Source organism: Lathyrus oleraceus, chromosome 7 (assembly GCF_024323335.1).
Source record: "Lathyrus oleraceus cultivar Zhongwan6 chromosome 7, CAAS_Psat_ZW6_1.0, whole genome shotgun sequence".
Classification (NCBI taxonomy): domain Eukaryota; kingdom Viridiplantae; phylum Streptophyta; class Magnoliopsida; order Fabales; family Fabaceae; genus Lathyrus; species Lathyrus oleraceus.
Window position 1 is genome coordinate 221,249,641 of NC_066585.1, and position 144,179 is coordinate 221,393,819.

The following is a 144,179-nucleotide window of genomic DNA, read 5'->3' on the forward strand; positions in this document are numbered from 1 at the left end:
TGTTATAACATGTATGATGTATTTTGGGTCGAATTTGAGAGTCTGGAAATGATTTTGGAGATTCCATAAGTCTCCACCTTCAAATTCGTGTTTCTGGTGTTGCTGCAGGTCGTTGACGGGCGTCAGCTTGGTGACGCCTAGGGCATCATGCCTTTGAAGAGCTTACGGGTAACCTGTTATGGTTCCCATTCGTGTGTGTTGATTTTGGGTGCTAGTGACGGGCGTCATGATTGTGACGCCCATGGCATCATGAGCCCGTGAGTTGCGCATTTGGGTTTTTTGTTTGTAATATATTCCAAATTTGATTTTTTCCACTTTTATGAATTGTTTAATTATTGTTAGTTGTTGTTGATGTTGTTTTATGGTGAATTGCTTATTTAACATGATTTTATTCAGTGTTGTGAATTATTACGATTAATTGAATGTTGTCAATGAATATGAAGTTGAATATGATTGTGAATGATTCTTGAGTATATATGATGATGATTTTGTGATAATCATGTGAATTGTGATAATGTTATATTGTTGTATAAGCATGAGTTATATTGTTGAGTTGCGAGTATGTTATTTTAGGATGATAGTTTGGGAGGGGAATTATTATCATTCGGTCAATGCATGCTTTTTTATTGTTGGGAGGGGACTGTAAAGACTATGTTGTTGTTGCATTGACGTTATATAAAATGAATTCATTATGTTGTTGTTGTTGATGAAATATGCAAGTTGCAATCCGAGCAGGGTGGATTGGAGACTTGTACTGAACCCAAGCAAGATGGATTTGGGGTTCGAGCAGGGTGAAATCGGTTCCTGAATGAACCAATTGATGATGATATGGTACCACATGCATATGAGTCTAGTTGAATTTCAGAGTCTCATAACATAATTAAATGATGAATATGTGATTGTTGTGTATGTTGAGGATTAGGTGTGGGAATGATGTTATTTAATTATTGTTGAATGTGTGGATGTTTGAATTCTAACTTGCAGTTTATACCGTTAATCTATTGATGTGAATTCTCACCCCCTTTTGCTTTGATTATGTCCATCATGGTCATCTCGCAGATACTTAAGAGTATAATTGTTGTTGTGAGTGGGAAATAGCTCTTGAAGTTATTTTCATTAGTTATCTCTTTTATTATTAGTTGTCATGCTCTCATTCTGTAACACTGGAGGCGAATGATGTTTCATTTATTATGGTTGAAGTTGATGTGCTTATTTGGTTGAAGTTTAATAACTATCATGTCGCGGTGTTTTTAAACTTGGATTAGAATCTCTTTTTGAAATTATTTTATGAAGTCTAAGTTCTTATAAGATTCAAATTGAAGTTAATATGTTTTAGGCTTAAATAGTCTTTTGGTCCCTGTAAGTTAGCGAGTTTTTGATTTTGGTCCCTGTAATTTATTCTTTTGGTTTGAGTCCATATATCTAACTTTTGTGTTGCTTTTAGTGCTTAAAATTAAAATCCGCAGAAAAAATCGAAGCAAAATCCGCAGGAAACCTGCGGATTTTGACTTTAGGGACTAAAACCAACACAAAAAGTGAGATATAGGGATTCAAACCAAAATAAATAAATTACAGGGACCAAAACCAAAAACTTGCCAACTTACAGGGACCAATAGACTATTTAAGCCTATGTTTTATTACCGTATTTAATATAATTCTGTTGCAATGATAACCTAAGTGAAGGTGAACATGTGATTGAAGGTGTGAAAAAACACAAGAAATGGGGGGGTTGAATTGGGTTTTATAAGCAAAAGTTTTTTCCAAACCAAAAACACCACTAACAAGTCTAATAATAAAGAGATAAAAACACACAGATTTTTATCTTGGTTTGATTGAAACTCAAAGCTAATCCAGTTCACCAACCAAGGTGATGTGCCTTATACACAAGGACTTAATCCACTATAATCAACAGATTACAATAAACACAAAGAATAACCTTCTTTGTCTTCTCAAGGATCCAACTAAACCTTAGTCTCCTTAAGGAATCGTAAAGAACAACTTTCTTTGTCTTCTTAAGGATATCCTCCTTAAGGATTCAAACAAATAGTTTGAAGAATATTTAATGTGTTACATGATGCTTCTACACAAGCAGATTTTACACAAATGAATAACAAATACGTAAAGCATACTGTATATAAAAGGTGATGACTTTTCACAAAGAAAAATACCTTGTCAAAATACTTGTGCAGATCAACATTTTCTTCAAGTCTCCAATGCATGCTTATATAGATAAGCATGTGATCGTTGGAGGGAAAAATGGGGAAAGCTCCTTGAGAGGATGTCCATTGTTGGATGAGAAAGGAATGATACCACATACTGCCTTTTCTCCCACAAATTCATTGACAGGTGTGATGAATAGTACAGTCCTTACCCACGAAATCAGGTAGTGGAAAGGTTGTTCGATTAGAACTATGTACTATTTGATCACATTCCCATTTGATCTTATCTTCAGATTTATTGGCTTTTGATAAAAGATGATTGAAGCATGAAGTGAAGAAGTAGAGAGCTAGATTAAAAAACTTCATAACCTTGGGTGAGAACCTTGACAACGTCATTAGTCTGGCTTGAGTTCTTTAGCCTCTTCAGAATCGTCAGAGTCTTCAAAATCCTTAGTCAGAATCTTGATAACCTCAATCATCTATCTTGAGATCTTGAGAATCTTCAGATACATAACACAACTTCAGAAGCTTGCCATTCTTCATAAGTTTGGTGATCAAAGTCACGTCTAGATGCAAGAATTGAGAGAATATTGTAGCATCAACATAGAGTCTCCTCAGAAGCTTCTGATGGGTGAAATCACACATAAGTTGAAAGAACATTGAAGCAGCAATATTGATGTCCTTCAGAACTTCTAATTGCAGCGCATAAGCGGATTTGGAATGCAAAGTTCAATAATTGATGATGTTGCACATCATATGATCAGAATCAGAACTTGTTGTTAAAGCTACACAATAACAAACCATTAGGGTATCAAAACTGTTCTCACACAAATACAACATTGTTATCTTGAAAACTCAAGGTATAGATGCAAAACAAAATCTTGTTCTAACAATCTCCCCTTTTTTGATGATGATAAAACATGTATATTGATGAATAGTTTTGTACAGGGTAATCATAAAATAATACATATTACATAAGCACAAAGCTCACCCTGAGATGTATAGTCCTATAAAGATAAACTCAGGATGAAAGAACACTTTCCTGATTTACCTTTTGAAGTACCAGAATGAATATTTAGTCAGAATCTAGTTTATCTTCAAAAGTTAGTTGATGTTGTCCAAATCACTGGTTGATAACATGATTCTTCAGAAACTTCATTTCCTTGAAGCGTGATTCTTTAGAAGCATGATTTTTAGAAGTAGCATCTTCCGAATTATTCTGATTCTTGAGAATTAACCTTGCAAAAAACTCTTAACAAACTTTTCTAGAAGTATTTGTTAACAGAAACATTCAAGCAATGTTTGGATCTTTTACTTAGGAAATTTGATATCAAAATAAACACTTAATTTTTCCCCTTTAGAAAGTTATGTTTTCTCCCCCTTTGTCATCAATCAAAAATATAAAATACAAGAAATAAATAAAAATAGAAGCAAAACATTTTTCATTGATTAAAAATGCCAACAAGTAGTGCAGAGTACAAAGACAAGAAACAAAGGAAAAATTGGAAAAAGTTAAAGTAAAATCTAGGGGTTCTAGGGGAAGAGGTGGAGGAAAAGGAGAAAGTCTTGACAGAATCAACTGAAACATCAGATCCTGCTTATCCAGACGCTCGTTGACCTTTACATTATCAACCTTAATCTTCTCGATTATTCTTAGAAGAGAAATTGGAATAGGTTGAGAAGCATAAGCTTCTGAGATGACTATCTAGTTTGGAGCTTCTTCCATAGCAGAGTCTTGAGGTTCAGGAGCATCAGGTTCAACATGTTGAACAATTTCTGTTTCTAGAGATTTTTCTTCTTCCATAGCTTCTAGAGAGGCTTCCTTGATTTCAGGAGCAAGAAGGCATAACTCGACATTCCTTAGCTTCCACAATTCCATTAAGGAGACGAACCCAAAATGAAATTTGGTTTCAGCCAAAGTGTACCTAAGATCCTTCATCTTGGAAATCTCGGAGTTCATCCAGCTTCTATAAGCTTCCCAGACTGAATCACTTGCAGCAGGGTTTGCAAAAGAATGACTGAAAGACATTGCTTTCTCCAAACGTCTCTTAGATTCATAATCAAAATTCGTTAGAACCTTACCAAGGTCAGGATGGGATTTTTGTTGGTAATTTTGGGTATTTTATGGTGAGGTTGATTATGGACTCATGAAAGTCAGGACCAAAGACGGAAGGTTGTGTTGGTTGAATAATGTGAGGTAATTCTGTTGAGGTGATTTCTAGTTCGAAGTCAAATGTTCCTTCAGGAGTATCGTTAGAAATATGTCTGTCAGAAACACTTCTTCCAGGGGATTCTCTAGGTGTTGTGAAATTTGGATTAGTTGGTTGGAGAGCAAAACCAGTTGGTGGTGGTAAGATGGGTGAATTTGGTAATTGTGGAGGAGATGATGGTGGTGGTATCGATTGTTGTTCTAACACAGGAGCAGAAACTAACAGAGTTTCTATGATTGGAATTTCTATTATGGGGGTTGATATTGGTGGTGGAATTTCTATGATAGGTGTTGATATTTGTGGATTTGTTTTTGGTGGGATTGATCCTGTTGGGTTTGATTCTGGCGGTGGAGTTGGAATTGGTCCAGAAATGGTAGGTTGGGATGGAAGAGGAATTGGTAAGATTCTAGAGGACGTAGAGGCAAAATCTAAATAAGTGTTAGCAGGAGGAAACTTACTAGAAACTCTTGAAGACTGAACGACCCCATACGTATCCTTCAAGATCATGGCCTTCTGGAGCTCACTTAAAGGCACCTCATCTTCGTCCTGAAAGATATCAATCTTCTTCTTCTTCTGAGTCCTAGAAGATCCTTCGCCTCTGAATTCTTTCTTCCTTTTTCCATGGACATCTGGGTAAGTTTCTGTAAGGTTAAAAGGATCCACTAATGGGTCAATTCCATCCATCAGACAACTTTCCAGATAAGCCATCAGAACATGTAGAGGATCAACTTTGGTGAATATAGGGTAGTCATCAATTGAATTTCTTGTACCACATATATCATCCTTGGTCAGAATGATTTCTGGTCTTCGAAATTTGGAGATAAGACCCATACTCTTCAGATTCTTTCCCCATAAGACTTTCCCAGCGACCTTTACCAATTCTTCTATTAAGCCACTGATCAGAAGATCATCTACCAGACCGCTTTCCACCAGAATATCTGAAATCAGCCTGTCATTGGGAATGAACTTTCTTTTGGCCTTCTTGGATGATCCACCAGTTATGGATTCTCTAATAAAATCTCTTATTAACTTGAACATAAGTGATGGCATTCCCAACTTAACACCCTTCTCAAGAAGAAACAAAATGATCTTCTGACGTGTGTTGATGTAGTCAAAATTGTTTGTAATTGGCATGTGATTGATGTACCCCATAATGATCTTGAACCATACCCTTAAATTACTTGTTAAGTCCTTGGCAATAGGACCCTTTTCATCAACAAAGTTTGTCCCTCCTTTGAATATGACAGGAGAGATATCAACATATCTCTTAGTAGTGATGGTTGCAATGTGAACCCTTTTTCTTTTGCCATCATGACCAATAAGGTCCGCAATGGATTTCTCAGTGATGACAATCTTCCTATTCATGACATAGGAAGTTATGGTTTCCCTTTCAGTTATAGCATGAACCCAGAACTATTTTACCAACACATGGTAAACTGGGCATGTGAGTCTCTCGAAGAAGGTGTTCTATCCTTGAACATCCAACGTCTCTGTGAAATCAAAATCGTTATCCTTTACGTTTTTGAAATCTACTATGGTTTCATACAACACGGTTAGCTCATTGACTGAAGTGTGGAGACTTAGCTTGGGAATTCCTTCCAACAAGTTGCTTTCAGTTGCCTTTGAAGTTTGTTGTTCAACCATTGATGATTGAAGAGGATGAAGATGATGATGAAGAATAGTTGAAGAGAGAGAAGATAGGTTGTTTGAGGTTTGAAAAACTTAAAAGTGTGGGAGAATTGTGCTAGTAGTGTGAAAATATGAGTGAAATCGGTTTAAATAGAACTTTTTTGCAATGATGACAAAACGGAGTGCATAGTATTGAGGGGAAGTGTAAAGGTTTAGACCTAATTCCAAGAATTGTTAAACCCAATGTGTCATGCTTTTATCACGCATGCTCAGAAAGTGGGACAACTGTCTCCATTAAGAACCACATAAAATCAAACGACAAGGAAACAATTAAATGCAACAACTGTCCAGAATCAGGAAGACAAATCGATAAGATTGCTTATGATCAGAACCTTTCTAATTCATGAAAACTCCCTTACTTCAGAAATCTTCATGTTTCAGAGTCAGAAAGAAAAAGAATCTCATAATCTAATCTAGAGTTCTAAAGACTTAACATTATGAATCACATCTTTTCATTCGGGACACTGTTTCATAAATAGATTTTTTTCAGAATGAATATGAGTTTATCTTCAGAAAGGGGTTTTGTAAAGATATAAGCCCATTGATGGTCTGTATCAACAAATTTTAAGTGAAAAATTCCTTTCTGAACATTGTCATATACAAAGTGATGTTTCATTTCAATATGCTTAGCCCTAGAATGCAAGATAGGATTCTTAGATAAATAGATAACAGAAGTATTACCACAGAGAATAGAAATGTTACTCTCAGATATCTGATAATCTTCCAACCGACTTTTCATCCAGAGTATCTAAGTGTTGCATCAAGAAGCTGCAATATATTCAGCTTCGCCTGTTGATAGCACAATTGTTGATTGTCTCTTGCTGGACCATGATATCAAGTTATCTCCTAGAAATTGGCAACTTCCAGAAGTACTTTTTCTTTCAAAATTCTATATCCAGCATAGTCAGCGTCATAATAGCCTACTAATTTATACTCACTTGATTTTATATAAAATAAACCAAGATTAGTAGTACCTTTCAGATACCTAAAGATTCTCTTAACAACCGTTAAATGAGTTTCCCTAGGATATGATTGGAAGCGAGCACATTAGTAGACACTAAATAAGATATCAGGTCTACAAGTTGTTAGATATATAAAAGAACCTATCGTACCTCTCAAAAGCTTCGGATTTACCTTATTGCTTACCTCTTCTTTCTCTAGAATGCATGTAGGATGCATTGGAGTCTTTGCTAGCTTACATTATGATAAGTTGAATTTATTCAGAAGTTCCTTTGTATATTTGCTTTGATGAATATACTTGCCTTCTGGTCTTTTATCAATTTGGATTCCCAAAAAGAACTTTAGTTATCCCATCAGACTCATTTCGAATTTTGCCTGCATAGACCTAGCAAAATCCTTGCACAATGATGCATTAGAAGAACCAAAAAAAAATCATTAACATATATTTGCACAACCAGAATGTTATTCTTGAAGCTTTTGCAAAAGAGAGTTGTGTCCACTTTTCCTTTAGTAAAATCATTTTCCAACAGAAAACTGCTTAGTCTATCATACCAAGATCTTGGAACTTGCTTTAGACCATACATAGACTTTTTCAGTTTGAAAACAAAATCAGGATTTTGAGAGCTTTCAAAACCAGGAGGTTGATGCACATAAACTTCTTCAGAAATATAACTATTTAGGAATGCACTCTTAACATCCATCTGGTAAAGTATGATGTTATGATTGACTGCAAAATAAATTAAAAGACGAATAGACTCTAACCTAGAAATCAGACCAAAGGTTTATGTATAGTCTATACCTTCTTTGTGACTATAACCTTGTGCTTCCAATCGGGCTTTGTTTCTGACTACTTCACCTTTCTCATTCAGCTTGTTTCTGAAAACCCATTTGGTTCCAATGATATTGAAGCCTTTTGGTTTCTGAACAAGATCCCAAAAATCATTTCTCGTAAATTGATTCAGATCATCTTGCATGGCTAGAATCCATTCATTATCCAGAAGAGCTTCATCAATGGATGTGGGTTCTATTAGAGACACCAAACCTAGAAGAGTCTCTTCAGAAGGTCTAAATGAAGATCTAGTTCTGAATGGAGAATTCTTGTCTCTCAGAATCAGTTCTTCAGATTGAGAAGTTCTTGATCTACTCTTCTTATGATGAGTTGGATCAACGATTGCTTCTGGTGGAGTTTTTCCTTCGGATTCTTTGGCTTTGCCTTTTGAGTCTTTTTCTCTAGAGACAATATCTTTGGATTTGTTACCAATGGTTCCAGAGCCAATGATCTTCCCCTTCTGATTTCCTCCGAAACCACCAAAGCCTCTAGGCTTAATTTACAAATCTTGGAACATAGACCTTCTTCCCGTCATGTGTCGCGAGCATCCACTGTCCAGGTACCATGACTGGTGTCTCTGCTGAGCTGTTAAGGATGTCTCTTCAAAATCAGAGTCAGATTCTGATTATGATAAAACCTTATCTTATGGTTCCTCAGAGCTAGTGGGATCTTCAGTAGTTTCCATCAGTGCAACATTGGCTTTTTCTTCGTCAGAATCTTCTTCTTCAGATTCTGATTCATCCCAGGTAGCCATCAGCCCCTTCTTGACTTTGGAGAAGTTCTTCTTGGGTCTTTTATCCTTTTTTAGTTTAGGAAAATCATTCTTGTAGTGGCCTTTCTCCTTGCACTCGAAACATATAACTTCTTTTCCAGAAGTTTGCTTCTTTTGACCAGATGAGGATTCGAAGCAACCAACAGTCTTTCTGACTCCTTTGAATTTCCCTTGACCACTTTGTCTGTGTTTCTAGAGTCTGTTGACTCTTTTTGATATTAGAGATAACTCATCATCATCTTCTGAGTTTTCATCATATCCTTCTGATTCTTCCTCATCTTAATATACTTTAGTCTTCTCAAGCTTGGATTTTAGAGCTACAGATTTAACTCTCTTCTGAGGTTCGTCTTCTTCTAGTGCAATCTCGTGTCTTCTTAAAGAACTAACGAGTTCTTCAAGACTGATGTTGTTGATATCCTTAGCCAACTTTAATGCAGTTACCTTAGGTCTCCATTTTTTAGGAAGACTTCTAATAATTTTCTTGACATGATCAACTACAGAATACCCTTTGTCCAGAACCTTAATCCCTATAACAAGCATCTGAAACCTTGAGAACATAGTATCAACTTTTTCATCATCTTCCATCTTGAGAGCTTCATATTTCTGGATTAAGTCCAAGGCCTTTGTCTCCTTTACTTTAGCATTTCCCTCATGAGTCATTCTAAGAGAGTCAAAAATGGATTTCGAAGAATCTTTGTTTGTTATCTTCTCATACTTCGTATAAGAGATAGCATTAAGTAATATGGTTCTGGCCTTATGATGATTTTTGAAGTCTTTCTTTTGTTGATCAGACATAACACTTCTTGCTAAAATATTTCCTTCAACATTTACTGGGTGAACATAGCCATCAACTATGAGATCCAAAAGATCAGCATCGTAACCAGGAAAGAAATTTTTTATTATGTCTTTCCAGTAGTCAAATTTCTCACCATCAAAAATAGGTGGTTTTGCAGTGTAATGATCTCTATCATTATTAACAATCTTAGATATGTTAGCAGCAGACATTGTTTCTCACACAACTGGATCGATACTGAACACTGAGGTGTTGATAATTTTTTTTTATCACAATCAAAATCGAAGCTCTGATACCAATTGAAGGTGTGAAAAACACAAGAAATAGGGGGTTTGAATTGGGTTTTACAAGCAATAGCTTTTTCCAAAACTAAAACACCACTAACAAGTCTAATAATGAAGAGATAAAAACACAGAGGTTTTTATCCTGATTCGCTTGAAACTCAAAGCTAATCCAGTCCACTCGCCAAGGTTATTTACCATATACACAAGAACTTAATCCACTATAATCAACAGATTATATTAAGCACAAAGAATAACCTTCTTTGTCTTCTCAAGGATCCAACTAAACCTTAGTATCCTTAAGGACTCACAAAGAACAATTTTTTTTGTCTTCTCAAGGATAACCTCCTTAAGGATTCAAACAAATAGTTTGAAGAATATTTAGTGTGTTACAAGATGCTTTTACAGAAGAAGATTTTACACAAATGAATAGAAAATACTTAAAGAACACTCTATACAAAAGATGATAACTTTTCACAAAGAAAAATAGCTTGTAAAAATACTTATGCAAATCAATGTTTTCTTCAAGTCTCCAATGCATGCTTATATAGAGAAGCATGTGATCGTTGGAGGGGAAAATGGGGAAAGCTCCTTGAGCAACTTTCCACTGTTGGATGAGAAAGGAATGATACAACATACTGTCCTTTAACCATAAATTCAGTGGAAAGTGTGATGAATAGTATAGTCCTTGCCCATGAAATCAGGTAGTGGAAAGGTTGTTCGATTTGTACTATGTACTATTTGATCACGTTCCCATTTGATCTTATCTTCAGATTCATTGTGTTCTGATAAAAGATTATTGAAGCATGAAGTGAAGAAGTAGAGAGCTAGATCAGAAACTTCAGAACCTTGGGTCAAAACCATGACAACGTCAGTAGTCTGGCTTGAGTTCTTCAGTATCTTCATAATCTTCAGAGTCTTCAGAATCCTTAGTCAAAACCTTGATAACCTCAATCGTCTGTCTTGAGATCTTCAGAATCTTCATCTACAGAACACGACTTCAAAAGCTTGCTATTCTTCAGAAGTTTGGTGATCAGAGTCACATCCAGAAGCAAGAATTGAGAGAATATTGCAGCAGCAATATAGAGTCTCCTCAGAAGCTTTTGATAGGTGAAATAAAACAGAAGCAGAAAGAACATTGTATCAACAATATTGACGTCTTTCAGGACTTTTAATTGCAGCGCAAAAATGGGTTTTGAATGTAAAGTTCAGAAACTGATGATGATGCACATCATATGATCAGAATCAGAACTGGTTTTTAAAGCTACACAATAACAAACCATTAGGGTACCAAAATTGTTCTCACATAAATACAACATTTTTATCATCAAAACTCAAGTTATAGATGCATATCCAAATCTTGTTCTAACAGTGATGATACGTGTCGTATGTTGTTTTCTTTTCAGCTGCGTGTTTTCAAAATGTCTATGTTTTTTTGAAGGGTTGTCATTGGTGACACCTCAAATTGTCGAGTAAACCTTTTTATATAATTTTTGGGGTTTAAGGTGTTATACAATGGTACCAGAGTAGGTTGGTTCATCCGGCAGGGTTTTTGTAATTTTGTCAGTTCGCTGGTATGCGACATATGTCTGAAATACTGTCGATACTCATTTGTTTTTCTAACCGCTTGTTGGCAGGAGTAGGATTGACACAAGTGAGGAAGAAACTTCTACTCCTTTGAAATATTTCATTTGTAGAGGGTTGGTTCAGCGTGCCACTGATTGTAAGAGTGTAGATTTTTGGATGAGGTTGTGTTGTTTCTTAAACCCGAAGAGTGTATAGTTTAGTGACTACTTTGTTGATTTGTTTGAATTTTCCTTTGACAATTTATGGTAAGAGTTTTGGGATGGACTTAGTATGTATATAGTTGAGTCAACTTGATGTTATACTTGGAATGAACTGGATGGAGTTCAACTGTGTTCATATCAATTATTATTCCAAGATTGTGATGTTTTTAAAGGTTGAAGGAGATGGATAACTGATGTTTATATCTGGTAAGAAAGTAGAATAATTCTGGAAAGAGGAGGCGCATGTGTTCTTTATGCTTGCTGCTTTGGGAATCGACGGTAAAGCTACTATGGGAGAGCTTCCAGTTATGTGTGATTTTCTCGAAGTGTTTCCTGACGATATCTGTGAGTGAGCTAAAGAAACAGTTGGAAGAGTTGCTTGAGAAGAAGTTTGTCTGACCAAGTTGTAAGACCCCAATTTTGTCCCTAAGATCCCTCATGGCATCACATCATATCATTGCATAGCCTCAAGGATCATTGGACACCTTGCTTCCTTCCCTATGGGTGGGTTATCTTTTTGAGTGGTTCTTGATCACCAAGCATTCCTTGCATTTATATGTCATTGCTTTTCTTTTGATCACTAACCAAAAGTACAAAAATATGTCATCTAACCTTTGTCTTGCAGATGAAGCAATAACAGGTCAAGGCAATTAAAGGCATTCATTGAGCGATAGATGGTGGTCATTCTTGAGATTTGGACCCCACAATCATTCACAAGAGTTCATATGAGTTATGTTGTCATTTTGAAGCAAAATCCCAAGTGGTAGAGGCTTGAATTTCATCTGAATACTTCCAAGTCATCTGAAGACCTAGAAAGTCAACTGCAAAGTCAACTGTGGATTTGGAGGTGGGAAGTGATTGGAAATACTTCATTCATGTTCAAACAAGTCTCATTTGACATTTCAAACACTCACATTGAAGAATCTGAGGTCCAGTCAAAAATTTCCCAAAATAGAAAGTGACCCATAATTTGAACTTTCCAAAAATGGAAAGGTTTTGGACCAACTTCAACTCAATATTACATCCTCAAAAAAGCTTCAAATGAATTTTTTTTGAACATGAAAGTTGTAGATCTTTCTCTCCCATTTTCAAAATGTCCAAGATCATGAGCATATGCTGTGTGGTTGGAGAGATATGATCAAATCATTGCCAAGTGTGCTTGGGACTTCAAATGGCCATATCTTTTGCTTCAAAGCTCCAAAATGAGTGGTTCTTTTTGCAATATTCTCCTCTTGACCTCTAATTTCCAAATCATGCATCACATTACATGAATTGTCATCACATAATCACTTGTTAATCCATGCATTTTTTGGAGGGAAATTGCAAAATTCAAAAATGGTGCATTGTATGGACTTTTTACCATTGCCATTGAGTTTAAAAAATGATTTTAAGTGAAAATGATGAAGCAATTGGTACTGTTCACGTGTAAATGCTACATGCACCATGCATTTTCAAAAATTTGCAAAACACCTTATTTCACTTAACCAAATTAATTATGGATTAGCAAGTTGATTAGTAGAGCATATATATACTCTAATCCTAACAGAATTGAAGGAGGTTAATCACAATTCACATTTCTAGATCCAAAATTCTCTCTCCCTCCAAAATTTTCTTCCATTCATAATTCCAATTTTCTTGAAATAGCATTGCAATTTTACTTCATATTCTTGTTCCCTAGCTTTAATTTAGTGCAGATCAAGTGCTGGTTTGTTGAATTCGTGCAAGATTCAAGTGGTTGAAGCTCATGAAATTGAAAATGGAAAGTCAAGATTAAGCTAGATCTACACGTGTGCAAGCTTCCTTTTCTTCACCAAACATCATTTCAAGCATTGTAGAGTGGATTTGGATACTTACAAGTTGTGGATCGTGCAAAATCAAGAACTGCTCTTCAAGAGGTTCAGTTTTCGAATCTCTTAATTCTCAAATTCATGTATATATTCTGGTAGATCTTGTTCTCCTGGTGATTCTGATGGAAATTTCGTGTGATTTGATGCATTATTAAGAGAGATATGCTTAATTGAAGTTTTGAATGTTAATTTGATTTTGCTTCGCTTTGCATGAATCATGATGAATTAACATGAAATATTGCTTGATCTATAACCTACATGTCATGAGGATTTGTTTGATGTATGATTTTATGATTTCTGGAAAATTCTGAAAAAAAAATGTTGAAGCTCGTGCACAGTTCATCTTCTTCTTCATGAAGAAGATGAAGATCTTCAGCCATGCGTCGACCATACAGCAATGTTGCGTCGACCGTTCGACAGTTTTGCGTCGACCGTAGCTGGCCTTGCATCGACTCCCGGCTCTGTTAGGGTTTTGTGAAACGGCGTCGTTTCATGTGCTGGCGCGCTCAATTTGAATTTGTACAGGGTTCGATCCCTGCTGAGCGCTGATTTTCAAAATGCTTCACATTTTATTCATTTTCCCTCCTTTTCTTATGCTATGTGCTTTACTTGTTTCTTTAATTTTTTCCAACTTCATAAAATCATAACAATTTGAAATTTGATCCAAAAAATACCTGGTTTTTTGCATCTTGATCCTTGTTCTGTCTACTTTTTATCATGATATTTTCCAAAATTATGCACGGCTGGATTTTATTTGGTGCTAGGTTGATTGATCATACGTCTAATTGTGACCTTGCCTTGCTTATCTCATTGTGAAATGCTTGATTTTAATCCAATGAACTTGAAATTTTTCATGTTGATTCTAGACACATCGCTGGACATTTTGTTTTTGGTTTGACATTTTTCTCAATTACCATTTCTGTTTTATGCATGTGCTAACTTGGTGTGACAATTTTGTGTCACACCTTTGATTGTTCAAGTTGTACAACTTGATTTCTATGCCAAATGATCTCTGATGCTCCTGATTTTTTGTATGTTGATCATGTTAGATGTCTTGAATGTGAATGAATTTTTCTAGATTTATTTGAATCTTTTCTGTTTTGATTTGAATTTTTCGTTCATGATGATCACATATGAGCTTTGAAATTGCCTTGAACTTCTTTTGATCATGAAATGCATTTGGTGATTGATTTTGATGTGAGCCTTTTTAGGATATGTCAATATGTGTTTGAAGTTACTTTGTGTTGAATTTCAGCTCCTGTTTTGAATTGTTTCTCCATCTTTGACCCTAGGCTTTGACCTAGTGGTTTGTTGCTTACATGTGAGCTTTGATTTCAGGTTTGAGCATCCAAGTTCCATAGTTGATGATGCTTCATCATGTGAATATTGATATTTGCTTTTGATTACTAACATTGTGTGTCTTATAGGTTGATGCTAACTCATTTGAGTTTGCCTTATGGCTTACACATTTTGTACATTGGGATTATCTGTTGCTTATTGTCTGTTGTCTTGTTGTCTGAGTATTGTACTGATTTGTTTGGTGTTTCCACAGGTACCTAAGTTGCTTTAAGTTCATTAGAACTTTGCTTTGCTTGGTTGCTTAACCACTTAGGTATAATCCCTAATCTTCATGTAGTCTGGAAGACCTACTGTTATTGGTAGGCACCTGTCTGAAGCCCTCCTTAAGAGGCGATGTTTGTGATTGTTTAATTTTGTGCCAAGCAGGTAAAGTCCTCTTAAGAGGCAATTGGCAGATAAAAGAGATGTGTAATCCATCTCCTGCTACTCAGTGTGTCATTCACCTTGCTCACACCATGTGTTGATGCATTGTGAATAAAAACCCAAGATCTTATAGAGTCAATCATTTGTGGAGAAGAGTTCCTACTTTCTGAACTCCCACACTTTCCATTGATCAAAGCTCTCCCTGACCAGGGATAAGAGCTATGAGGCACACCCCTCATCTCCATTTCATCTGCTTCACCCTAACTCTCAATGTTAGGGTTAAGAGCTCAAAGCACCCCATTCCAGTTGGCTGTAAAGCTTAACCTTGCTTGAGCCTAATTGATCGTGTATAGTGTGTGCTAATTGGCTTGTTTGTTTGCTTACTTGATTCATCTGTACATGTTTGCTTATGCGTGCCTTTGTGCATTTATCATCATTACTTGTATATCATTTCATAAACATTGTTCATCACTTTGTAACATTTTGTTTTGTCCATGGAGGAGGCAAGCATAAGTCCATTGATTGGCAGTTGTTTCCTATGATATGGTAGGAGACTAGTATAAGTCCATTGATTGGCATCTGGTATCCTTGTTTCTTTGCTTTGTGAGACTAGTATAAGTCCATTGATTGGCATATGGTATCCATGTTTCTCTTTGTTTTAGGAGATTGGTATAAGTCCATTGATTGGCATCTGGTATCCATTTTGTTTTGTGAGATTGGAATAAGTCCATTGATTGGCATCTGGTATCCATCTACTTTGCTCATCTGTTATTTACTTGTTGCGTTATTCCAAAGGAATCACTTGAATCATTTACATATGATCTCAAGAGGTGAACATCTAAGAAGTTTTACTTCCTCACCCTCCCACCTTTTGTTGCTTTAAACCTCCATTTGCATGTTAACCCAAAATCCAAAAACGGTTGTGCAAACATTTTGATTTGTTTTTTTTCAAATTAGAAACCTAGGCCCTAAGCCTCTGATTTTCAAACTTCATTTTCACAATACTTCTTTTGAATTGAATTCTAATCATACTTTGACTTCATTTTTGTAAATACTCCAAACTGGTTAATCTCACTCACTCAATTGCTTTTGTGGCCCTAGTCCACTTCTTAATCAAGTTTACATACATTAGCCATAGATCTCAATTATCTTAGTGGTTGATGTTAATCTCGCCTTTTGTCCTTAGTGATCGAACCGTAAGACTTCCATACTGAAAACAGGGTTAACCCCTCTAGTATGTCGAAGCTATTCTCACATGGTGGACTTGTTGTTGATATAGGTTGAGTTTTCTCCCGTGGATAATGAAAGACCTTAGGGCTTTTGTTTAAAATCAATCCACTCACTTACTTTTGGAAATCTTTTAGCCGAACTACGGCGTTTTGATCCTTACCTTCCATGGAAAGGTGCGTAGGCAACGGGTTCATCCGTTCAAACACAAAAACAATAACTTGTATATTCTTTTCTCATCCCTTCAATCATGTTTGCACAATAAATATTTCATAAACAAATAACATTTCATACAACAAGTTGTGAAAAGGGCTCCCTAGGAGTACCTAGGACGTTTTTGGTGCCTAACACCTTCCCATTGCGTAATTAACCCCTTACCCAAATCTCTAATCTTTTCATTAGTTTTCTATGTGTAAATCTTCTTAGGCTTTTGTTCGCTTTTTAGCCATTACTTTGGATAAATAAAAGTGTGGTGGCGACTCTATCTTTGTATGCTTTGCTTATGATTTAATCAATAAATCATAAAGTGACGAATACACCGCTACACAAGTGTTTCGCCACGGGGAGTACCGATGCTGTTAGTTAAAATGACAAATGGTAGCATGGGGTTGTGTGTTGATTATCGACAATTGAATAAAGTGACCATCAAGAACAAGTGTCCACTTCCGAGAATCATAGATTTGATTGATCAGTTATTTGGCACTTGTGTTTTCAGCAAGATTGATTTGTGTTCGAGTTATCACTGAATCTGTTTGAAACTAGAAGATATTCTGAAGACTGCTTTTAGAATGAGGTATGGTCATTAAGAGTATTCAGTGATGCCGTTTTGTGTATCTAATGTGCCTGGAGTATTTATGGAGTACATGAATCGAATATTCCATCTGTACTTATATCAGTTTGTGGTTGTGTTCATCGACGACATTATGAGAACCGTATTGTAAACCTTGAAATAAAAGAAGTTATATGAGAAGTTGTCAAAGTGCGAGTTCTAGTTGCGAGAATTGAGTTTCCCTGGTCATATGATTTCGAGTGGTGGTATCATTGTTGATCCATCAAAGATAGATGCGGTGTTGTAGTGAGAGACTCTGAAGTCTGTTACATAGATTAGAAGTTTTCCTGGTTTGGTTGGTTACTACAGGAAGTTTATTGAAGGCTTTTTGAAGTTAGAATTTCCTCTATGTTTGGGATGTGAATTGTGAGGAAAGTTTTCAAGAACTCAAGAAGAAATTGAAGTATGCTCTAGTTTTGATTTTTCCGAATCCATGTGAGTCCTTTGTGGTGTATTGTGATGCTTCGAAAATAGGGATCGAGAGAGAGTGGCCGATTCCAGGCGGGAGCTGGTGAAACATTATCTATGGTGATGGTAACGATTTGATGTACTCTGATCTTATGGTGGGGATCAGGAACGAGATGAATCTGAGTGTTCATGAATGGTACCGCATGCATAATGAGTCGAGTGTAGAGTACATTTGCATATATAATTGCATATGTAGTTGATTGTTTCATGATGTTGATTGATTCGTTGAGAATATTTACACGTTGTCATGATTTAAGTGTGAGAATATGTTGTAGATGGTTGTGTAATGAATGTGTGCTTGTCATGTATTCTCTATCTTAGGATTCTTTCAACTGTTTATATTGGTTTAATGTTTCTCAACCCATTTGATTTCATGTTGTCCACCATGGACATCTTGCAGATACTCAGGAGTAGAGTTTACTTTTGTAAGTGGAAGTTAGTTTCTGGAGTTACTTCGTTTAGTTTCATATTTGTTTAGAAGTTTTGCTCTAATTCTGTAACATCAGGATTGAGAACATTTGTTTGCTTATCATGTTTCGTTTGGAGTTAATTGCTTTATTCGTTTTACGTTGAAGTTGTTGAGAGCTGAACCTGATAAATCCATATTTTGACAGTAGTTTATATAATTTTGAAGTTGAGATTAAAGGTCCAAGTTATGTTGTTTTGTTTAATTGAAATGAGATCGATACCGCCGCAACGATACCCTAAGTGAAGGTGAACGTGTGATGAAAGGTGTTGCATGACGTTGATATGTCCGCTGCGTATTTGTTAAATGTTCATTTTATTAGAAGATATGTTGTTGGTGACACCTTAGATTGTCATGTAAAAATTAATATACATAAGTCCTGGGGTTTAGGGTGTTACACAAAGTACTATTCCCTTGACTAAAAATATGGTTCAACATGCTCGTACCAAGCATATTGATGTTATATATGATTTTGTACGAGATATAATAGAGGAAGACAATATTTCTCTAATGAAGTGCATGCTAACAAGAATCTTGCAGACAAGTTAACCAAAGTCGTGTCAGGTAGCAAATTCCACACTATTTAAACTTGCTAAGTATAATTTCATATTACAAGATTACATGATGAAATTATAGAACAATGATTGATTTGATTATAGTCAAAGGATACATAGGCATCCTTAATGTGGCAGCGAAATAAAACAATATGATTGTCTAAAATGTAAGCCTTTCAAATTATGAACAAAGTGGAGAATTGTGGAAATATAAGGTCTCCAAGAAAAAATTAGGTTACGATTTAGTTTTTAGTTTTGGCATGAGAAGATCGGGTAATTCAAGAAGCATGAACATAACATAAAAAGGAAGTTTTATTTCCACATTTATTTCCTAAACATAATTATAAGAATTGAAACAACATTGGTGGTTGTTGAAACTTAGTTGTCATGATTCTAGTTTCAAATCAACACCAATCTAATAGGTTAGGGTACCAAATTGATAGTGTAGTAAAATATTATAATTGGGGTCCTTATAATTCCCTTTCCATTTCAAAAGAAAGAAAATCACTAGAAGAGTACCTTCAAATTCTACGACCTCTGAGTCAGTGGCGGAACTGAGGGGGGACGTGGGAAGGCCACGACCAACCCTCAACTTTTTATTTTTTTTAATTCATATATATGAAATTACTAAAACATCCTTATTTTAAATTAAAATTATTTTTTATTTTTTATTTTTCATTCAAAGTTAGGTTAAAATACAGATAAGGTAAAAAGCTCATACCTTTCCTTTCTTTCTCATATGGGTTTGCTACCGGCACCAGAATCGGAACAAATTAAAGTGATCGGCATCTAACACGTAAAAAACTTTATTCATTCTTCTTTTATAAAAAGAAAAAAATTAAAGTGATTGCTTGATTTATGTTTTTGAGATTTTTAGGGTTCTTCTTTCTTGATGTGTTAAAATAATCTATATGAGGTTTATTAAGCCAATTCATAACACTGTAATTTACAAATATAGTTATACACTGTAATAAGATTTATTTAATCATTGTTGCTGCTAATTTCTAATAGTGAAGTTACCGGTATTTGAAAACGGATTAAAGTTGATTAATTAAGTTTATTAATTTTTTCTCTTTTAATTTTTATGTGTTCTAAATTGATTTTTGGATCTGATATGATATTATAGGAAGAGTAAAGATGAATAATAGGAAAATTGATTCTTTTTTCAAAAGGAAAGCATGTGAAATTGAAAGAGAAGAGAGAGATGAAGAAATTATAATCCCGACATCCGAATTTGAAACAGTTCTTGAGAATCCAACAATTGAAGAGCATCATGGTTTTGAAAATTCTTTGGAACACGGTCCTGGAAAGCGTCCTCCGATTTGGCAATATCCACAAAATCAAGTGGATGCAATACGAAGAGCTTATCTAAAATGGGGTCCATATCAAATTCATTTAGAAGACTATCCTTTGTCCGGTAACGAGGATCATCCGAGAATGTTTCAACATACTTGGTTTAGCATATTTCCATCATGGTTAGAGTATTCACCATCTAAAGATGCCGCATATTGCTTACCATGTTACCTTTTTTAGCAAAAAACTAAGTGGACGTCCCGGATCACTTGTCTTTATTTCTATGGGTTTTAGAAATTGAAAGGAAGTTAAGAATGGAAAACATTGTTCCTTTCTTAAACACATAGGGAAGGATCCTTGATCACCATACAACAATGCAATGAAAGCTTGTCAAGACTTGTTGAATCAAGATGGTCATATTAGAAATGTTATTCAAGTGCAAAGTTCAAGTCAAAGAATGAATAATCGGTTACGACTCAAGACTTCAATTGACACTGTTCGTTGGTTAACACTACAAGCTTGTGCTTTTAGGGGTCACGACGAAAGTAGCAAATCAAGAAATCAAGGTAACTTTCTTGAGTTATTGAAGCTTTTAGCATCCTACAATGATGAAGTTGCAAAAGTTGTGTTGGAAAATGCTCCACAAAATTGCAAGTATACTTCACATCAAATTCAAAAAGAGCTCTTGCAAATTCTTTCTAGTAGGGTGAAAAAGAGTAATCGTGAGGAAATTGGTGATTCCAAATCTTGTATCGTTGTTGATGAAGCTCGTGATGAGTCAAAAAAGGAACAAATGGCTCTTGTATTAAGGTTTATTGATAAAGTTGGTTTAATACAAGAGAGATTTTTTGATGTGGCACATGTTAAAGACACCACATCTTTAACTCTTAAGGAAGCAATATGTGATATACTTTCTCGACATAACCTTGATGTTTCTAACATTCATGGCCAAGGGTATGATGGTGCTAGCAATATGAGAAGAGAATGGAATGGTTTACAAGCCCTCTTTATGAAGGATTGCCCTTATGCATACTATGTTCACTGTTTTGCTCATCGATTGCAACTTGCATTAGTTACATCATCAAGAGAAGTCAAACCTGTTCATAAATTTTTTGAGAAGCTGATCTTTGTTGTGAATGTTGTTTGTTCTTCTACAAAGCGTCATGATGAGTTACAAGCTGCCCAATTAGAAGAAATTGCTTATTTGTTAGAGATTGATGAGATTGTAACTGGTAAAGGTGCAAATCAAGTTGGTACATTGAAACGAGCTAGAGATACTCGTTGGGGATCACATTACGATTCAATTTCTAGCTTGATAAACATGTATGAAGCAACTTGTTTAGTTTCTAAAAAAATTGCAAAAGATAGAGGGAGTTATGCTACACGTGGGGATGCAGATAGTTGTTACAATTACTTGAAGGCATTTGATTTTATATTTATTTTGCACTTGATGAAAGAAATCATGGGAATAACAGATATGCTTTGTCAAGCCTTAAAAAAAATCAAGATGTAGTTAATGCTATGAACTTGGTTCCTTCAACAAAACATCTTATTCAAGGTTTGAGAGAAAATGATTGGGATATATTGTTTACTAAAGTGGTATCTTTTTGTGAAAAGCATGGTATTGAGATTCCTGATCTTAATGATGTTCATTCAACAACAAGATTTGGACGCTCCCGTCTTGAAGAGAATCAAGTCACAATTCAATATTATTTTAAAGTTGAAATCTTTTTCACTACTATTGGCAAACAGTTACAAGAGTTGAATAGCAGATTCAGTGAGCAGGCAATGGATTTGTTAACTCTTTCTTGTTCTTTATCTCCTAAGGATGGATATAAAGTTTTTAGCATTGATATTATCCTATGGATTTTAGTGATCAAGAGAAGAATAATTTGCAATTTTAACTCCAACATTTTCTATTTGTTGCTCGTCAAGCATCAAACTTGAATAATTTATCAACTATTCAAGAACTATGTTCATGTTTGGTTGCATCTGGACAGGCTGAAACTTACTTCTTGATTGATAGACTACTTCGTCTTATCATGACTCTTCCCGTTTCTACGGCCACAACTGAGAGGTCTTTTTCAACAATGAAAATTATTAAGACTAAGTTGAGAAACAAGATGGATGATGCATTTCTTGGAGATAACATGACAGTATATATTGAAAGGGAGATTAGTGCAAGCATTAGTTCGGAGTCAATTATTGACGATTTCAAGTCACTCGGAACGCGTAAAGCATTACTTTAAGGTAGTTTTAAGTCATGTAATTTAAATTTTTAGTAATTAACTTTGTATTTATTTTAACTTTAATGTTTTATTTAAAATACTATTTACATTTTATTTATAATCTTTATTTTATATTAGCGGTCATCCCAAATTTTTTTATCAGACTCCGCCAATGCTCTGAGTTTGGTCAAATTCATTTTGGTCGTAGTAAAACTTAACGCCAAGTTTCCAAGTCACTTTTTTAATTCTACAAGGTTCAGCTTTGCCACGTCTGCCTTTTATCTACAATGAATGTTACACACTTTACTTCTTAGCTCTTGACATATTGTGTCAAACTACACTTTGCCAACCTAGTTAGATTTGGTGCATGCATATATAAAATTATGTCGACATTGTAAAATAAATATAGATAGAGTCCATATAGAAATTACAACGGCAAAGTTTGGACCATCACATTTATGCAGTGAATTGTAGGTGTCACTTTCATAATCAAAACCTGACAATAGTGGCAAGAGAAAGCTTGGTTTCCTAAAAAGTGACTTTGGTCTTTGTATATTGTGATTTTTTGTTTTTAAAGAAAATCAATAAAATTCAAAACATAAGTAAATTAAGTAACTTTTACTTCATTAATAGGCCATGTTCATAGCGTTTAGTTTTTGGAACGAGTTTTATCAAACTCAATGTGGAGCGAGCTTAAACTGACAAACTTTTTAATTATCAAACTTAAACTAGATAAACTTAGATTTTAAATGTAAAAATGAGTTATTATTTTTTAATCCCGTATGATAATCTTGAGTTTCATTTTGATTTCTTAATTTTAAAAAGATTTATATTGATAATTTAACTCTTCAAAATATATCATTTTAATAATTTTTGTCTTATTACTAACATGATACGTTTTGGGTAATTAAGAGATTAATACGGATCTTTTTTAAATTAAGGAACCAAAAAATAAATGCTAAAGTTAACATACGAGACGATAAAAGGTATTAAACCAATAAAACAAATATGAATTTAGACGCATAAAACAGATTATATAAACACATAAAAGAAATTATATCAACTAAACATAACTTAAAAGGATATAAATATATATCAAATATATAACATAAACATGAGATATACAATCAGAGAAATTAAGAACATGTAAAAATATGAAGCTGAAGAAATAAAAAAGTTCATGGTATTTTAATTGAGGATGAGAGTTGTAAGCTATATGTAGGGTTTTGATCAGAAAATCAAGAATGCATTTGGTCAAAAGAGTTCTCCTTATTCTAGACATTAAGGTAAGTTTGACCTTGTGTGACAGAGGTATCGAAGTGATCCAATGAGTCTTCTGTATTGTGTTAGATCGATATCATCTTCATTTATGTCTTTTGACAGTTGCAATCTAGGCTCAGCTGGAGTAGAAGTTGGGTTGCAATCTTGCATCTCAAATCTCTTGAGTATTTCACTTGCATATCTTCTTTTGTGCATCATTAAGCCTCTACTACTCTTGTAGAATCCGATACCAAGGAAGTATGAGTGATTTCCCAAATCTGACATTTCAAACTCCACCCTTAAGTTATGTTTGAAGTCTTTGATCTCCTTCTTGCAACTTCCTGTTATCAACAAGTCATCGACATAGAGACATAGTATAAGCAACTCATTATTGCTTCTTCTTACATATAATCCATGCTCAGTTGTGCACTTAACAAATTCCTTCTCTCTTAGAAATTTATCTATCTTCTTATTCCAAACTCTTGGAGCTTGCTTAAGTCCATACAGGGCTTTATGCAGTCTATATATCCTGTTTTCTTTGCCTTATTTCACAAATTTAACTGGTTCTGCAACATAAACTTCTTCAACTAAGGGTCCATTTAGGAATGCACATTTCACATCCATCTTTCTTATGTGATAATTATTCATGTTTGCTAGATCAACAACCAACCTGATTGTTTCGATCCTAGCAACAGGTGCAAAACCTTTGTCGATGTCGATTCCTTCTTTTTGAAGAAACCCTTTCGCTACATGTCTTGCCTTGTGTCGACTTACTTATCCTTTGGGATTCAACTTCACCTTGTATATCCACTTCACACCAATTTCCTTCTTTCCTTGAGGCAATTCCACAAGTGAACAAACGTTGTTGACTTTGATGGACATCAATTTCTTATTCATTATTTTCATCCACTTCAAACCCTTTAATGCCTCAACTGCATTGACTGGTTCAACATGTGCATAGAAATCATAGTGTACCAACTCACCTTGATCATCGACCGCATCATTTGATGTGATCACACATTCTTGCAACCTTGCAGGCATGTGCCTTGTTCTTTGAGGTCTGCTTGACCTCTAACTTCTTCATGTCAAACTTCTCTTTCGACTTCACTCGTTGGTTCCTCACATAAGATTCTTACGAAATCATTCTTTACATTTTCAGTCCAATCTCATTCCTTAAGCTCATCTATGATCGCGTCCATGTTGATCACTACTTCCATGTTCATTGGGTCGAAAAACTTTTATCCTCCAGTCGAATGATATCCTATTAGAATCATTTGACTCGACTTATCATCAAGTTTTCTTCTTAACTGACCAGACACATGCCTATGTGTTATAGATTCAAAAACTTTCAGATGACTCAAGCTAGGCTTAACACCAGACCAACATTATTCTAGCGTGATTCCTTCTAGCTTCTTTGTTAGACATTTGTTTAAGATGTATGTTGAAGTCGACACAACTTCTCCCATAATTCTTTGGGTAGATGTTTTCCTTTTGAAATACTTCTCACCATATTCATAATGGTTCTATTCTTCCTTTCAACAGTTCTATTTTGTTGTGGAGTGTAGGGTGACACCACCTCATGCATAATCCATTCTTCCTCATATAATATGCCAAAGTCTTTCAGCACATATTCTCCACCACCGCCAGTCCTTATAATCTTGAGCTTTCGTCCACTTTAACCTTCGACCATACATTTAAACTTGGCAAATACCTCAATCACTTCACTTTTCTTCTTGATTAGGTAAGTCTATAGGTTTTGACTGATATCATCTATGAATGTGACAAGGTATTTATTACCTCCAATCGAATCTACCTATATAGGACCACATACATCCGAGTATATAATTTCAACTTGCTTACTGCATCCTTGTTGAAGATGTTCTTTTGCTGTTTTGCCTATACACATTCCTCACACACTTCATTCGGAATGTCGATTTCTAGTAATCCTTAAACCACATTTACTCTCTTCAGATCTCTGATGTCTTTTAAGTTAAGATGGCTAAGTCTATAGTGCCACATCCATTAATCTCTTTTAGTTGCAGTTGCATGGCACTTGTGCTCCATCACATTAAGTTAAATCTTGAAGGTTCTATTATGTGACATATGAGCCTTCAAGATTAACCTTCCAGTTGAGTTTATAACTTTCATCATCTTTTCTTCGATCGATGCTTTGTAGTTCTTTTTGACCAACCGCCCTATGTTGAGAAAATTACTTTTCATTCCTAGTATATACAACACATTGGAAATTACTGACCTTTTGCCATCTTTCTTCATAATCAGAACATTGCCAATACATTCCGTTGCTAGGGTATTGATTGCAAATTTCACCATGTTCTTCATTAAAGTTTGTATGTTGATAAACCAATATTTCCTACCAGTCATGTGTGATGAGCATCATGAGTCCAAGTACCATTAGTCCTTAAATCTTTCTCATCTCTTGTTGTGACCATCAACAACATCTCTTCTTCTTCATGCTTTGCAAACTTTGCACCATTATCTTGATTCTTTTGTTTTTCAGGACAATCACTGGAGTAGTGACCATACTTCTGACAATTGAAACACTGAACGTGACTTTTGTGAAGTTTTTAACCACCTCATATTCCTCTACCAGCAACATTACCTCTTTGGTTACTTTGGTACGATGGTCTTCTCTGGTTCAAAAAAATTCCTTCTTGTTGGTTTCCTCTACCAGTTGAATTTTTGTAGCCTTTTATACCTTTATTGTCGAACCACTTCCCTTTGCCTTTCTTTTCTCTGGCTGATTTCTCCTGCAAAGCCACACCACTCTTCTATTTGCCTGTAGTTCTTTTAGCCATTATTTGTTCATGAGATTCAAGTATCCCTTAAATATCTTCCTTTTCCAATATTTACAAACCTTTCGACTATTCTATGGCTACTACCACGTGGTCAAACTTTGGAGCCAATGACCTCAAAATCTTCGCAACAACCGATCTTGATGTCAACACTTCTCCACATACCTTGATTTGATTCACCAGTTTCATAACCCCCATGAAAAAAATTAGTTATGCTTTCACTTTCTTCCACATGAAGCAATTCATAGTTCTTTTGTGAGTTTGTAACTTCACCTCTTTCACATTCTCAGCGCCTCCAAACGATATCTCCAGAATTTCCAATGTTTCTTTTGCTGATTCAATAACACTCAGATTTTTGAAATTTTCTAGATCAACACATTGATGAATTATAAAGAGAGCTTTATAATATTTCTTCTTCAATTCTTTATGTGCAACTTTTTCTTCATCTGTCGCGTTTTGTGCAAGTCGCGTCACTCCTTCTTTCATAAGATCCCAAAGATCTTGATAGCAGAAAACATTTTTCATCTGCTTTCACCAATTCTGGTATTTCTGATTCTTCAGAATTGGGAGTCTTGTCAGAAAATGTTTGTTCAAATGATTCATCACGCGATGCTTCCCAAGAATCACACAGTCAGTACTCTAGATACCAAATGTTGGAAATTAACCAAAAGTTATGGAAAATTTCGTTGCACAATTGATAATGAACTAGGAAACGAAAAAGATGAGTTGGGGAAGAAGGGGAATTAGGGTTTTGGATAAAATGGGAAGATGATGAATATTTCTGTAGAGTTTCTCTCTGTACTTCAAAATGAGATTTTTATTCAAATATGCAACTGCATTCTCTATTTTCAACAATATGGGTTACTCCCTATTTATAGATTGAGTTTGCTTGCTCACTAAGAAAAACTCCAACTAAACTAATTCATCTAAAATTATAAAATAAGCCTAAGTCAAAATCTCTGTTGAGCAACATGCTTTGACATTTCGACATAAACGTTTCGACATTTCTTTGTCTCTGTCGAGCAACCTGCTTCGACACAAGGAATTACAAACCAACAAAAAATGTGTAAAGTATTTCTATTTAACCATAAATTAATCGTTGCAAAATTTTGGATTATGTGTCTCGTACTCTCACTTGAACATGTTAATCGTCGACCCTAGACATAAGGCCAGCAGAAGAAAGAAAAAGAAAAAAGTAAAATAAAATTAAAAATAAAGAGCTTCTCAAATTCCCAAGATTTTCTACCCCTAGAGTGATTATTATGTAACTAATTATATGTTTGTTTTGAATATCACTTATGTAAAGTCCTATTCACTAGTAGTAGAAGTATTATGCAAATATCTAACTTATGGCATTTTTTCATCATCGGTATATGTCTTATTCTTAATTTCAAAAATATAATGCTAATATAAATTTTAAATAAAATTTATTATAATCATTAATTCAACTTTAATAATAATCTCAAAAAAGATTTAACAAAGTAACATACTTATGAGACTTGTTGTGAGACCTTTCCCATGAGACCATCACCAAAAGTTACATAATTGTTGGAGTAAGGTTTTAACTCTTTCAAGTAATTATTTTTTCCAATCATATGTCTGGAGAAACCATTGTCACAGTATCAATCTTCCTTGGATGAATCTCTTAATGAGGTGTGAGCAATATGGCTTGTAGTTTCTTCTTTGACTTTCCAAACTTGTTGGTGTCCAATTTTTTAAGTGTTCTTAGTGCGGTAGTGTTGGTAATGGTAGTAACGCATACCATACAATTTGTAGCAAAAAGGTCTTATACGAACCTTCTTGCCATAATAGCGGCACACCTAAGGACCTTTTTTGTACGAAGTCCCATTAATCATGTTGAATTGGATGTTGTGACATATAGTTTAACATGACGAAATCAGTATTTTTGACAGGAGGAATAAACTTATATTTGGTATTCAAGGAACTATAGTCGAACTAAATTTCTTTCATATATCTAACAATCTTGCCAACACCTAGAATTTCATCAAGGGTTTTAGACCAGAATTTAGTATACAAGTTATTTTGTTCAAACCTTCGAGCTTGGAGTTCAGGTGGTCAACTTCAACTTTTAAATCTGTGATAGTTGTAGTAACATTTGTCTTGTCTTGAAATAAAACAATGATCTTAACTCTTTGTTTCTCACCGAATATGCATTACTCTTTCCATTTAATATATAACAACTTATAGGCTTCCACAACATATTCACCTAAGAGCTCTTCATGAATAGACTCCCTATCATCATACACAATTAGCTTGGATCTTACAAGAGTTGTGAAGGCTACCACACCATTTTACTTTTCTCCTTCACTATCATCTTATGACGCCCCATCTCACAATGTGGAAGTGTATCCCTTATTTTGTTTCCTATTTAAGTGGATACTATATTCATTTTCCTTTGTCTCCAAATCCTTCGCATTCATGGCACTATATTCATTTTCCTTTGTTCAACTTATCTCATTCTCTACCCTTGTGTTGGGGGACTGAACCCTTTAGAGTTGGGTGGTAAATTGTATTTGAAATTTGTTGTGAAATTATTTCTAGATCTTCTATTAAGTATTCTCATAACCTTACCAAATCTTTTTGCAATTAGTTTAATGTATTCAAATAAGTTATCACTAGTATCTTCTTCTACCTCTTCATCATCATTTTTAATGTCAGCTTTGAATGACACACTTTTGGTTCTTTTCTCTGATTTGCCATTGATAGACATTTCAAAAGTGAGTAGCGAGCCAGTGCATTCACCCATTTTGATAGTTTTAATGTCTTGTTTTTCTTAAATGGTTGTGGTCTTCATATTAAACCTCTTTGGAAGAGATCTTTAATTTTTTTCCAGCTTCTCTTCTGAGATGTTTCTTCCCAAGAGCAAATGATCTATTGACTATGACACAACGAAGAACATTAAAAGCATCAATATTTGTGTCCTCTTTCATCCTTATATTTTCAAATTTTGTAGTGTGGAGTTGTAGCCTAGACATGCAAACTTTATAGGCGCGTTCATGTGCATCCTAGAGGGTCTCCTGAGCTTCTCTGGCATTGGAACAAGTATTAATGAGCTCAAGGCTATTTTTTTCAACTGTAGGTCCTTTTGGTTGGCCGTATTAGGAAAAATAACATATCTACAAGATGTATTTTAGGTAAAGTATGGAAAAAGATGTTCCAGCATGTGTTCCAGCATTTGAGTTTGTTGTTAAGCTAGAGTTATTTGACAGACCCACTTAACCAAGAGGTTCAAAGATGCATCTAAAGTTCTTGACATAACCAGTTAAGAAATAGGTATAAGGATTTGGTTATGAATATGTTTAGATGTCCCTCAGAATAGGTGTCTTCTTCAAGATGCATAATTTTTTTTTTGGAAGAAGTATGTGATGTCAATCCAAATTCAAATTGAAAAGATTTAGATTTATTTTAGTCAAAGAAGATTTGATTAAATGTACCATGAAGCAGTGTTGGTTCAAGATTTACTCTATAAATAAGATTTACATGAAGAAAGTTATTTTGAATTTTCTGGTGTAACATGTGGAACACGATGTTCTAATATGTGTGCTGCAACATCTAGTATATGTGAACAAATAAATGTTAAGTGCAATTATAGTGAAGAAGGGTGTGCTGCAACATCTGGTCTCTATCATCATACATATGTTAGTGTAATTGAAGTGAAGAAGGGACACACGTGGAACACGATGTTCCAACATGTGTGCAACATCTAGCCCTGGTTCAGCAGACCAATATTGTTTCATTTTTGGAGCAAAAATCTTGTTAAGATTCAATCAGATTTGTTGCTATATTATTGCAATGCGTCTATCAAATTTGTTTTACAATTGTTAAATATTAAATTAATTTAAATGGATATTTAAATTAGAATTAGAATAAATAACAAATCATATCTTGTGTTGGAGATCTTTATGGAGCAAATAAAATCCAGCAATATCTGCTATTATTTTGGAAGAAATTAGATCATAAATCCAAAGGAGAAAAGCCCATAATTGCATTTCTATTTAAGGATACTCAAACCTCACTTTTGAGATGTGCACATTTTGAAGATACCTAGTGTTAGGGTTTATCTTTTGTGTCTTTATCTTTGTTATCTTTGTGCACCACTCTAGTGCTTCCTTTTATATCTTAAGGCATAAAGTTTGGTTTGTGAGTTGTATAACTTTATTCCAAGACACTAAGTGAGAACAAAGTGTTACTTATACTATAATTCCATAACTGGATTAGTGTTGAATCTTTGTCGAACACCATTATTGTAAGTTGTAAATGCGCCTAAGAGGGGGGGGGGGTGAATTAGGTGATAAAAATTTCTTCGATCTAGTTTTCGGTTTTGGATATTTTTGTTTAAGTGCGGAAAATTAAAATGCGGAAAGTAAACGACACGGGAAATTATAGTGGTTCCCTTCACAATCCGAAGGTACATCCACTCCCCTTTCACACGAAAGAGAATTCACTATAGTTAGAAAAGGTACAGCCTATTCACACAAACGGTGATGCCTACTATCTAACCTAGACAAACAAGTGTATGAAGAACAATCCTCTTCAACACCAACCCTTGTGTCCAACAATCCTGGATCACAAGTCAATACAGAAATAATTCTATGAATAATTTTAACAAGGATGTAGTGTTATCAATCTTCTCTTGATTGATCTTCTCCTTAGATAAATAAGTCACTCAAAAGATAATATGCAAGTGTTCAACAAAAGAATGAGATGAAATTTTTTATTATGAACACTTTCAAAAATTATTAAAGGAAAAATATGAGAGAGTGATTTATTTGAAGTTTGTATGAAAATTCTTGGAGGTGAAAATTCATTTGAAAATTTAAGAATTTATATTGCCAAAAATACCTTTTCAAAGAGGTATCATTTCCCTCATGAACATTGATGAAAGGATATAATTTTTCAAAGCCATTTTTGCTGTAACGAACAGTGTTAACCGGTTAACCATATGGGTTAACCGGTTAACGCATGCAAACGTTAACAAAGAATTTGAAAATTGGGGTTGTTAACCGGTTAACCCATATGGTTAACCGGTTAACACTGTTGAAATGCAGAAAAAATACTTAAAAATAAATGTGTCTTGCATTTCAAGGTGTTAACAAATGGTTATGTTAAAAGATGCAAATGCAGATCATATTTGTTGAACACTTGTATACTAATCTAAGAGTGAGTTAGATATACCTAAGAAGTGAATCAACAATCTTGCCAAATGGTGTCTTGAAAATGAAGCTTGATCAAAAATGCATATGCGGCTTTGGATACTTGATGCTTGAGATAACTTTGTAGCTCTTCTCTTTTTGCAATTGATGCAAGTTGTCTTCATCAAAATACTTCTTGGATTGAAGCTTGCTTCTACAATCTCCCCCTTTTTGATGATGACAACCACTTTGAGATAGATGCAGAAAGTGGAGTTTCTCTAAGATGATTTCTCCCCCTAAATTTAAGAACTCCCCCTAAATGAGAGGCATACAACAATTCTGCATAGAAAACCATTAGAGAAACAAGTCTTCTCCCCCTTTGTCATTAGCAAAAAGGAAGAGACTTAAGAAAAGGAAAAAACATACAAGTAAACATACATTTTGCGATTATCAGATAAACATTGAATCACAAGGTATGACAGAATAAAAATGGATTTAAAAGTTAAGTGTTTGGTAGACATGACAAGCATAAACATAGTTTAACAATAAAAACACTAGGACAACATATAACAGAAAACATAAACAGGAAAAGAAACATAGTGCTTTATTCTTCTTCCGAACCGGCCTCATCCTCCTCACCATCCGCTTCACTACCGTCAGCACCTTCATCATCTTCTACGGGAAGGTTGCGGGAACTCAACACTAGGTTCCGAAGACTCTTGATAGCACGGGTGGTCTCACGGTGGTGGCTCATCATGGTAGTATAGAGAAATTCATTGGTAATGCCACCTTCCGGAATAGGGAAGTTTGAAGAGGAGGACCCATCATCATATTTGTAGGAGCCGTCGTTGCTTTGAATAATTCCAGTATTTTTCATGATGGTAACACCGTTGATTTCATTTGCTGTAGTGGTCATAGCCAAAAAAGGTTCTCGCCCGATTTCCATATCTGTGAGTTCCAAAATCCTTGAGATAAGGCGACCGTATGGCAGCCTTGTCTTGAGAGAGAGTTGCTGTCGCAGATGATACAACATGGTGGGCAGCCAATTAACTCGGATCTTGTTCTTTACTGCAAACAGAACTTGCATTTCCAAATCATTGATTTGAGAAAGGTTGGAATCCTTGGGCAGCAGGACATGGCAGATAACATAATGCAGCATACGATCGTCAACCGACAGATTCTTAGCATAGCAAAGTATGCGAGAAGTGCGTTGTCCCGACACAACCACCTCCCTGGGAAATCTGCAGATAGAGTAGTAGTATTCCATCTTATCATACTGAGCCCATTTTCCTTCCTCATGATTAACACCTTTTCAAAGGAAAAAACCTGAATATGGAATCTTAAGAGACGCAGCCAACGTCCCAAGGTCGGTAACAATTTCACAGTCTCTAACAGTTGCAGACAGCATGTGTTGTTCATCAGTATTTAGATTTAAAGTAAAATGATTCAGAAAGGATTTTACCAAGTCAGTGTAAATTTTCCCATCATCAGTGATGAACTCATGCAATCCTTGAAACCTCAACAACTCAGGGAAAGAGAAAGTAGTGAAGGATTTGAGATTCACATACTTACCCTTAAGCAGATGTCGAACCCTGACCTTGAAGTCCATTCTCCTTTTCTTGGCAGTTTCCATTTTCAACTCTTCCTCTTCACTGCTAGAAGATGAGACAGGAGCCTTTCCCATTCTTGGTGGAGCCATGAAGAAGATGAAGATTCTAGGGTTTAGAGATGGATTTTCGGAAAAGGGGTTTGAGAGTTATGAAAGTTGAAAGTAAAGAGATGAAGGGTTTATGGTGAGTAATGAGGGAGGAGAGAGTTATGAGGAGTAGGTGAAAGAACAAAGCACATGCAATGAACATAAACCCACAAAAAAAAAACATTTAATTAAAACGTTCTGTATTTTAAAAACGAGAAACAGAGTTGCTGTTGGGAGGCGTTAACCGGTTAACCTATACCGTTAACCGGTTAACGGACTAAATTTTTCAAAAAATAGAAAAAAATAGCAGCTCCGTTATGAAAATTCGTGAAAAGATTTTTTCAAAATTTTTGCACAAAGTGTTAGCACTTATCAAGACGCAACTTTCGATATAAAAATATTTTAAAACGGATAATATTTGGACATGCGAAAGTGAGAAAAACGGAAAACGGAAAAAAGGAAGTGCTAGCATGCAACACATAAAAACTGAAAGTAAACACATTTTTAGCAACTATACCACATAACAAGTAATTTGAAGACAAGGTTAGATGTCACCTTCATTGAGAATACCGAGTTCTCGCCGAATTTTGAAGAATTGCTCTTTAGCCAATGGTTTTGTGAATATGTCAGCGAGTTGGTTATGTGTATCCACGAACGTAACATCTACATCTCCGTTAAGCACGTGATCTCGGAGGAAATGATGTCGGATATCTATGTGCTTCGTCCTTGAATGCATGACCGGGTTCTTTGTGATGTTGATGGCACTTGTGTTATCGCATCGAAGAGGAATGCAGCCGAGGTCTATACCAAAATCCAGAAGTTGTTGCTTGAGCCATAAAATTTGTGCACAACAACTGCCTGCTGCAATGTACTCTGCTTCGGCCGTGCTAAGTGCGACACATGCTTGCTTCTTGCATGCCCACGACACTAGTGCATTCCCGAGAATGTGACAGGTACCACTTGTGCTTTTTCTATCGGTCTTACAGCCTGCATAGTCAGCATCAGAATAACCAATCAAGGAACATGTACTACCTTTTGGATACCATAGTCCGACGTTCGTTGTTCCTTTGAGATATTTCATAATCCTCTTCACGGCGGTGAGATGCGATTCCTTCGGGTTTGCTTGAAAGTGTGCACACAAACATACACTAAACATAATGTCAGGACGGCTTGCCGTCAAATATAGTAATGAACCAATCATACCTCGATATTTTGTAATGTCTATTGACATTCCGGATTCATCTTGATCAACGTACGTTCCGGATCCCATAGGAGTGGACATCACTTTGCAACTATCCATATCAAATCTTTTCAATAATTCCTTGCAATACTTGGATTGGTTGATGAAGATGCCATCCTTGGTTTGCTTGATTTGAAGTCCAAGAAAATAGTTCAATTTTCCCATCATGGACATCTCGAATTCTCCTTGCATCATGGTTGAAAACTCTTCGCAAAGATCTTTATTTGTTGAACAGAAGATGATGTCGTCGACATAGACTTGAGCCAATAAGGTGTTACCCTTGATCTTCTTTATGAATAAAGTCTTGTCAACCTTTCCTTTTACAAAACCCTTTTCACAAAGAAAGTTGCTTAGGCGGTCATACCACGCTCTCGGTGCTTGCTTTAAACCATATAGTGCTTTCTTCAACTTGTAAACATGTGAAGGGTTCTTGAAGTCTTCAAACCCCGGAGGTTGTTTGATGTAGACTTCTTCATTGATATAGCCATTTAGGAAAGCGCTTTTGACATCCATCTGAAACAATTGAAAGTTCATAGAACAAGCAAAAGCAAGTAATAATCGAATTGCTTCTAACCTTGCTACCGGAGCGAACGTCTCATCAAAATCAATTCCTTCTTGTTGGTTGTATCCTTGTGCGACCAATCTTGCTTTGTTACGAACTATGATCCCATTCTCATCAAGTTTGTTCTTGAAGACCCATCTTGTTCCAATGATGTGCTTGTTGTCTGGTCTTGGTACAAGACTCCAAACTTGATTTCTTTCGAATTGGTTGAGTTCTTCTTGCATTGCTACTATCCATTGATCGTCGCCTAAGGCTTCATCGACTTTGGTTGGTTCTATTTGAGACACAAAAGCCATGTTGAGACAAGCATCTTTGAGATTTAGTCGTGTTGCAACGCCTTGGCTAATATCACCAATAACTTTATCGATCGGGTGATCTCTATGAGTTTTCCATTCTTTCGGTAGATCATGATGTTCTTCAATGATTGGTGAGCCATCTCCTTGTGGAATGGATTGAACATTTGAAAGTTCCTTTTGTGATACATCTATTATATCATCATCGTCATCAACAACAAGGTTATCCTCTTTCGAGGGGTTAGTTTCATCAAAACATACATGCGTTGATTCTTCAATAGTAAGAGTTCTTTTATTGAAAATTCTAAAAGCCTTACTAGAAAGGGAGTAGCCAAGGAAGATACCTTCGTCGGATTTCTCATCAAACTTACCAAGATTGTCCTTTCCATTGTTGAGGACAAAACATTTGCACCCAAAGATGTGAAAGAAAGATATATTGGGCTTCCTTCCTTTGAAAAGCTCATACGGAGTCTTTTTGAGAATCGGCCGAATGTTGACACGGTTGCTAACAAAGCATGCTGTGCTAACTGCGTCCGCCCAAAAATATTTAGGAAGGTTGGAGTCGCTGAGCATCGTTCTTGCGAGTTCCACCAAGGATCTGTTCTTTCTCTCTACGACACCGTTTTGTTGTGGTGTTCGTGGTGCGGAGAAGTTGTGGGAAATTCCGTGCTTTTCGCAGAATTCTTCAAAAAGTGTATTTTGAAATTCTCCCCCGTGGTCACTTCTAATGGAGATTATTGAAAGAGACTTCTCATTCTGAATTTGTTTTGCATATTTTTTGAAAGCCTTGAAAGCATCGCTTTTCTGCACAAGAAACAAAGTCCACGTATATCTAGAGAAATCATCAACAATTACCAAACCGTAAACATTACCTCCGAAACTTTTTGTTCTTGATGGACCGAAGAGATCCATGTGCAAGAGTTGAAGTGGCCTCGACGAAGACACAACATTTTTGGATTTGAAAGTCGTCTTGGTTTGCTTTCCCTTTTGGCATGCGTCACACATCTTATCCTTGATGAACTTAATCTTTGGAAGACCAATGACAAGATCATGCTTTATTAGTTTGTTCATGTGCTCCATGTGTATATGAGCGAATCTTTTATGCCATAGCCAAGCCTCGTTGTTGTTCGTCATTAGGCATTTTACCTTCAAGGAAGAATCATCAAAAGAAGTCATAAAAATATTATTAACCCTTTTACCTTTTAGCAAGATGTCATGGGTGACTTCATGCTCTATCACACATTCATCTTTTGTGAAATTTATTCGGAACCCTTTGTCACACAATTGACTTATACTTAGTAAATTGTGCTTTAGGCCTTCAACATAAAGGACATCTTCGATGATGGTAGCAGGAGGTGCTCCAATGGTTCCTACTCCAAGGATTTTCCCTTTGGTGTCATCACCGTATGTAACATATCCTTTGGCCTTTAAAGATAGATGTGAAAATTTGTCGATGTCGCCCGTCATATGCTTTGAACAACCGCTATCAAGATACCATTGATTAGAGGTTGTCTTCAAGCATACCTACAAAACAAAATCAAGTTTTGTTAGGTACCCAAATTGCTTTGGGTCCTTGGTAGTTAGTACCCTTTTTAACCCACACATAATGCCCTGTTGGAACGCTAAAGTTTCGCACATAACAAGCATTAGGTGTGTGCCCTTTGATTCCACAATAAAAGCAAGTTGGTTGAAAATTACTTCTATATCTAGGAACATAATTCTTCTTCTTAGCAATCATTTTCTTTTTATGATTTTGATGCATAATTTTAGAATTGTTTACTTTCTCTTTTGCAACTTGTTCACTTGCTTTAACAAAAATGGTCTTATTTGTGCTTGGTTTAGAAAACTTAGAATATCCTAATCCACTTTTGTCATTAGAATACCTTTGGTGTTTAAGAATTTCTTCCAACCCAATTTGACCTTTTTCATATCTTTCGAAGACTCTTTTAAGTTGAACAATTTGAAAAGATAACGATTCACAATTCTTACATGCAAGACTTTGTTTTTCATCCATCAACTTTTGTTTTCCACTTTCAATATATTTTTCCAAAGCAGTATTTTTTTCTTCTAAGGATGAAATTTGTTTCTTTTGGGATGAAATAGTTTTATACAATGTCTTGCATTCTTTTAAGAGTTCATTTATAACATCTTGTGCGTCATTGTCATAAACTGAAAAATTGCTACTAACCTCATCGATTTCTTCATCGGAGTGATGTGAAGCCATAAGAGCCATGTTCGCACATTCATCGCTTTCCGATTCCGAAGATGAACTGATCTCATTATCGTCCCAAGCGATGTAAGCCTTTTTGTTTTTGAATTCCTTCTTGCCTTTGAATCCTCCTTTCTTTGCAAGTTTTGGGCAGTCCGGCTTTATGTGACCTTGCTGTCCACATTCATAACATGTAACGTCTTGCATTGATGTGGATGCTTCCTTTTTCCTGAAATGGTTATTCTTTTTCGGATAAGAGGAATTTTTATTTTTATTAAAAAACTTACCAAGCTTCTTTACAAGAAGCATAAAGTTCTCATCTTCGGATGTCTCATCATCTTTGTCTCTTTTTGAATCAACCTTCAAGGCAATTCCCTTGGACTTCTTTTCTTGACTTTCGTGCTTCTCGAGCCTTCCAAGTTCCAATTCGTGTTCTTGAAGTTTTCCAAATAGAGACGCGGATGTCATCGTTGAGAGACTCTTCTTTTCCGAAATAGCGGTCACTTTCGGTTGCCATTCTCTTGTCAAAGATCTTAGGACTTTCAGGTTGAGATCATCATTAGTGAAAGTTTTACCCAGAGCGATCAAGTGATTTGTTAGATGGACGAATCTCTTTTGTAAGGCAACTATAGATTCACCGGGCTGCATGCGGAACATCTCATATTCTTGGCTTAGGGTGTTTAGCCTCGATCTCTTCACTTCGGTGGTTCCTTCATGTGTTTCAACCAAGGTGTCCCAAATCTCTTTTGCCGATTTACATTGAGATATACGGAAGAACTCGTCCATACTGAGAGCGTTTTGGAGTATGTTGATTGCCTTCTTCTCATTCAGAATCCTTTTCTTATCATCTTCGTCATAAGTGTTTTTTAACTTTGGGGTACCAACTCCATTCACCACATTCACGGGTTTGTGTGGACCTTCTTCAACTGCTTCCCATATACCTTCTCCTTGGGCCTCAAGATGTGCCTTCATTCTTATTTTCCAGAAATCGAAATATTCTCCGGAGAAGAGTGGGGGCTTGTTGCTACTTCCACCATCTTTGAAGACCGGATTTATGCTTGCGGAAGCCATGCTGGATCTCTAGGAACAAGTTACCTATAACTTGCTCTGATGCCAAATGTAAGTTGTAAATGAGCCTAAGAGGGGGGGGGGGGGGGGGGGGTGAATTAGGTGATAAAAATTTCTTCGATCTAGTTTCCGGTTTTGGATATTTTTGTTTAAGTGCGGAAAATTAAAATGCGGAAAGTAAACGACACGGGAAATTATAGTGGTTCCCTTCACAATCCGAAGGTACATCCACTCCCCTTTCACACGAAAGAGAATTCACTATAGTTAGAAAAGGTACAGCCTATTCACACAAACGGTGATGCCTACTATCTAACCTAGACAAACAAGTGTATGAAGAACAATCCTCTTCAACACCAACCCTTGTGTCCAACAATCCTGGATCACAAGTCAATACAGAAATAATTCTATGACTATTTTTAACAAGGATGTAGTGTTATCAATCTTCTCTTGATTGATCTTCTCCTTAGATAAATAAGTCACTCAAAAGATAATATGCAAGTGTTCAACAAAAGAATGAGATGAAATTTTTTATTATGAACACTTTCAAAAATTATTAAAGGAAAAATATGAGAGAGTGATTTATTTGAAGTTTGTATGAAAATTCTTGGAGGTGAAAATTCATTTGAAAATTTAAGAATTTATATTGCCAAAAATACCTTTTCAAAGAGGTATCATTTCCCTCATGAACATTGATGAAAGGATATAATTTTTCAAAGCCATTTTTGCTGTAACGAACAGTGTTAACCGGTTAACCATATGGGTTAACTGGTTAACGCATGCAAACGTTAACAAAGAATTTGAAAATTGGGGCTGTTAACCGGTTAACCCATATGGTTAACCGGTTAACACTGTTGAAATGCAGAAAAAATACTTAAAAATAAATGTGTCTTGCATTTCAAGGTGTTAACAAATGGTTATGTTAAAAGATGCAAATGCAGATCATATTTGTTGAACACTTGTATACTAATCTAAGAGTGAGTTAGATATACCTAAGAAGTGAATCAACAATCTTGCCAAATGGTGTCTTGAAAATGAAGCTTGATCAAAAATGCATATGCGGCTTTGGATACTTGATGCTTGAGATAACTTTGTAGCTCTTCTCTTTTTGCAATTGATGCAAGTTGTCTTCATCAAAATACTTCTTGGATTGAAGCTTGCTTCTACAATTGTGTTTCAGTAACTTTGCATAGTTGGTTTTTCTTAGTTGAGTTGTAAATTCAACAATAAATATACTTATTATTGAGGTTGATCACTAGGTTTAATGGTTGAACGAAGTGAGTAGGTTCTCATATTTAGGAGGAGATCTAAATAGAAAGTCACTTGGACTAGGGGGAGGCATATAACTTCATAGGGGTTGAAGGTTCTTATAGGACTAATTGTTCTAATTCAAAGTAATGAATTTCCTTTCTTGGGTAGAGGTCCCCCTAGATGTAGGTGTGGTGCCACCGAATTGGGTTACCAATTTCTTGTGTTCTCTTTGTTCCTTTTCTACTGCATCATCTTGTATAAGTTAAGTTATTATACACTTTTGTCATACTAATTTATCATGTTAGACCAGTTGTTTCAATATCGTGTGTGATGAGGTGTTTGTTATCCGCAAGTATACGGAACACGTCAAAGTAATACAAAAGATTATCATTCCCACATAGACCAAATTGTCAATCTATCAATTTCCATTGCTACGGTGTTTATCTAAGGAAAATCAAATAAGTAAATTGACGTACACAGAAAAAGAAATAATGAAGTATATAAATTCAGATAAAATATGCAGGCTCAGATGTAATTCACATTACTTAGGAAATACTCCAATTGTTTCTAAATAGAACTACTTATGGGGCAATATTTTCTACTTTGAGAAGAATCAATTTAACAAGAACTGTCGCTTTCGCGTATTAAGAACCGAGTTTACTCTCTAATTAATGTCCTTCATTGTCACTTATGAAGGGTGCTTGTTGCGTTAAAGTAGTAAAGCTATTTTAAAGAAATTTAATTCTTGACTTAGTTAAAAAGTGATTTCGATTTGGAAAGTTTAACTTAAAAGAGATCCATGGCTTTCGCTTAAGGATCCGGATTTTAAACCTACAAACGCGTTCGAAAATAGTTTCAAAATCGTTTTCTAATAGTGTTAAAACTTCCTAATTAACCGGACAAAGTTCTTTCGCTACTTTTGACCAGTTAAAACTAACCAAGTTTATCTTTAAGAGTTGGACGGATTTCGATCTTACCCAACTATATCTCGGCTCTACTTTCGTAGTTATCGATCAAAATAAGTACTGAAAACTTCTGTTAAAATCAAAACAGCCACTAAAGCATTTCTATAGATATAAACTATGGAATAACATCTTAACGACGATCCTTACATCCTAACCTTTAAAGATTTAGCCAGACATGGAAATAGAAATCAACATAGCAGAATTAATCATGTTTAAAAGAACATGCAAATAAAATGTGCAAGTTAATAAACAAGTAGGCAAAAGCAAGACATACAAGTAAATAAAGTAAAGCATGCAAGATAAATAAAACGTAAATGCAAATAAAATTGAATAAGAAACCTTCTCCAAATCGGAGACTTTAATATGGTACACTGGAAAATAAACTTAACTGGAAAGTAAAATTTGACTAGAAAGTAAAATGGCGGCAAGATTGTTTGTACAATGCTCCAACCTAACTACAACTCAAGTGTGATAACCCCCCGATGTGACAGATTATCGTTTTTACAATGGTGAACTTTAGGCTTAGTGTTGTGAACTAAGTTGGATGCCTGGCGAGTGAAATGAAGACGCCTATTTATAGAGATTCTGAAAAGCTAGGAAAAGACAAAGCTGCCCTCCAACTATCCTTAGTGGAAATGAGCCAACAAAGATGACGCCCACCATCCCCACCATGGCGCCCATCATGTGAACAAAATGAAAGGATCATGGGAACATGGCAGTTACCATCGGTTGACAGCTTACACGTCATGGCACCCCCCCCTTTGGTGGCCGCCATGCTGGACGCCATGTGTATAATTTTCCACAAAAACTTCTATTTCTTGCTCGTTTGGCTTCGTTTCTTCACAAAAGGCTCTTGTAGGGAAAAGTACCTGAAAATAGGACAAAAAGAAAACATAACACAAGAAAATGACAATAAGAACCTAATAAGCATGTGCAATCTGAGTCAAATACGCAGTGTGTTTCAGTGTTATCAGTGTGCGACATTTGTCCCTTGAGGAACAAAATTTCATCAACTCCATCATAAATGACATAGAGAGAAAGAGAGTTCTCATGAGCTTCTTCATCTTCATCTTTTAACCAGACACTTTTAGGCTTCACGGATTGTGTGCCATATTCAACTATAACCTTTGGGGGTGTCCATCCTTTTATGACTACTTTATAAGTTTTTCTATCCATGGACTTGAGAAAAGGAACCATGCGAGCTTTCCAATAAATCATAGTTTGTGCATCTAAAATAGGTGGCCAATTTACAAATCCTCATTCTTTATCATTTCCCATTTTGAACGGGATATTTAGATCCTCTAGAGCTCACCCTACAAGAACATGGTGTCTACTCTGATGTCAATTGAAAATATTTTTTTTGGATGACAAGATGTCAGACACAAAGTCGTAACAATTTGTATGACAAATGTAATGAGTAGTCAGCAAAAGAAAGACAGTAAATAAAATAACAAGAATCGATAACCTAGTTCGATGCAAAGTCACCTAAGATTGGAGAGTGTTAACCCAATGAAAATAAATTCACTCTTAATATAGTCATAAGCACAAATTGGTCTGATTTGAACTATCCTAGTTCAATTCCACTTTTCCTAATACTATCCATGAGCGTTTATTCAAAATTCCCCCTAAATAGGAGACCCATCTCACTTTCACTCAAACATTCCCCCTAGTGTTTGGAAAATTACAAGTTTTTATGAATGATGAAACAAAATTACAACTCTAAGTACTCTATTCCCTTAACATTTGAATTAGACTCAAGAATACAGTATTACCAAACAAAACAAAAAATACTCAAAACAAATGAACATGTATAGCTTTATTGTGCAAGGTATGAGTCTTTACGATGGATAACGCCTCTTGAAATACAAATAATGTACAACTTACAAGCTCATTAAATTTTTTGTCTTTAAACGTGGCTGAACAACCTAATAGCACAAGCAACCAATCTTCCATTATGTTGATTAAAAATATTTGATTTATTTAATATTGATCATATCAGAATTCAACAATTTTCATCTTGATCATAATGATATTTTGGAGAAACTTACTTATTCTAAAAAGTGCATAAAACATTAAACCTGATTGGAAAAATAAGGAAACAAATCCTTAAGCAACGCGAGAATCAATCAGCGCGAAGCTACTTTGAGTTAGACAAGATGATGTTTAATATGTTATTTTCTTACTTGATCACAAAGAGATAGGATTTTCACAACTTGTCATAACGCTTTGTTTAGTATATTTCGTATAAAATAATGTCAATCATATGTAATAACACTAAGCATCAAGGTAGAACCATGTAACAATCAAATTATACAGAGGGCTTGGGAGGAAATTTTTCCGAACTAGGTTGAGGTCTAATATGTGTGATAATGGATCAATTAGTCTTATATTAATTAGTCTTATTTATATGTCGAATTTTTCATCACAATTATCAAATTTACTATTGTGAAACCTTTAAAATATGGCGTCTTCCTTTTTTTATTTTTAAATTAATTTTTTTTTATATTTCATCATCGTTGGAATTTCCAATAGTGGGTAAAACTTTTTCTAGACATGGGTTTGAATCCCAACATCGGGAAATTTGTGATTTGTTTATTATTAAAGTGGCACCTTATTTTTTAAATATATATTTTAAATTAAAAATAAGTCATTTTCCCCCATAATTGAATTTTCCAACCGTGGTGAAATGTATGACTCTTTTTGTTTAATTGTTAAAAAATTGGCGCCTTGCTCAAATTAAAATAAATAAATAGGATTTCACCACAATTGACTTTCCAACCGTGGTGAATGTTTTATATTTATTTAAGAAACAAAACATAGTCTTTCATGTCTCTTCAGTTTTCCATGACCTTACAAAAACAACATTCAACCCTTACGAAAACCACCTTGAACCCTAACGAATTGTATCATCTCCATTAATGATGAGAGAAAAAAAACATTGTTCGACATATGACTTCAGACACAAGATGGAGGGGGTGAATTGTGGGTTTTAGAAAAATCTTTTTTGGATCTTTATCAGAGTTTAAAAACATTTTATAATTAAGCCGCAGAAACTTAGATTGTTGAATGTAAAATGCAAAAATATAAAGAGTTTAAGGGAAGAGAGAAAATATCAGGAGTTATACATATTTAGTAAAAAACGACTTAGTTATGTTTCCAATATTTGATCTTGAGAGTATCGAACAAACTTAAGATCTTCTAGTAGATTGAACTCTTGAACCCCCTTATACAAGCAAAATAAAGTTTATGACTAACTTCCAACCAAATAGCAAACGAGAAGTGAATCGGTAAGTCTTCCTTCCAAATGAAGGATTGAAGCAGTTAGTCTTCTTTCTAGACAACAACTTAGAGCGATTATTCTTTAAATTTCTGGTAAGCAGATCCCGAATGTCGTACACGATGTCAAGACACCAGGGTCAACATATTATCACACCATAAACAATAATAGGATTTAAATAATTGTATGACAGGAAATAATACAATTAGTTGTTAACCCAGTTCAGTTCAACATCATCTACATCTAGAGGCTATCAAGCCATGAAGAAAATCCACTATCACAGAATTAGTTTGATGTCCTAAACAACCTTAGGAATTATAGACTTCTCACCTAATATCTACCTGTGGATGTTTCTATCTAAGACACTCCTAGATATGACACCCCTGTCACTTCTCTTCAACCTTACAACAACTTATAATTGAGAAACACAATCCACTCTTGCTTAAAAGCTTTTGAGTGATTGTTAGTTACAACTCAATAAACCAGGTCTAGTTTAAGTATCGAGGGGATACTCAAATGGCTCACATAAAGCACATACACGAAACCCTAATTTGGCCAATATTCTGCACTGTTTCATACTCTTATTAGGTTTAGAATCTCTTTATAAATAGCAGTGGAAAGACATGAAGCTAATCTAAGATCTCTGCACAATCTTCTACAAATTTGATCTCAGTCAAATCTCATGTTTCCTACAATGTCTTAACATTGTTACTTCGTAAATAAATCAAGACAAAATAGTCTTTTTCTTTTTTGAAAATGCTCAACATAATACATGAACTAAATATTCATAGAATATTCAGATAAAACATTAAAGAAACCAAATCACACAAGATACAAAAATTGGGTCACAATGCAATGTTAAACAACATGTCAGGACATCTTATTCAACATCTGTCAATAATACTTGTTTTTCCAAAATGTAGCCAATCACTACATATCAGATCTAACATTATTCAAGCTTTAAAACCGATCATGGGATGAACTCGAACCGAACTGGGGTTTTCATGTGCTAACTACGAGCCTATGAGATTTTATACCAGTTTGATCTCCAACCTTAGTGAGCTTTTATCATAGGCTAAACTCGAACCGAGAAGAGTTTTTATACAAGACAACCACAAAACAAATTTATATTTTTATCACGGACTGATCTCGAACCTATGAAAGATTTTGATGGGTTGGACTTTCAAATCTTAATGGAGACTTAATGACAAAATCCTCAAACCAATGTTTTTAATGGGTTTAGCTTCGAACCCAAATAAAAATTCTTAAATTGAAAAATTATTCAACCAAGATAGAAAAAAATATTCCTTGGTGAATTTACAAATCTACCATTACATAATTACACAATTGCCTCGCTCGTAAATGATCTTTCTCGAAAGCACTACAACTTTTTTTCTTAGTGAGAAAAAGTGAAAAAATATTTTAGAGAGAGACTGAGGTGTGTGAAATGAGAGCTCACATTTTTTGGATTTTAAAAAGTCTGGGAAGGGTCCTCTATTTATAGGTTAGAGAGAAGCACGAAAAAAGAAAAAAATTGAGGCCAAAATTAATGAGTCAATCAATTGGATTAAGGCCCAATCAATTGGTAGGCACAAAAATAATCTATTAGAATTTTTTAAAAGTCAAGAAAAGATATCTAGCTATTACCATTCATCATGTTTTTGTGTTAAACAATTAGGGAACCTTTTCACACTGATCCATCCGATTGGATATTAGTCTCATTCGATTGGTTAGAACAAAACATTGTCTAGAGCATTTATGACAACTCCAAATTCATCTGACACAACTTTAAGATATTTTTAGAAGTATTTTAGTAAAATCTGGTTTTAAAAAACTTGTCTTTGTGTGTGTGTGTCTGTGTGTGTGATTATCTGTATAACTTTTTGAGAAAGCCTTTAACCTTTTATGAAATTTGTACACTCAGACGTATTAGGGTGAACTTTCACATGCTTCAAGACTTTTCAAATGCTTCAATATTATAGACACTTGCTTGAACCTTACTTGATGATAAAGCTTGGTTTATTCCACTTAGATGCCATCATCATATGATGAAACTTATCAACCCTAGTTAGTTTGATAGAGTCTTTTGGCCCTTTGTGGTTGGCTTAATATCATATCATCAAATACTAGTTGTCATCATATAAAGCATGTTACTCTTTAAAAGAGCTTTATTGAGAAATAACCTGTAAAATATGGTTCCACATTCCGCCCCACCCTTTTGATTATGACAATGCATCTCTCAATGAGGTGGTAAAAGAAACAAATAGATATATTTGGAGTAATACAACTCCCCATCAATTAAGTAGAGAGTATACTCTACTCCCCTTGAGAGTATACTTCTCCTATTTTATCGAAATCAAAAAGGCGGATAAAGATGCAATATGATAATTTAAATATGCAAACATTTATGAACATAAGTATATAAGAAAGGAAAAACATCGCTCTTTTATTAAATTGAAATTACTAAGACTTAAAAGTACAAAGGGAAAAATTGCATAATTAAAATTGTAAGAAAAGCAAGAAATAACAAGAAATTTTGGAAACATAATTTGTTGGGATTTCTAGGGTTAAAATTCATAGGGATACAACATCTTCTCCAATGACATAATTATAGTTCACATTCCTAGGAAATATGATTCTAGTTTGATGATATTAAATGGTGCATACATTAGGTTTTAGGTGGGTTTATTTGAAAGAGACTCTTTTATTTTCCATGGGATTGTTAACAATGTGATTAAGGGTTGTGGAGTGTTTGAAGTTCCTAAATACTAGGGGTTTCTTATAGGTGTAGGTTTTTCCTTCAAATTGTAACTAAAAAAATCTTCCGAAGTGATCTTTATCGATATCTATTTTCAGCCCCTTACCAATGATCCAAGTGAGGTTACCATAACTCTATAAGGATTATAAAATGTTTTTATAAATTGATTGTACAAGACCTCACTAGATATACATAATGTGAAACATCTATTGAAAATATACTGAACCTAATTTCTAACTTGGTTTGAGGATATAAGTATATTTGATATTTGATATGATCTTAAAACCAATGTTTTTGTTGAAATATGTTAGATTTAATACTGTAGTTGTTCTTAAGAGCTTAAAACCTAAAGGTTTAATATTGTTGTTATTTTGAGATTGAGAATATTGTTTTTCTGATGTTGTTATTATTTTTCTATTGTTGTTTTTGAACTTAAATGAACAATTCATCCATCATCACTCATACAAATGAGCATTCTTCTAATGAGAATAAAAGAAAGAGAAAAACTAGAGGTCTCACAATGATGGCTAAACTAAAAAAAAATTACAACACAAATGTTAAGTTGTCGATAAAGTTTGATCATAAAACTTGGACTTGTTATGGTAAGAATGCCTCCATGATTAAGAGTTATGCGGCATACCTTGATCGTATCAAAGTGAGTATTTTGATAGATGATTCGAGTTAGATGTCGGATGATTTGAAATAAAGTATATGGAAAAAACTCAAAGTTCTAATTTTAATTTATGTGATTTAATAGTATGTTTTTATGTTAAATACTAATACCTACTTATTTATGAAACTGTAATTAATTTTTAAGTTTCAAGAAAGTGATGATAAGCTGAAGAATAAGTACATTTCTTATGCTAGTGAGCGTTGGAGAGGATTTAACTCATAACTCATACGTGATTACATTAGAAAGCTCGAGCCTTATCTTGAGCATCCAATTATAAAATATAATTTAATTGAGAATGACTGTTGGGAGAGGTTTACTGAGTCTCGCAGTTCTACTGAATTCTTAGTTAGTAGTAATCTTATTTTTGAAGAATAATCTTACTTTATCTTTTGCTGATGCTTTTTAGATACAACTCTGCAAATTAATATTTCCACTATTCTTATAACAAGCTAAGATTCAATTAGGAATAGAAAACAAATATATATATATATATATATATATATATATATATATATATATATATATATATATATATATATATATATATATATATATATATATATATATATATATATATATATCCCACATATTGTCTCGTGAAGGATAGAGAAAACTGGAGGAAGAGACAATTAATGAAAAAAGACAACAACTGGGAGATGACTCACTAAGTAATGATCGCAACCCATCTCTACCATCACGCCATGAGAAATGGAATAAGGCCCGATAAAGACCACCTGCATAAATCACATAGAATTCACATATGTTGTCGCTGAGAAGATTGTAAGTAGATTCTTTTGTGAATTTGACTATTAATTGTAGTTTAATTTGCTTTGGTAGTGAATCTTATTCATATTGTAGGATTTGTTGGTTGATATGGACAATGAAGGTTCATTTGTTCCACAAGTACAACATGATATCTTAGTAGAAACAATTGGAATAAAGGAGCACAATGGATGTGTTCGCGGTGATAGACAAGGCATCAACCTGAGAGTGTACTTTGCAACATCAAGAAAGAGTAAAGAATTGTGCAAGAAAGAGATGAATTGGCTCATTGATAAGAATTTAGAAAAAAAAATTAGAACAGGAGCGGGAATCACAAAAGAAAGAGCTGAACAGGATCTATGATAAGAAGTTAGAAGAAAATTAGCATATGAGCGGAAATTGCACAAGAAATAGTTTGACGAAATCTATATAATATGCATAAGTTTTCTTTTGTTATTCGTTTGTTTAAAATTATGTTTTTTTTGTGTTGCATCTATTTGTGGTCTTATCAAATTTTATCAAATTATATGTGTTATTGTGTTATGTGTTGCTACTAATTTCATGATGTAGAAATTGACATCGGTAAATGTATTTGTCCGGTCAAATACAAATGTAGTATAATTTTTTGAAAAGATTATTTTGGATGGTGCACTGATACACCATTCAGATAATACTCTAAAGACGTTTGTTCACATTGGAGATTTATAAGCCAAGATGCCACTAATTTTGTAATATTTGTAACATTGGTTTAGATATAAATAATTTATAATTGTGTTTAATATTTTGATACATGCATGTCATTTTAGTGCATGTGTATAGTGTATAATTTTATTCCATATTTTGATGTATATTTGGATCCATATCATGTTGTTGTAAAAATGTGATATACAAATCAAGTTAAAAATCAGATTAAAATAAAATTATATGGAAAATTAAAAAAATATTTAAAAAAATAATGGAATTTATCATAGTTAGGTCTCCTAACCGTGTCAACACACATATTCCCTCGGTTAGCTTTAACAATCATGGAAAAATCACACGCCAAAATATTAAAATGATTTTGCTAAAAATCGAACTCATGACCAAATCACTTTTCATCACGGTTAAAAATTTTAATTGTGATAAAAAGTGACGTCCTATCCAATTTTTCACCTTAACCAATAATCGTAATAAAAAATAACATATTTTCTATCAGACCCTAAATTACTAAAGACACCACCATTGTGAAACCTTTTTTTCTTGATAGTCTATTTTTATAGTAGTGAGGGAGCTCATGGTCACCATCATTACTATCTCAATCATGTGAAAATTAAGATTTAGGTAGATCTTTTTTTAAACGAACATATTGGCATTTGCATGTAGTAGGAGTAATACTTTGGATCCATTGATAATTATATTTAATTTCTAAACACCTATGGTGTATAACTTTTTAATTTATAAAAATGACAATATAATTAGATTTATAAAAATGACAATATAATTAGATTGGATGTATGTATTAAAAAGTTTTACACTATCTGCGAATAATTACTAATGCTTTGATAATTATATAAGAAAATTCTTTTATCAATATAACCAAAGAAGAAAAAAGTTATCTTTTATCCACTATTGTCTATAGGCTTGCAAGTAGAGTAGAAATAAGAAGAGTGAGAGTGAGATGGACCACAATTTCTTTTGCGAAGAATCCTGAAAAGAGCAATGTAGCAAGAATACCTTTATTATTAGAAAATGAAGGCGACAACAAGATAAAGACATGCATTATTAAACTTGTATGGTAAAATGAAATCTCTCATGTATTCTATGTTTTAACCAGAATGAAAAATGAAACCAGAAAATGACACAAGTGACACTGTAGATTCATATACAAGAATTGAAGTGTCCAATGAGGTGTACTAATATGCACGTTTGAATGCCTTTGTCATCATGGAAATGGTCAAGGATATGTTGTCTTTTGAAGAAGGGATAATGACTTAGCTTGAGCATGTATGTACAAACGTGTGCTTGTTTTGCGATTAGACAATTGATAATTGATAAATAGAGGCATTGACTATGATAAATGCATCACCATCATTGGTGTATTATTAATCTCGTTGATATTAAGCAAATCACTATATACATATCAAATCCAAGTCGTTGAGTTGAAACAATTCAAGAAATTGGATGGATTTTAAAAGGAAAATATATTGATAATTATATAACTACTAATTGAATTGTAACATAAGAGAATCAAACATAAGAAATAGTCCCAAACAAGATCAAACCAAGTCACAAAAGAACACATTAGATAAAACCATGTCCCAATACACAGCCAATAATTCAGAAAAAGGCATATATCAATAATTGGATTACATTTTTTTTTCTTCTTATTGGGGCTTATATATCATTTTCATGTTATATTAACAATGTTGTTACTTTTGTAATTATCTCACTCGTCTTTTATATGGTAGTTGTACTATGTGTTTGGATACTTCTTATGCTTGGTTATTTGTGAAATTGATTCATTCTGCTCATAAGATTGTTCCTATGCGAGTAAAATTGACTCACTCAGTATTTTATGGTGGTTGTCCTATGCGAGTAAAATTGGCTCACTCGTCTTTTATGGTGGTTGTCCTATGCTAGTAAAATTGTTCCTTTTAAAAAGTAATTTTAATGTAATGGACTTTTGCAAGTTTTGAGATCGAAAATTGTTATAGAGACATGGTGTGTGGAATTGATGATATTTGGCCACGAGGTTGACACAAATGAAGATGTGAAAATATGGTAAGATAATGTGGTTGACGATGATTTAACAAATATTTGGAGTCAATTTAACAATAATTTTGCTGAGTATGCTTTCATAGTGAACCTAACTTCAATTAGATCTTTTTTAAGGTTGTAACGTGTCTTGCTTCATGGTTTATGGAAAAAGTGATATAAGACTCAAATTTTGATTTAACCCACCCCTTCTCCTTTGATGTTCTCCATTCCTAAATCCAATTAACTCAAAGGATGCATTCAGTCGGCAAGAGAATTTGGGTAGTCATGATGATGGAGGTAAATATAATGGTTGAAGCGCTGATGAGAATCTTGAGGTGACATTCACCTACTTCTGTTTATAAGCTTGCTTCCAATTTTTCTTTTTCGCTTTTAATCTCTATTTTTGCATGTACCAATTATTTTGAATTTACGATCCATCGGGATGCCCTAACTTTTGCCTAAGTTAACTTTTTCAGGTTTTTTGGCTATGCATTCTCATCTTATTGAAATTATCGAGCAAATAGTACAAATTTAAAAACAAAGAATATTTAACAAGAAAGAAATTACAAATGGAAAAAAGCCTAATGTTCCTAGGGATGAAGTTCCTTGTTGACCCACTGACTTTAGGAGAAGCTTCTTGACATTCTTGCACTTGTCAAAGTAAGGGGTGACCATTCACCAATCAGGTTCCTCCTTCGAAAGTTAATTGTTCGTCATCGATCAGGTCTTGGACCTTGTGTTCGAGAACCCTACAATTTTCTTCCGTATTCTGCCGCGAACCAACATGGTACTCACATATAACATTCTCATCATAACTTGAAGGATATGGACGAGGAGGAGGATCAAGTGGTCTTGGCTCAAATAGGGCACCTCTGAGCAAGTACTGCAACAATTGGCCATAGGACATTGGTATATGGTCAAATTTCCTTCCAACCTTCCTTTTTTATGGTGGAACATAGTGATCTCACGATTGATGAGGTGCATGAGGCTTCTTATAATGAGGATATTGTAAGTGCAACTTCCGTTAGATGTGTTTTGTATAATGTCAAAACTAAGATACTTTAGCGCTAACGTAGATTGGACGATATTCTCTGATTCCCTACGTGCATCTTAGCATTAGGAAACATAAAAGTAATTTGGAAACAACTTGAAAAAGGTATCGTGCATCAAACATGCATGAAAAATCAATTTTTGTGAAAAAAATTCCATTACAAGTCGACACATGCAATTACAGGTCGATCTATAGAAAACATTTTGTGGTTATAGGTCGACACATACATTTTACAGGTCGACACATATGCTGCAGTATTAAAGCATATAGCCTATGTCTCATGTGCCGAGTCTTCAGGTTGACACATAGGCGATACATAAGAGTCATAGGTCAACACATGACTCTAGATAGGTCAACCTATGCATCCAACAGGTCGACACATAAATTTTATAGGTCGACCTATCCGATGTAATTTTTCAAAAATTCGTGTTTTTTTCAAGTCATTTACATTTCTTTTTTTCCCTAAATCACCCATGCATATAAATACTTCATACATGCATCACTCTCTAGTAAGGTTTCTAGAGTGAGTAAAACCTACATGAATCCAATATTTCAAAGCATCTTATGATATTCAATTCAATCTATACATACACACAATTAAACTACACATAATCATTTTTTGATTGGGCGCCATCTAGATTAGGATTGATAACGTCCAATTAGGTTTGTTGTACCGAGAATATTGGGTTGAGATCTTTGAGGGATTCAAATAAGAAAACTGAGGTGGGGTTTTTCTTCAAGATCTTAAGGATTTGAAGGTTTTGTACAAGATTGTGCAATTCGTATCCGATCGAGTGAAAGCCTTGGGATTAGGTGTGTCGTGCAAGGGAGAAGCGTGAAATGGTGAATTGTGTTGACAAATCTTGGGTTCAACAAGTGTGCGCTTAGGATTAATTCAGCCATGCGAAAGCCTTGAGATAAGGAGGTCGTGCAAGGAAGTAGCAACAACAGGTGAATTGAAGCGAAATTATTGGTGACTTGATCAATCTTTGGTCAAGGTTTTTGAAGGTGTTAGAGTCAAGAACAAACTTAAGGTTTGTGGGATTTGATTTCTCATCTCTTGTATACATACATTTTCAAACTAAGGTTTATTATAATAATATCTCAATTCGTGTTTGAATTGAGGGCAGACGTACTTATAGCGAGGTTGATTGGGGAACTTCCTAAACAAATCCTAGCATACTCTCTCTATATATACCTTTTATTTTTCGGTTCGCAAATTGTTGATTACTTTGATCTCTTGATCAACATTGTTTGGATAATAACTTTTGAATCATTTGTTAAATTTGTGTTGTTATAGTAATCACATACCATTTGGTAGTGATTGGATTTCTAATAACTACAAACACAATACAAATATTCAAACTTTGTTGATCGCACACAAAGTGTTCGATAAATTGTTTCAACTAGTTTTTTGTGTGTTGTTATCATTGGAGATAAACCTTTACTATAATGGAGTATTGAATTTGTTGTTTAAAGTTTTGTTAATCAACTTGTGGATTATTATCATACCATTGTTGTTTAAAGTGTTGCTGATCAACTTGTGAATTATTATCATACCATTGACATCTTTATGCATATTTGAGCTATTCAATAGTAGGTTCGGTTAGACGATTTTTGATCCGGGAAATATTTGAAACTTGCTTATGCGTCATAAATTTTTCTAAATTAAATTTTTGAATAATTTTTAACTTTAGATCTATTCACCCCCTCTAGATATAGGCCTATCGTCTAACAAGTGGAATCACGATCTCTGGTTGTTTCCGATCTTAAGATTTTCTTATTAGATAATGGCTACCGAACCTAAATGGGCGTATAATAGAGCACCTATTTTCACCGGTGAAAATTATGGCTATTGGAAAGCTTGTATGTGAATCCATATCAACTTCGTTGCTAAGGGTGTATGGGACGTCATCATCAATGGTCTTAATGAAAGTACAATGACTAATGGTGAAGGCGTCATCATACCAAAATTGGAAGGTCAATGGAATGATAATGATAGAAAGTTGTGGTCACACGATTGGAAAGCACAAAATATTCTCATATTCGCTTTAGGTGTTGATGAGTATTATCGTGCTTCTCATCGTGAAATCGCTAAAGCTATGTGGGACGCATTAGAAGTTTCCCGTGAGGGAAATAATGAAGTCAAACAAGCTAGAATCAACACATTAAATCAAGAGTTTGAGCTCTTTTGTATGAAGCATGGGGAAACCGTTGCTGACATGCAAAAGAGATTCACACATCTTATTAATAGATTGAACGTTCTAGGTAATCCTATCTCCAATGCTATTTCTATTAACAAGGTTTTGAGATGTCTTAATAGGGAATGACAACCCAAGGTCACCGCTATCAATGATCTTAAAGCACTTGATCTCACTACTTTGTTTGGTAAATTGGAAGAACATGAGCAAGAACTCACTTTCTTGGAAATATATGAAAAAGAGTATGAAAAGATGATGAAGAAAGAGAAAGGTAAAGACAAGGAAGAGGTGAAGAAGTCCACTGCTCTAAAAAATTCTAGCTTCAAGTCCTCAAAGAATGAGCCTAGTGAGTGCGAAGAAAGGGATGACAAGAACTCCGATGATGATGATGATGATGTTGGGCTATTTGTTAAGAGATACCAAAGGTATATTCGGGAAAAAAAAGAGTCAAGCATTCCGAAGAAAACTTAGACAAATTTAGAAGGGAGTAGAAGTCTTCAAAAGATTGTGAGAATAGAAAAGGTAAATTTAGAAGCTCTTGTTATAATTGTTGTGAAATCGGTCACTATAGACCGAAATGTCCCATGATTAAGAAAGACAAAGAAAGAGGGCATCATAAGAAGTCTAGTAAATCTAGAAGAGCTTATGTAGCTTGAAAGAGTGAAAATAATTCCTTAAGGGATGATATCTCCACTTCAAGTGTAGAATCGGCTCAAATTTGTCTTATGGATAATGGAAGGAAGAGAAACAAGTAAGTCCTTCTAAACTTGAGCTTATAGTGATATATCTTATTCTCAATTACAAGAAGCTTTGGATAGTCTTCATAGAGAAGCATTAAATGCTTTTAAGAAATTAGCTTCACATGAGAAGATATTTTTGCAACTAGAATTTAAAGTCTTATAGTCTGAAAGGATGTTGGAAGCAATTAAGCTATCCATGTTAGATGTTCAAAAGGACAAGATCGAGGATGAAAAATCTTCTAGAATTGGTAGTTATTCTTGTCAATATTGGAAAAAAGAAATAAATGTTCTTCGAGTCAAATTAGACAATACCTTACAAACTAAGAGTGAATTTACTATTGATCCTTATAAGTTTGAAAGGTCTTTGAATCATTCATACAAAAAGCATAAAAATTTCAAAAAGGATTCGAGTGGTAAAAGTATATCTCATCGTAATCTATGTTGTCATTATTGTTGCAAAAAGGGTCATAACCTTGAAAAGTATAAATTTAGGAAGATGTTAGTTCCTAAAGAAGTCTCCTAATGGTTACCTAAATGCAACCTTGATTCAGTCACTTCCAAGGATCCAATAAAAATTGGGTACCTATTTCCTTTGTTTAAATCTACAGCTTGAATATCTTGAATGTATCGAAAAGATATGGTATCTTGATAGTGGATGTTCAGGGAATATGACAAGTGACATATCACTTTTCATTGACTTTGTGGAAAAGAAAAAAGGGTTCGTCACTTATGGAGATAACAACAAAGGAGTTATTCTTGGAAAAGGTAGTGTAGGTAATCCCTCAGCTACTACTATCTCCGATGCAATGCTTGTTGATGGTCTTAAACACAACCTTCTTAGAATTAGCCAACTTTGTGACAAGGATTTTAAAGTCACTTTCACTAATACTTGTTGTTTATTTGATCATAATGAGAAGAATGATTGCTTGTTTAAGGGCTTGAGAGTCAATAATACTTAGATGCTAAATTTAGATGAAGTGTCCTTGGTTGGTACTAAGTGCCTTGCTACCATGAGTGAAAACTCTTGGTTGTGGAATTGGCGCTGAGCTCATATTAACTTTGACTTACTAAGCAAAGTAACCTCAAAGGATTAGGTAATTGGTCTTCCTAAAATGAAGTTCATAAAAGATCACCTATGTGAAGCATGTCAAATAGGGAAGCAAACGAAGGTGTCTTTTAAATCAAAAAATGTTGTTTCAACATATAGACCTCTTGAACTTCTTAATATGGACCTTTTTGGTCCTTCTAGGACCAAAATCTTAGGTGGAAACTATTATGGATTTGTTATAGTTGATGATTATTCTTGATTTTGTTGGGTTATGTTTTTGTCTAGTAAAAATAAGACCTTCCCGACTTTCAAACAATTTTCTAGATTGTTCCAAAATAAAATAAACTTGAAAGTCATTTTCATCCGATGTGATCATGGAAGAGAGTTTGAAAATCTTCTCTTTAAAAAGTATTGTGAAAAACATGGTATTGAGCATAACTTCTTGACTCATAGAACTCCACAACAAGATGGGTTTTGGAGCATAAAAATAAATTTTTAGAGGAGTTAGCGAGGATGATGCTTAATGAAGGTACTTTACAAAAGTACTTATATGCCGATGCTATTAGCACGACATGTTATGTTTTGAATACGATTTTGATATGCCCTATTCTAAATAAAACCCCCTATCAATTACTTAGAGATAGAACACCTAATGTTTCCCACCATCATGTCTTTGGATGTAAATGTTTTATTTTGAACAATGGAAAGGAAAATCCAGATAAATTCGATGCTAAAGTCGAGGAGGGTATCTTCCTCGGATACTCATAATCTAGTAAGGCATATAAGGTCTATAACAAGAGGTTACATATTGTTGAGGAGAATTCTCATGTTTCTTTTGATGAGCCTTTTCCGAAAAATATTGGGAAATGTATGTCTTTTCATGATATAGGTGTGTCTTTGCATGACATTCTTAATGAAGTCGGTCAAGGGATTGATCAACCTCAAACGGATGAAATTGAGAAATTAGAAGATGATGATCATGAAGAGGAAAAAGAGGAGAGTCCAACAGCAGTGGATGAACTTCCTTGACTTGGAGAACATTCAAATATCATCCTATTGATAATATTCTTGTAGATATCACAAGAGGCGTGATAACACGCTCTAAGATAAGTAACTTTTGTTATCACTTAACTTTTGTGTCACAGGTTGAGCCTAAAAATGCTAAAGATGCATTTGTTGATGAGCATTGGCTCATGGCAATGCAAGATGAGCTAAACCAATTTAAAAGGAATGACGTTTGAGACCTTGTCCCGCGTTTGAAACATCATAAAGTAATAGGCACAATATGGGTTTTTAGAAATAAGCTTGATGAAGATGGAGTGATAACCCTAAATAAGGCTCAGTTAGTCGCTCAAGGATATAACTAAGAGGATGGTATTGACTATGAGGAGACCTATGCTCCGGTCTCCTGACTTGAGGCCATACACCTTCTTCTTGCCTTTGCTTTCTCTAAGAATTTCAAATGGACGTGAAAAATGAATTTTTAAATGGTTATATTAATGAAGAGGTATATGTTACTCAACCTCCCGACTTTGAAAATCACGAGTATACCAATCATGTTTTCAAATTAAAACGCGCCTTGTATTGTCTCAAAAAAGCACCTCGTGCTTCGTATGAGTGACTAAGCAAGTTTTTTTATTAATCAAGGGTACTTAAGGGGAAAGGTTGACACTACTCTTTTTATTAAGCGACATGGAAATGATACTCTTCTTGTTCAAGTATATGTTGATGACATTATTTTTGGATCTACTAATATGCAATTTGTCAAAGAGTTTTATAAGGTTATGCAAGGAGAGTTTGAAATGAGCCTCATGGGATAGTTAAATTACTTCCTAGTTTTTCAAATCAAACAACTTAATGACAGTACATTTGTTTATCAAACCAAGTATTGCAAGGACTTGCTAAAGAGATTTGGCATGGTTGATGCAAAGTCGATTGATACTCCGATCTCTACAAATGGTAACTTAGAAAGGAACGAAAATGGTAAGGATGTGGCAGTGAAGAAATATCGAGGTATGATCGATTCTCTTCTATATCTCATTGCATCTAGGCTAAATATCATGTTTAGTCTCTATATGTGTGCCCGATATCAATCGCCTCCTAAGGAATCCCATCTCAAAGCCGTCAAACACATTTTTAGGTATCTTCATGGTACTTCAAATCATGGGCTTTGATATTCATAAGGTAGTGATTATAGCTTAGTTGGCTATACCGCTTTCCGATTTTTTCGGTTGCAAATCGGATAGGAAAAGTACTAGTGGGACTTGTCACATATTTTCAAATTCCTTAGTCAGTTGGCATAGCAAGAAATAAGTTTCAGTTGCATTGTCAACTACCGAGGTGGAATACTTAGCGGATGGTAGTTGTTGTGCTCAAATTTTGCAGCTTAAACAACAATTACTTGATTTTTATATAAAACTAAGTTGTATTACAATTACGTGCCATAACACTAGCTCCATTAACTTAACTAAGAACTCGGTGATACATTCTCGAACTAAGCATATTGAGATTTGTCATCATTTCGTAGGCGATCATGTTGAGAAAGGCGAAGTCGTTTTTAAGCATGTTGATAGTAAAAATCAACTTGCCGATATTTTTACAAAACCACTTACGACCGAACCCTTCTTTAGCATTCGAAAGGAATTAGGGATTTTTGACATCTCAACACTTTCCTAAATGTTATGATAATGCACTTTGAATATATCTTGTACGTCTAACCTTCCTTAAAAGGCATACTTCATAAGAGTGCATTCCTCATCATTTCCCGAGAAAGGTATTATCGTTTCATTTTCTGTTTTTGCGTAAGCTTTTTTTTTTCACATGTTGTTTATGGTCTATATTATTGATGTTCTTGACGTATAAGATAGTTCATGTATCTTCACTTCTAACAATGTCCAATTGATGTATGTCAATATATATGGTTAAAATGACTTTATTCTATCTTCATTCTTTTTGAAATATAATGATTATTGCATCGGTTTGTTATCTATTTTCTCATGCATTGTGATTGAACATGTTACATTGTTAACAATATTCTTGATTGTGTGTTATTGTTATGTTTTCATCTCTGTTTTTGGTTTGTGTAGTGGTACTTCGTTTATCGTCTTGCTAGAGCACATGCGTGTGCAACATTTCGGGAGCACCAAAGGCATATGTCACATAATCGTGTCGCTTTTGTAGCAGCTCAAGAGTTTTCTTTATATTGTATCCTTCATTTTTCATGTTTGTGTTGTGTTATTTGACATAAGTTGTGACAATTATGTTCTATTGTTGCACTGTTATCTTCTATTTACGTTTAGGAATTATTTTTCAATATGCAAGTCATTTTATGTGAGTGCTATCATATTAATGCTCTTATCTTTGGAAATCGCCTCAGTGTGTTACATTGATTTATGCGTGATTTAAGATTCTTCTCATGGATTGCTTTGTTTCTTTTTGATGTTGTCAAAGGGGGAGAAGCAAGATGGAGTTGGAATGTATATATTCAGGGGGAGCTTTTCATTGCAAATGCATCGTCTCAAGTTTTTCCATCATCAAAAGGGGGGGGGGGATGTGAGTGCAACTTATGTTAGATGTGTTTTGTATGATGTAAAAACTAGGATACTTTAGCGTTAATATATATTGAACATCATCCTTGGATTCTCTATGTGCACCTTAGAATTAGGAAGTATAAAAGTATTTTGGAAACAAATTGAAAAAGGTCTCATGCATCAAACATGCATGAAAAATCAATTTTTGTGAAACATTTTCATTACATGTCGACCTATGGAATACATTTTTTGGCTATAGGTCAACACATACATTATATAGGTCAACATGTATGCTGCAGTATTAAAGCATGTAGCGCCTGACTCATGTGTCGAGTCTTCAGGTCGACACATAGGCAGCGCATAATAGTAATAGGTCGACACATGACTTTAGACAGGTCGACCTATGCATCCAACAGGTAGAAACATAACTTTTATAGGTTGACCTATCCGATGTAAGTTTTCAAAAATTCATATTTTTTTCAAGTCCTTTGCATTCCTTTTTTCCCCTAAATCACCCATGCATATAAGTACTTTATACATGCATCATTCTCTAGTAAGGATTGATAATGTATACTCATAATCAAACTACCCATAATCATTTTTTGACTGGGTGCAATCTAGATTAGGATTGATAATGTCCAATTAGGTTTATTGTACCGAGAATATTGGGTTGAGATCTTTAAGGGATTTAAATAAGAAAACTGGGGTGGGGTTTTCCTTCAAGATCTTTAGAGTTTGAAGGTTTTGGAGAAGATTATGGAGTTCGGATCCGATCCAGTGAAATCCTTGGGACTAGGTGTGTCGTGCAAGGGAGTAGCGTGAAACGGTGGATCGTGTTGAGAAATGTTGCTTGAGATTTATTTAGCCGGGTGAAAGCCTAGAGACAAGGAGGTCGTGCAAGGAAGTAGCAACAACAGGTGAATTGAAGCGGCATTGTTGATAACTTGATCAATCTTTGATCAAGGTTTTTGGAGGTGCTAGAGTCAAGAACAAACTTAGGGTTTTGGGATTTGATTTCTCATCTCTATTATACATACATTTGCAAAATAAGATTTATTATAATAATATCTTAATTCGTATTCAAATTGAGGGCATACATACCCATAGCGAGGTTGATTGGGGAACCGCCTAAACAAATATTTGTGTACTCTCTCTATATATCTCTTTTATTTTTCAGTTCGGATATTGTTGATTACTTTGATCTCTTGTTTAATATTGTTTGGATAATAAGTTTTGAATCATTTGTTAAATTTGTGTTATTGTAGTAATCACATACCATTTGGTATTGAATGGATTTCTAAGAACTACAAACACTATACAAATATCTAAACTTTGTTGATCGCAACAAAGTGTTCGGAAAATTGTTTCAACTAGTTTTTTGGTGTGTTGTTATCATTGTAGTCGTGCAAGGAAGTAGCAACAACAGGTGAATTGAAGCGACATTGTTGATAACTTGATCAATCTTTGATCAAGGTTTTTGGAGGTGCTAGAGTCAAGAACAAACTTAGGGTTTTGGGATTTGATTTCTCATCTCTATTATACATACATTTGCAAAGTAAGATTTATTATAATAATATCTTAATTCGTATTCGAATTGAGGGCATACGTACCCATAACGAGGTTGATTGGGGAACCGTCTAAACAAATATTTGTGTACTCTCTCTATATATCTCTTTTATTTTTCAGTTCAGAAATTGTTGATTACTTTGATCTCTTGTTTAATATTGTTTGGATAGTAAGTTTTGAATCATTTGTTAAATTTGTGTTATTTTAGTAATCACATACCATTTGGTATTGAATGGATTTCTAAGAACTACAAACACTATACAAATATCTAAACTTTGTTGATCGCAGCAAAGTGTTCGACAAATTGTTTCAACTAGTTTTTTGTGTGTTGTTATCATTGTAGATAGACCTTTACTATAGTGGACTATTTAATTTGTTGTTTAAAGTGTTGTAAATAAACTTGTGGATTATTATCATACCATTGACACATTTACGCATATCTGAGCTATTCAATAGTAGGTTCGATTAGGAGATGTTTGATTGGGGAAATATTTGAAACTTGCTTTTGCGCCATAAACTTTTCTACACCAAATTTTTGGATGTTTTTAGCTTGAAATCTATTCACCCACCTCTAGATCTAGGCCTATCATCTAACAGATACTTCTGCGTATTTTGTTGTAGAGGCATCGTCTAGGGTTGTTGTATTCGACGCATTGGGTAGGCACGTTGCTAGCATGCAAAAGATTACCTTCTCTCCTCAATAGTACTGGCATGACCAAGTTCATTTGAGTATTTAGCTGGTTGAACTCCACTTTCAACAGTTCATGGCCTCTCTTGAGTTCCTCCATATCTTCTTGAGACATACTTTGAGTTTGTTCATGAGTATCAAGAAATCAGCTAGCGTGGATCACGATGGACAAGGGGGAAGAAATATGGGTTTTCGTTTTATGATATGCAAATGTATGTGCATGTATGCGGATGCATGGAAATGCATGGGTTTGCAAAAAGATTTTATGTTTCGTTTTCAAGGTATGCTAAAAGTTTTTTATGTAGATGCAATCTATGTGTCACATGCGGGTTTAGGTTATTGACAGACATAAGAAAACACATAGGGGTTTAGGGATAGCGAAAGATATAAGAACAACTTTTTTAGAGCGGCTCCATATGATAGGTTGGTTCTAAATCTTTAATACCCAATCCCCTCACAAGGATAACTCTATAATTTTTAATAAGTTCTAAGATTCATGGACCCTCCTTGAGAATATCGTCGCCTTGACGAAGAATCGTCAAACAATGATACCCTCAAGATGATCTCTTCTAGGTGATATCTTTGTATCCACCCCATGAGCCATACATATCGCAATTCAATACTTCACAACCATCGACTCCATGGTTCTAAAAAAGTTTCCTATAGTCATGGATCCTACTTAAATATTATATCGTCTTGACGAAGACTCATCAGACAATAATACCTCAAAGAGGGTATACTCTAGGTGCGATCTCCGTACCACCCCAACGAGGCATACACCTCGTAGGCCGATACTACATAATCACCATCTTAATCATAAGTTTTCCTCAGGATCAGTTGTAGAGCTTATCTCACATAGCAATCCCTGATCAATGTATATACAAATATGAAATGTTAGAAAATAAAAACATAAATAGAAAAACAAGACAAAACAATAAAAGAAAAGAAAATAATAAACAGACAAAACACTCAACCTAAAACTAAAGGGAATAGGCTTGAATCGCTAAAGCTCAAAGATCCCCAACATAGTCGCCAGCTGTTGTGGTGTGAAAATTACCTAAGCGTACGAACGTTCGAAATAAACTCAGAATCACCACCGAAATTTTATTTATTCCTAAGAAAATGGATAATAACAATAAACTCCTAAGGAAAGAGGATTAGATGGTCATCGTAACCAGTTTCAGGTTTGGGAGTCGGTTATGTGAGGGAAGGTATTAGCACCTTTCACGTCTATTATACTCAACAGGAACCTTCCAAATAGTTTTAGGGGAAAGAATGTTTAAGAGTGTTTGTAGTTGTCTAATTTCAAAAAGAATATTTACAAAAGGAAAAAAGAAAATTAGTTTTTTATTAGTGTGCTCGCCATGGTTTCAAAATACAATGAGAAAGTGAGATATTTGTAGTTCGTGTAAAAAAGTTTGTGGATTGATTTTAGATAATAGTGTTAGGTCTTATTATAGCGGTTAAACGTCTGTATTTATGTTCACACGATGGAGGCTTATGCATTGTTTATATTCACGTTAAATGGATTGGACTATTCTTTTATGAAACAAAGTTTGATTTGGGCACGCAAGGGCAAAAAATTAATTGATGAGTGGATGTCAATTTTAATTATGAAAGAAAGGCATTTTTTTGTCTTTTGTTATTTTTGATTTTTTTGGTGATTAAATATCATAATAAAAGTAAAAGAAACATTTTTTTTGTATTTTATTTTATAATAATCAAAATAAATAGCCTAAGCAAAATAAATAAAATGAGGTAAAAATCTAACAACATTAAATTAACTTAATTAACCAATTAAACTTAATGAAATTTCATATATTTATTTTTATTTTAAAAAAAAACTAAACTAAATTAAAACCAGGGTTATAAATAAGGTTGCAGAGGGGTGTGAATAGAAGTCATTAGGCTTAAGCCCAAAGTGCAAAACAAATCCTAATATTGTTAAAAGTAATTTTAGTAATTCAACTGTTGTAACTGGTTAACTCGGGGGGTGTAACCGGTTAGAGTAAGAGCAATTTCAGTTTTGGACTAAAGAACAAGGCAAAACTTCGAGGAAGTAACTGATTACCACTGAAAGTGTTTTTATTTTCATGTCAGCTGTAACTAGTTACATGTTTAGTGTAATCAGTTATAGACCCAAATTTTGTGTTTTTCAGTTATGTTACTACAAGTATTGGATTCAAATCATTTTTTAACACTTGTATAAATGCATTGGAGGCGTTCTCATCTTTAGCTAATGTGAATAACACTTTTCACCCTCAATTCTCTCTCTCTCTCTCAAATTTTCTCTTTCCCTTTACATGCTCCATATTTCTCCATCACTCACCAGTCTTGTGATTCCAAATTCCAACAAATATATCCCTTAGTTTAATAAAGTGAATGAATAATAATAAAATAATTGTCAAAAAGAAAGGAAGAAAGAAAAAGGAAGACTCAGCAGTGGGGGCATCTCCTTTTCACCTATTAATTTTCATTTTTTAAAACCACAAAAAAAAGTAAAAGGAACAAAGAAAAAACAGAAAAAGGAGAAAATCAAATCGTATTCAATATCCTTCCTCTCTCCTTTTTCTCTCGCCACTCTCAAATTCTTCTTCATTTCGTGAAAAAAAAACATATGAACATAAAATCAATACCAATCCCCCTAAAATCTTTCTCAATCTTTCTCTTTTGATTCATTCATTAAATTAATTTCTTCTCATACAAATCAAACAAAATCAGAATGATTAAAGAGTTACCGCAAGGGAGGGTGGAACAGAATAACCTTGACGATGATTGCAGGAGAGAGGTGGCACCGTTACACCGTCTAAGGGGCACTGTTGCGACTGTCATTGGAGAACAGAGGAGAACGTGAATGGAGGGAGGCTTACCATGAAGGAGGTTCGTGGAGGAAGCGTGGATTCTCCAGTGACACTCGCGGTGTGGTGATGACAGGAGGATTGCAGAACAACAAACTTTGATGGTTTTTCGTTCTTCTTGTTCTACTTTATGTTTGAATATGTGTTAATGTTTTTTTTTGGATTGATATGGTAATTAACTACTCTCAAAATAAAACTTTTACATCTTACACATGAAGTGTTTGATAAAAACTCTCAACAAAATTCTTCCTTTTATTTTTTTTTTATTTTTTTGTATTAGTTTTAATGTGGTATTTTTTTAATTGATTTATGGTTTGTGTAGGGTTGAAAGTGGTAGTGGTAGTTAAAGGCATGAAGTTGATTTGATGATTGGAGAGGTGATGATGTTTTGTAGAGTGGAAACTTTTACATCTTACACATGAAGTGTTTGATAAAAACTCTCAACAAAAATTTTTCTTTTATTTATTTTTATGTTTTTGTATTAGTTTTAATGTGGTGTTTTTTTAATTGATTTATGGTTTGTGTAGGGTTGAAAGTGGTAGTGGTAGTTAAAGGCATGAAGTTGACTTGACGATTGGAGAGGTGATGATGTTATGTAGAGTGGAATGGTGATGCCAGCTGTTGCGGTGTGAAAATTACCTAAGCATACGAACATTCGAAATAAACTCAGAGTCACCACTGAAATCTTATTTATTCCTAAGAAAATGGATAATAACAATAAACTCTTAAGGAAAGAGGATAAGATGGTCATCGTAACCAGTTTCAGGTTCGGGAGTCGGTTATGTGAGGGAAGGTATTAACACCCTTCACATCTATTATACTCAACAGGAACCTTCCAAATAGTTTTAGGGGAAAGAATGTTTAAGAGTGTTTGTAGTTGTCTAATTTCAAAAAGAATATTTACAAAAGGAAAGAAGAAAATTAGTTTTTTATTAGTGTGCTCACCATGGTTTCAAAGTGCAATGAGAAAGTGAGATATTTGTAGTTCGTGTAAAAAAGTTTGTGGGTTGATTTTAGAGAATAGTGTTAGGTCTTATTATAGCGGTTAAACGTCTGTATTTATGTTCACACGATGGAGGCTTATGCATTGTTTATATTCGCGTTAAATAGATTGGACTATTCTTTTATGAAACAAAGTTTGATTTGGGCACGCAAGGGCAAAAAATTAATTGATGAGTGGATGTCAATTTTAATTATGAAAGAAAGGCATTTTTTTGACTTTTGTTATTTTTGATTTTTTTGGTGATTAAATATCATAATAAAAGTAAAAGAAACATCTTTTTTGTATTTTATTTTATAATAATCAAAATAAATAGCCTAAGCAAAATAAATAAAATGAGGTAAAAATCAAACAACATTAAATTAACTTAATTAACCAATTAAACTTAATGAAATTTAATATATTTATTTTTATTTAAAAAAAAACTAAACTAAATTAAAACCAGTGTTATAAATAATGTTTCAGAGGGGTGTGAATAGAAGTCATTAGGCTTAAGCCCAAAGTGCAAAACGAATCCTAATATTGTTAAAAGTAATTTTAGTAATTCAACTGTTGTAACTGGTTAACTCGGGGGGTGTAACTAGTTACAGTAAGAGCAATTTCACTTCTGGACTAAAGAACAAGGCAAAACTTGGAAGAAGTAACTGATTACCACTGAAAGTGTTTTTATTTTCATGTCAGCTGTAACTAGTTACATGTTTAGTGTAACCAGTTACAAACCCAAATTTTTGTGTTTTTCAGTTATGTTACTGCAAGTATTGGATTCAAATCATTTTTTAACACTTGTATAAATGCATTGGAGGCGTTCTCATCTTTAGCTAATGTGAATAACACTTTTCACCCTCAATTCTCTCTCTCTCTCTCTCTCTCTCTCTCTCTCTCTCAAATTTTCTCTTTCCCTTTACATGCTCCAATTTTCTCCATCATTCACCAGTCTTGTGATTCCAAATTCCAACAAATATATCCCTTAGTTTAATAAAGTGAATAAATAATAATAAAATAATTGTCAAAAAGAAAGGAAGAAAGAAAAAGGAAGAGTCAGCAATGGGGGCATCTCCTTTTCACCTCTTTATTTTCATTTTTTAAAACCACAAAAAAAGTAAAAGGAACAAAGAAAAAACAGAAAAAGGAGAAAATCAAATCATATTCAATGTCCTTCCTCTCTCCTTTTTCTCTCGCCACTCTCAAATTCTTCTTCATTTCGTGAAAAAAACACATGAACATACAATCAATACCAATCCCCCTAAAATCTTTCTCAATCTTTCTCTTTTGATTCATTCTTATTAATCATTCATTAAATTAATTTCTTCTCATACAAATCAAACAAAATCAGAATGATTAAAGAGTTACCGCAAGGGAGGGTGGAATAGAATAACCTTGACGATGATTGCAGGAGAGAGGTGGCACTGTTACACCGTCTGAGAGGCACTGTTGCGACTATCATTGGAGAACGGAGGAGAACGTGAATGGAGGGAGGCCTACCATGAAAGAGGTTCGTGGAGGAAGCGTGGATTCTCCAGTGACACTCGCGGTGTGGTGATGACAAAAGGATGGTAGAACGACAAACTTTGATGGTTTTTCGTTCTTCTTGTTCTACTTTATGTTTGAATATGTGTTAATGTTTTTTTTTTGGATTGATATGGTAATTAACTACTCTCAAAATAAAACTTTTACATCTTACACATGAAGTGTTTGATAAAAACTCTCAACAAAATTCTTTCTTTTATTTATTTTTATTTTTTGTATTAGTTTTAATGTGGTGTTTTTTTAATTGATTTATGGTTTGTGTAGGGTTGATAGTGGTAGTGGTAGTTAAAGGCATGAAGTTGACTTGACGATTGGAGAGGTGATGATGTTATGTAGAGTGGAATGGTGATGCCAGCTGTTGCGGTGTGAAAATTACCTAAGCATACGAACATTCGAAATAAACTCAGAGTCACCACTGAAATCTTATTTATTCCTAAGAAAATGGATAATAACAATAAACTCTTAAGGAAAGAGGATAAGATGGTCATCGTAACCAGTTTCAGGTTCGGGAGTCGGTTATGTGAGGGAAGGTATTAACACCCTTCACATCTATTATACTCAACAGGAACCTTCCAAATAGTTTTAGGGGAAAGAATGTTTAAGAGTGTTTGTAGTTGTCTAATTTCAAAAAGAATATTTACAAAAGGAAAGAAGAAAATTAGTTTTTTATTAGTGTGCTCACCATGGTTTCAAAGTGCAATGAGAAAGTGAGATATTTGTAGTTCGTGTAAAAAAGTTTGTGGGTTGATTTTAGAGAATAGTGTTAGGTCTTATTATAGCGGTTAAACGTCTGTATTTATGTTCACACGATGGAGGCTTATGCATTGTTTATATTCGCGTTAAATAGATTGGACTATTCTTTTATGAAACAAAGTTTGATTTGGGCACGCAAGGGCAAAAAATTAATTGATGAGTGGATGTCAATTTTAATTATGAAAGAAAGGCATTTTTTTGACTTTTGTTATTTTTGATTTTTTTGGTGATTAAATATCATAATAAAAGTAAAAGAAACATCTTTTTTGTATTTTATTTTATAATAATCAAAATAAATAGCCTAAGCAAAATAAATAAAATGAGGTAAAAATCAAACAACATTAAATTAACTTAATTAACCAATTAAACTTAATGAAATTTAATATATTTATTTTTATTTAAAAAAAAAACTAAACTAAATTAAAACCAGTGTTATAAATAATGTTTCAGAGGGGTGTGAATAGAAGTCATTAGGCTTAAGCCCAAAGTGCAAAACGAATCCTAATATTGTTAAAAGTAATTTTAGTAATTCAACTGTTGTAACTGGTTAACTCGGGGGGTGTAACTAGTTACAGTAAGAGCAATTTCACTTCTGGACTAAAGAACAAGGCAAAACTTGGAAGAAGTAACTGATTACCACTGAAAGTGTTTTTATTTTCATGTCAGCTGTAACTAGTTACATGTTTAGTGTAACCAGTTACAAACCCAAATTTTTGTGTTTTTCAGTTATGTTACTGCAAGTATTGGATTCAAATCATTTTTTAACACTTGTATAAATGCATTGGAGGCGTTCTCATCTTTAGCTAATGTGAATAACACTTTTCACCCTCAATTCTCTCTCTCTCTCTCTCTCTCTCTCTCTCTCTCTCTCAAATTTTCTCTTTCCCTTTACATGCTCCAATTTTCTCCATCATTCACCAGTCTTGTGATTCCAAATTCCAACAAATATATCCCTTAGTTTAATAAAGTGAATAAATAATAATAAAATAATTGTCAAAAAGAAAGGAAGAAAGAAAAAGGAAGAGTCAGCAATGGGGGCATCTCCTTTTCACCTCTTTATTTTCATTTTTTAAAACCACAAAAAAAGTAAAAGGAACAAAGAAAAAACAGAAAAAGGAGAAAATCAAATCATATTCAATGTCCTTCCTCTCTCCTTTTTCTCTCGCCACTCTCAAATTCTTCTTCATTTCGTGAAAAAAACACATGAACATACAATCAATACCAATCCCCCTAAAATCTTTCTCAATCTTTCTCTTTTGATTCATTCTTATTAATCATTCATTAAATTAATTTCTTCTCATACAAATCAAACAAAATCAGAATGATTAAAGAGTTACCGCAAGGGAGGGTGGAATAGAATAACCTTGACGATGATTGCAGGAGAGAGGTGGCACTGTTACACCGTCTGAGAGGCACTGTTGCGACTATCATTGGAGAACGGAGGAGAACGTGAATGGAGGGAGGCCTACCATGAAAGAGGTTCGTGGAGGAAGCGTGGATTCTCCAGTGACACTCGCGGTGTGGTGATGACAAAAGGATGGTAGAACGACAAACTTTGATGGTTTTTCGTTCTTCTTGTTCTACTTTATGTTTGAATATGTGTTAATGTTTTTTTTTTGGATTGATATGGTAATTAACTACTCTCAAAATAAAACTTTTACATCTTACACATGAAGTGTTTGATAAAAACTCTCAACAAAATTCTTTCTTTTATTTATTTTTATTTTTTGTATTAGTTTTAATGTGGTGTTTTTTTAATTGATTTATGGTTTGTGTAGGGTTGATAGTGGTAGTGGTAGTTAAAGGCATGAAGTTGACTTGACGATTGGAGAGGTGATGATGTTGTGTAGAGTGGAAACTTTTACATCTTACACATGAAGTGTTTGATAAAAACTCTCAACACAATTCTTTCTTTTATTTATTTTTATTTTTTTGTATTAGGTTTAATGTGGTGTTTTTTAATTGGTTTATGGTTTGTGTAGGGTTGAAAGTGGTAGTGGTAGTTAAAGGCATGAAGTTGACTTGACGATTGGAGAGGTGATGATGTTGTGTAGAGTGGAATGGTGATGTTGTTTTTATGATAAAAATGGTAGAGAAAGCTATTGCAAAAATAATGTTATCGTGTGGTAGTCAAAAAATAACCCTGGCCTTTTTTGTTATTTTCTAACTGTGTGTGTGAGAGAGAGAGAGAGGCCTTTTTCTGAATTTTCTAGTTGTGAAATTGTTGGTTTTATATTGTAAAAAATTACTTCTTATTTATAATAGAAAGTTAGATTAAAGAAATAAAAAAGAAAGAAATAAAGTTAATCAAAATAATCAAAAATACCAAATTAAGGTATTATTTCTTCTTAAATTTTCCAAGATAAGAAAATTATATCAAAATCTTCCAAAACTTTTACTTGCTCCCTAAGATACCCGAATAAAAATAAAATAGAAACAAACAATTTTTTTTTGTATTTTTATTAATGAAATGAAATTAGATATTTTTGTATTTACATAATTAAAACAAAAATTAAGATTAATGACGAAATAATTTTTTTTGTAGTTTTTTTTTTACTAATAAATTAATAAAATGAAAAAAATTTAAAATTTAAAAAATACCCATTAAAACACAAAAAAAAATAATAAACTCCAAAAAGTAAAACACTGACTTTTTGTTAACTTTTGACCCTCTTTTATAGGAACAACAAATACAAATAAATTAAAATGGGGTTCGAACCCACCATCATATGCTCAACATTCCTGGATAGTTACCAACTGAACTGACATACACTTTTGGTTTTTTTTTTCTTTTAAAGAAAAGTTAAAAGTAAAACAAGTAGGAAAAATTTAGGGTAAGACAGTCAGCAAGTTGTTGGTCAGTTGTAAATTTCTCTAAATTGACAAATTTATCATCCATAATATCCCTAATGAAATAATGGCATATGTCAATATACTTGGTTCTACTGTGTTGGACGTGATTCTTTGATATATTTATGGCGCACATATTGTCACAGCACAATGCCATGACATCTTGTTCGAAAATGTATTTTTTTATCATTTATTCAAAGCAATTGATTGCAGTTGCTCCTAGCAGCAATTTACTCAGCTTCAGTAGTGGATAGAGATAAATAATTCGGCTTCTTGCTGAATAAACAAATTAGATTATTTCCAAGGAAAAAACATTCACATGAAGTACTTTTTCTGTCATCAGAACTTCCATCCCAATTTGCATCATAATAACCTACCAGGATTGGATTTGTATCATAAAAGTACAATATTCCATATTCATAAGTCCTACTGATGTACTTTAGGACCCTCTTTATTTGAATGAGATGGCTAGCCTTGGGATTAGCTTGTTACCTAACACATACACCTACAACAATTGTAATATGAGGTTTGCTATCTATGAGATATAACAAACTTCCTATCATACTTCTGCAGAGACTTTGATCTATATCTACTCCACTTTCATCCTTAGAGAGCTTCAAGTGTATTGCAACAAGACTTATCTTATGGCTAGCATTGTCAAGACAAAACTTCTTCACTATATTCTTAGCATACTTACTTTGAGTCACAAAAATATCATCTATCATTTGCTTAATTTTGTAGACAAAGGAAATATGTGAGTTCTCCTACAAGATTAATTTGAAATTCTGAATGCATTTGTTGAACAAAATGTTGCATCATTATGTTTGATATCCCACAAAACACTATGTCATCCCCGTATATTTGAGCTATCATCAACTTCCAATCATTATTCTTCAGAAATATAGTTTTGTCTATTCCTCCCCTATTGTATTCATGGTTGTTCAGGAACTCAACTAATCTCTCATACCATGCTCTTGGAGCTTGTTTCAATCCATATATGACTTTCTTCAATTTGAACTCATGATCTAGAAAAATGGGATCAGTGAACCCCTTAAGTTGTTCCACATAAACCTCTTTATTAAGATACTTGTTTAAGAAAGCATTTTTAACATGCATGTGAAATAGCCTGAATTTCAGCATGCACGAGATTTCTAGTAATATCCTTATGGATTCCAGTCTGGTAATGGGGAAAATGTTTCATCAAAGTCTACTCCTTCTATTTGAGTATAACTTTAAGCAACTAACTGTAGCGGTAAATTCGTGATCATCAAGCTATGGATAAGCAAGACATCAAATAACAAGAGTCGCCACCGCGCTTTTATTGTTTCCAAGGGAAAGGGGAAAAAGTACGAACAAAACCCAAAAGTAAGAACTTTTCAAATCAAAACTAATAAAATGTCAGAGATTACAGGTAAGGGGGTTGGTTACACAGAGGGAAGGTGTTAGCACCCAAAGTGTCCTAGGTACTCCTAGGGAGCCTTTTTTTGTGTGCATATGTATTTTGTACAAAAATGATGTTTATAAATAAATAGAGTGAGGGGATGAGAAAATAATTCATTAATTATATTTTTTTGTTTGACAAGACCTTCGGACTTGTGCCTACGTACCAACATAAAAATGAGGGATCAAAACCTCGTAGTTCGTGATACAAATTTCAAAGTGGATGCATTGTTTTTAACAAAATTAAGTTTGAAAGACACAAAGGCCTGAAAATGGTTTGGATGAGTTAGTTCTTTTTTGGTTTTTGAAAGTTTAGGTCAAGTATAGTTAAGTTTATTTACAAGTTTGATTAAGAAAAGAGGTTTAAAAACGCAATGGCATAAGGCCAAAGTTTCTAGTTTGTAAAGTGGTCAAAATTTAGAAAATAACAAGTTCAAACAAAGAGGTTTTTTTTGAAAGGAGGAAGAGATTTTGAAATTAAAGAAATAGGGAGGAGATGAAGAGACTAATCCTATGCACAAAATTAAAAGTTAAGAGTTGAAAAGATCTGACTGATGGGTAACAATCCAATAGGCAAGAATGCCATATAGAAACCCCAAATTCCCTTGGATATTAGAATCAAGCAACAAACAATGCGTACAATATTAACTTGAAGAGAAAGGCATCAAATAAAGATAGCCACATCTAAGATTTAGCCACTCCATGATCTTCTTCAAATTAACCCATGTAACAGATCAATTCCATAAGTCATAGGTTCAAAATAACAGCTTCACAATGATCATGTTGCAGATGAGCTCAAAGGGATCTTGAATGATGTATCAGGTGAAGTTTCAAATTGCAATCACTTGGTTTCACAAAAGTTGGCATTGGCCAAGTCCTTTAGAATAGGGAGGTTGCCTAAATTCCAAGTCCAATTTGTCCAAGATCAAGTCAACAATCCACACAAAAGTTTTTTAGGGTTTTTGTTCTTATTATGTACATTAATGGTCCAAGACCACACAAACAAACAAAATATACATAAGCAAGATATTCACACAATATGGTCCAAATGGACAAAGGGAAAATGACATTAACATAAACAATTAGAATGGTATGAATAATGGCAAATGAATAGAACTTAAAAATTAAGGTGCATTAAAATAAATGACTTGAAATTAAATGTTAGTTGTTAGTGAGTTAGAAGTTAGTATTGTTTAGCTTTTACTTTTCATTTTAAGTCATTCTTTGGAGAACACCCAACCCACTTATCACAAGCATGGATCCTTGAGCCAAGACATCTTCCAAAGGAAGGAAAAAAAATCCAAGTTTCCACACAATACCATGAAAGAGGGGAGACTTACAATCTCACTAACTAGAATGATATGTCTTTTGTGTCAAAAATTTAGCGCTATGTTAAGCAATCGTAATTGGACTTATGTAGAAGTCACAACTATTTGAGGTCGGGCAATAGAATTTTGGTGTTAATGCATGTTAGAGACATAGTATAATGGACTATGCTCATGAAACATACCACACACAAAAAAGAAAATGAAAAAGAGGTGGCCTAATCTCATCCATACTTATGTTGATTTTGCAATCAACTAGCCTTAGGACTTAGAGATATCATAGGCCAAATGAGAATAATGCATAAAGAAGGGGAATGAGATGAAGTGGGAAGGGAATGGATCAAAACTCAAATTGGTCAAAGGAGGACTTTTACCAAATTAATATCATTCATTCATTTTGGGAGATGGAATGTACATTCCATCAATCCCTTAAATCCAATGATATTAACTTAACAAAGTCAAATCGACCTTGACCAAGGCCTAACAACATGAGTCACACTTACACAAATCATCACAATAGGTCAACACAATTATTTGGCATTTATTCAAATTGAAAAATACTAAAATAAGGCATTTAAATTAAATATGGTTTGTCAAATTCCTCAAACCTCATTAAAACACCAAAGAAATTGCCATGAGATTTATCATAGGTAAAACAAGGTCAAAGGACCTTGGAGAAAAAATTTCAGAATTTTTAAAGACTTAAAAGTATTTTTAAACAATTAAAAATATTCACAAAATCAATTAAATCATGAAAAATATTAATAATGATCCAAAAAATAATTTTAAATCAAAATATGAAAGAGGAAATTATTTGAAAATTTTTGGTGAAACTCTCATATGTTTTGGATCAATATTAAAATTAATATGAATTAATGAAAATCAAAGGAATAAAAATTAAAATCAAAAAATCAAAAAAACGTGGACCACTTGATCTCCCTCATTAATTGAGGTGGCAGATCAAGTGGTCTGAAAGGCGCGTTCCACCAAACACACGAGTCAGCACGTTTTACCAAGGGTAATCACAATGGGCGCTCAGGATTAAAACATTTTGAAAGGAATCTGTGGCTGGGAAACGTGCCAGCGCACCGCCGGAGCCAGAGCTCCGGTCTTCTTCTCCGGTGGACCTCACCGGATTGGTCCACCCTTATCCATCACCAAAATAAAAAAAGAGGACATGATCTGAAAGCAAAAATGGCGTAGAGCACGAATCTGACCTTAATTTTAGCTAACTCCACATATATAGAAAGATATGAGGAGTTGAATTTTAAGGTGTGTCATCTGAGTTGCTTCGATTTGACCTCTAAGCAACTCAATCTTCTTGCCTACATTGGTAGGACTTCAGACAACCAAAGATCCAACAGAATTGATGAGAATTGAGTGAGAATCGAAGAAATGAAGTTTTCTAAAAATTACCTTCAATGTTGTGCAGAACTTGAGGTTGCTTGCTTCAAACACGATTTGATCACACTTGAGAAGCTTGCAGGGAGTGGTTAGCAATGGTGCAAGGCTTTGGATCCTGGAGTTTTCTTGAATCTCCAAACAGTTGAGATTCAAACTCAATTTTCAGATTGAAAATTATCAGGTTTTCCTTTAGAATGAGAGGGTTTGAATTGGGGGGTAAAGTTGGCATGCAAGGTGTGTTTGAAATGAGCTCAGAGGCCATGTATTTATAGCATTTGGGATTGATAATTGCACACTTGAAAATTTGCTAAATTTGGCAATGTGATGCACAAGCTTGCATGGGCGTGTACAGGCCCATGTAGCAATCCATTTTGATCCAATTGCAACTGTACTGAAGTTCAAATGATGCTTGATTGGCAAGGAAAGGTGAAATGGAGTTTTGGACATTTGATTTCCTCCAATGGTGCAACTCTGTTAAAGCCATGCGCGGCCCTAACAAACTTCATCCAAAATGCATGAACTTAGGTTCTTTGGAAAGCTTGGATCAAAGGGAACAAGTTTAATGTTGAACACTTTTTCATTTGGAGCTTGGATCATGGTGAATTTGAAGGTGGAAGTTTGGAAATTTCAACATGTTGAAATTTTTTCTAAGTTTCAAGCCATATATCTCAATATTCCACCCTACTTAACTTTTTATGTGAACTTCAAATGAGAAAAGTTTATTCATAAAAGTTGTAGCTATTTAAAAGACATTCAAAATGGTCACCAATTTCATGTCATTTGGATTTATAGTGATAGAGTTATGCATTTTTGAAGCTTGGAAAAATCACTTGTTCAATGGTATAGGTCAAAAATGACCTATAATGTATCCTCATATCACATGCTCATAAAAGTTGATTTATCTCTCACTCCAAACATCAAATTTGAAGTAGACATCTTGAATTTGATTGTGAAACTTGGAAATATTTCATCTCATAAAAATTGAGCAAGTTATAGCCTTGGGAAGTTGACTTTCAAATTAGGGTTTAGACAAAATGACCTATAATGTTTCAACATAGAAAATGATTTTCCAAGAAAAACTAGCTCTAGGTCTCAACATAAAAGTTGTTTGGGATGTCACTTAGAGTAAAGTTTCTCTTGGAATCATTTTCATATGGTGAAAATTGTAGGATATAGGGCCTAGGGAGACCCAGCTTTGATAAGATGAATTCATCTGGCCAACCACCATCAACCAACTTGTTAACCTTCCATTCTCTTGGCTTTCCTGGCTCATGGTAGATCATATATGCATAAGATGATGAATTTTGAAGTGGCCCGTGAGAAATTTGATCAATTGGTGAGATGGCTTGTTGGAGAAGTTACTCAGGATACCCAATCAAACTTGGGTTTCCAAGGCAAATCACCTTCAAACTCTTGAAGAAGACTTGATCAATATAACATGTAGGAATCAATGGAACTCATATATGATGCTTAGAGACATTGTGTATCAATCTTTGATTATGCTCTTTGTCATGAGGGCCTCAAACCCTAGGTATGAACTTGATAAATCAGTGTGATCATGCCCTACCTACAAAAGAGTTAGACATATTTTTGGTATTTTGGTTAGTAAAGTGATAATATACAAGTATGATACAAACACATGGTGCTTGGTGATCTCTCCCAAAACAAACCCAATGAGAGAGGGGTAAGGAGGATGTAAAGGTATGATCCCAATGCTAGTGCTTATGATGAATTTGCATGAGGGATCTTAGGGTCAAAATTGAGATCTTACACTAACCTTGCCTTATTCCTTGTCACATTAGCATTTTCATCATATTTGTTATTAAAAATCCACTTGGTACCAATGACATTCACGTCTTAGATCTAAGAACTAGCTCTCATACATTGTTTCTTTAAAACTAACACAATTATTGCATGGAATTGATCCATAGTTCATTTGTCAATGCTTCCTTGACATTCTTAGGCTTAACCTTGGAGATAAAGCACGATGTTGCGACAACAGGTTTGACAAGATACACCAAAACCACTATGATAACAATTTCTAGATGATGAAGCCGAAAATCAATAAACAACATAATCAATTGTATACCCAGTTCAATGAAACTAAACCTACATCTTGGAGGTTGAGTCCACAACCCAAGAAAGGAAAATCACTTATTAGTAGTTTAGTACAATTGGTCTTACAAGCAACAACAAATCCTATATTGTCCAATGCCTATTCCTAACACTACCTGATAACTTTCTATTTAGAGCCTTCCCTTAAACATGAGTACCTACTCACTTTTTTCTCACTCACAAAACCAATGACATGGGAAACAACCACTAAACCCTAGTGGCCAACTTCAATCATAAAAAGATGAAAGAATGTTGAATATTACAACTCAACTAGACAAACCTTATATGTCAAGTTGTCCATAAATCGTATAGTCTATTGGATAATTGATTTGTTGCTTGAATATATCCAACAAAAAGGTGTGATTTGGTTTGTTTCAAATTCAAATTTAAATCTCTTCTAAATATAATTTTATCTTCCAGTTATCCATAAATCATATAATCATATTGCGAAAACAAATGACAATGAAAAACTACTGAAACTTCTTAGAAGATTCTATTAAACTGCAAGAATATTGCGCCTGTTGCACAAGGTCTAGTTGTCGACCCACACGCTGGAGCATCACGCCCATGATTTGATCTTCACACAAATTTAGCAAGCTAGACCAATCTTGAATACTTGGAGACTTCTCAAAGTTTTTATTTTTCTAAGTATAGCCAATCTAAAAGGCCAATCCAATAGGAACTACAAAAATCAATTGGGTGGCTGGTCCATAATTTGCAAGTTCAAGAAACTTGGAGGGCTAGGGGTAAAAATATGCAAGAAGTTCAACTTGGCATTGCTTAGTAATGAAAATTACGAGTATCATCTGAACCTCATTCCTTTTAGCTCAATATTCTTTCTTTTAGATATGGTAATATGCAAACCCAAATGATGAATTGTCTAGGTTTTGTGCCAGATAACGATTTCTCATTTTGGTGGAAATATTTGGTCGATTTATCATCGTCTTGTGATGAAAAGTATAACTAGTTCTAAAATTAAATCTCTTGCAAGTTGGGAAACAATAACATCATTTGGTTTTGGAAGCACATCTTATTGGCAACTTTGTGTTGTTGCAACAATTCAAGAAGTTGTTCTATTTTGCTATAAATTCGAACCTTTTTATTAAAGCCGTAGGATCTTGGATCAAGAATATTTGGCGATGGAATGTGCAGGTCTTTTCTAATAACTTGCTTAGCGAGGAGGCGCTAGCTGAGCTCAGTATGTTGTCTGCAATTATGCAGGAAGTCGGGCCGGTTGAGAATGTCAATGATGCTCATGCATGGTCGAAGTTTGGTACGATGTTTTCTGTTAAAAATAGTTATGTTGTGTTGGTTAGTTTTGAACAATCAGATCTCATAATGGAGGAAGAAGTGTTACAAATGTTGAATGATTTATGGAAATCGAATTTAGCTAGTAAAATCCAATTTTTCGTTGGATATTTTTTATCAATAAATTGAAAAAAAAAGTGGATTGGAATGGGGGAAGGTAATTAATGGAGTCAATGAGTTAGTGTTCCCATTATGTTTCAAAGAGGAAAAATACATTTTTCATTTATTTTTTAATTGCGAGGTTATTTGGAAAGTTTTGCTTCATATTGATTTTTGGTCGAAGGGTGCAGAGGGACCTGTTATGACTAATCCATTAGATCATTTCAACTACTTCTTAGCTGGTTTGAGCTCTTTGGATTTAGGGAAGTTATGTTGTTTTATGTTGTCATAAATGTGTTCGTTTATTTAGTCCAATAGAAATATGATTCTTTTATATGGGGCTTTTGTAGACATTGAAAAGTTGGTCTATTTAGTTAAGTTTAGATTGTGGGAATGTTTTACTCTGTATCATAAGAATAGTAACGATTCGCTTTGGGTTGATTCTGTAAGTAGTGATTTCATCCAAGAAGGGGGATGAATTAGGTACTTTGGTCTATTTTCGGTTACTTAAAATTATGATTTTAACTCTCTTCTTTGGTGATGACTAGAAAGTGTAATACCCCAATTTTAACCCTAAGATTCCTCATGTTATCTCATCATTTGCATTAGCTTTGGGATCACAACTTGGCATCCTCCTTACCCCCCATTCATTGGGTTTGCATTGGGAGAGATCACCAAGCATATTCTATTGTATCGTACTTAATTTTCTTTGTTTACTAACCAAAATTCCAAAAATATGTCTATGTATAGCCTTGTTTCTTTTGTAGGTAGTGTATGCTTCCACCAATGCCTCATCAAGCTCACAACTAGGGTTTGAGACCCTCAGTGCAAGAGATCAATCAAGAGATGGTTCACAATGGTTCTAGACATCATATATGGATCCCCATTATCTTCATTTATCAATTTTATCAAGAATTCATCAAGAGTTTGGAGCTAGTTTGTCTTGGAAACCCTAGTTCATCTAGGTATCTTATGTGACTTCCTTAGCAAGTTTCTTAAACATTTGATCAAATATATCAAGGGATACTCCATATTACGTCATCTTATACATATATGATCCTCCATGAGTCCCAAAGATCAATAAAACTTCAAGTTTGCAAGTTGGTTCAAAGAAGTTGACCAGAGAAAGTCAACTAGGTGAAACTGGGGTTCCCTGGACCCTATATCCTACACTTTTTGTCATATGAAAATGATTCCAAGAGAATGGTTACTCTTTATTACATTCCAAACAACTTTCGTGTTGACATTAAGAGCTATTTTGTTTGGAAAGTCATTTTTTATGGTGAACGATTATAGGTCATTTTATCTGAACCCTAGTTAAGAGGTCAACTTCCAAGGACCATAACTTGCTCAATGTTTATGAGATGAAGGCCATACAAGTTTCATGATCAATTTCAATATGTCCTCTCCAACTTGTATTCTTTGAGAAATGTAAAATTCTACTTGAAAGGACATGTGCCAAGAGGAAACATTATAGGTCATTTTGGGCCATTACCATTGAATAAGCAATTTTCCTTAACTTCTAAAATGCATAACTCCTTCATTACAAATGTAAATGAGGTCAAATTTGTGACCATATTGAATAGGTTTGAAGGATATAAAACTTTGATGGATAAACTATTTCCATTTGAAGCTCATAGCAAAAGTTATTCAAGGTGGAAGAAGTGGATATTTGACTTGGTACTTAGAAAAATTTCAATTATGCTTGATTTCTCAAACTTCTACCTCAAAATTCATCATGATACAAGATTCAAATGGAAAAGTGTTCAAAATTAAAGTTGTTCCCCTTGATGTCACCTTTCCAAAACGTCCAATATCACCTTATTTGGACAAGATTTGAATGACTTGCGCATGGTTACTCTTCATGGTTCCATTTGGATGAATCACATGATAATTTCTCAATTACAAATGCATGGCCTCATGTTAAACTCTCAGCTTCATTCATGAGAATTTTTGGACCTGATTACATCATCTCATGGGCCTATCACATGCCCATGCAATCATGCACTTCAATTTCTATTTTTGGCCAAAGTTTGGAAGTGTGTGAAAAGCCTTGAGCATGGCTAAAAATACATGACATTGGTGATCTGAATGAGGATCCTCTTGCCCAAGCTTCGACCCCCTTCTTCCCCAAACCTCATTGAAAGGATAATCTTGAAGATTTCTTGAGAAATTGAGTTTCAATTCTCATTATACTTTGGAATTGAAACTCCAAGAGTCCAAGCTTTTTAATCATCAATATCATCTCCTGCAAGCTTCTAGAGTCAAGCTAAGCCAAATTGGAAGCAAGATCAAACTAATTTGAAGCTCCACGAAGGTGAAATTTCAGAAACTTCTCTTCTTAGATTCTCCCTCATTTCTCATCCATTTTGATTTATTTTTGGTTTGTTGAAGTCCTACCAATGTAGGCAACAAGATTGAGTTGCTTTGAGGTCAAATCGAAGCAACTCAGTTCATGAACCTCAAAATTCAAGTCCCTGTATCTTTCAATATACTTGGAATGGGAGAAAATTGAGGCCAGATTCGAGCTCCTGAGCATTTTTTCTTTAAAATCATGTCCTTGTTTTTCATTTTGGTGATGGTTGGTGGTCATCCAGCCCGGTGAGGTTCACCGGAGAAGATGATCGGAGCCCAAGCGGTGGTGTGTTGGCATGTTCCCAACCGTTTGATCCATTCAAAATGTTTTAATCTCGTCCCTTGGTTCTGATTCCCACTCCTGCAGGGCATTTGATTTGGTATTTGGTGGACTACACACACATGGCCATCAGATCTGCCACCTCAATTAATGAGGGAGATCTGATCGCCCCTGATTTTCTATATTTTCTGATTTTTTATTTAATTGTGTTATTTTGTTTAATTCATAATAAATCCATTTTTGATCCAAAAAATATGAGACTTTCACCAAAAATCTTTAAATATTTTTTTCTTCCATATTCTGAATTAAAATATTTTTTTGGATTAATTTTGGTATTTTTTATTAATTAAATGTTTTTCTGCATATTTTTAATTGTTTAAAAATACTTCTGACTTTTTAAAAATCATAATTTTTTTTGTCTAAGTTCCTTTGACCTTGTTTGACCTAGGATAAATCCTTTGGCCATTTATTTGGTGTTTTGAAGGGATTTTAGGTTTTGACCAAATTAAAATGTATTTTGATTCATTTTTAATGTGATTTTTAATTGATTAAATGTTTAAAAATATTGTTGAGCCATTTTTACGGTCTTGTGATGTTTGACTTTCTGTTTGGGCCTTGGTCATGATTGATTTGACTTTTGTTGGATCAAAACCATTGGATTTAAGGGATTGATGAAATGTACATTTCATCTCCCAAAATGAATGGATAGTTTTGATTTGATGAAATTCCTCTCATGATCAATTTGTGTTTCTATCTTCCCCTCCCTCTTCATCTTCATCCCTATTCTTTCCCATTCCACCATTTGACCAATGAAATCTCTAATGTCTAAAGGCTAATTGATTCATCAATGACCTTGTGTCAGATGAATCAATACAAGTATGATTGAGATAGGTCCTTCCTATTTTCTTTTAGTGTGTGGCATGTTTTAGGAGTTTGGTTCTTTATACCAAATCTCTAACATGCATTAACACTTATATTATTATTGTCCTGCCTCAGATAGTTATGACTTCTACATAAGTCCAATTGCGATTGCTTAACATAGAGCTAAATTTGACCCTCAAAGCATAACATTCTAGTAAGTGAGATTGTAAGCCTCCCATTTCTTCATGGAATTGTGTGGAAACTTGACCTTTTTTACTTTCATGAGAGCTAGGGGCATACTTGTTGAATTATACAAGTTGGATCCCTTCTCATGGAAGATGTCTTGGTTTAGGGATCCATACTTGTGAATGGATGGTTGAGTGTTCTCCAAAGAATGACTGAATCAATTCAAACTCAACACTAACATTTGACTAACCATTGACTAACTCTTATTCATTATGCTTTCACTTTTAAGTCATTTATTTTATGCAATTTAAATTTCAATCATTTATCATTCATTGCCATTTACATTTCATATAACTTGTTTATGTTTCAAGCTATTTTCAGTTTGCTCATTTGAGCCATATCTTGTGATTGTACATATTGTTTGTGTATTTTGATCATATTCACTTAAATTTCAAAAGACAAAAAGAACTAACAACTTCACTCAAAATTTTGGCCTTTTGTGTCCTTTTCTTATTAGACTTTTGATAAAATCAATTCACCAACTCATTTGAAATTTTTATCATGAACTATGAGGTTTTGACCCCTCATTTTTATGTTGGTACGTAGGCACGAGATCGAAGGTCTTGTCAAACACAAAAATATAATAAATTAATTCTTTTCTCAACCCCACACTCTATTTTATCAAACATGATTTATACCAAAAACACATGCGCACATAAAAAAGGGCTCCCTAGGATACTTTGGGTGCTAACACCTTCCCTCTGTGTAACCAACCCCCTTACCTATAATCGCTGGCATTTTATTAGTTTTGATTTGAAAACTTCTTATTTTTGGGTTTTTTTTCGTTCTTTTCCCTTTTCCTTTGGAAACAATAAAAACGCGGTGCCGACTCTGGTTTTATTGACATTAAGCTTATTTATGGCCTGATGGTCATGAATTTACCGCTACACTCTCCTCTAAAACCAAGATGAATTTACCTAAAATACTATTCAAGTATCTAGGGGAGCTGGTCAAGGAAACTTGAGATGGAACTTCAAAACCCAGAAAGTGGATACCTCTAGGAAGACTTATTTCAGATATTCTTTTTGAAATAAATTTGTGTCAAACCTTGATATAAGTTGGTTTAACCAAAGAAGTTAAGTTTAACATTAGAAAAAGCTTCAATGGAGGAATCTAAAGAACATGTCATTGATAACTGCTATCATTGACCCTTCAGAAACTCTAGATATGAAGATTGTTCCTCCAGAAGGATTCCTATTGAGGATTATCCTCTCTTCACCAAGAAAGATCCCCAAGAATTTCTAGAGTCATACATTGTTGATGGTCTGGCAACAGGTGTAACTCCAGTTGCATACTCCTACGATGAACATCCATAAATTGCTTCTGATATCTACTCTCTCAAGAGGAAGAGGAATTTCAAGTCATCAGGTGATAGTCTTTCTAAAACAGCTAAGCCCCCAACCAAGATGGCCATAATTTATGACATCTTCAATAGTACTATGGGACCAGAAGAAGAAGCTATTGGTTCTGAGAGTCCTAAGTCAACTAAAGTGCCTACATCTCAGAACAGACCTTATGGTAAGTCTCCCTTAGCTGAGACCTCTTTTAATTTTGTTCAATATTTCAATTCTACTTTATTTACTACTCTCCAACCCACTCCAACACCATTTATTTCAATTCCTTTTGGAACCATATCCAACCCCAAACTAAAACAACCCATTATATCTAAAACAATCAATACTTCTGTACACCCACTCCAACATCATTTATTTCAATTCCTTTTGGAACCATATCCAACCCTAAACTAAAACAACCCATTATATCTAAAACAATCAATACTTTTGTACCTAAACCATCTAAAACTATTGTAAGTGAACCACCATAAATACCACCAACACTTCTCTTTAAAATTATAAATTAAATTAAAAATACAACATATGAATAACCCCCAATTACAACCACTGAACAACCATCTAAACCAACACAACCACCAACTACTGAAATCGTCCCCACAGAGTCTCAACCAAATCAACTAGAAAACCCCCTTTTGGAACAATTCATTCCTGTCACGCTTCTTTCATAATCACTATTCTTGAAGATTGAGACTTTCCAGAAGACACACCAATACCACCAACTCCACCCCCTCAACCTAAAATCATAAATGAACCTGTTTTTGACACCTTCATGGAAAACATAAAAAAAAACAATGAACCTTCAACTCCAAATTCCTATGACCAAACCATTTACATCTCATCTGATACTGAGATAGAACCTGAACCTGTACCTTAACCTATCACTGACCTTGAGGAGATTGATGATCTAGTTAGGCAGTTTGAGTCAGAAGCAAATGAGTGTCTCCACTCTGTGAGGCAAGATGGATGAATTCATGGTGCTTAGGCTATGTTCAAAAGTGTTGGTTCTAAGTGTTGCAACAATTTTGGTAAAACCTAGAGTGTTCACAAGTTGTCACATGTGATGTCGTAACATAAGATATCTTGTACCTGTTGGATGTTTAATTGTAATTATGCAGGATTTTTTCCAGGATATCAGACCCGATGTCATGACATCTGTATACATAACATTCAGTCTGAATGTTATGTACTATGTGATTGCATTTTTAATGGCAATCTGTGTATGATTGATGAGTTAATTGAACACACTATCAATCAGTAATTACAACGTAATTAACTTATTTTCCAAAGAGATATAACTAACTGTCATGAGAAGATATGAATGGAAAATAGTTTTAGGGTTTTATGATGTCCAAGCCCAGCTGAATGCTTCTATAAAAAGGACATGGAAAACCTGAGTTGATACACAAGAAATAACGAACGAAATATTGAGAGAGAATAAGGGTTTAAGTCTTGTGTGGTTGTGTGAATTGTAAGCCATTCAATTCATCCATAGATGATTGAATTGGTCTGATTTTTGAGTTGTAATTTGTCACTCTAAGCTTTTAAGCATGAGTGTGTGTCTACTTGATTGAAGCTGTTAAGTAAGATCAACTGTGTGTCTCTGAAGAGTGACTTCTTTTCATTGTAATTCTTGTTTAATATCACTGGTGTGATTGAGGGGGAGTGAGTGGGATCTCATATCTAAGAGTTCTTAGGTAGAAGTCACACGGGTATAGGTGAAAAAGACTGTAACTTGTGTTGTTTACTGAGAGTCTTTGAACTGATTCTATTTTAGTGGATTTCCTTCCTAGATTGGTAGCCCCCAGACGTAGGTGAGTTTGCACCGAAATGGGTTAACAATTGCTTGTGTCTCTTGCATTATTGTTCTTTATCTTTATCATGTTTTTATTGTTCAGATATTAGTGTCGTGACATTACCTTCGACATCTCATATCTGATACCAGAATTTCAATTGGTATCAGAGCAGGCATCTTGCTCTGGTTCTGGGTGAGATCTAGGGACGATACTTTATGGTACTATGGAGAGAGATGGAGGATTTGTTCATAGGCCACCTATTTTGGATGGATCCAACTATGACTACTGGAAACCTCGAATGGTAGCCTTCCTAAAATCTCAGGATAATAAGGCTTGAAAGGCTGTGTTAACAGGCTGGTAACATCTAGTAGTTACAAAGGAAGGAGAAGCTACAACTGATAAGAAGCCTGAAGAACAATGGTCCAAGGAGGGGGATGATCTAGCCCTTGGAAATTCTAAAGCATTGAATGTTATATTCAATGAAGTAGACAAGAATATCTTCAGATTGGTAAACAACTGTGAGGTGGCTAAAGATGCTTGGGACATTCTCAAGACCACTCATGAAGGCACCTCTAGAGTGAAGATGTCTAGATTGCAACTGCTCACTACCAAGTTTGAAAATTTAAGGATGAAAGAAGATGAAAATATTCATGAATTTCATATGAATATCCTTGAAATCTCTAATGCCTCAGGAGCCCTGGGAGAGAAGATGTCAGATTAAAAATTAGTAAGGAAAATACTCAGGTCACTCCCTAAGAGATTTGCTATGAAGGTGACAGCCATAGAAGAGTCTCAAGACATCTCAAATATGAGAGTTGATGAGCTAATTGGATCCCTCCAAACATTTGAGATGGGAATGTGTGATGGATCTGAAAAGAAAGCCAAAAGCATAGCCTTCATGTCAAACACTGAAGGGGAAGAGGAGGAAGGTGGTCAAGATATTGATGAAGATCTGACAAATGATGTAGCAATGCTGGGAAGACAGTTCAATAGACTTATGAAAAATATGGATGTAAGATCTAAGGTTAATGTCAAGAACATCGCATCTGACATCAGTAAATCCAACAATATTGGAAGAAGAACAAGGTTAGATGAAAAGCCCAAAGAAGGAAAAGGAGTTCAGTGCCATGAATGTGATGGGTATGGACACATTAGAACTGAATGTGGGGCCTACCTTAAGAAACAGAAGAGGAGTCTTGCTGCCACTTGGTCTGATGAAAGTGAAACAGAAGAGTCTGCAAATCTTGTGACTGCCTTGAATGGAAGATGGGGTTCTGATGAAGATTCAAGTGATGATGAATTAACCTTTAAAGAGTTGACCACTACCTACAGAGAGTTGTGTCACAGAAGTGCATAAGTGTGTAGACAAGTTGAAAGCCAGAAGAAAGTGATATCACAGCTGGAGAATGAGAAGACAAAACATGTGGAAACCATCTCCAAGTTGAAGACTGAAGTTGTATTCTTGAATTCTAAACTGGATGAGATGACCAAGTATATAAGAATGCTAAACAATGGATCTGACACCTTAGACAAAATTCTCCAGAATGGACAAATAACAGGAGACAAGTCTGGCATTGGGTTCAATGATTCTAAGCCTGAGTGCAGCCACTCTGGTAGTAAACCAAAGTCCAAACCTAAGTGCAGTCACAACATCATAAAGGAAGACAACAGAAAGGGAAACATTAAAGATGGAGATGCCATTTGTGGAAAATTTGGCCACATAAAACCATTCTGCTATAAGTTGTATGGCTATCCTAGTCCTGCTCATCATCAACCTAGACCCAAACATCACATGCCTGTCACCAAAAAGCAATGGGTTCCTAAGACTAATGTTACAAGTCTAATAGCTCACACTTCCTTCAGAGTTTCAGCCAAAGAAGATTGGTATTTTGACAGTGGGTGCTCCAGACACATGACTGGAAACAAAAACCTGCTAACTGGTCTTCATCCTCATGCCACAAGCTATGTACCCTTTGGTGATGGAGCAAAGGGTGAAATCTAGGGGATTGGTAAGCTTGATTTCCCTGGAGTTCCTGACCTTGATAATGTCCTACTTGTTAAGGGATTGACTGCAAATCTAATAAGCATCAGTCAACTGTGTGACCAAGGTTTAAATGTAAACTTCACCAAAACTGAATGTCTGATTACTAACAAAGAAAATGAAGTGATCATGAAAGGAGTCAGGTCTAAAGACAACTGTTACATGTGGAGTTCTCAAGAAACTGGTTACTCTTCAATGTGTACTTTAGCCAAAGAAGAAGAAGTGAAGATATGGCATCAAAGATTGGGCCATCTACATCTTAAAGGTATGAAGAGGATTATATCTGTTGAAGCTGTTAGAGGAATTCCTAACTTGAAGATTGATGAAGGAAAAGTCTGTGGGGAATGTCAGATTGGAAAACAGACAAGGATGTCACACCAGAAGCTTAGACATGACACCACTTCCAAAGTTCTGGAACTCCTCCATATGGATTTGATGGGACCCATGCAGGTGGAAAGCCTTGGTGGGAAGAAGTATGCTTATGTAGTGGTGGATGACTTCTCCAGATACACCTGGATCAATTTTATAAGAGAAAAATCTGATGTGTTTGAAGTCTTCAAAGAGCTTTGTCAAAAACTTCAAAGAGAAAAGGAAAGTCCTGTTGTCAAAATTAGAAGTGATCATGGGAAGGAATTTGAGAACAACAAGTTTGCTGAATTATGTTCTTCAGAAGGAATTCATCATGAGTTCTCATCTCCCATTACTCCCCAGCAAAATGGTGTGGTGGATAGGAAAAATAGAACCCTTCAAGAATCATCCAGAGCTATGATTCATGCTAAGAAATTGCCCTACCATTTTTGGGCTGAAGCCATGAACACAACCTTCTACGTTCACAACAGAGTGACCTTGAAGAAAGGGACTCCTACAACTTCATATGAAGTCTTGAAAGGAAGAAGACCTATAGTCAAATACTTCCATGTGTTTGGTAGTAAATGCTATATCTTGACTGATCGTGAACAAAGAAGGAAGATGGATCCCAAAAGTGATGAAGGAATATTTCAGGGCTACTCAACAAACAGCAGAGCATATAGAGTCTTTAATTCCAGAACTAAAGTAATGATGGAATCTATTAATGTTGTGGTTGATGGCCAACAGACTGATGTCACAGACGATGTTAAGACATCTCTGAATGATCCCCCAGCTGATTTCTCAGACAAAAATAAGGAGAGTGAACCTCCTCAAGCTGAACTTGAAGATGACAAAATCAACAAGGGACCCTCCATTAGAGTTCAGAAGGATCATCCCAAAGATCTTATTATAGGAGATCCAAATAAAGGGGTCACAACTAGATCAAGGGAAGTGATCTCACATGGCTGCTTTGTGTCCAAGATTGAGCCTAGGAATGTCAAGGAAGCCTTGACTGATGAGTTATGGATCAATTCCATGCAGGAGGAGTTAGGTCAATTCAAGAGGAATGAAGTATGGGAACTGGCTCCTAGACCTGAAGGAGTAAATGTCATAGGTACAAAGTGGGTGTATAAGAATAAATATGATGAACAAGGGGTGGTTACTAAAAACAAAGCAAGATTAGTAGCACAAGGATATACTAAGGTTGAAGGAGTGGATTTTGATGAAACATTTGCTCGTGTAGCTCGCCTTGAGTCCATTAGACTATTGCTTGGAGTGGCATGTATTCTGAAATTCAACCTGTTCCAAATGGATGTAAAAAGTGCCTTCTTGAATGGTTACTTAAATGAGGAAGTATATGTTGAACAGCCTAAAGGATTCATAGATCCAAATCTTCCAAAGCATGTGTACAGATTGAAGAAAGCCCTGTATGGTTTGAAGCCAGCTCCTAGGGCTTGGTATGAGAGACTCATTGTGTTCCTCACTAACAATGGATACAGGAAATGAGGTATTGACAAGACCCTATTTGTGAAGAATGAAGGAGGAAAACTTATGGTGGCACTAATATATGTAGATGATATTGTGTTTGGTGGGATGTCAGATCAGATGGTCGAACATTTTGTTAGACAAATGCAGTCTGAGTTTGAGATGAGCCTTGTTGGAGAGCTGACCTACTTTCTTGGGCTACAAGTCAAACAGATGGAAGATTCTATCTTTCTATCTCAAAGCAAATATGCCAAGAACATTGTTAATAAGTTTGGCATGGAGAATGCAAGTCATAAAAGGACACCTGCTCCTACACATTTGAAAGTCTCCAAAGATGAAAATGGTGTTAGTGTAGATCAAAGTCTATACAGAAGCATGATAGGAAGTCTGCTATATCTCACAGTAACCAGACCTGACATTGCATTTATTGTAGGTGTTTGTGCTAGATATCAAGCTGAACCAAAATTCAGTCACATAAACCAAGTGAAGAGAATACTGAAATATCTCAATGGCACCAGTGACTATGGGATGTTATATACTCATGGATCTGGATCTTTGCTGACTGGTTATTGTGAGGCTGATTGGGCTGCAAGTGATGATGATAGGAAAAGCACATCAGGAGGATGTTTCTTCTTAGGGAACAATTTGATATCATGGTTTAGCAAGAAACAAAATTGTGTGTCCCTATCCACTGCTGAAGCTGAATACATAGCAGCTGGGAGTAGTTGTTCTCAACTGGTTTGGATGAATCAAATGTTAACTGAATACAATGTCACACAAGATGTCATGACATTGTACTGTGACAACCTGAGTGCTATAAATATTTCCAAAAATCCTATTCAGCACAGCAGGACAAAGCACATTGATATTCGTCATCACTTCATTAGAGAACTTGTGGAAGAGAAAATCATAGCACTGGAGCATGTTACTACTGAAATGCAATTAGCTGACATATTTACAAAGGCTTTGGACGCTAATCAGTTTGAATGTTTAAGAGGGAAATTGGGGATTTGTATCCATGAGAATTTATAGCAATTAATGTGGAGTGGAAAAGGTAATAAGAATATTGTCTGCCCACTTAAAAGAAAGTGCCCCATTTATGGAAAATCATTACCAAATATTGGAACTACCATCTATACCATTTTTACACGCTACCTCAACACAACCACTTCCATCTTCATCAAACTGTATCGTTCATCTCTGTTAGGGCAACCAAAATATTTTCATAAATTCAACAAATTGTCATAACATCCGTCTTCTTCTGGTTCAAAACCCACTCATAAAGCAAGAACTCCCTCCATGGATTTTCTGGATGAAGATGTTTTGGAAGTTATTCCTCTTTCAGTAATCCCAGGCGACGCCCCTGGCCCTTCTTCCACTTCAGGAAACCCTCAAGGTAATGGTTCTGATAACCCTCCTCCTAAGGATGACATGCATTATACAGATCGTGTCATTAGGAATCTGGTTACAAGGATCCTAAATGAAGGACACTCAGTCAAGGGAGTTTCGACTCCTCTGTCTAGAAGGGACCCCTCACTTGAGGTGGAACCTCAAACTGAGAAAGATGATGATTCATCTAGGTCAGAGAAGGATATTGCTGCAGAAGGATTGTGTTCTTTAGGGAAAACCATGCCTAGCAAGAAACCTATAGATGCTTCTCAATCTAAGAAGCATGAAAAGGTGATTGATTTGGAGGAAGAGAGCTCAGACGAGGAAGATGACACCTTGGTTCATCATTTGAAACGTAATGTTGCAAAGAAAATGAAGACCAGGAAAGATAAGTCTGTGGCTGATTTGATGACAGCCAGAACAAGTAAGAAGGCTGCTGCTGTAGGTCCTTCTAAATCATGGAGTAAAGTAGAGGTCAAGAAGAGAAAGGTCAGAGAAAGTTATGACTCTGAAGATGATGTCGAAGACGATGTCCCAGACATCTCTCCTGCTAAAAAGCAAACTGTTAGAAAGTCTCCAGCTAAGGTTGCAGCTGTGCATTTGGACAATATTTCCTTCCATCTGGAAGATGGTGCAGTCAAGTGGAAATTTGTGATACATAGGAGAGTTGCTCTAGAGAGGGAACTAGGGAAAGATGTTGTGGAAGTGAAGGAGGTTATGGAATTGATCAAGTCTGCTGGTTTGATGAAAACAGTTAGTGCATTGCCCCAATGTTTTGAAGGTCTGGTGAAGGAGTTTGCTGTGAACATCCCAGAGGATATTTCTGACAAGAATAGCAAAGAATTTTGCAAGGTGTTTGTGAGAGGAAGGTGTGTAAGGTTCTCCCCAACTATAATCAATAAATTCCTTGGAAGAAGAACTGAAGGAGCTGTTGAGTTAGAGGCCACAGACAATGAAGTCTGTAGGACAATCACTGCTAGCCAAGTCAAGGAATGGCCAAGCAAAAAGCATCTATCTACTGGCAAATTAACTGTAAAATATGCTATCTTGCATAAGATAGGTTCAGCCAACTGGGTGCCAACAAACCATATCTCAACTATCTCTAATGTTCTTGGAAGGATAATCTATGCTATTGAAACCAGGCTCAACATTGATTATGGAAGGTTCATGTTTGAACAAATTGTTAGACATGCCTCCACTAATGCAGTAAAGCTACCAATTACCTTTCCCTCAATCATTTGTGGAATAATTTTAAGCCAGCAACCTGGTATTTTAAACATAAGTGATATCCCTAGTACAAGGAAGCCTCCATTGACAATTCATTACAAGTTATTTGAGGGCAGTCATGTGAATGACATTGTCATGACATCTGCAAGGAAGGAGCCAGCCTCATAAGGTGGCTTGATTGCTCAATTAAAAGAAACCTGTAAGGAGTTGGAAACTGGGATTAGGGTGGCCAAGGCTAGAAAAGAGGATTTAGAGGTTCTCATTAGTAGCTTGGAGCAAGAAGAGATGCATAAGGTTGGTAAAGCCAAGGAGACAGGTTCCCACACCTCAAGTGAGAGGTCTAATTCTCAAGATCAATCTAGTGGCAGTTCTGGATTTGAAGATGAAGAAGATGCTACCTCCTTAGACTAAGTTGTGGTGATGGTCCCCTTGTTTGAATGTTGTGTGTTCTGGATGCTTGGATGATTTGATGTTTTCTGTTTGATGTTTATAGTTTTTTTTTGTAGTCTTTTTTATGCCATGATGTAATATTTGGGCTCTTTATGAGTTCCATGGATTTCTGATTATCTCAGCTATTGCAGCTGTGTATAATTTGGTTATGTACCACCTGACATTGTGTTTTAACATTTTATATGTTATAACATCCTTTGTGACATTCTCTGCTGGACTAGTTGACATTTATTTTGTCTAATTGGTCACTTTGGTCTATTTTGAGTAAAAAGGGGGAGAAGTTATTATGTGGAGAGCTGCAGTTAATGTGTGGAGATGTGGAGAGCTGCAATTATTTTGTGTTGACAGGTGACAACTGATGTAGAACAGAAGAATGTTATGTGTTGTACAGGTGGTTGTACAGATGACAGCTGATGTTGAACAAAAGAATGTTTTGCGTTGTACAGGTGGTTGTACAAGTGATGTTAAAGAAGATGTCAGAATGTGATTCTGAATGTTACAGATGTTAAAGGAGATGTCAGAAGGAAATTCTGATTGTTACAGGTGCAATTGTTGTTGAAGGAGATGTTTGTGTTGAACAAACTTAGGGGGAGAAGAAGCACCCATGTGTTTAATGTGTGTATTACTAGTTGCTATTATAGCTAGTAATTGTGTGTTTATTGCTTCTGCTGCTGCTTAACTGCTGATATGTTTTTACTCTTGTGAACAAATGGAATGATATATGTTTTAGCCAAAATTTTCCAAAGGGGGAGTTTGTTGGTTCTAAGTGTTGGCAACAATTTTGGTAAAACCTAGAGTGTTCACAAGTTGTCACATGTGATGTCGTAACATAAGATATCTTGTACCTGTTGGATGTTTAATTGTAATTATGCAGGATTTTTTCTAGGATGTCAGACCCGATGTCATTACATCTGTATACGGAACATTCAGTCTGAATGTTATGTATTATGTGATTGATTTTTTAATGGCAATCTGTGTATGATTGATGAGTTAATTGAACACACTATCAATCAGTAATTACAATGTGATTAACTTATTTTCCAAAGAGATCTAATCAACTGTCATGAGAAGATATGAATGGAAAATAGTTTTAGGGTTTTATGATGTCCAAGCCCAGCTGAATGCTTCTATAAAAAGGATATGGAAAACCTGATTTGATACACAAGAAATAACGAACGAAATATTGAGAGAGAATAAGGGTTTAAGTCTTGTGTGGTCATGTAAATTGTAAGCCATTCAATTCATCCATAGATGATTGAATTGGTCTGATTTTTGAGTTGTAATTTGTCACTCTAAGCTTTTAAGCATGAGTGTGTGTCTACTTGATTGAAGCTGTTAAGTAAGATCAACTGTGTGTCTTTGAAGAGTGACTTCTTTTCATTGTAATTCTTGTTTAATATCACTGATGTGATTGAGGGGGAGTGAGTGGGATCTCATATCTAAGAGTTCTTAGGTAGAAGTCATACAGGTAGAGATTAGGGGAAAAAGATTGTAACTTGTGTTGTTTACTGAGAGTCTTTGAACTGATTCTTTTTTAGTGGATTTCCTTCCTGGCTTGGTAGCCCCCAGACGTAGGTGAGTTTGCACCGAACTGGGTTCACAATTGCTTGTGTCTCTTGCATTACTGTTCTTTATCTTTATGCTGTTTGTATTGTTCAGATATTAGTGTCGTGACATTACCTTCGACATCTCATATCTGATACCAGAATTTCAAAAAGATGAATGAATTCACGATCTCGGGAGATGAAATAAATTTGCTACACAGCTTCTCAGAAGAGATTTCATGATAAGCTGTTTGAAGTCATAGAGCCTCTTGTGGAGATTTTTACTCCAAGATCTCCTCCAAAAGCTTTTCCTCCTCAAGAAACAATTTTTCCAGAAACACTTACTCTTGAAGTTGAAGTTGTAGCAGAGAGAAAAGTCACTCCTCCTCCAGTAAATGAGATTGCAACTGTACATGGGACTAAGCCAATGGTGGAAGTTGAACTCATTCCTATTGTACTAAAGATTCTGGAAGAACTTGAGTAAGAGAATGTGGTTGTTAGGAATTTCAAGGACAAACAAGATGAAATGTTAAAGGAATGGGCTCATACTAACACAAAGATTGAAGGACTGCTTCAAGTTGTTCTGTCAAGATTTCCACCCCCTACTTAGAAACCAAATGTTTTTAAAGTATTTATTTCTTTTTTTTAATTAGGTGTTTATCTTTTTACTTCTGTATCTTTATCTTCTGAATAAAATGAAGTTTCTTTTGTCGTTATCGTTATTCATGTTTTCTTTTTGATTGATGAAAAAGGGGGAGAAGAATGGACACGATTTTCATATACTTATTTCCCTTCTGAATCCTAAACATTTGACTGTGGATACTTCTTACTTTCTTGACTCTGATCACTAATCTGGACACTTTGATAAAGTTCCCCAATGTTGCTAAGATGATTTTTTTAGTCAAGTTAACTATGTTATTCAGTAGTTAAGTTAACCACGACTTCATTGTTAAATAGGCGTTAATCATGCATATATGGTTCTTAAACCAAGCTCTGACTCAAGCCAGTTTCCAATCGGGCCTTGATATAAGAAATTGAGAATTTATAATCAAGTTCTGATACAAGGAATCTAATCAAGACTCTAACTTAGTACAAGTCAAATCAGAAGATATTTCAACCAGACTTCCTCATTCATGGAAGTTATTTCTTTCATGCGGATTGAGATATTTTATATGCTAGAATTATTTTAAATTTTAAACTCAGGGGGAGCTTACAAATCGAACTCTAAAGTTTTAAGTTAAGAAATAATTTTAATAGTATAAAACTCATAGGGAACTTACAAACCTTACTCTGATGCTTTTATGTGATTAAACCAAGTAAAAATTATTCATCAAAATTCATGGTTTTATCATCATCAAAAAGGGGGAGATTGTAAGAATAATATTTGGTTCCACATCTAGCCTTATGTATTCATGGCAACAATACATAGACTCTTAGAGAACAATTTTTTATCCTAATGGTTTTGTTTAGTGTGCAGATACTACTTACAAGTTCTGGCTCTGATAGAATGACTTTTAACGTCATCATATTCTAAACCTAGTGCACTATGACTCTGAGATATGTGTTCTACAAGATAATCAAGCTCTGGATTATGTACTCATCGCTTTGAACATTGTCTATCCAAAGATGTATGACTCTGAGACTTCTGACGATGTTAAGCTTTGAAGCCTTGCGCTCCAACAACTTTGAACTGTGTCACCAGACTTTGAAGACCAGGTTCATATGAACTGTATCAAGATTGGAAGACCATGTTTATGAATATTCTCACAACCAAACTCTTACTATCCTTTTATGCATGCTTCATCACCTCTCTATCAGAAGCCCCTGAATATTGAAGATAAGATCAAAGGTTTTACGTGAGAAAATAGTACACAGTACAAGATCAAATATTCCTTCCACTACACTAATTTTGTAGGCCAAGGAATGTACTATTGTACCATTTTGTCTCCCATTTTCATAGACCATTTTGAAAGGATATAATTGCATTTAATTATTCTAATTCTACCCTCAAACGGATCTCTTCATTGCCTATCTAAAGAAGACTTGGAAGAATTGAACAATTCTACACTCTAAGAGATTATCATATTTGTGAGCAGTGCATATTGTGAAATATTTGAGAGAAAAGAAACATACACACAAGAAACTTTTGTTCATAATCTTCATAGAATATATTTTATGTGATACAATTGTAATTCATGTATGAATTCTGCTTTCTTAGAAGCATTTTGTAAACACACTTTGTATCTCAATCTTGGTGATTGTATTTCCTTGAGTGACTAGGGTTTAGTCATAATTACTCAAGAAGAAATTGACAAATGGTCTTTTTATTGTAATCAAGTTTTATTATAGTGGACCAAGTCCTTGTGATTAGGAAAAATCACCTTTGCGGGTGGATTGGAGGTAGTTTTGTTTACATCGAACCAAGATAAAAATAATTATGTTCATTATTGTTGTTCTTAGTATTTTGTTTGTATCCTTGGGTTGCAAAAGTTTTATTTAATGAAACCCAATTTAAACCCCATTTCTTGTGTTTCCATTACCTTCATTATGTTCTCGAGAAAGAATCAAGGAAAAGAGGTTCTCCAAAGTTTAAATATCGTGAAATTTTAATGTTAGATGCTACCTTCGGTAGGGAGAAATAAGCTCTTAGATCCTATTCTTTATGACTTAATCTAGACTGCTCATGTCCATCTCTATAAGACAATTTTTTCCTTTTACATGGGGGTTATATGCTTAAGTTTATATATTTTACCTCTCAAATACATATTTTTATCCATATTTTTTATTTTGAAAAAGTGGAAAAAGTATTCTCTCAGAGGATTATAGTATACTCTCTACTTAATTTAGGGGGAGTTTAAACACTCCAAACACATATTTTTTATTTCTTTACCACCTCCCCGAGAGATATGTTGCCATCATCAAAAAAGTGAAGAATGTGGATCTATGTGCTTGTAGGTATAAAAGTTGAAAATGTTGCACATGATCCATTTGAAGTTTTGATGACGACAACAATGACTAAAGTCAGTGACAATACCTTTCAACCTCGATAATGGAAATATAACTAGATAAACATATCTTTATTCATCAACAAAATAATTATCAAGATAAAAAGGCTTATATGATCAGAAACAATCTAGCAAAGAATCTCGAAGCCTTGAATAAAGTGTGAAAGCTTGTAAGGTCTATTTGTCTGTTCGTCTGAGCGATCTGAGTAATGTAAAAGGCTTATATCTTTAATGAATTGCAATGAATCTATATCTTATATTTCCTATTTAGACTTGCTATTGACTAAAAATGAGTTAGCCAGTCGATTGGAGTTTTGTGCCAATCGATTGGCTCAATAAATCAGCCCATAGACTATTTCTTTTATATGGTGTTTCTGTAAGACCCCAATTTTGACCCTAAGATCCCTCATGCCATTTCATCATATGCATTAGCATTTGGATCACACCTTGGCATCCTCCTTACCCCTCATTCATTAGGTTTGCATTGGGAGAGATCACCAAGCACATTTGATTGTATCATACTTCATTTTTCTTTATTTACTAACCAAAATACCAAAAATATGTCAATATATAGTTTAACTCCTTTGCAGGTAGTGTGTATGCTCACCTTTGATCTATCAAGCTCATATTTAGGGTTCAAGACCCTCAATGCAAGGATCTCAATCAATAAATGGTTTACTATGGCTCTACGTATCATGTATGGATCCCCATTATCTTCACATGTTATTTTGATCAAGAAATCATCAAGAGTTTGAAGCTTGTTTGCCTTGGAAGCCCTAATTTATCTGGGTATCTTGTGTGACTTCTTCAACAAGTTTCTTCACCAATTGATCAAATATTTTAAGGGATAATTAATATTACATCATATTATGCATATATGATCCTCCATGAGTCCCAAAAGTCAAGAGAATATCAAGCTAGCAAGCTGGTCCATGGTGGTTGACCAGAGGAATTCAACTGGTCAAAACTGGGGTTCCCTAGACCCTATATCCTACAATTTTTATCATATCAAAATGATTCCAAGATCAAAGTTACTCTAAATTACACTCCAGAAAACTTTCATGTTTAGTTCAAGAGCTAGTTTGGATTGGAAAGTCATTTTTTATGGTGAAAGATTATAGGTCATTTTGTCTAAACCCTAATTTGGAGGTCAAATTCCCAAGACCATAACTTTCTCATTTTTATGAGATGAAATCCATTCAAATTTCATGATCAAATTCAAGATGTCAACTTCAACTTTTATGTTTGGAGTAAGTTCAAATTCAACTTTCATATGCATGTGCCAAGAGGAAACATTACAGGTCATTTTGGGCCAATACCATTGAACAAGTGATTTTCCTCAATTTCTAAAATGCATAACTACTTCATGCTAAATCCAAATAATGTCAAACATGTGACCAAATTGAATGTGTTTGAAAGAGATACAACTTTGATGAAGGAACCTTTATCATTTGAAGCCCATATAAAAAGTTATTCAAGGTGGAAGAAGTGAACATATGGCTTGTTACTTAAATTTGTTTTTCACATGTTTGATTTACTACACTTCCACCTAAAAATTCATCATGATCCAAGCTTCAAATAAAAAAGTGTTCCACATGAAAGTTGTTCCTCTTGATCTAACCTTTCCAAAAAGTCTAAAATCATCTCATTTGGATAAAGGATGAATAACTTGCGCCTGGGTTAAAGTTGAAGGACCATTTGGATAATTTCAAGTTCCACTTTTCATACATGAATGCATGGCTTGACAACATGATTTTAGCATGGCTTACACTCAATTTTGGACCATGGTGCATCACTTCATGGGCCTATCACACGCCCATGCAAGCATGTAAGAGATATTTTCAAGTTTTGCCAAAAATGGAAGTGTGCAATTATCAATCTCATTGGCCTATAAATAGAAGCTCTCTTTCTCAGAAATAGAGGCCTGGCGTGCAAGATTTGATTCAGCAACCCTAAACCCTCACCATTAAAGGATAAGCTTGAAGATTTTCTTCAAAAACCGAGTTTGAATCTCCCACTGTTTTTGAGATTGAAAATCCAAGAGTCCATCCCTTTCCTTGATTCATTTATACTCCATCAAGCATCTGAAGCAAGGCCAAGCATAATTTAGAGCAAGATTGTGCCAATCTGAAGCTACATTGAAGGTGATTTTCCAGATTTTTCCACTCTTCAATTCTCTCTTATTTCTCCACTCTACCAATGTAGGCAACAAGATTGAATTGCTTAGAGCTCAAATCGAAGTAACTCAGATCATGATCCTCAAAATTCAACTCCCTGTATCTTCTTATATACTTGGATTTAGACAAAATTGAGGCCAGACAAAATCTAGGGAGACCCAGTTTTGATTAGATGAATTCATCTGGCCAACCACCATCAACCATCTTGCTAACTTACAATTCTCTTGACTTTTTGGATCATGGTAGATCATATATTCATAAGATGATGAAATTTGAAGTGCCCCTTGAGAAAATTTGATCAATTGGTGAGGTAGCTTGTTGAAGAAGTTACTTAAGATACCTAGACAAACTAGGGTTTCCAAGGCAAACTACCTCCAAACTCTTGAAGAATACTTGATTAAAGTAACATATGAAGATCATGGGGACTCATATATGATTCTTTGAGACATTGTGGATACATCCTTAGTTGTTCTTTTATCCATAAGGGTCTTAAACCCTAGATATGAGCTTGCTAGATCAATGGGGATCATGCCCTACCTACAAAAGAGTTAGGCAAATGCAAAGACATATTTTTGGTATTTGGGTTAGTAAAAAGGATAATATACAAGTATGTTACAATCACATGGTGCTTGGTGATCTCTCCCAAAACAAACCCAATGAAAAAAGGGTGAGGAGGATACCAAGGTATGATCCCAATTCTAATGCATATGATGAAGTTGCATGAGGGATCTTAGGGTCAAAATTGGGGTCTGACAGCTGCCCCTATTTAAGGACATTCTAACTGAGGAGGTGAAGGTTAAAATCTTCGCATCGACTCGGTAGAATGGGCTTAAATAACAACGTATATAAACAAATTTTGGTCCCTAAGAGACCTCATGATGCTTATGATATGAATGTGAAAGCAAATTCTCTGTGGGGAAATATTGCCACAAACGAAAAGAAATCAGAGAGACCGAAGGTCCGCAGGAGCATAAAGCATTCCATAAAGAAAACTCACTGGGGAAGACAGAGACTCTGAGGGGATAAAAAAGGGTTATGCTTAGGTCAGGCTACGACTTAAAAACTGCTGGGAGACTAGAGGAATTCCATAAACATGGAAAGACTCAGCCGGGGGAAACAAAAGAACCTCTGCAGGGGAAACAAATAGATTAGGATAAAACTGACGTACTTGAATCATGCAGGAATAGCGATTTCGCAAAGGAAATACGCACTCAACTCAACTGGGGAAGTAAGGAAGAAATAGACTTCGACACAGGAGGAGAAGAGATTTATTATCCACTACCTGTTATTGGGTAAAGAGATAATAAAGATCTGACAGAGAGGACATCCGTCATCGGTTAAGATGAACATATCAAGGATGACTTGCTGGGAATCGCCAGAAGGGAGTATTCATTATCGGTTACTGGGTAAGAATAACCTTGCAGGGGGGAAAACTACAAAAATAGGATTTACAACTACCAGTTACTGCGAAGAAGACCAAAGATGAACATATCAAGGATAGACTCAAAGGAAAGAAAATCCGTCATCGGTTAGGATGAACATATCAAGGATAAACCCACTAAACAAAAAGTAGGAATTACATCTATCGAATGATGGATAGAAAACTAATCAAAGAGAAAGTCTGTCATCGGTTAGGATGAACATATCAAGGATAGACTCTATGAGGAAGGAAATAGGAATTACATCTATCAGTTACTGAATAGAATACCATAACAGAGAGAATCTGTCATCGGTTAGGATGAATATATCAAGGATTAACTCTGCAAAGGGGAGAAAAAGAAGGATTTACAGCTACCAGTTACTGGGTAGAAGAGCGCAAAGAGAAGGAAATATGTCATTGGTTAGGATGAACATATCAAGGATTAACTCTCTGGGGAACTAAAATAGGGATTACAACTACCTTTTTACTGGGTAGAATACCAAAGGTGAGAGTATCCGTCATCGGTTAGGATGAACATATCAAGGATAAACTCAAAGTAGGGGAAGAAAATATTTGTCATCGGTTAGGACAAACATATCAAGGATATACTTCTTGGGGAATCACAAAAAATGAATCCACTAGGGACTCCACTGAGGAGAAAACATGGGTACTTTTGTCGGGTATTGGGCAAGAAGTAGCAAACTGCAAACTAAGAAGGATATTACCAGTTACTGGGTAATAAACTCTTAGGGTACCTAAAACATCTATCTAGGTAAGATCTAGAAAGAAACGGTCAATCAAGACTCAACCCAATGAGGATATATCTCAAGGGGAGTAGTTCCATCGAGATAACCAACTGGGGAGGAAACTGAAATAGTAATCATCCACGAGGAAATAACTCAGTGGGGAAAGGAGAAAGGTTAAAGTCTTTTCTGCTTAAGAGGACGACACTCTACAATTGAGGGAATTCAGACACCAAATTTGTATGGGTATAAAGTACCACGATAACAGAGAATTTAAGATCATAGGAATGCAACAATCAATGTGATGTTGCAATAATGAAATTATATGAGTGCATATATGTATATGTATATGATGATTATGCTGACAAAACGATCGCAAAGGATACAAAGGTGTCACAACTTTGATTCATCGGTACAATTCTCGGTCAATCCATAAGAGGGGGAGACAAATGCTGGAGAAAAGAGAGATCAACATCCCAAAGGCTCAAACCTAGCTAGGGAAGAAGGAGATCTGCTGAGAAAAATGTTATCGAGTCTGTGAGGAATTTTAGGTCAACACCATATCAAATGGGAGACAACCCTGCAGGGGATAAACATAACTAGCTGCCCAGAGTCCAGGGGGAAACTCTGACCGGGAGCGAATTTGATGATGATTGGTGATGAAACCAAAGTTCTACTACAATCATGTGAACTGCTGAGGACAGCATCCTCATCCTGCTGGAGGTGAAAATGGTCGGGTAAAAGTCATCAACCTCGCTGGGGAATAACCACAAGATCCGCTGGGGGAAAACACTCCGCAGGGGATGACGAACAAAAAGTCGAGTGCTGAAGAATGTTGTCAGGGATGAAAGAGAAATCACGCCTACTTCTTGGGGAGAACCAATACTGCTCCACACTTAGGGCTTACTGCTTTCGAACCACTTTTGATATTCCTTTTAAATGAAATTGATTGTTTAAAATTCATGCTTTTATATGTTTTAAGAAAAAAATGATTTTTTATCAAAAATTTTAATTTCAAAAATGATCATAATAAAATTTAAAACTATTTGCTGAAATAAATAAGAGTGGAAACAATTGGATAAAAGCTCAACTTTATTTAATAGAATAATAGTCTGTAAATGACAAGACTCCATATATCTTTACAAAGTTGAAAATGGTAATTTACATGGAAAAGGGTTACATTGAATACAAATGACCACCAATCCTTCCACCAACTCTTGATGTCCACTGTGCTTTTGGCCGCTACTGGGGTGATGTATCACTGTCGAACATTGTGCTCAATAAAGTTTTACAAATTGAAGATCAGTAGGATGTAGTTACTTTCCATAATCCCTAATTTTTGCATAAATTGTCCTAAGGTGGGGTACTCAATTTATCGGGATGATTCTTTCTGTTTTATGTCTCTAACTTTTTCCTAGATCTCCCTTTCGGGTTTTCAATCCACCGAGACGCTCATTTTTGCCTAAGCCGCCCTTTCGGGTTTTCAACTTAGCGAGTTGTTATTTTCTTTTTTAGGCGAAGTATTTCTTGACTGCATCTGCGTTCACAGGACGAGTGAACTCTTCATCATCCATAGTTGTAAGAATCAAAGCACCGGCTGAAAAGGCTCTTTTAACAACATATTGGACATCATAATTAGGAGTCCATTTTCCCCTAGCATCTGGTTTAAAAGATAAAATCTTCTTAAGCACAAGGTCACCTTCCCTGAATACGCGAGGTCCGACCTTCTTGTCAAAAGCTTTCTTCATCCTCTACTAATATAACTGACTGTCGCAACCTGAAAAATGGAATGCGAAAAAAAACAACCGGCGAAGAAAGACAGGAGAGTCGCCACCGTGCGTTATTTATCCCAAAGGAGGGAAAGGAAACGCTCGAAGTAAACTTGGAAAAAGGAAAGGACAAGACAGGGTCTCGCAACCAAATCTTGGGTTCGGGAGTCGATTATGCGAAGGGAAGGTATTAGCACCCCTACGCATCCGTAGTACTCTACGGGATCCACTTTTGTAGTTCTTGTCTAAAGGGTGTGGGTTTATCTAATGTGTTATTTACTAAAAAAAAGGGTCAAAAGAAAATGACTCGCACGGATGTCGCATCCACTGCATACGTATCTCATCTGAATATGAGAATCAGAGTCTTCGTAGCTCGGCTACCTAGGGGTTAAGGGTAATTGTGCTCGCTAAGACATCGCGTCTTATGCCTACGTATCTCATCTAGAATGAGAATCAGAGCAAGCCGTAGTTCGGCTAACTACGGGGTTATGGATTGGGTTTTGGACGAACGACGTTACTACGCAATCTACCGGATGCTCGACCTTTGGAGACTTACTCGCCTGTAGTAGAAGGAGTTTACGTGTTGCTTTGGGTTTTAGGGTTTGGGGATGCTCAAGGGCGAAAGGGCAGTCCTCGACGAAGGAACCGCGCTACCTGTGGGGATACGAACACATACAAAACAAACATGTATAAAGTAAATGAGCCAACAAGGCAATCAGAATAAATCTCCCAAATGGTATCCCACGAGCAAAGTGGAATATCTAGCGAGCTATCCCTGCAAAAGTCATGTGAGCCTTCACAAAAACTCAACAAAAGGGTTAGTGAAACACGATAAGGATTAAGCATTTAAGGCATTATTTATACATTCATATACATTTAAAACCCGTGGGCAAAAACCTAATGAAATTCATCCATCATACCTCATACATTCAGATGATCCAAATTAAGAGCATAAAGGTAATGGGAATAAGGGCAAACCTGATTGGAGAGCTTGATTGAAATTGAGTTGCACCCGTAAGGTTTACAAAACAATCTTTAGGGTTTATGTGAGGCAGAGGTGATTCTGTGCAAATGAGTTCCCTTCAGGGTTTGGAGGCTGCTCTGAGTTCTCTGTCAGGTTTCTCTCCAGGTTTTGTCCAGGGTTTTGTTCCAAGGAAACCTCAGAGTATTTTGTTTCTCTTCTTTTTTCTGTCTGTTTTGTTTCAATGAAACTCTAGTATTTATAGGCTAATATTGTTAGCTTAGTGGGCTTTTGAGAGAAGTCCAAGTCTGAGATTTTTTATTTATTTATTTACTTATTTATTTTTATTTATTTATTTTTTTCGTTTTTCGTTTTTATTTTCATTTTTTTTTCGTTTTCGTTTTTCTTTTTTTTTTGTTTTCGTTTTTTTTTTTTAAATAAAGTTTCTTGGATCTGATTCTGATTGATATGATGAAATGCAATATGAAATGTTAAATGACCTAAAAAAGAATGCATGAATGAGGAGGGAAAATTTTGGGGTGTTACAGCTGCCCCTATTCAGTCATCAGCTAACCCGAGCAGGATGAAAGCGAACAACTTATCAGACAAACAGGGTGAGCTGTGATTGAATACCAAAGACAGACCGAAAATTTGCGCTCCGAGAACACCACAAAAATGCTGAAATACACCGCGCTGTTTATTTCTCTTCTGATCCTCTGGCTGAATCTGAATCAGTCTTCTGACTTAATCTGGAGTCTCGATCCTCTGGCTGAATCTATACTCAATTTAGTCCTCTGGTTGGATGTTAATTTTGATCCTCGGGCTGGATACGGTTTCAATCTTCTGGCTAGATCTTCTTCGATCTTCTGGCTAGATCTTCTTCGATCTTCTAGCTAGATCTCCTTTGTTTCGATTCTCTGGCTGGATCTATTTTCTTTGATTCTCTGGCTGAATCTACTTCGATCTTCTGGCTAGATCTGAATTGTTTCGATTCTCTGGCTGAATCTACTTCCGGTCTTCGGGCTAGACCTGACTTCGATCTTCTGGCTAGATCTTCTTCGATCTTCTGGCTAGATCTGAATTGTTTCGATTCTCTGGCTGAATCTATTTCGATCTTCTGGCTAGATCTTCTGGCTAGATCTGAATTGTTTCGATTCTCTGGCTGAATCTATTTTCGGTCTTCGGGCTAGACCTGACTTCGATCTTCTGGCTAGATCTCCTTTGTTTCGATTCTCTGGCTGAATCTATTTTCTTTGATTCTCTGGCTGAATCTACTTCGATCTTCTGGCTAGATCTGAATTGTTTCGATTCTCTGGCTGAATCTATTTTCTTTGATTCTCTGGCCGAATCTATCTATTTTTCGGTCTTCGGGCTAGACCTGACTTTGATCTTCTGGCTAGATATATATTGTTTTGATGATAAATTCCCATCATCAGGATCTCGCATCTGGGGCATGCGCTGGTTGACCCTCTTTCGAAATCTACAGTCTTCATGTTAGATATGCAGCTTCGAGAATATCCCACTTTTGGGCTTCGTACATATTCTTCAGGCTAGAACATGTTATAACGACTCTTCAATTAGACTTTGTTTTTTTTAATGCGATCCGCGGGCTGGATCCTCTTGTAGGTTGATTTTCTGTTGAGCTGTCAATCTATTCCTCCAGCTGGCTTGCTGGGGAAATAACGCTCGTAGTCGACTCTCTGGATGAATCTTCGAAATGACCCTCAGGCTGGATCTCTGGAAAACGATTCTCAGGCTGAATCTTTGAAATGACCCTCATGCTGGGTCACACACACACTTGATCCTCTGGCCGAATCTCATGACTTTGGTTGTAAAGTAATTTTTCAGTCTGCTTTGAAGAACCTGTTTATCAGCTTATGTGTATGTTTGATATGCATGCAAATGCAAATGTTATGCATGGTGCAAAAGAAAAAAGAAATCTGCTTGGGGAAGCAACTCTGGCAGGGAGCGGATCGCTGTATCAATCCTTGAATGCTCTGTGGGGAACGATCCGTCTGCCGGGACCGGGGAGCCACCGAAAATAAATCGGCCTTTTTGAAAAGTTGACCTTGCTGGGGAAGTATCAACTATGGAAACTTTGCTTGGCGAGGCTCTGCGAGGAGAGTCTGTGAGGAAAGCACTTCCTGGGGAAATGTCGTAAGAATCGACCTTTGCTGGGGATATGAACTTGCTAATCGTCCTCAGGCTGGGGATTAAAACAAATCTGTTAAAAAAGATAATTTGCTGGGGACGAGATGAACACTAGGAACACCACCCTCTTGTCTGTTGGGTATGCGACTACTCCGCTGTTGCTGGGAAGATACAGTCTAGCACTGTCGACTCCGCAGGGGATATACAGTCTGGATACTGTCAACTCTACTAGGGATATACAGTCTGGATACTGTCAACTCTACTGGGGAACCTGCTCTGCAGAGGAGAGGCTTTGTCAACCGCTTGGGGGTGAGGATTCATGACTTGGCATCCGGTTCCTGTGACCTGTAACCAAAAAATACACGTATGCCCCGGGGAATTACTCGGTTTGAATTCACCGTCCGGGATTAAGCACATTCAAAGCAATTTTGACTGTTTTCCTGCGCAAGTCATCTGCAAAAGCCACCATTACATTCAGATGCAATATGTTTCCTCAAGAATTCAGACATCTTTTGCAAACAAACTGATAAATGAAAAGTAAAGAGGCTTTTTAACTGAATTATTCGACTTTTGTTGGTTGAAAAATTTATGCCAGGAATAGGCGAGTACATCAGGAAGCTGATCCCTGGAAAGAGGCGATCGCTATAAATTGAACAAGAGAAACTATCCTAATGGCAATGTGGAAACGGGGTCCCACCGAGTTTCGACTCTGCTATGGCTCGTATGTCCTCAAGACGCTCTGCTCATCTTGCTTTCTGAAGTGGATGATTAGTCGATCTTTAACCTTCGAAGATTGCCGGATTGAATGAAACGGTGATATAACACGGATGAACTCAGATCGTAGTTATTCGCTTATTCCCTAACTTTTGCGTGGACCGCCCTTTTGGGTTTTCAATCCACCGGGATACCCTTTTTTGCCTGAGCCGCTCTTTCGGGTTTTCGACTCACCGGGTATACATTTTTTTTTATATCCCTAATTTTTGCCCGAACCTCTTCATTCTTTTTTTGGTTCGTCGGGATGCCCCTTTTTGCCTGGACTATTCTTTTTACTGTCCAGCGGGTCTATTTTATGCGAAGTATTTTTTAACTGCGTCTGAGTTGACAGGGGACGGGAAGTCTTCGCCATCCATGGTTGTTAGCATCAGAGCTCCGCCAGAGAAAACTCTTTTAACCACGTATGGACCCTCGTTGTTCGGTGTCCATTTGCCCCTGTGATCTGTGTTGGGAGGAAGAATTCTTTTGAGTACCAATTCACCGACTCGATACTCCCGAGGGCGCACTTTCTGATCAAACGCTCTCTTCGTCTGTCTCTGATATAGCTGGCCATGGCATATAACTGCTAGTCTTTTTTCCTCAACTAGGCTTAGCTGAATGTATCGAGAACGGACCCATTCTGCTTTGTCCGGCTTCATTGTTGGTGCAGGGAAAAGTTATTCTGGCACAAAATAGCATATGAACCCCCTCCGGTGTGATCAACACTGCACCAACTCCGCGACCATTGACGTTGACCGCCCCATCAAACATCATAATCCATTTGGATTCAGGGTCAGGCCCCTCCTCTGGGAGTGGTTCCTCGCAATCTTTCAATTTGAGAAACATGATGTCCTCATCAGGAAAGTCTAACCTCATAGGTTGGTAATCATCAATCGGTTGCGTGGCAAGATAGTCTGACAAGACACTTCCTTTGATGGCTTTTTGTGAAGTGTATTGGATGTCATACTCTGTCAGCATCATTTGCCACCTAGCAACCCTGCTGGCTTTTCAAAAATATACTTGACTTAATCCATCTTTGATATCAATAGAGTCGTGTGAGTCAACATATACTGTCTTAGTCGGCGAGCAGCCCATGCCAAAGCGCGGCAAGTTTTCTCGAGCAGTGAGTATCTTTGTTCACAGTCGGTAAATTTTTTTTTCGTTTTTTTTTTTTAAAATAAAGTTTCTTGGATCTGATTTTGATTGATATGATGAAATGCAATATGAAATGTTAAATGACCTAAAAATGAATGCATGAATGAGGAGGGCAAATTTTGGGGTGTTACACTGACCATGACGCATGGCAGTCAATCTCTTCTCTTCGATTAAATTTAGCTGATCATACCTGGTCTGACACCATTCAGCCTCTGTCAACTTGGCTCCCATGAGCACACACAACGAAGGAATCTCAACATCTACGGGGAGCATTGCTTCCATACCATATACAAGAGAGAAAGGGGTTGCCGTTGTTGAAGTGCGGATGTATGTACGATACCTGTGCAAAGCAAATAAGAGCATTTTATGCCAATCCTTATATGTCACAACCATCATCTGAATGATCTTCTTGATGTTCTTATTCGCAGCTTCAACAACCCCATTCATCTTGGGTCTATAGGGAGAAGAATTATGATGTGCGATCTTGAAGTCCTTGCAAAGAGCTTCCATCATATTATTGTTCAAGTTCGATCCATTATCAGTAATGATCTTACTTGGCACACCGTACCGGCATATAATCTGATTCTTGATAAACCTCACAATAACTTGCTTGGTTACATTTGCATACGATGCCTCTTCAACCCATTTTGTGAAGTAGTCGATTGCCACCAAAATGAAACGATGTCCATTCGACGCTTTGGGCTCAATCATGCCAATCATATCAATTCACCACATGGAGAAGGGCAACGGGGAGGAAATAACGTTCAACAGTGTTGGAGGAACATGAATCTTATCTGCATATATTTGACACTTGTGGCATTTCTTCACAAACTTGCAATAATCAGATTCCATTGTCATCCAATAGTAACTTGCTCGCAACATTTTCTTTGTCATAGCATGTCCATTGGAATGAGTACCAAAGGAACCTTTATGGACTTCAGTCATCAATAGGTTTGCTTCGTGTCTATCCACGCATCTAAGCAGAACTATATCGAAGTTTCTCTTATACAATACATCACCATTCAGGTAGAAGTTGTCGGCTAATCTTCTCAAAGTCTTCTTATCTTTCAACGATGCCCCAGGCGGGTAAATCTGACTTTGGAGGAAACACTTGATGTCATAATACCATGGTTTCTCGTCTTTGATCTCTTCAACAACAAAAAAATAAGCTGGCCTATCAAGACGCATCACAGTCAAATTGGGAACCTTATTCCAATATTTCACTATAATCATTGATGCCAACGTTGCAAGAGCATCTGTCATTCGGTTTTCATCTTGAGGGATATGATGAAACTCAACCTTTATAAAGAAAGTTGAAATCCTCCTCGCATAATCTCTATATGGTATCAAACCGGGTTGATTCGTCTCCCATTCACCTTTGATCTGATTCACAACCAAAGCTGAATATCCAAAGACATCTAAATGCTTGATACTGAGATCAATGGCCTCTTCGAGCCCCATAAAGCAAGCTTCGTATTCTGCCATATTATTTGTACACTTGAAAGTCAATCTAGCTGTAAATGGAAAATGCGTGCCTTGAGGAGTAATGATCATTGCCCCAATGCCATTACCATATTGATTAATAGCTCCATCAAATACCATGCCCCAACGAGAACCAGGTTTTGGCCCTTCTTCAAGCAATGGTTCATCACAATCTTTCACTTTTAAGTACAAGATCTCTTCATCAGGAAAATCATACTGCACTGACTGGTAATCTTCAATTGGTTGGTGAGCCAAATGGTCAGCCAAGACACTACCTTTGATTGCTTTCTGAGATCGGTGTTCAATATCATACTCTGATAACAACATCTGCCAATGGGAAATTCTCCCAGTTAAATAAGGCTTCTCAAATATATACTTGATTGGATCCATTTTGGATATCAACCAAGTGGTATGATTCAACATATATTGACGCAGACGCTTAGCAGCCCAAGCCAATGCGCAACAAGTCTCCTCAAGCATAGAATACTGAGTCTCACAGTCGGTGAACTTCTTACTGAGGTAGTAAATTGCAAATTCTTTCTTTCCAATCTCATCTTGTTGACCTAGAACACAACCCATACTATCTTCAAGCACAGTCAAATACATGATCAACGGTCTTCCTTCAACAGGCGGAGACAGAATCAGAGGCTCAAGCAGATATTCTTTGATACTATCAAAAGCTTTTTGGCAGTCTTCGGTCCAATCACAAGATTGATCTTTCCGAAGAAGCTTGAATATAGGCGCACATGTGACAGTCATGTGTGAAATGAATCTTGAGATATAATTCAAGAGACCGAGAAAACCTCTGACTTGCTTCTCGGTTTTGGGTGCATGCATCTCTTGTATTACTTTGACCTTGGCAGGATCAACTTCAATACCCTTCTCGCTGACAATAAAGCCCAACAACTTACAAGAGCGAACACCAAAACTACACTTATTGGGATTCAAGCGGAGTTTGTACTTCCTCAAATGCTGGAATAACTTCAACAAATGCTCAACATGTTCCTCTTCATCAATCGATTTGGCAATCATATCATCGACATAAACGTCAATCTCTTTATGCATCATATCATGGAAAAGAGTAGTCATTGCTCTCTAGTAAGTTGCACCAACATTCTTCAAACCAAAAGGCATCACTCTATAATAGAATGTTCCCCAAGGTGTAATGAATGTGGTCTTCTCCATATCTTCGGGTGCCATCTTGATCTGATTATATCCGGAAAATCCGTCCATAAACAAAAAGACTTTGAATTTAGCAGTATTGTCTACCAACATATCAATATGTGGCAGAGGGAAATCATCTTTGGGACTGGCTTTATTCAAATCTCTATAATCAACACACATGCGGACTTTTCCATCTTTCTTTGGCACATGCACAATGTTGGCCACCCATTGCGGATACTCAACGGTCACAAGGAAACCAGCATCAATCTGCGTCTGCACTTCTTCTTTGATCTTCATTGCCATATCAGGATGCGTTCTTCTCAACTTCTACTTGATTGGCGGACATTCTGGCTTCAACGGAAATCTATGCTCCACAATCTCAGAATCCAAACTAGACATGTCTTGATAGGACCAAGAAAACACATCTGAATACTCTCAAAGAAGATCAACCAACCCCTTCTTCGTATCTGGACACAGTCGAGACCCAATCTTGAATTCCTTCACATCATCCTCGAAACCCAAGTTGACTAACTCAATCTGCTCTTCGAATGGCTGAATGGATTTTCCTTCATGCTCAAGAAGACGAGACAATCCATCACTCACTTCTTCATCACTTTCCTCCTTGACCTCAAACACAGGGAATTCAAAATTTGGAGAAGGAGAAGGATCGTTGTATTCAATGGGGTTAGAAACCAACCTGCATAACAATTTGATATTTTGATTTTAGAGAAGTGAATTTGTGACCAAACAATATGCAGATGGACAATTATATTGTTTATTTATTTATTTTTGTGATTACCATTTTCAGAATAAAGCGAAAAGTAAAAAACAAAACATCATAGATGTGGATGAATATAATTAATTTTTTTGATGATTGTCATACGGTGAACTGACTTTGTGTGTTTTTGCTTTGGAAAGCAAATGTCGCGGATAGCAAGAGTCGCCACCGACTTTTCTTTTATCCAATAAGGAAAGGCGGAAAAGAACAGGAAAGACCTTGATTAGATTTTGGGTTCGGGAGGTACATTATACAAAGGGAAGGTGTTAGCACCCTTTGTATCCATGGTTATCCATGGGCTCTTAATTGCTGAATCACTTATGTTTTTCTTGTCTGAAAAAGTGTTTGAGAGCTGTTTAGAAAATGTTTTGAAAAGAGAGTTTAACTTTGTAATGATTCTTGTACGAATGTATACAAAGTATTTATCTCGTTTAATTTTGAAAGCTGTTTAGAAAAATATAACTTGCAATGATTCTAGTACGAATGTATACCAAGTGGTGATTTTCTAAAAGACGTTTTCAAAAGTGGGAGGTGTGAAAAGTATTGTAAGTTGTGAGTCAGCATTTAAGAGTTATACCTAACCAAGGTCTTTATAGGTATTTCCTATCCTTAGGAGGGTAAGACTGTCCTTACTATTGAGAAATAAGTAGTCTTATCCTTTGGATGTAAAGGGACATCGTAGGGTCATCGATTGGTCATTGAAGGCAACATTTGTAAGGATACCTTAGCATTCGAAGGGACAATCATCATTTAACCGTAGGCTACCACGAAGGGTCATCGAGGGACAAAATCATGTATTCAAAGGCAACATTCGAGGGACTATGATGATTTAACCGAAGGGTATTTGCTAAATGTATCCCCACATTCGCGGGACATGACCGCAATACCGTAAGGCAACAAAGAGAGGGCCAAGATCATATATTCAAAGGCAACAATTTATAATCAGTTAGGTAATTAGGATGAATCTCCACAAGGGTATCCCACAAATAAAGTGGAATACCTAGCAAGCTACCTTCTCCGGGAGTATGTGAGCCCTCACAAAATTCAGCAAACAGGTCAGAATACCAAATGGGGTGCAATCAATAGTTGCACCGAACAAAGGAATCGCAGCAGTAATAATGTCAGGCAAATAATACACAGCTATGATATGACATGTCAGATAAACATAGAACGGAACAGAAAAGAAAAAAACAGCGACTGTCATGTTCGCTACTGCCTCGCCTAGCGAAGGCTTGGCGAACACTCGCTACATGTTCGCTTAGCGATGTGTTAGCGAACGGCTGCGGGTTTTGAGTTTAATAACAGTACGATTTCAGCAAGCTCCAAACCCTATGGCATCCATTACAGAAATTATATGGTTAAACATTCAAGGCATCCATGCATACTTAAATCCACATGCAAAAACCAAGATATATTTATAAATTCAATCATTATGTCACATGTAAATTGGGAGCATAAAGCGGTAGTGGTAAGGCAAACCTGTTTGCAATTGAATTGCAACGTTGAATTGGCAGATCACTCTTAGGGTTGGTGCCAGATTGAGTTGGGCGGAGGTAACCTTTGTGCAGATGAGTTTCCCTCGAGGTTTCCTTTAGGGTTGCTCTGAATTCTCTTGGTTAACCTCCAGGGTTTGCTGTCTGTGTGGGTTTGTGTTTCTCCCTTTTTCTTTCTCCGTCCGTCCTCCCCTTTTTCTGAATGAGGTCTTGGTATTTATAATAGTTTTTGTGACCTAATGGGCTCAGAATGAAGCCCAAAGTTTCTGGTATTCGCAAGCTTCGCTAGGCGAGTGGTGCAGCGAAGAGTTCGCTAGGCGAATGATTTTGCTCGCCTAGCGAGCAAGCCATTTTAAGCCATTTTCTGGATTTGACCACTTGTGTGCTAGGTCTTTGTTCCTTTAAGATCAATGCCTTGAGTAATGAGTTGGAGTGCCTTGAAAAATGTCTTGCAAAATTAACGGGCAAATTTTGGGGTATGACAATGATCAATTTTGAAAATGCCTAACAACGTTCACTTCCCCCTTAGGCATAGGAGAAGGATTTTTTAAAACAAATAAAAGCAATTACTTAGATCGATGCAAAATAACAGGAATATATTGCTGCAAGCCTTTCCATGCGTCACAAAATTGGTCCAGTCATCTTCATCATCATCCTCTAGCACAGCAGCTAAGTGTTGTTCATTGCCATGAATGAACCCTCCACTACGGAAACTAAGTTGCATATCCTCTGATCTAGCAGTTGATGAACCTTGCTGAAAACCTAGACCGGTTCTATTTTTGTTGTCGGAGACCTCGACCATGCGCCCCCATTGATCCATATTACCTTCTTCAACAATCTTCCTTGCATATTTCAATGAGGACATGGGTTCCCCAACTCTCTTTTCAACAACAATAGATAAGGCTTGGAACAAAATTCCAACCTCATCCTTAGCTCCAACGTAAGAGAAAGATGACAAGTGGCTAACCAACAGCGCCTTCTCCCCACCAATAATGACAAGCTTCCCATTCTTGACAAACTTGAGCTTCTGATGCAACGTGGAGGTAACAGCTCCCACCTCATGAATCCATGGCCTTCCCAACAGACAACAGTAGGTTGGGTGGATATCCATAACTTGAAAAGTAATCTGGAAGTCACTCGGACCTATCTTCACTGGAAGGTCCACTTCACCTATCACTGTCTTGCATGAACCGTCAAAAGCTTTGACGATTACACCACTATATCTCATCGACGCTCCTTGATATGAGAGATTTGAAAGAGTTGACTTCAGCAACACGTTCAAGGAAGACCCGGTGTCAACTAATACATTGGATAAAGCGCCATCTTTGCAATTCATGGATATATGCAAAGCCAAGTTATGATTCCTACCCTCCTCAGGGAGTTCTTCATCACAGAAGCTGAGATTGTTGTAGGAAGTGATGTTAGCTACAATATGATCAAACTGATCCACTGTAACATCATGTTCCACAAAAGCTTGCTTTAAAACTCTTTGTAGTGCTTCTCTGTGCATTTCTGAATTCATAAGCAGAGACAGTACTGAAATCTTCTAGGGGGTTTGGAGCAACTGCTCCACCATGTTAAACTCACTCTTCTTTATCAACCTAAGTACCTCATCATCATCATTAGTCTTCAAATCATTGGATTCACCAGACTGATGCTTTAAAGCACTAACTAGATCTACTGCAGGAACTTCCACCTTCTTACCAACTATTGAATCTTCTATATCTTTTGGGAACACCGGCCCAAACACTCGACCGCTACGGGTCACCTTAGTAACATCAGCAATGCTCACGACAGAACTGGTTGTAGGTAATGGGACCTCTTGACCATACTTTAACATAGTTGCATTATATTGATACGGAACAACCTTATCAGATGAATACAGGACTGGGCTTGCTAACCGTATGACCAACGGTGATACCGATCTTTGACTGATATAGTTACTGTTACTGCTGTCATACTGAATCACCACCCTCTCGGGATTCTTAAACACTCGAACAATCATATTCACATCGTCCTCTACATGACGGGATTGAATAATCTGAATCATACCCTCATCCATCAACTGTTGGATGTCTCTTTTCACAATCATACAACCCCTATGGTTGACACTGCAGATAGCACAACCATCATGGTCATGCTCACAATCACTTACCATACAAATGCCCTTATGCATCGTCACCAAAGACCTTCTGATGAAACAGACATCAAACACTTTGAACTCCCCAGGACAGTCGTCTACCATATTAACAGATGAATTTCCATGGGCTGGCAATGGGTTTGCTTTCACATTAGGTGCAAGGTCCTCAAAGGACACCATTCCACTCTTTACTAGCTTCTAAACTTCATATTTGAGAGGGTAGCAATTCTCAATGTCATGTCTAGGTGCTCCTTAATGAAAAGCACAGTGGAGGTCAGGTTTGTACCACTAGGGAAGTGGTTCAGGTATTTGCGGCGGATTTCTCGGTTGTAGCAGGTTCTTGAGAACCAATGATGGATAGAGTTCTTCCTCTCGAAAGTTTGTTGTTGATGATTGTTGGTATTGTTGTTGTTGTAGGTGTTTGCTCGTTGTTGTGGTTGTTGTGGTTGACGTTGTTGTTGTTGAATTGGTGTTGATTGATTTGCTGAAAATACTGGGATTACTGAAGATACTTGATGATGGTGTTGACGGGGAGGTTGATTTCTTCTTGTCTAAGGCCTCCTCTGCCTCCCGCTAATGATTGTGTTGGCTTCATTATCCTTCTTCTTACTAAAACTGCCGCCATATCTCTTGCTAGATGATACCTCCTCCTTCGACAATCGTCCTTCTCGGACACCTTCTTCAAGCCTCATCCGCATATTTACCATTTCGGTAAAGTCACTGGGGGTACTGGCGATCACCTTCTCATAGTAAAATGAGCTAAGGGTCTTCAGAAAAATATTGGTCATCTCCTTTTCCTCTAAAGGAGGGTTGATCTGAGCAGCGAGTTCTCTCCACCTCTGTGCATACTCCTTAAACGTTTCCTTGTCCTTCTGAGATAGTGATCTCAATTGATCTCGGTCAGGAGCCATATCAATGTTGTACTTGTACTGCTTAACAAATGCTTCTCCCAAATCATTGAAAGTGCGGATGCTTGAACTATCCAACCCCATATACCATCTTAGTGCAGCGCTGGTCAGATTGTCTTGAAAGTAATGGATTAACAGCTGATCGTTGTCTGTTTGGGTAGACATCTTGCGAGCATACATCACCAAATGACTGAGCGGACATGTGTTCCCTTTGTATTTTTCAAAGTCAGACACTTTGAACTTCACCAGAATCTTCACATTCGGCACCAGACATAACTCAACAGCACTCTTCCCAAAAAGGTCCTTACCTCTCAAAGTCTTCAACTCCTTGCACAGCTCAAGAAATTTATCTTTCATCTCATCCATTTTCTCATAAACATCCGGACCCTCAGATGGCTCGGAATGATAAATGGTGTCTTCTACGCGAGGTAAGGTGTGCACTACAGGCGGTGGTGCATGTAACACCCCGATGAAATTAAGATAATTGTTTAAATTAAGTTAATATTTTATTTATTAATTTAATTAAATAATTAGAAAATTATTGGATTATTAATATTATTATTGGGATAATATTATTGGGTTTTATTATTTGAGTATATAAGTTGGAATAATAAAAAGTCCTAATTTTTGGAAAAGGTTATTTTCACGTGAAAAGGGAAAGGAGACAGAAAAGGGAAAAAAAAGGGCAAAGAGCCAGAGAACGAAGGTTGAAGGAAGGAAAAGCTTGGAGCTCAGAGATTGCCGGATTAACTCAGGTAAGGGGGGTTTATCATCGATTAATGGGTATTATGGGATAATATGTGATGGGTAGTGAGAAACCATGGATTTTGACTCTGATTTGAATGATGCATGCTGAAATTGTGAAATATTTGATGAACGAATTTGGATGATAATTGACGAAAACTCGTAGGAATTAGAGGTAGTAAGGTTAGCGATTCGGGAAGCCGAATGTGTATGATCTGTAATTGATAAAACGAACGAACATGTATGAAAATTGGACTGTAGAAGGTTGGAATTGGATAGATCTCGTAGCAGAGAAAGCCATAGCAGATCTGGGAATTCTGGGTTCTGGTCATACGCGTATGGCACTAGGCAATACGCGTATGAGATGGCTGGTACGCGTATGGATGAGGCCTTACGCGTATGAGTGAAAAAGATGATATTTTGAACGTAGATTTGTCTCTGTTGGTACGCGTATGGGAGAGTGGTACGCGTAGCATACGCGTATGAGGCAGATGATACGCGTATGGGTTGGGCGAGGAAACGCGCCATACGCGTATGGGCATAGGCAGTACGCGTATGGATTTGGTCAGGAATGGGCAATACGCGTATGAGCATAGGCAATACGCGTATGGGCAGACTTGTGGTTTTTCTGAACAGTTGTGGTGCAGTTTTTAGTTGTTTAGGCTGAGTGCTGTAACTTAGCTGATGTATGACGTAGTGGGGATTATTTCCCGTTGTTTTGAGTAGTATAGGTATTAGTAGAGTGTGCTAATACTGTGTTTGATGATGAGGTATGATATGATATGCCTTGTGATAAAATGTGTTGATGATGCGGTGAATGTATTAGTTATGTATGCATTTGTGAATAGACTGCTTTATGGCTTAGAGTGTGAGCATATGTCTATTATTGAGTTGTTGTTGTTGTTGCATTGCTAGGTGATTAGCATGCATATTGTGGCCCAATTGGGGTGGTAGCTAATTCCCATGGTGAGGGATTAGTGAGTAAATCATTTTGATTGTTGTTGATGTTTGCATGCTAGGTGATTAGCGTGCATAGCATGGCCCATTTGGGGTGGTAGCTAATTCCCATGGTGAGGAATTAGTGAGTGAGTCACTATGTCTCAAATGAGTGGGACTAGTGAGCTTGGTAGCCGTGCCTGGATTTGGACGGTGAGGTTGAACTATATGTTCACAAATAGTCGGTACCGCATGCATGGAGTCTCATTGCATAATATATGTATGGCGTATAATATGAATGGATGTATTCCAATACTATACGTGTGTTTGTGTTGGTGTTGAGTATTATGTTGAGTTGATGTGCTGTTACTGAATGTATGTTTGGATTAGGGTGATGAAGTGTGTTAAAATTACTTAGCATTACATAATGTTTTATAATGCTTATTATATTGATTGAGGAACTCACCCTTACAACTATTTTTCAGGTAACGAGCAATGAGTTGAGTAGAAGTTAATGCTTGGAGTCTAGTGTAGTCTCCTTAGTGGGTCGTGCTCTGATAGATGTGACATCGGGATGGGTTGTTTAACTTGTTTTAAACGTTTTGTTGTTGGTTGATAACCATTTTACATGTAATGTTTTACATGATTGATGAAATTATATCCGCTGTATTTTATGCAAATGTTTAAGTTTTAAATTAATAAAAGAGCATGACCGTTATATTGTTGAATGGTGTGGAATATTGTGTGACACCCTTAAATGGCATAATTACTCTGATGTTGTATTTGATATTTAATTAAATATTTGGGGTATTTTAGAAGGGTGTTACATTAGTGGTATCAGAGCATAGTCGGTCGAGTCGAGTCGTAATTATTCTGTTTCCCCTGTACGGGATAGGTGTTGTGTAACCCTATCAGTACTTATTGTTTTAGTTGTTGGGTTTTCAGAATAGAGATGGCTGGAAGAGGTAGAGATGATGCTGCGATTGCTGAGGCTCTGGGTATGCTAGCTGGAGTACTTGGAGGAAATCCGAATGTTGTGGGAATGGGGGCTGCTCGTCAACTGAGTGAGTTCCAGAAGAACAATCCTCCAATATTCAAGGGAGCATACGATCCAGATGGCGCTCAGAAGTGGTTGAAGGAGATAGAGAGAATCTTCCGAGTGACTGAGTGTGCCGATAACCAGAAGGTCAGGTTCGGTACGCATATGCTGTCAGAAGAAGCTGATGATTGGTGGGTTGCTACCCGCACTGAGTTGGAAACTGCTGGGAATGCTGAAATCACTTGGGCTGTGTTCAGAGAGAGATTCCTGAGGAAGTATTTTCCAGAGGATGTTAGAGGGAAGAAAGAGATAGAGTTCTTGGAATTGAAGCAGGGTAACAAGTCTGTTACAGAATATGCTGCTAAGTTCACAGAGCTGTCGAAGTATTACACTCCCTATAGTGAGGCTGCTGGGGAATTTTCGAAGTGTGTGAAGTTTGAGAACGGGCTGCGTCCCGAGATCAAACAGGCTATTGGATATCAGCGAATCAGAGTGTTTTCTGACTTGGTTGACTGTTGCAGGATTTTTGAGCAGGATTCCAAAGCCAGGGCAGAGAGTTATCAGCAAAGGGTTGATAGGAAAGGCAAGAGTCAGAATGATCGTGGAAAACCGTATGCAGCTGGCAAAGGTTTTCAGAGACAGAGTGGGATGAAGAGGCCTAGTGGGGGAGACTCTAGTGCTCCTGCTAAGTGTTACAGATGTGGTCAGGCTGGACATCGTATCCATGAGTGTGCCAGTAATGAGAAGAAGTGTTTCAAGTGTGGAAAAGGTGGTCATTTGGCTGCAGACTGCCGGTGGAAGACTGTGACTTGTTTCAACTGTGGAGAGTTGGGTCATATCAGTCCACAGTGTCCTAAGCCGAAGAAAGAGAATCAGTCAGGAGGCAAGGTCTTTGCTTTATCGGGTTCTGAGACTTCTGCAGATGATCGTTTGATCCGAGGTACGTGTTATATTAATGGCTTTCCTCTTGTAGCTATTATTGACACCGGTGCTACTCATTCCTTTATATCTTTGGATTGTGCTGTGGAACTTAAGTTAGAGATATTTGAGATGCTTGGAAGTATGGTGATTGATACTCCTGCGAAGGGTTCAGTGACTACTACTTCAGTTTGTTTGAATTGTCCTTTGAGTATTTTTGGTAGAGACTTTGGGATAGACCTTGTGTGTCTTCCACTAGTACAGGTTGATGTTATCTTGGGTATGAACTGGTTGGTGTTTAACCGAGTCTATATCAACTGTTTTGATAAGACTGTGATTTTTCCTGAGATTGAGGAAGGAAAGAATTTGTTTCTATCTGCAAGGCAGGTGAATGAGGAAGTGGCAGATGGGGCAGAGTTGTTTATGCTGTTAGCGACTTTGGAGGCTAAAGATAAACTGGTGATCGGTGATCTAGCCGTGGTGTGTGATTTTCCTGATGTGTTTCCAGAAGAAGTGAATGAATTGCCACCAGAGCGTGAAGTTGAGTTCTCGATTGATTTAGTACCTGGTACTAGACCGATATCGATGGCTCCGTACCGTATGTCTGCTGTTGAGTTAGCTGAATTGAAGAGTCAGTTGGAAGATCTGTTGGATAAGAAATTTATTCGTCCGAGTGTGTCACCGTGGGGTGCACCAGTGTTGCTGGTTAAGAAGAAAGAAGGTACTATGAGGTTGTGTGTGGACTACAGGCAACTGAATAAAGTGACGATCAAGAATCGGTATCCTTTGCCGAGGATTGATGATTTGATGGATCAGTTGGTTGGTGCGAGTGTGTTCAGCAAGATAGATTTGAGATCTGGGTATCATCAGATACGTGTGAAAACTGAGGATATTCAGAAGACTGCTTTCAGAACAAGGTATGGGCATTATGAGTATTCTGTAATGCCTTTTGGTGTGACTAATGCGCCTGGAGTATTTATGGAGTATATGAATAGGATTTTCCATCCGTACCTAGATAAGTTTGTTGTGGTGTTTATTGATGACATTTTGGTGTATTCGAAATCTGGAGAAGAGCATGCTGAGCATTTGAGAGTGGTTTTAGAAGTTCTCCGAGAAAAGAAGTTATTTGCTAAACTGTCTAAGTGTGAATTTTGGTTAGAAGAGGTTAGTTTTCTTGGTCATGTGATTTCAAGAGGTGGTGTTGCTGTTGATCCTTCTAAGATAGAAGCGGTATCTCAGTGGGAAGCTCCGAAGTCTGTTGCGGAGATTCGAAGTTTTCTTGGTTTGGCTGGTTATTATAGGAAGTTCATTGAGGGACTTTCTAAGTTGGCGTTACCGTTGACGATGTTGACAAGAAAGGGGCAAGCGTTTGTTTGGGATTCGAAATGTGAAGAAGGTTTCCAAGAGTTAAAGAGAAGGTTGACTACTACTCCTATTTTGATATTACCGAGTCCGTCAGAACTATTTGAGGTTTTCTGTTATGCTTCATTGTTGGGCTTGGGTGGTGTGTTGATGCAGAATAAGCAGGTTATAGCTTATGCTTCGAGACAACTGAAAGTTCATGAGAGGAACTATCCGACACATGATTTAGAGTTGGCAGCTGTGGTATTTGTTCTGAAACTATGGAGGCATTATTTGTACGGGTCGAGATTTGAGGTTTTCAGTGACCATAAAAGTTTAAAGTATTTGTTTGATCAGAAAGAGCTGAATATGAGACAGAGGAGATGGTTAGAATTTCTGAAGGATTATGACTTTGGTTTGAATTACCATCCGGGTAAAGCAAACGTAGTGGCTGATGCATTGAGTCGGAAGTCATTGCATATGCCTATGTTAATGGTTTAAGAATTGGATCTAATTGAACAGTTTAGAGATTTGAGTTTGGTGTGTGAGAGTACTCACAATAGTGTTAAATTGGGAATGTTGAAGTTGACGAGTAATATTTTGGATGAGATCAGAGAGGGTCAGAAATCCGATATGCTTTTGGTTGATAAGTTGACTTTAGTGAATCAAGGTCAAGGTGGTGAATTCAGAGTTGATGAGAATGGTGTTTTGAAATTTGGTAATCGGGTGTGTATTCCGGATGTTACCGAACTTAAGAAGAGTATCCTGGAGGAAGGACATCGTAGTGGCTTGAGTATTCATCCTGGAGCCACGAAAATGTATCATGAATTGAAAAAGTTATTTTGGTGGCCTGGAATGAAAAAGGAAATTGCGAGTTTTGTTTATTCTTGTTTGACTTGTCAGAAGTCAAAGATTGAGCATCAGAAGCCGTCTGGGCTAATGCAACCGTTGGCTATTCCAGAGTGGAAGTGGGATAGTATCAGTATGGATTTTGTTTCTGGTTTGCCGAGGACAAGTAAGAATTTTGAAGCTGTTTGGGTGATTGTGGATAGGTTGACGAAGTCGGCTCATTTCATTCCGATCAGAATGGATTATCCGTTAGAAAGATTGGCCGAGTTGTATATCGAGAAGATTGTAAGTTTGCATGGTATTCCGTCTAGTATTGTTTCGGACAGAGATCCTAGATTTACATCGAAGTTCTGGGAAGGTTTGCAGAGGGCTTTGGGAACTAAGCTGAGATTGAGTTCTGCATATCATCTGCAGACTGATGGTCAGACTGAGAGGACGATTCAGTCACTAGAGGATCTGTTGAGGGCTTGTGTTTTGGAAAAAGGAGGTGCTTGGGATGGTTATTTGCCTTTGATTGAGTTTACCTACAACAATAGTTTTCATTCGAGCATTGGTATGGCACCGTTTGAAGCTTTGTATGGTAGGAGATGTCGGACACCGTTATGTTGGTATGAGTCCGGTGAGAGTGCTGTGGTTGGACCGGAGATTGTTCAACAGACTACAGAAAAGATTAAGATGATTCAGGAGAAGATGAGAATTGCTCAGAGTCGTCAGAAGAGTTATCATGATAAGAGGAGGAAATCACTTGAGTTCCAAGAGGGAGACCATGTGTTTCTTCGTGTTACTCCGATAACTGGTGTTGGGCGAGCTTTGAAGTCGAAAAAGTTGACACCTCGTTTTATTGGTCCTTATCAGATTTTGGAGAGGATAGGGGAGGTAGCCTATCGTATCGCTTTACCGCCGTCGCTTGCGAATTTGCATGAGGTTTTTCATGTGTCTCAGTTGAGGAGGTACATTCATGATCCGTCGCATGTAGTCCAAGTAGATGATGTACAGGTGAGAGATAACCTGACTGTTGAAACATCACCTATGAGGATCGAGGATCGAGAGTTGAAGCGGTTGCGGGGTAAAGAGATTGCCTTGGTGAAGGTAGCTTGGGGAGGACCAGCAGGTGGCAATGTGACTTGGGAACTTGAGAGTCAGATGAAGGAGTCTTATCCTGAGTTGTTTGCTTGAGGTATGTTTTCGAGGACGAAAACTCTTTTAGTGGGGGAGAGTTGTAACACCCCGATGAAATTAAGATAATTGTTTAAATTAAGTTAATATTTTATTTATTAATTTAATTAAATAATTAGAAAATTATTGGATTATTAATATTATTATTGGGATAATATTATTGGGTTTTATTATTTGAGTATATAAGTTGGAATAATAAAAAGTCCTAATTTTTGGAAAAGGTTATTTTCACGTGAAAAGGGAAAGGAGACAGAAAAGGGAAAAAAAAGGGCAAAGAGCCAGAGAACGAAGGTTGAAGGAAGGAAAAGCTTGGAGCTCAGAGATTGCCGGATTAACTCAGGTAAGGGGGGTTTATCATCGATTAATGGGTATTATGGGATAATATGTGATGGGTAGTGAGAAACCATGGATTTTGACTCTGATTTGAATGATGCATGCTGAAATTGTGAAATATTTGATGAACGAATTTGGATGATAATTGACGAAAACTCGTAGGAATTAGAGGTAGTAAGGTTAGCGATTCGGGAAGCCGAATGTGTATGATCTGTAATTGATAAAACGAACGAACATGTATAAAAATTGGACTGTAGAAGGTTGGAATTGGATAGATCTCGTAGCAGAGAAAGCCATAGCAGATCTGGGAATTCTGGGTTCTGGTCATACGCGTATGGCACTAGGCAATACGCGTATGAGATGGCTGGTACGCGTATGGATGAGGCCTTACGCGTATGAGTGAAAAAGATGATATTTTGAACGTAGATTTGTCTCTGTTGGTACGCGTATGGGAGAGTGGTACGCGTAGCATACGCGTATGAGGCAGATGATACGCGTATGGGTTGGGCGAGGAAACGCGCCATACGCGTATGGGCATAGGCAGTACGCGTATGGATTTGGTCAGGAATGGGCAATACGCGTATGAGCATAGGCAATACGCGTATGGGCAGACTTGTGGTTTTTCTGAACAGTTGTGGTGCAGTTTTTAGTTGTTTAGGCTGAGTGCTGTAACTTAGCTGATGTATGACGTAGTGGGGATTATTTCCCGTTGTTTTGAGTAGTATAGGTATTAGTAGAGTGTGCTAATACTGTGTTTGATGATGAGGTATGATATGATATGCCTTGTGATAAAATGTGTTGATGATGCGGTGAATGTATTAGTTATGTATGCATTTGTGAATAGACTGCTTTATGGCTTAGAGTGTGAGCATATGTCTATTCTTGAGTTGTTGTTGTTGTTGCATTGCTAGGTGATTAGCATGCATATTGTGGCCCAATTGGGGTGGTAGCTAATTCCCATGGTGAGGGATTAGTGAGTAAATCATTTTGATTGTTGTTGATGTTTGCATGCTAGGTGATTAGCGTGCATAGCATGGCCCATTTGGGGTGGTAGCTAATTCCCATGGTGAGGAATTAGTGAGTGAGTCACTATGTCTCAAATGAGTGGGACTAGTGAGCTTGGTAGCCGTGCCTGGATTTGGACGGTGAGGTTGAACTATATGTTCACAAATAGTCGGTATCGCATGCATGGAGTCTCATTGCATAATATATGTATGGCGTATAATATGAATGGATGTATTCCAATACTATACGTGTGTTTGTGTTGGTGTTGAGTATTATGTTGAGTTGATGTGCTGTTACTGAATGTATGTTTGGATTAGGGTGATGAAGTGTGTTAAAATTACTTAGCATTACATAATGTTTTATAATGCTTATTATATTGATTGAGGAACTCACCCTTACAACTATTTTTCAGGTAACGAGCAATGAGTTGAGTAGAAGTTAATGCTTGGAGTCTAGTGTAGTCTCCTTAGTGGGTCGTGCTCTGATAGATGTGACATCGGGATGGGTTGTTTAACTTGTTTTAAACGTTTTGTTGTTGGTTGATAACCATTTTACATGTAATGTTTTACATGATTGATGAAATTATATCCGCTGTGTTTTATGCAAATGTTTAAGTTTTAAATTAATAAAAGAGCATGACCGTTATATTGTTGAATGGTGTGGAATATTGTGTGACACCCTTAAATGGCATAATTACTCTGATGTTGTATTTGATATTTAATTAAATATTTGGGGTATTTTAGAAGGGTGTTACAGTGCAGACATGACCGGGCTAGATGCCGGCATAGAAGCAAAAGTAGGCGCAAAGCCTTCAGGCACGAAGTTCGGTGGAATTCCCCACGGGAATCCGGCAGGCATAGCAGGTGCGAAATGAGCGGTAGCAGCAGGCATGATAGAGGTAGCCACCTCTGAAATGACAGTCCTCTGAGGAGGAGGAGTTGCGGGCGTTGGAGAAGACTGACTCTGTGCATCTAGAACTGACTCCATCATGGCAGTCAAGCGGGTGATCTCGTCCTTCAGCTCTCTATTCTCTTGCTCAAGATGTTCCATGATTCTGGAGTGATTGACACGAGTATTGTACCGATGAGTCAGCTTGTCTGAAGCACAAAAGAAACACCAATGAGACATCTAGAGAAAGAGAAACCTGCTTATGCAATTGATGCATGAAATGCAATGCTTGATTATTCATTTTTATTTTTTCAAGGAACTTACTATATCATTTGCAAATATATATATATATATATATATATATATATATATATATATATATATATATATATATATATATATATATATATTTAACAACAATTGTAATAATTTGATATGACCAAAAATTTCTTTTCATTTATATCAATTAGAAGGATTACACTGAGTACAATTTCAGAAACCAAATGAAAAAATACAAGAGAAAAAGAGACTAGTCATCCTAAGGATCCTTAACAACACCGTTAGAAGATCTGGCTGCAGGTGCATACTTCCTTCGAATGCGTCAAATCTCGGTCTCAAAAGAAGCCTTCATCTGAGTCTTCTCGAGCACAAGCTGATCAACAATCTTCTTCCAAGCAACGGAAGGTTGAGGCATGCTAGAAGACGAAACCTTCGGCTCTCTCCGTCTCTTTGTCACTCGGTCTTCAAGTAGCTCAATAAGTGCATCTTTGTCCTTATACTCCAACTACAACTCCTCATGCTTTTGGCTCAAAGCACAAAAACGCTCTTCCCATATATCATTCTCTTGCTTCATCTTGGCGAGTGCGTATTCCAACTCCTCTACATCTTGGTTAGGGAGAGTTAATGGCTCAACCACAACCATAGACATATGTCTCTCACAAGGATAAGGCATCTTCAACTCCAAAGCTCTCTTCTTCACCCAAAGAGTGTAAGCTTCCAAAGCTACACAATTGCGCGGACCAAGATCAGACCTTCCTTTCCTATGCACATTATGCCAAGCATGCACAATCTTCTGCTTCAAATGTTGGGGATCTTTACCCTCTTGATAGAAAATACCTTCTAACAAAGTGTTATTAGGTTTGTCTCTCAAGGGGAACCCAAGTTGACGACGAGTCAAAGCAAGGTTGTAGTTGATTCCTCCTTGTGTACCAATGAGAGGCACATTAGAGAATTAACCACAACAATCAATAATCTCCAAACTGCTCAAAGAGGGATCATACCAAACTATATCATCATTAGTGAGATACATAAGTCTCTGAGACCACTGTAGACATTGTTTGTTCTCCACAAAAGCAGGTGTCTGAGGCAAGTGCAAAATAAACCACTTGTATAGAAGAGGGATAAAACAGACAATAGTTCCACCACCCTTAGAATTCCTTAGATGCAAAGAGAAGTACATATCACCCAACAAAGTAGGCACATGATTCCCAATCAAAAAAATTCTAATGGCTTTAACATCAACAAAACCATCAATGTTAGGGAACAAAGCCAACCCATAGATGAGAAACACAAAGATAGCTTCAAAAGCATCCACACTACCGGCTTGAGAAAAGGCAATAGCTTCCTTGATGAGGAAATCAGATGGCAACCCAAAAAATCCTCCTTTCTTCATCCAATGAGCCTCTATCTCACACTTCTTCAAGTGAAGAGCTTCAGCAATAAGATGAGATCTGGGAATCTCTTCCAACCCACTAAATGGACCTCTATTAGAAATAGGTATTGTAAGACCCTAATTTTGACCCTAAGATCCCTCATGGCATCATATCATTGCTCATTTGCATTTGCCTCAAGGATCATAGCATCTTGGCTCCTTAACCCTTAGGTAGGACTTGTTTGAGTTGGTTTGAGACAACCAAGCATGCTTGAATTGTATATTGTTGCTTTTCTTATTTTGTTTACTAACCAAAAGCACAAAAATATGTCACTAACTTGTTTTGTTGTGAAGCTTAAGCTGTCATGTGATCCAAGGCTCCTAGGAGGCCCCCTATGCCCATTGAAATGGCTAGATGAAGATGAAAGCAAGCATGGCAATGGTTCCCAAAGCTCTCAATCATCATATATGTCTCCCAAGTATCTCAATTTGTCAATTTGATCAAGATAAACCAAAGGGCTTGAGGATTGTTTCCCAAGGAAACCCTAATTCAGTTGTGCATTGATTGTGCCTTGCTCATGAAGCAACCTCAACCTATGATCAAATTCAATCAAGGGAAGTTCTTTCATTCATCATTTTATGCATATATGAGCCCATGTGAGTATCCTCAATCATTCATTCATCATGTTTTGAAGTTTGGACTTGAGAACTTGATCAGTCAAATCATCTGACTATTTTGAAATAGACTGAGACCTAACTTTTGATGTGTTTATCAAATGAAGATGACCAAAAGAGAAAAAATGTTCTTAAGAACAATATTAACAACTTTCATGTTTATCAAAAAATCATTTGAAACATGGAAGGTCATCATTCATTTCAAAACATTATAGGTCATTTTGACTGAAACCCTAATTTTGGGCCAACTTCCCCAGAACCTAACTCACTCACTTTTTATGATTTTGGTATGAGACCAAGTGCATTGTAAATTTTAAGATGTATAATTCAATTGTTATGTTGGACAAAATTTCATAATCCTAAAAGAAGTACATGTGATAATACAAAACATTATAGGTCACTTTGGACCAAAGCCATTGAATCTTAAAAAAGTCCAACTTCAAGTGCTCATCACTTTCTCATCAAAATCTAAATGATGCAAATTTAAGTCCAAATTTATTGTCTTGAAAAGATATACAACTTTTATGTTGGAGGTTTTTCCATTTGAGGCTTTCATCATTGAAACAGAAGGGCTTGAAGTTGGTCTTTTTTGGCAAATTTTTCAAATACATGTTTTGTACCTTGAACTTCTTGTCTAGTTTTCACATTTTTCCAAACTCCAAATAGATTTTTGTTCAACATAGCTTTTGTTACTTATGTAAAGACATTTCCAACCATTACTCACATGCCTATGTTTGGATTTTCCAAATGTGATTTTCGAAGAGATGAAGCTTTGTGACCATTTATGCATTTCATGTTAAATCTTCATGCACAAGCATATGCCTTGCAAACTGCATGTCCAAACCATTCCATAATCATTTCAGCATTCTTTTGCAATTGGTTTTAGGCCTCACATGCGCCTGTACAGGCCCATGCATGGAGGACCCAATTTCATGCACACGAGTTTGCTCACACATTCCTTGCAGTTGTGCCTATAAATAGAATGCTTGCCTCACTCAAACCTCAACCTGGAGGCGCCTAAATCTCTGCTGAATTCATTTCCCAACCTCACACCAAGGAATTTGCATTTTCACTTTTCATTTTCAAGTGTGATTTTCAACAACATCAGTTGATTATCAACACTAATTCCTAAGCCTAGCTCTCATATCATACATCAAGATCAAGCTACAAGCAAAGGATTGGTTGGATTGAGCTCATAAAAGCTGCACTACAAAGGTTTATACCTCAACTGTTTTGCTTTGAATCTCACTGAATATTGTGTATTGCTTGTGTTGGTATGGTTTTCTGAAGTCCTCATGTGAGAGGCAAGCCAATGGTGGCTTTAATTTTGTGAATTGTTGAACTTCAGATTGAACACCTAGTTTTTCAACCTCAGATTTCTTCTTCCATAAGGATCTTGAGTGAAAACTAAGGTTACAGGGGTGATGTACATCACCCCGGCTTTATTTTGGTATATGGATCGCCTGTTTTAGTTGAGGTTGCAAAACCTACAACTGGTGGCCGAACTGTGCCTTCTCACCGGAGAAGACGGTGGTTTCCACCACCGTCCCCACGCGTTTGAACCATGACCGTTGGATGGTGATTGCCAGATCTAATCATGACCTTGCATTGTTATGACTTTTTTAAATGCTTCATACCACGCGTTTGACTAGGGAATATCATGAGCGCGCGCCTAGGAGCCTTGTGATCAGCCACGTCAATTAATGAGCGTTGATCCAAGCGCTGTGGTTTTTTTCTATTTTCTTAATTTCTGTTTTATTTTCTTTTAATCCATTTATTTTCAAAAATTCATAACTTCTTTATTTGGAGTCACAAAAATATGGGACCAATTGCAAAAATTTTCTCTTAAATTTTAGTTTCATAAAATGATTTTTAATTATTTTTGTGATTCCATTTAATATTTTTAGTGAATTATTTTTTTTCTGATTGTTTTTAATTCATTTAAAATACTTTTCGATATTCAAAAATGCCAAAAATATTTTCTTAACATCTTTGGATGATGATAAGTCTATGAAAAATATTCTTATCATTTTCTTAATTGATTTGAGATTTATTTGAGATTTTAGTCCAATTATGTCATTTTTCTTCATTTTTAATTGTTTAAAATTAGTTTCTGTTTTCAAAAAATGTTGAGAAAATTTGTCAAACCTTGTTTGACCATGTTTGACTTATGATGATCCAATTGGACTTATCCAAGTTGATTTGAATTGGATTTGAAGTTTGACCTTTATTTGTTCATTTTATTTTATGCATTATTTTAATTCCAAAAAATACCAAAAATATGTTTGACATTTGTTGACTTCTAATCTTCATTTCACTTCTATTTACCATTGATTGATGTTGATTCCATTCATGTTTGATCAATGTGTTTTGGTTATGTTATTTGAATTTCCATTTTTGTACATTTCATTTCCATCTTCATCTTCTTCTTTTTCTTTTGACCAATGAGTTAACGATTTGTGGTTAGCCTTGACATATGAGAGGCTTAACCTTCTTTGATCCAAATCAAATTCATCTTGATCAAAGATCAAGTGAATTGCTTTGTGTCCAAGATAGGTTGCTTCTTGGTCAAGCAAAAAAACATAAAATCCATACAAGGTCATTCCTCTTTTCTTTTGGTATGGCGAGTTGTAGGAGCTTGGCTTACTAGTCATGATCTCTAACTTGTGTTTATTTGCCTATAGTTTTATTGACCGACCTCAGATAGGTGTCACTACTACATTAGTCCACTTACGATTGCTTAACATAGCGCTAAATTTCCTTATGGAACACTAACACTAACTACTAATTACTAACTTTTAATTCAAGCATTTAATTCTTGCAATTTACTTTAATGCAATTTAATTTCTTGCTCATTTATTCATATTGTCTTTTCCTTTTGCTCACTTGAGCTCATGTTTATGTTTATGCCATTTGCCTTTTGCTCACTTGAGCACATTATTGTGTAAATATACTATTGCTTTGTGTTTGTTTTGTTTTTGTTTGTGTGAACCCAATGCAAAAAGGATAAAGGACTTAGAATTAGGACCTTACCTATGCTTAATGGAGTTCAAGAGCAACTAGGCCTCATGCCTTTAGAATGCTAAATTTGTTGAAGAGCAACTAGGCCTCATGCCTTTAGAATGCTTAAATCTTGAAGTTGACTTGAAAGGACCCCTAATCTAAACTCTCTCTTTGTATATTCCTCTTATTGCATTGTGAACTCTTTGATTGTTTGTTCTTGTGTGATAGGGATTCCAAACTTGAGCTAGTTAGAGGGACCATTGTCATGAACATCCAAGTTAAGAGAAAGACAAGCCAATTGGAGATCCTAGGAGCTTGATTGAATGTTTGCTTGATTGCTTGAGTTAATTGCTTATTGCTTGCTAAGTCCAAAGGAAAGGAGCTCTTGAATCATCTTTATGATCTCAAGAAAGGAACTCCAAGGGTTTTATTCTCTTCTCTCATCTTTGCATGTTTAGGACTAGCCCTTCTTTTCTTCTCTCCACTCTAACCCAAGCCAAACTCATTTTGTGCAAACATTGACATTGCTTTCAAATTAGAAACCTAGACCATATGCCTTTGATTTCTCAAACTCTTTTCGTTAATACATATTTGAATTGAATCTTAAGTCAACTTTGACTTTATTTTGTGAATACTTTTAATTTGTAAATACAACTCACTCAAGTTGTTTTTTTGTGGTTCCAATGACCACCTTTGTTAAAAACTTTTTTTCATAAGCATTAGTCATATGTTTGAGTTATCATAGTGGTTGATGTAAACCTCACCTTATCCTTAGTGATTGGACTATAAGTCTTCCATACTTATTATAGGGTGGATCCCTCACTAGTATGTTGAAGCTCTCCTCACATGGTGGATTGTTGGTTTAGGTTGAGTTTTCTCCCTTTGATAACAAAAGACCTTAAGGTTTTTGTCCAAATCACTTCACCAACTTATTTTGAGATTTTTACCCCGAACTACGAGGCTTTGATCCTACCTTTGTGATGGTACGTAGGCAATGGGTTTATCCATTCAAACAACAAAATTATAAATAATTTGTATATTCTTTTCTCATCTCCCGAATCATGTTTGCACAAATATTTTCACAAATACCAACCTACCATACAACATTTGCAAAAAGGGCTCCCTTAGAGTACTAAGGATGTTTTGGGTGCTTAAAACCTTCCCATTGCATAACCAACCCCCTTATCCAGATCTCTGACATTTTTATTAGTTTTTGATTTGATAAAACTTCTCAGTTTTTGTTTTCTTTCTAACTTTTCCTTTGGATAAATAGAAGTGCGGTGGCGACTCGAATTCTATGATTTACTTTTGATTTAGTCAATAAATCTAAAGGTAACGAATACCCCGCTACAGGTATCCCCAAGATATGGGCATACTCTTCCAACGTAGGCACAAGCTGATAATCTGGGAAAGTGAAGCACTAATAAAGAGGATCATAAAACTGCACCAATACACTCAAGAGTCCTTCAACCATATCAGCAGACAAGATAGACAGAAGCTTCTCATGACGTTGTTTGAAGTCCAAGGGATCTAATACAAAGGATGCTAGCTTCCTTAATTATTTCAAGTCGGGACATCTTAAACTGTACTTCTTAGTGTTCCTTCTTCCATAATCCATGGTCTGAAAATATTTGCAAATAATATCTCAGTTCCTTGAAATTTTCGTGTGATGAATGTTATGATACGCATGAATGCATGAATGCAACAATCACAAATAAGAGATCACACACAAGGCAAACAAACAAAGGTCAAAGGATGAATCAAGTCATTGTCAAGATCAATCATCCATTTTGGTGGATTATGGTTTTCACCTTATCAACACCCAAGTTCCATTGATATTGACAAGACTTGATTGGATTAACCAAGAATCAAGGGTTTGTTGTAAATCACGAGCATTGAGTCTGGGTAAGAACCATGCCAAAGGAGTGAACTAAGGATAAAAACCTATAGATCATTGTAAGACCCCAATTTTGACCCTAATATCCCTCATGGCATCATATCATTGCATTTTGCATTTGCCTCAAGGATCATAACATCTTGGCTCCTTAACCCTAGGTTGGGACTTGTGTGAGTTGGTTTGAGACCACCAAGCATGCTTGAATTGTATATTATTGCTTTTCTTATTTTGTTCACTAACCAAAATCACAAAAATATGTCACTAACATCTTTTGTTTTGTAGCTTGAGCAATCATAAGATCCAAGGCTCCTAGGAGGCCCCTATGCTCAAAGAATGGCTAGGTGAAGGTGAAAGCAAGCATGATAATGGTTCACAAAGCTCTCATTCATCATATATGCCACCCAAGTATCTCAATTTGTCAATTTGATCAAAGCAAACCGAAGGGCTTGAGGATTGTTTCCCAAGGAAACCCTAATTCATCTGTGCATCAACTATGCATTGCTCATGAAGCAACCTCAACCCATGATCAAATACAATTAAGGGAAGTCCTTTCATTCATCATTTCATGCGTATATGTTCTTATTTAAGTGTCCTCAATCATCAATTCATTAATATTTGAAGTTTGGACTTAAGAAGTTGATCAGTCAATTCATCTGACTATTTTGAAATCCACTGAGACCTAACGTTTGATGTATTTGTCAAATGAAGATGATCCTAAGAAAAACAATGTTCTTAAGAACCATATGAACAACTTTCATGTTCGTCAAAAATTGATTTGAAGCTTGGAAGGTCATCATCCATTTCAAAACATTATAGGTCATTTTGACTGAAACCCTAATTTTGGGTCAACTTCCCAAGGACATAACTCACTCATTTTTCATGATTTTGAGGTGGGATCAAATGAATTGGAACGTTTAAGATGTCTAATTCATTTGTTATGTTGAACACATTTTCATAATCCTAAAAGAAAGAAATGTGAAAAAGTCCAACTTCAAGTGCCCATAACCTCCTCATCAAAAATCCAAATGATTCAAAATTTAAGTCTAAATTGATTGTCTTGGAAAGATCTACAACTTTGATGTTGTAAGTTTTTTCATTTGGAGCTTGCATCATTGAAACAGAAGGGCTTGAAGTTGGTCCATTTTGGCAAAATTCACATGAACATGTTTTGCACCTTGAACTTTATGACCAGTTTTCATTAATTTCCCAACTCCAAATGGATTTCTGTTCAACATAACAATTGTTCCTCATGTCAAGACCTTTCCAACCATTACCCACAAGGCCATGTTTCATTTTGGTAAGATGCATTTTCGAAGAGGAGAAGATTTATGTGCATTTTTGGAAACAATGATGAAACTTCATGCACACTCCAATTCAATTATATTTGCACGTCCAAACCTGATTGTTATGACTTCAGCATGCCAAATCATTTGCATTTGGGCCTCCCATGCGCCTGTACAGGACCATGCATGGAGGCCCTCACTTCATGCAGCTTACTTTCACCATTTCTCAACCTCAAGGCACCTTATATGCTGCAGAACTCAATCCAAACCTCACTCCAAAGGAATTTTGCACTTTCATTTCAATTTTTCAGATCCAATTTTCAACTTCCTTGGTTGATTATTAGACTCTAATTCCTTAGCATAGCCCTATTTCCATCTCAAGAACAAGCTGGTATCAAGAATTGGTAAGGATCGTGCTCCATAGATCTGCACTTCAAAGGTTGCTATCCAAACTTTTTCAATTCGAAACTCACTGGTTATAGCTCATTTCTTGTGTTTGTTGGCTCCTGTGAAGTCCTCTCATAAGAGGAAATTGAATTGTGTATTTAATTTTGTAAATCCATCAAGTTCAGTTTGAACTCCATTATTTTCCATCTCTGATTTCTCTTCCTATGAGGATCTACAGTGAAAACCAATGGCACAGGGGTGATGTACATCACCCCAACTTTCCAATGATATGAGGATCGCCCATTTTTGTTAATATTTTTGGACCTGCAACTTCCACCGGCGCTGATATGCTCGCCGGAGAAGACGGTGGTGTACACCATCGTCCCTTTGCCAGATTAATTATGGATCGTTTGATCACATCTCCAGGTCTAATCACAATCTTCCAATCTTATGACTTTTTTTAATTGTTTATGTTTCTCACTTGACTATTGCCTATGGTGAGCGTGCGCATGAGGATCCTTGGATGTGCCGCCTCATTTAATGAGGTTGATCCAACGCACCATGATTTTCCTAATTTCTGATTTTTTTTCATTTTTATTTTGTTTATTTCATTTTATTTCAAAAATTCATAACTCTTTCATTTTAAATCCAAAAAATATGGGACCAATTGCATTATTTCCCTTTTAAATTTCTAAAAATGATTTTTAATATTTTTTATTTTGTCATTTGATATTTTTTGTGAATTTTCTCTTTTCTGGTTATTTTTAATTCATTTTAAATAGTTTCCAATATTCAAAAAATGCAAAAATATTTTCTTAGCCTCTTTGAATGATGATGAATCTATGAAAAATATTCTCATCAATTTATTAATTGATTGGAGATTTATTTGAGATTTTAGTTCAATTAGGTTATTTTTATTCATTTTTAATTGTTTAAAAATAGTTTCTGGTTTCCAAAAATGCTGAAATTTTTTGTCAAACTTTGTTTGACCTTGTTGAACTTAGGATGATCCATTTGGACTTTTCAAAGTTGATTTGAAATGGATTTGAAGTTTGACCTTTAATTGTTTATTTTAATTCAAGTATTATTTTAATTCTCAAAAATACCAAAAATATTTTATTTGTTTCTTGACTTCTAAGTTTCATTTTGCTTATGTTTACCATTGATTGACTTTGATTCTATTCATGTTTGATCAATGTGTGTTGGATATCTCATTTGAATTTCATTCATGTACATTCTTATTCATCTTCTTCTTCATCTTTTTTCCTTTTGATCAATAAGTTAAAGATTGGTGGTTAGCCTTGACATATGGGAGGCTTAACCTTCCTTGATTCAAATCTAATTCATCTTGATCATAGATCAAGTGAATGGCTTTGCATTAAGGATAGGTTGCTTCTTGGTCAAGCAAAAAACCTAAATCAATACAAGATCATTCTTCTTTTCTTTTGGCATGGCAAGTTGTAGGAGCTTGACTTACTAGTCAAGGTCTCTAACTTGTGTTTGTTGCCTATACTTTTATTGACCGGACTCAGATAGGTGTGACTACTACATTAGTCCATTTACGATTGCTTAACATAGCGTTAAATTGCCTTATGGCACACTAACACTAACTATTGACTCTTAACTTTTAATTCAAGTCATTTAATTCTTGCAATTTACTTTAATGCAATTTAATATTCTTGTACATTATTTCATTTGCTTTTGTCCTTTGCTCACTTGAGCTCATGTTTATGTTAATGCAATTTGCCTTTTGCTCACTTGAGCACATTATTGTGTATATACTATTGTGCTTGTTTTGTTTTGATTATGTGAACCAAATGCAAATGGACAAAAGGACTTAGACTTTAGGATATTCCCTATGCCAATGGAGTCAAAAAGCAACTAGGCCTCATGCCTTTAGAATGCTATAAAAGATGAAAAATGTCAAAGAGCAACTAGGCCTCATGCCTTTAGAATGCTTAATCTTGAAGAGGACTTTGAAAGGACCAAACTCTAAACTCCCTCTTGTCCATTCTTTCTATTACATTGTGGAACTTTTTGATTTGTGTATTCTTGTGCTAGGGATCCATGAACTTGAGCCAAGTAGAAGAACCATTGTCATAAGCATCCAAAGTGAGAGATACAAAAGCCAATTGGAAGATTCCTAGGATCTTGCTTGTTTGCTTGATTGCTTGAGTTATTTGATTATTACTTATTATTCCAAAGGAAAGGGAACAACTTGGATCATCACTATGATCTCAAGAAGGGAACTCCATTGTGGTTTATTTTCTCCTGCTTCATCTTTGTATGTTTAGGACTTAGCCATTCTTCTTCTTCCCTCCACTCTAACCCAAGCCAAACTTTTGTGCAAACATTAACCTTGTCTTCAAAAATTAGAAACCTAAGCATTATACTTTTGATTTTTCAAACTTCTTTTCATAACACTAATTTTGAATTGAATCTTTAAGTCAACTTTGACCTTTTTGTAAATACTTTTCATGTGGTAAATACAACTCACTCAATTGTTTTGTGGTTTCAATGGCCACTCCATGCCAAAGCTTTTCACAAACATTAGCTATTATGTTTGAGTTATCCTTGAGGTTGATATAATACTCACCTATATCCTTAGTGATGGACCATAAGACTTCCATGCTTATTAAAGGGTTAACCCATCACTAGCATGTTGAAGCTATCCTCACATGGTGGATTTGTGGTTTTAGGTTGAGTTTTCTCCCTTTGATAACAAAAGACCTTAAGGCTTTTGGACCAATCAATTCACCAATTTGTTTTGAGATTTTTACCCCGAACTACGAGGTTTTGATCCTATTCTTTTTTTAAGATGGTACGTAGGCAATGGGTTTATCCATTCAAACACAAAATTGTAAATAATTTGTACATTCTTCTCTCATCTCCCCAATCATGTTTGCACAAATATTTTTCACAAATACAAACCTACCTTACAACATTAGTGAAAAGGGATCCCTTAGAGTACTAATGATGTTTTGGGTGCTTAAAACCTTCCCATTGCATAACCAACCCCCTTACCCAGATCTCTGACATTTTTATTAGTTTTTGATTTGATAAAACTTCTCGGTTTTTGTTCGCTTTCTAACCTTTCCTTTGGATAAACAGAAGTGCGGTGGCGACTCGAATTGTATGATTTACTTTTGATTTAGTCAATAAATCCAAAGGTAACGAATACCCCGCTACAATCATGTTCTAAAAAGTTCCCAGAGTTTTAATTCCATCTATCGGATATTACAGGTTAAGATGACTGCCTCATCGATCCATAATATTCTCAAGAGAAACTCGTCTGAGTGTAGTATCGCGTAACAACTGTTATCAAGTCTACACTTGAACAGCCTCCACACTATGTCCTAAATAGGCCAAGAGGGGTAAATGTTCTACGGTCCTCAGCTCCTCGGATCCAAATTAGAGATAGTGATGCCTAACCATAAATACTTGTGTGACATTTCCAAATCCAAAAGAGTACCCACTAAGCAGATGGATCTCAAGCCAACTTGTTAAGGACTACTCCACACAAGTCAAACATGACTATACCATCCTCCTATCTTAATTGCACTCAAGTCCGGGTTAGAACTTATCTCACCACTCAGAGATCACCAAGCACAACAAGCAGATTATATCACACAAACAAATATACATACATCACATATATATAATTATATACACACAAAAAAGTAGGCTAAACCTACTGGAGACTACTCCCTAGCAGATTCGCCACTTAATTTCTGTAGCGGTAAATTCATGATCATCAAGCTATGGATAAACAAGACATCAAATAACAAGAGTCGCCACCGCGATTTTATTGTTTCCAAGGGAAAAGGGAAAAGTACGAACAAAACCCAAAAATAAGAAGTTTTCAAATCAAAACTAATAAAATTCCAGAGATTACAAGTAAGGGGGTTGGTTACACAGAGGGAAGGTGTTAGCACCCAAAGTGTCCTAGGTACTCCTAGGGAGCCCTTTCTTGTGCGCATATGTATTTTGTACAAAGTGATGTTTACAAACAAATAGAATGGGGGGATGAGAAAATAATTCATTAATTATATTTTTGTGTTTGACAAGACCTTCGGACTTGTGCCTACGTACCAACATAAAAATGAGGGATCAAAACCTCGTAGTTCGTGATACAAATTTCAAAGTGGATGGATTGCTTTTAATCAAAAATTAAGTTTGAAAGGCACAAGGTCCTAGAAAATGGTTTGAATGAGTTAGTTCTTTTTGGCTTTTGAAAAATTTTAAGTCAAGTATAGTTAAGTTTATTTACAAGTTTGATATAAGAAGGGAAATTTGAAAATGCAATGGCATAAGGCCAAAGTTTCTAAGTTGCAAAGGGTCTAGGTTTTTAAAAAAAACAAGTACAAACAAAGAAGTTTTTTTAAAAGGAGGGAGGGATTTTGAAATTAAAGAGATGAGGAGGAGATGGAGAGACTAATCATAAGCGTAAATTTAAAAGTTAAGAGTTGAAAAGATCTGACCCATGGGCTGCAATCCAATCGACAAGAATGTCATATAGAAACCCCAAATTCCCTTGGACATTAGAATCAAGCAACTAATAATGCACACAATATTAACTTGAAGAGAAAGACATCAAATAAAGATAGCCACATCCAAGCTTTAGCCCCTCCATGATCTCCTTCACATTTGCCCATGTAACAGATGAATTCCACAAGTCATAGGTTCAAAATAACAACTTCATAATGATCATGTTGCAGATGAACTCAAAGGGATTTTCAATGATGTATCAGATGAAGTTTCGGATTACAAGCACTTGGTTACATGAAAGTTGGCATTGGCCAAGTCCTTTGCGTAGGGAGTGTTGGCTAAATTCTAAGTCCAATTGTCTCAGATCAAACCAACAGTCCACACAAGAAGTTTTTTAGGGTTTTTGTTCTTATTATATACATTAATGGTCAAAGACCACACAAACAAACACAACATACACAAGCAAAAATATATCATAAAATATGGTCCAAATGGACAAAGTGAAAATGACACTAACATAAACAATTAAAATGGTATGAATAATGGCAAAATGAATAAAGCTTAAAGATAAAGTGCATTAAAAGTAAAAGAATTGAAATTAAATGTTAGTTGTTAATGAGTTAGAAGTTAGTATTGCTTTTACTTTTTTGTTTAAGTCATTCTTTGGAGAACACTCAACCCACTTATCATAAGCATGGATCCTTAAACCAAAGGAAGGAAAAAAGGTCAAGTTTCAACATAATACCATGAAAGAGGGGAGACTTACAGTCTCACTAACTAGAATGCTATGCCTTTTGGGTCAAAAATTTAGCGCTATGTTAAGCAATCATAATTGGACTTATGTAGAAGTCACAACTATTTGAGGTCGGGCAATAGAATTTTGGTTTTAATGCATGTTAGAGACATAGTATAATGGACTATGCTCATGAAACATACCACACACAAAAAGAATATGCAAAAGAGGTGGCCAAATCTCATCCATACTTATGTTGATTTTTTAATCAACTAGCCTTAGGACCTTGAGATATCATAGGACCATGACATGAATGCACAAAGTGTTGGTGTAAGCCCTAGAGGCCAATACTTTTGGTACTTGTATCGAATTATTTATTAATAATAAAAGGCATTTTCTTTATTATGGTTGATTAATAAAGTCCCTGGAATAGATAGTCCGTTTAATGTATCCGTAGTCGAGCTTTAATGTGAAGTGGGATAACATAAGGGCACTGTTCTTAAAGTATTTGTAGTCGAGCTTTAATGTGAAGTGGGATAACATTAAAGCATTAAGACTATTATGTTTGTAGACTGATGATCACATCCCATGGATCATGGATAAAGAGTTATCAAGTCTTAAACATAGGTATGAATATTAGGAGTAATATTTATACCGGAATGACCCGCTATGAGAATACTATATAGAAAGTTATGCAAAGTGTCATAAGTTATTCTCATGGTGATAATAGTGTATACCACTCTTCGACCTGAAACCACTATGGATCCTAGATGTAGAGTCGAGTGCTTTATTGTTGATCCAACGTTGTCCGTAACTGGATAACCATAAATACAGTTGATGGGTACTCCACGAAGCATGCTGAGGGAGATGAGTGTCCTAGATGGAATTTGTCAATCCTGCATAACAGGATAAATGTCTATGGGCCCAATATTGAACTGGACAAGGGTGACACGGTCTATACCTTGTGTTCAATATAGACATAAGGGCAAAGGGGTAATTATACACATAATTATTATCACAGGAGGTTTTGTCAGATCAAATGACATTTTCGTGACTTGGGTAGCAGTGATGTGTTGCTAGATACCGCTCACTGTTTATTATGTTAAATGCGAGATTTAATATAAATGCCAAATACTTAAGTGATTTTGCCAAATACTTAAGGAACATCGTAAGGTACGGTGCACTTAAGTGGAATACGAAATATGGTAAGGTACCAAATACTTAAGTGATTTTGGCATATTATGAGATATGGGCCAAAATGCACTTAAGTGGGCTTTTTGGCTTGAAGCCCACACAAGTGGTTCTATAAATAGAACCCCTTGGGTACAAGCATTGTTACTCCATAGAAACTCACTGAGACAGACAACACAACTGAAGAGTTGGAATTTTGTATCTCTCTCTCACTCAAAGCCTTCATTCATAACAGCTAGCACTACGATTGAAGGAATCCGTTCGTGTGGGCTGAGTAGAGACGTTGTCATCATTCAACGTTCGTGATCGCCCCGTGGATCTGTATCAAAGGTTTTGATCATTATCAGAGATCTGCACCAAAGGTTTGAATCGCCACAAGAGGTAACGATTCTATCACTGATCATGCCCATTCGTAAGGATCACTAAATGGAGAAATTTTTAAATTCCGCTGCACCTTGGATAGCAATTCTCCAACACAAAGAAGGGGAATAAGATGAAGAGTGAGGGGAATAGATCAAAACTCAAATTGGAAAAAGGAGGACTTTTACCAAATTAAGATCATTCATTCATTTTGGGAGATGGAATGTACATTCCATCAATCCCCTAAACCCAATGATCTTAACCTAACAACGTCAAATCAACCTTGACCAAGGCCCAACAATACAAGTCAAACTTATACAAACCATCAAAGTGGCTCAACAAAATTATTTGGTATTTATTCAATTTAAAAAATACTAAAAATAATGCATTAAATTAAATATGGTTTGTCAAATTCCTAAAATCTAATCAAAACACCAAAGAAATGGCCATGAGATTTATCATAGGTCAAACAAGGTCAAAGGACCTTGGAGAAAAAAATTCAGAATTTTTGGAGACTTAAAAGTATTTTTAAACAATTAAAAATATTCACAAAATCAATTAAATCATGGAAAATATTAATAATGATCCAAAAACTAATTTTAATTCAAAATATGAAAGAGATTTTATTTAAAATTTTTTGGTGAAACTCTCATATTTTTTTGATTAATATTAAAATTAATATGAATTAATGAAAATAAAACAAATTAAATGAAATTCAAATAATCAGAAAAAACATGGACCACTTGATCTCCTTCATTAATTGAGGTGGCAGATCAAGTGGTCTAAAACGCGCGTTCCACCAAACACACGAGTCAGCGCGCCACACCAATGGTATTCAAAAGCAACGCTCAGGATTAAAACAATTTGAACTGATCATGTGGCTCAGAACCTATCCAGCACACCATCGGTGCTGAAACTCCGGTCACCTTCCCAGGCGAGGCTCACCAGACTGGTTCAGTCATCACCATCACATAAATGAAAAAGGAGGACATGATCTGAAATTAAAAATGGCGTAGAGCACGAATCTGACCTCAATTTTAACTAACTCCACATATATAGAAAGATATGAGGAGTTAAATTTTGAGGTGTGTCAACCGAGTTGCTTCGATTTGACCTGAAAGCAACTCAATCCTCTTGCCTACATTGGTAGGACTTCAGACAACCAAAGATCCAAGAGAATTGATGAGAATTGAGTAATAATCGAAGAGAAGAAAATTTCTGGAAAATACCTTCAATGTTGTGCAGAACTGGATCTTGCTTGCTACAAACTTTGCTTGATCACCTTCAGGAAGCCTGTAGAAGTGGCTTGTCAATGGAACAAAGCTTTGGATCTTAGAGTTTTTGAATCTCCAAACAGTGAGATTCAAACTCAATTTTCAGATTGAAAATTCTTTTTCCTTTGAATTGTGAGGGTTTGAAAAGAGGGGGAAAAGCTGGCGCGACAGGGATCCTTCAAATGAGCTCAGAGGCCTTGTATTTATAGCAATTGGGAATGATATTTGCACACTTGAAAATGTTTCCAATTTTGGCAATTGCATGATGCAAGCTTGCATGGGCGTCTACAGGCCCATGAAGTAATCCATTGAGGTCCAAATTCAACTGTTCTGAAGTCTCAAAGAAGCTTGAATAGCAAGGCAATATGAAATGGTGTTTTGGACATTTGATTTTTCCACTTGATGCAGACCTGTTAAGACCATGCGTAGCCCTAGCAAACCTAATCCAAAATGCATGAAATAGGACTCTTTGGAAAGCTTAGATTAAGGGGAACAACTTTTATGTTGAACACTTTTCCATATGGAACATGGATAAACGTGAATTTTGAGGTGGAAGTTTGGAAATTTTAACATGTTGAAAAATTTTCTAAGTGTCAAGTCATATACCTCAACGTTCCACCTTACTTAATTTTTCATGTGAGCTTCAAATGAAAAAAGTGTCTTCATCAAAGTTGTATTTCTTTCGAATACCTTAAAAATGGTCACCAATATCAAGTAATTTGTATTTAGAATGATAGAGTTATGCATTTTTGAAGTTGAGGAAAATCACTTGTTCAATGGTATTGGTCCAAAATGACCTATAACGTATCCTCATATCACATGCTCATAAAAGTTGAATTAGCTCTCACTCCAAATAGAAAAATTGAAGTAGACATCTTGAATTTTATTGTTCAACTTGGAAATCTTTCATATCATAAAACTTGAGCAAGTTATGGCCTTGGGAAGTTGACTTTCGAATTAGGGTTTAGACAAAATTACCTATAATGTTTCAACATAGAAAGTGATTTTCCAAGCAAAACTAGCTCTAGGTCTAAACATGAAAGTTGTTTGTAATGTAATTTAGAGTAACGTTTCTCTTGGAATCATTTTCATATGGTGAAAATTATAGGATATAGGGTCTAGGGAGACCCAGTTTTGATAAGATGAATTCATCTGGCCAACCACCATCAACCATCTTGCTAACTTCCAATTCTCTTGACTTTTTGGCTCATGGTAGATCATATATGCATAAGATGGTGAAATTTGAAGTGCCCCTTGAGAAAATTTGATCAATTGGTGAGGTAGCTTGTTGAAGAAGTTACTCAAGATACCCAGACAAACTAGGGTTTCCAAGGAAAACTACATCCAAACTCTTGAAGGATACTTGATCAAAGTAACATATGAAGATCATGGGGACTCATATATGATGCTTTGAGACATTGTGGATCCATCCTTGGTTGTGCTTTTAGCCATCAGGGTCTTAAACCCTAGATATGACCTTGCTAGATCAATGGGGATCATGCCCTACCTACAAAAGAGTTAGACAAATGCAAAGACATATTTTTGGTATTTAGGTTAGTAAAAATGATAATATACAAGTATGATACAATCACATGGTGCTTGGTGATCTCTCCCAAAACAAACCCAATGAAAGAGGGGTGAGGAGGATGCCAAGGTATGATCCTAATGCTAATGCATATGATGAAGTTGCATGAGGGATCTTAGGGTAAAAATTGGGGTCTTACAACCTCGTGTTGAGGACACCATCTACCATTCTGATCCGTCTGAGGGTACTGATGTTAATGAGAAGATGGATGAGATGAAAGACCAATTCCTTGAGCTGCGAAAGGAGTTGAAGACCTTAAGGGGAAAAGATATGTTCGGTAAGAGTGTTGCAGAACTTTGCTTAGTGCCAAACGTCAAGATCCCAATGAAGTTCAAAGTCCCTGACTTTGAAAAGTATAAGGGAAATACCTGACCACTTCGCCATCTTGTCATGTATGCTAGGAAAATGTTGACGCAAACTGATAATGATCAATTATTGATTCACTACTTTCAGGACAGTCTGACGGGTGCCACTCTGAGGTGGTACATGGGATTGGATAGTACAAGTGTTCGCACGTTTAATGATTTGGGTGAAGCCTTTGTGAAACAGTACAAATACAATGTGGATATGGCGCCAGATAGGGACCATCTGAGGTCGATGTCTCAGAAGGACAAAGAGAC